General features: G+C 38.9%; 3 protein-coding genes across 5 annotated transcripts; 2 read left to right on the top strand and 1 right to left on the bottom strand.

Moving 5' to 3' along the window:
* The first annotated feature begins 57,430 nt into the window (after window positions 1-57,430).
* On the top strand, window positions 57,431-125,772 carry srrm4 (serine/arginine repetitive matrix 4). Its single transcript, XM_061038391.1, has 13 exons — window positions 57,431-58,274; window positions 99,849-99,983; window positions 111,318-111,402; window positions 111,542-111,624; window positions 112,000-112,026; window positions 112,214-112,264; window positions 113,950-114,033; window positions 116,394-116,559; window positions 119,993-120,315; window positions 120,531-120,725; window positions 121,820-121,921; window positions 122,029-122,184; window positions 123,616-125,772. The coding sequence occupies exons 1-13, from the start codon at window positions 58,072-58,074 to the stop codon at window positions 123,878-123,880; spliced, it is 1,875 nt and encodes a 624-aa protein (XP_060894374.1). The 5' UTR covers window positions 57,431-58,071; the 3' UTR covers window positions 123,881-125,772.
* Window positions 125,773-127,615: 1,843 nt separating this feature from the next.
* Window positions 127,616-139,381, top strand: hspb8 (heat shock protein b8). The gene is made up of 3 exons (XM_061038389.1): window positions 127,616-128,364; window positions 131,807-131,870; window positions 137,419-139,381. The coding sequence occupies exons 1-3, from the start codon at window positions 127,935-127,937 to the stop codon at window positions 137,591-137,593; spliced, it is 669 nt and encodes a 222-aa protein (XP_060894372.1). The 5' UTR covers window positions 127,616-127,934; the 3' UTR covers window positions 137,594-139,381.
* Window positions 139,382-140,106: 725 nt separating this feature from the next.
* si:dkey-1k23.3 (heat shock protein 67B1) lies at window positions 140,107-143,326 on the bottom strand. 3 transcript variants are annotated; one of them, XM_061038384.1, is made up of 5 exons: window positions 143,181-143,326; window positions 142,697-143,067; window positions 142,242-142,305; window positions 141,881-142,001; window positions 140,107-140,802 (listed from the first exon to the last, which is right to left on the bottom strand). In XM_061038384.1, exons 2-5 carry the CDS (start codon window positions 143,061-143,063, stop codon window positions 140,278-140,280), a joined length of 1,077 nt encoding a protein of 358 aa, XP_060894367.1. In that variant the 5' UTR covers window positions 143,064-143,067; window positions 143,181-143,326; the 3' UTR covers window positions 140,107-140,277. The 3 variants fall into 3 exon arrangements, with proteins under 3 accessions (XP_060894367.1, XP_060894370.1, XP_060894368.1); XM_061038387.1 differs by having other exon boundaries at window positions 142,697-143,099; window positions 143,181-143,304; XM_061038385.1 differs by lacking the exon at window positions 143,181-143,326 and having other exon boundaries at window positions 142,697-143,174.
* Between the last annotated feature and the right edge of the window lie 853 nt (window positions 143,327-144,179).

Genomic DNA, 144,179 nt, shown 5'->3' with positions numbered 1-144,179 from the left:
ATCTATTAAACAGGTTTACTAAGATAGTAAACAAGGAAAACTTTTTAGATGCTGAAGGTCAGCATGCTAGCATTGTCATCCTGAGTATGTTAGCATGTTTACATTAGCTTAAAGAGCAAGAAGTAAGACATTTATGTGACTTTGACTGCTTATTTGTATGTTCATAACCCTCAGAGTGTTTCCGAGGTAAAAAAAGAAAAAAAGAAGATCCATTTAATGTTAATCTGCTAAATGTCACATAGTGGATACGACTGAATTAACTGTTGTAATCTGATTGAAGATCAAGTGAATGGCATGTCAAGAAAGTCCAAACATGAGTCGTTTTAAAATGATGTCAACATAGAAAATGAGTTAATCTTTTAACTTTTTTTACAAGGGAGATTTCTTAGTTTCAGATATGATATGCTGTCATCAAGGCCCAGACTTTTACTTGTTTACATTTGAAAAAAGGATCCAGATGAAAAAATCTGTCATTATCCACTTAAATGTTTTTCTCAATCCTCTCCAGCCTTAAAATATGATTGAAGCAGTCGGTCAGCGGTCGGGAAGTGTTATTCACTGACTGGACCGTTTTGTCTTCAGCGTTAAGAAAGGGAACGAGAAGCTGAAATTCAGGGCAGCAAGTTGGAGTACTTTCAGTGGTTTTATAATCTGACTTTATTTTCAAAACCATCAAACTGGGACAGAGTACATCACGCTTATCCACACAAAATGATGGGCTACATTTCTGTACTGAAAATTGCCAACAGGTGTGTGCAATGTAGACAGTGTGCAAAAGATAGCTTGCAGTTTCTCATTATTCTGTTACGCACCTTTCTTATGAAATAAATAAGAGATTTTATCGTTTCCAAAATGTGTAAGAAGAAAACTTCGACGACCGAAATGTAAAGCTTTCATTGGGCCATTTGTAGGTGTGGTTATAGCAGTATCACAGGGTTGGCTGAGGTGGAAAGGCTCAATATGATTTTCACGGGGAACAGAAATCCTGGCGACGCCCTTCTCTGGGCATGACTGTTTGATGTTTCATCACTTCTGTTGCATTTGCAGATATTTTTTGATCATCATATAAAATGCACAACCTTTAAGTCATGTGTAAATGTATCCTGACATTGCATCTGTCTCTCACCTCTTGTTGACTAACTAGTAGATTAAGGAAGAGTGAGTGGAAACAATTATTCCGAAAATCAGCACCTTCGCTCACTCTACGTTTCCTGTTTTTAGTTCCACATCACATATTTGGGGTTGAGCTTTAAAATAGCAGTTTATTTGCATTTGAATGTAAAGCTCCCTCAGTGAAACAGATGCCAGGCAGTCTGGGGCAACATGACAACGAAGAAAGCGCATCAAAATGTCCGTGTCACGTCTGTTTCAGTCGATGTTCGCTGCATATTCTGGGTTAGAACAGCACATTAGTGTTTACGAAGCGACAAATCCCTAAAGCACTATGCAAATCAGATTCTATATAAAGATTTGAAATTGTATTAAACATAAGAGGGTTACATTTCAAGCCAGTCCTTTTGGAAATGTTTGTCGTGCGTGTCCTCGGTTGCCTCCAGTCCTTGTCACACATCGCTCACTGATAAGTGCCAATCAGCATTGAAAATATAATTCACTTCCGTGTCTGCTCTCCCGTATGAGCACAGTGGATCGTTCAACTCAAGCTCTCACCACAGCGGTTTTGTACTAATTAAATTCTCCCTTACTTGACCCATCAGCCTGCTTCATTATGTCAATCATCCAAACTGTTTCCCCCCAAAGAATGAACAGTTTATTGAGAGGGTTAAGAGAAAGATGGGAAAAGGTTCTATCATTTGTAGAGGTGGTCTCTTCAGCATTTTGTGTTCCTCTTGGATATTAGCACTCAAGGAGGAAAAGACGCCGTTCGTCATCGAAACTAGTGGAACATCTTCACTCCCAATGATGACACTAAAATTATAACTCGTAATGTTGAGATGATTGAAAATATTTTCTATAACGACACATTTAAGCAATTTCTCAATTTATGCTAGATAAAATCAAGTGCTCTGCAGGATTAAAAAAAACAACAACAACTGTGTGACCTGCATAACAACATTTCTGTGCAATTAAGGACAAACAACACCTCATTAACCTCTCACTGAAATACACAACATGAATTAAAACGTGGTCAGCTTCTTGTGACACTAACCGTCAAGTTACCTAGATCCTGCTCCTCATGTGTTCGTGCATTGCGCTCCCTCGCCCTGATTGTGCGCACCTGTGTCTCGTTATCCCCTGATTGTCTGTGTATATAGGTTGAATTAGAATTGTCCCTCCTATCCCCTTTCCTTATCCACTTTACCTTAACCCTGCGGGAAACGTCATGAGGTGAAGGAAAGATGTTATGAGAATTCATGAAGGACTTAGGGAAAGGAGAGCGCATTGCTCTGACAATCCGACCGCATTTCCACTAGGTGACGTAATTATGCGGCGGTTAATGACGTCTGTCTGCCGTGGTGAAACTATGTTCCTAAAAAGGGCATCTAAGAAACTTCCCCCTGTGCCTTCTTACTGGTGAAATAATCCTAATTACCACAAGGTTGGAATTGAAATGAACGGAATATAGGCTACCAGGCTACTTCACTTTGATCGTTTTACAACATCAGCATAATGTTCATAGTTCACCTATTGGTTTGAGATTGTTGAAAGTTGTTCAAGGCATATTATTTCAGTGATCTGCGTCCCTTTTTGGTCATCGTTACTTTTCTTTCCTTTGTTTTTTATTAACGTTTTATATTACAATTTCTCGTAGGAATCAACATCAAATAACAGCAAGGCATCTACAATAAACATTATACAAGAATTTATAAAAACAATCTTCACACACACAAAATAAAAAAACAAGACCGAAAGAAAACAAATACAAAGGCAGTAACAAATTGTAAGTCAAATCAACAAATAAACCAAATGCAGATTGTCGATAGGCTTGGGACCTATTAGTGTTAGAAGAACATTAGGGTATTTTGCATCATATGGGACCATAAGCTTGTAAGTGACCCTGATATCCTTACAAAATTTAAAATGTGGTTGCTATGACTGTTAAAAGTCTACTGTATTAGGTGATTCACACAAGCTCTTTCAGAGCAGCACTTCTCTGGGAAATGTTTGCATGCCTAAAACTCTATTTACACTTATTATTGTCATTCGATGCTTGATCCCCTCTCAGACACACTGATTCAGCCAGGACATCCTGAACAGGCAGATAAATATGTGAGCAACACACCATCTCCCACATATCATTCTGGCACCCATGAAATGTTTGCTTGGACATCAATCTTTCATTTTTCCGTAATGCTGAAATAGAGGTCGTGGCTTCTGGCGCAATATGCGGCCTGTATGCGCCTCTAAGATGGAAGTCTAGCCCGATTTCAAGGTAGACTGCTCGGCTAAATTTAGGAGCCGTAATTCATTCATCACCCAGTTAGTGAATGCACCAGAGATGCCCATTCTTCTTCCTAGGTGTTAAATCTGTCCTTCAGGGTCTGTGCCCATGACTTTGAAACAGTCTGTTGAACAAGGTTTCCTCCACAAATCTACCCGCCTCCATGTGCCGGTCGTGTATTCTGTCATCACATTAGATCAGCGTGATAAAAAGCCTCCAATAAGCAGAAATATAAAGACGCTGAGTGCCTGTTACATTTTTGTGTATTCCTGGACGACTTTTATGTTTGCAAGATTTGCAACCAAGCACTTGCCACAGTGTTTTTTTTTTTTTTTTTTTTAACACAATGGATTTTACAAATTCAGAAAGGAAATACATACAAAGAAACAAAAGATGCATTTCAGCCAGCAGATTTGGAATGATGAGACAAGACTGGCAAATATGAAGATCTCAAACAAATGCTAACTAAGTAGGCCCATGGTGAATTGACTCAGTGGGCGTGGCATGATACGCACATACATCATGTTGTGTAATTGAACTTAACTGTATGTCCAGCGATGTCTGACTGTGTATAGCCATGCCAGGACCTGCACAAGTCAGGATGCCAGAAATGAAAGGAGGCTTATTCGATTCCTTCAATAACTTGTTGACAAGCTGTTTTGGAGTCAGCTCCAAAAGCTGAAGCTGCCAGACTGAGAAGGTGAATGTTTACCAGATCCAACATGCATGTATATTATTAAATGACATCCTCAGAGGACTCATTCTCCCATTCATACATCTCTTGCTATATTCTTTAAGGAGTCATCACAGAAGATGTGCAAAGACACAAATAAAAACAGCAAACAGGTGGATTACTATCTTTAAACTTACAAGAAGATATACTTATATATAAGTATGTAAGTAAGTAATGAGTGCATAAATTATGGTTGGTTTTACATTTCAAAGACAACCAGTTTTGAATATTGGACTAAAACAAACTTTTGTTGAGGAAAACACTGACAGGGTTTACTGCAGATAGTACTTGAAAAGGGATTTCCTTGAGTTTAGGTTTAACAGGAAATTAAAGATATAAAAAAGAAAACGACAGTGTGTGCATGTCTTATGATGCCAATTTGTAAAGACCAAACTCTGCATTCAGAGGCAATGCTGGGTATCGATTGTGAGGCAGGCTGGAGAGAGCTTATTGCTGTTGTAAATCAGGAACAGGATTTAGAAAAAGAAAGGCCAAAGCTCCTTAGTAACTCTGTGTCATGCAAGAAATATGAGTGAACGCTGCATTAAATTACAAACACAAGCATGTCATCAATGAAACAAAGATAAGATAGAGCCGAGGGGTGACATTTGTTGGCAGTGGGGCATGAATAAATACAGATGATGGCAATGGAAGCAACATCTTACAGGACAACTGTCTTTCATAAATCCTGATTCTCAGTTGGTCCATTAATTCATGTCAACCTTTGTCAACAATATCAAGTCAACAAAGCCATGATATTATTTAGTTTTTACCTCAACATGGGGAATATGTGAAAGAAACTAACTTGTAACATACTGACTTGAAAATACAAGCAAGAAATCAGTTTTCCTTTTAATGATGACTATCTCATCTCACCCATGTGTTCAATTCAAAGGTTCATGTCTGAGTGCTATACAAGGTAATACAAGTACGTCATTCAGAAGTGTGTCCAAGACATTTTGTTCATGCAATTTAACATATTTTTTCACTGCAGTGTGGAGTTCATATGCTGTACAGTTTCACATTCAAGGGGGGTTTTTAAATGGTAAACAGTTCCTAAACAACAATTCAAAAGGTACCCCTTTCAGGTATTCTGTTGCAGTTTTCTTGGTAAAACAGTGATGATTACGATCAAGTGGACAAAGTGTTTTGGTTATGTATTCTAGCTATCCAGACATTTTTATAATGTGCCTATAAATAGCCAGAGCAAGTGCAGATTAAAAGAAACTTGCCTTTGGATACTCACTTGAAACAGTCATGAGTCTTTTTGTCTAACCAGAAGTAATAGTTTCTGAAAGACTGCCGCAGCAACCACCCAGGTTATTATACAGCACACCCACTGGCTTTCATCCAATGGCAATAGGTTCAATAACCATTATTTTACTCTATATGGCTAAAGATAACGACTCCTTTGTTTTTTATAAATAGTTGCATTGTCATGTACAGCACTTTAAAGCTCCTGAGGAGTTTTTAACTGGATATGAAACAGTCTGAAATTAGTAGGGATGCCTCTTTATGGCCTAAAAAGCAAAAAAAAAAAACCTTCAGCTACAAGATTGATCATTAACAAATTGTCATTTTTAATGCCTGTAACCATTACATTGGGGTAGGTGTCAGGGAAGATGATTTACATCACGCTGAAGAAACAGTCTCTTTTTTTTTTTCATTTTCTTCTGCAAATATTCACATTGAGTAATACATTTGACAGTTAAAAAGGCAGAACCTACACATGGACGCGACAAGGTGAGAAATGAGATAAGACATAATTTTCCACAGGCAGAGCAAAATCTAAACAAAAGAGCTTTAATGTTTAAGTTGTCCAAGGAAGAGCTGATACAAATGACTTTTTATACTGCTGGGTAGTTTGAGAATTTACCTGAGGGCTTAATTAACTCTTATCTTAATCAAAATGAAACTTATGTACTGTTTTTATTAGTCCCTAAATTATCAAATAAAAAAGTGGATTACAGTGTGAAGAATATAAAGTGCTGTTCAAGTTTTATACTTCACTCCACTTTATGTACTCTTAACTCCAAATACACAGTGTGAGACACCAGGCAGACCTTAACAAATGGTTACTTCAGTGCTGCCAAATACCTTCTGTCAGCAGTTGTTAGAGGCTGTTCAGAGAGTCATTACATGTCTGTGGTGTAATTCACCAAAGGTTTCACAAAAGCCACCAAATCCAGCAAGAAAGTTGCAACACTTAATACACAAAATCTTCCACTGCCATTCAATTCCCCAAAAGAATGAATCATTTGATAAAAGTATGGTCACACAGATGTATTCATGAAGGTCGACTGAAGATAAACAATGGATTTCAATGGACAACACTACGTTTATATTCCTCTGTCTTCTTGTTTGACTCTGACGATAAAGTACGAGCGGAAGTTTAACTGCATCTGGTCTTAAAAGCAGCTCCAACCTTTTTTTTCTGTTGAGCATTAATTTGTTGTCATTTCCCATTTTCAAGTCACAGAATACAGGAGCTCATTTTCCATTTAGAAATGCAAAGATTCCTGATTAAGATTTATCACAGGATCTGCAATCACGAGTCCTTAATTGCACTGAAAATGAAAGCAATATGGTCTGGTTGTGTGAGTGCAGCAGCAATCAATTATTGGGTTTTCCCTGAATAGCATTAATTGATGTGAAATTAGCATCCACGCCTTCGGCTCTGAGCCCATTATCCTGCGATTACGTAGCAGAAATAAAAAATGGGAGTGAATTCATTTGAGTGATTTCACAGTCCAAAGAACACAGTCAGATTTGGAGGGGAAAATGATGAAGTGTGCTGCTGAGTAATGATAAACTTCTCAAGTATGCTGTTAATTAGACGGTTTGGGGAGTAAGTTAGTGGGAAAGGCTCGTGTGAAACATGTTGTGTCATCTTCTGAGAAAGAAAGAAAATGCATGCAAAGGTTTAGGTCACTTGTTGTTTTTCTTTTTTTTTCCGCTCGAAAGCTTAGCCTTAACACCATTTGAAATAAAATCAAATAGAAACCTGAAGTAAAATAACATAAAAGTAGCATTTGAAAAGGGAAATAAATGATAAGTGAAACTGGATTCTCACAACAGATCAAACAAATCTGTGTAGCTTGTAAACACACTCACCTCCAACGAATGTCAACCTCCTCTTGGCAAGGAGCGCTCCGCTGGCGCTTCCTTTCCCTCTGTCCAGTGGGCGGAACTGGGCTAACAAGAGGGTCAGTGGCAATGATGGAGGAGACGGGCAACGGCAGCCCCTGAGGGACACATTACTCAGTGCTTTAATCGTTGCAATGATAATCATCTGTGGCAGGAACTGCAGGGGGGGCAGTTAGGGCCTATTTGCAGCTCAGTCAAAGGCGCACAGGCACAAATTAATGATGTTCTGGTCTGACTGAAGGAGATGGGGAGGGGAAGAAGAAAGAGGAGGAGGAGGAGGAGGAGGTGAAGGGGCAGGGAGATCATAACCATCCTCTTGTCCTTGATGGTGACCACGTTGAAGACTTTGATGGCTTTGATGTGATCATTAGAGTTACTTTAAATTATAAATCAATGTATGACAGATGGGTCTGACCTTAAGTGTAGAGGACAGAATTACTCATTTTCTTCATTTGCATTTCTCTCTCTGTGAACCAGCATTTAGTGTGGAATTAAAAAAAAAAAACACTGTCAGGGAAACAATGGTACCATTACTAATGAGGGCCAATGCATTTTCAATGATTTAAATAAATATATGATAATGATGACGATGCAAAAAAAAAAAAAGTTAAGTTGAGCATCTCCAAAACCAAAGCAATCAGGCAATGACACCATCTAAAGATCAGAAGTTCCTTGGGCCATGGTTTTGAGACACTTTGTGGGTAATAGGAATAAATAGTTCCAACATGATGCGAGCAAATAATAGCGGGTAAATAAAAGTAAAGAAAACTGTTTAGTTTTTGAAAAACAATCACATTAAGATCATTAAATAATAAAGGAATGTTTGTTTTAGTTATGAAGATTAAATCACACCAACCCTTTCAAAAACATTAAATAAAGAAGAAGGTTTTCTTCTGTTCAGACTGTCCAAAAACCAGGTCCCTTTAAGACTTTTATTGACCATAAGAGGCTAAAATCTATAGGAATTTACTGATGTCCACTTTCTTTCCAAGTAATTACTTTAATAGAGCCGTCCATGAAATGTGCTACTCTTACTAATCCCTGTCTGCTCTTTATCTAAGCTACACTTTGTACTTTGCAGAATGGGAACCCTGCATGGCAGCAGGATTGAAAATGTTAAGCTCCTGATTCAGAGGAAAAGTACATTTACTCATGCACTTTGAACTTGTAGTTTTGTAACACTCATATTACACTGATGACTTTTAGATACACATTATTTAATAAGGAGACGAGAAAGAGTAATTAACTATACCAGTTGTTGGAGGACTCCGGGAGTCCACAGTCATGCTAGCGGACTTCAAATCCTACCTGATGGGAACATACATTTGTTGCTCTGTTTGCCTCTATCCTTCTCTTTCTTTCTGTTCTTCCCTCTATCACACTTTCCAAGCCCAACACAGTTTTGGCAGATGGCTTTCAACACAAGTCTGGTTCTGCTCAAGGTTTCTGCCTCGTATGGACAGTTTTGTTTGCCACTGTAACTTTGATAAATGTTGCTTAGTGCTCATCATGGATTCATGTTGTGTCTTAAAAATAATAGATCACTTTTGTTTGTGATATCCCTAAAACCCACATGCTATTGTCATTGTTGTACCACAAAGTGAGTTTGTAGAGTGAACTGTGTCTGTCGAGCCCTAAAAGTCTTTGGTTTCACAAAGCTAACTCTCTTTTAACCTGGCTAGATCTCCATGGTCACTGACTCTTAACTCATAACCTGATTGGAACAGGTTATGTTCAGAGTGAGAGTGTTTAGAATTGGCTGTTTAAAAATAAATAAGAAGTATTACCTGGAAATGTTTCGCCGCCATTATATATCTTCGGCTGAAAGTATATTTTTTGGAAACTTTTGGAATCAGTTGTAACCTTATGTTTAATTCCACAGAACGAAGCTGTAGAGTTAATAATAATGTAATCGAAACACCCTTATCCCCCCTCCCTCTTTTATTGTTACGTGTTTGTTTCATGTCAAATTCACACGTTTTATTTCAGCAGATCATCCCTACAGTGAAAGAACGTCTTCATCTTAAGAAACTGCGGTTATTATGTTTGTTCATAATATCCTGAAAAGTGCATTTAACAAGGCTGATTTTACAATGAAAATGCAGATAATATAATTGATTAGTCTTCATGCAATGCAAATATTACATTCATTCAATAAGTTAATTTGACTTGGATTACGTCACATACTAAAAGTATCTCAGGTACTTTTTATGAAATGAAAGCTATCAGACCTAATTACAGTTCCTGGTTATACTGCTTAAATCATGTGTGCGGAAGATACATATATCTTAAATAACAAATGCCCCCTTTTATTTAAGCATGCATACAGCCTAAAGCAGAAACCTTGAGTTAAAAGAGAAGGATCATTTTCAGCTTTGTGATACCAGACATCTCTATCTGGAGCTTTAGGCTTTGTAGAGCCAACTTACCCACAGGCAGTCTGTGTATGTTGAACATGCTTCATGGTACACAGCTCAGGTTGGATAAGTGAGTAAACAATAAAGTGATTTATCAAATGCGCCATTCTTCTGTTATATACCACATCAATTACATTACTAGATGGGAGTAAAAAACAATTCAGTGTTTGCTCTCATGGTATATTATTATCTGTTACATATTCTCTCAGCGGCAAACAGTCATAAACTCTTACAGAAAGTTCTCTTTATAAATGCTTTTATCCATAACATATTAATACACACTGTTGGATGCTTAAGGCTGAGCTCTTTGACTTTACTCATGGCAGGATATATCTTCTCAAAACATGATTGTGCACTCTTTATTCCTGCCTTTGGTTTGTCAGACAGTGAAATGTGTGAGCTTTTACCTTGATGTCTAAAAGCCTCTAAAGTAATTCACTGAGTAAGCACCCGATGGTTTCTAAATTAAAGTATAGCTCTCAGCCATGGCTGGTAAAGATGAAGTACGTGGCTTTACTCTCTGTCCAGGTTTGTTATTGGTGTAAAGGTATGAGGTTTATTACAGTCTGACTCGGCAGTAGAGTTTGTAAGTACTTACACTGGCACATTGAATTTAAAATGAAACTATACCTGCAGGATAAAGTGCTGACTGTCTTTATGGTAAGTTTGTTTTCACATCTATATTGGATTAACAAAGTACAAGAACTTGAGCTCTTTTAATACCAGACAGCCTCTAGCTGCTTTTATGGCAATAATGATTTTGATTGTGAGCAAAGGAGGAAGTCAGCTGCAGTAGTATAAAGATAAAAAATAGGCAACGTAAGGAGGAAGATGAGGTGGATATCTGTGTCAAACTCAGAACTTCCTCAAAGGGGCTTTTGTGTCATGTGTGGGCACCAAAAGTCATTGTTGAATATCTTGTGTTTATTAGTTATGTTCCTGGATGGTGGTTATGTCATTGGATGACATGTCCAATGTTTTTATTGGACTACTTGTTAGTCTTTAAATCCTCACCGAATTGACATCACACCACCCAACGCCTCGCCAAACAAGACCAGATACTGGATGATGCCGAGGACGTATCCCAAAATTTACTTTGAGTGATTTCTCACTCAGCAGCATCAGCACATAAAAAATACAACTGGTATGTTAAAGAATATTGTAAAAAAAGTGTGATGACTCAAAAAAACAACAACTATGGCTTAGGTCTGGTTATGTGTAGGTATAATGCTTGAGTAAGGTGACAGAACAATTTGGGTTATGATTTAAAAAAAACCCCAATAATAATAATTACATGCCAGACAAACTTTGGTGTCTTTTTTGATCCATACCCAATGAGCAATATCGGCAACCTTTTTTGGAATGAAGCCAATGCAGAATTGCAACAAAAAAAAAAAGCATTTCCCAATGTGTCCACATGAGGCTGACTCCAAAAACCAAGGAATCCCAATTAAGCACAATGTTAAAATTCCCCCTTACAGCAGAGCCAAATATGTTTGAGGACTGCTACAAAATAATGCTTTGGTCTCTCTAGATAATTTTTATATTCATAAAAATTAAAACAGTACAATGGGGATTTTTACAAGTCGTCCATTTGATCATATTAATGCAAAGAGTTGCTAATAGCTAGCAGCATAACGGCTGCCTCAGCTCCACATCATTGTTTGTTTTTAGATGACTGAAAGTTTGTCAGCATTTCCAAAAATCGCAAGTCTATGTTTATCTTTTATACAGTCTTTGCCAATAATCCCTCCCCCCACTAGTCCCCTTGGTGGCCTTCACACATTTAACATCTGCTTTGCTATACATTTTATCACAGTACTAATTCCTGCTGTCACACTAAACAGTAAACATTAAATGTGAGCACTTACATTTTTGATTTGGGGCAACTAGTTACAGCGTGAAATGTAATGTTCATTTTACAATGACTTGGCCACTCTTACTTGTACAGGGTTTCACTCACTAGGTGTGAGGGTAGGCTCTTCTATGATCTCATTAAAAAATAATGTTCTCAACAAAATTATTATTTTGAACATTAGGAGTCTATTAAAGGAGTTGCAGTCTATCATTTTTCATAACACAGCTTCAGTTCCTGCATTCTTCCATGTATGTATCCATATGTTCAATATAGAAATATCAACACACTCTATTCAAGCACTTCAGAAAACGTGGCGTTCATTATATAACAAAAGTTATATAACTACATCTACTACATGTGTGTAATGTGTTTTTCCTACATCTTATTTCTTAGCAGAAGGATCATTTTGACGCACCTATTCCATCTACTACCCTGAATTTGAATAAGGTTGACTGTTGTGTGGGGACTAGCTTGGATACGATGAAAAATACAGGGTGTCAAAATGCACAGGGAGCAGCTACATCAGCTCCACCCTGACTCTATCTCGCAATATTAAATCTGTCAGGCGTAATTGGTTTCCTACCAGAATAAAACATAAAACTGCAGGGAAGACACTGTTCCCAGCTCACCACCATCTGGGCTCTGTGATGTGACACTGCAGCAACACTTAATGAATTATTAGGTCATTAAATGGAATGTGTTTACAGTCGGAGCTCCATATACCACCTTTAACTCTTGGTGTATTAGGGGTTATCCCTCTTTCCGCTTCTATTCTGCACCCTAATTCACCTGTGACAATCACTGGCACCGTGCCTGCACACTCTGCTACAGATTATAGGAACAAATGGTCAACCTGTACCTGCACAGTGTTCCTCAGGAGCTATCAGCCACAGGACAGCTGTGTTTCCCAGCTACAGCCAAAGTCTGGCAGAAGCCTCAAAGCCCACTTCAAACACTGCTTGGATGTAGAGACAGAGAACCCCCCCCCCCCCTCTACAACCTGCACATGTTCTGATGATCCCAGCTTCAAGCCAGGTGTCACCTCTGCCAATGACATTGGAGGGAAGGATTGTTTTTAGGCTGACTGTATTAATTTAACTTTTGGATAGAATTTGCAAAAAAGTCAAGTTTGGTCCAGAGATCTGCTAACAGGATAATATCAATCTTGGTAAAGGCAATCGTGCAATAAGGAGATCATTATAATACATACAGACTAATAACTATAAAAGTTTATACAATCCAAATTGGTCAATAATAAGATAAGAAGCCAAATTACTGAAGTCAATATGGGCCAAGTGTTTGCACAGGCTTTATGTCAGAACGGCTGCTGCCAGACTCTGTCTCATCACAGAGGAGTTTGCGTTTGTCAATGTCTGGAGACGTTAGATCTTGTTTAATCACTGATTCATTAAAAATATGTTTTTTTATGTTTAAACACACCTCAGAAAGTGATAATGAACAAAATATGTCAACCACAAATAATTTGCAAAAGTCTGTTTGATGTCGCACTTGGCTCATGGTTAAAATAGAAAGTCTTTCAGTGTTTTGATTTCTGATGCCACAGCAGCACCCGAGCAGTGTGAACGCTGGATCCTGTTATCATGCATTTTAAAATCCACCTCAAGAAGTTCTGTGATCATGTGCTGGTTGAATGTGAGAATTAGCACTGTCACACCATTTGAGTGTACATGACTTGGCTAAAGTCAAGATAGATAGATAGATACTGTATATCTTTATTGTCATTGCATGTTATACAATGAAACGTTGTTGAAGCAATCAAGTTTGCAGCATACAAAACAAAAAAAAAAAAATATGTACACATACACAAACACAATCCAAGCACATCTCACCCATACCCACATACACATTCATACCTGGTCTACCTGGAATAGGTGCTCTGAAATGTATTACAGGGGGAGGGGGACTTAAATCCTAATTACTATTCATTTTATTACATTACCATTAACCATCTCTTACTTGTACTTATGTATGTGGCTAAACCAGCTAAAATCACCAACAGCTGTGCCATGTCTGAGAGACTTAGAAAGGTTTATCTAAATGTTTTCTTATCTGAGATGCAAAGTCAAACAAAAAATAGATCTTGTTTTCCCAATGCTCTTTTCTTTCACCCCACACTGCCTCTTTTTAACCTTGATCACAAACAACATGTTTTTGTTCAGCCGGAGAGGACAAAGGGAGAGTTGTCTGGCTCTCACAAGATGTTGCAAACTAACACCACAGTGACAAAAGCATTCTGAAAATAGAAGCTGTAAGTGACCAGGCATGTGTTTTCAGTATGTAAGTGAAAATAACATCCTGTCCTGGGCTTGTTGCATTGTTTTTAAGATTTGATTGGTGACAGCAGTATGCAAGCCCTGCTTGATTAAGAAAAAAACATTTAAATGCCAAAACTGACCATGTGTTGGGTCGATTTTCTGGCGCTGAAAAATAAAGATATTTATATAATTTTTCTCTCTTTTGGCTAGTGTGATGTGATGATGCCGGCAGCATGAAGGAGCATATGCCTCTGATTATCTGCCATTACTCCTCGGTGGCGTCACACAAACATATTCTCACTTCCTCCCATGGGCGCTCGCAGGTCTGACACTATCCTCTGCCAGTCATTTACACAAGTTTGTGTTTTTGTGTGTGCGGCAGAGAGCGATAAACTGGGAGATAAAGACAAAATGAGACAAACGAGATTTAAGATGCATGCCAGAGATAGAGAGGAAGGACTCTATGCAAGAAGGGAGAGAAGAGGTGTCTTACCAGAGCTGGTCAGGCAGACAGGATCCTTGCAAGACCAGCCCAGCAGATTAAAGTGGGGCAGCTGGCCTTGATGCTGGCTCTGCTCTATGGTAAGTCGAGTGGATCTGCACAAAAAGCTGGATTGTTGTTCTGCCCAGTACTCAAGCTTAATTTTTCTGGCTGCAGAGACGGCAGCTCTTTCATGGTTTGGACACAGAACCAGCACTCGTTCCATGCTCATGCTCAAGAGCCTGGAACCAGACACAATCTGTCAGATAGTTCCTTAAAAGAGATATATTATGCTGATCCATATGTAAATACATACATGCAATGTTATGATGATGGATGTCCATACGAAATATCTGCAACGTTTTTTTTAAACACAAGACACACAGTTGTAGGCGTATTCCCCGGACATGGTTTCCTGCTGCTCTGAACGAGACTTTAAGAGAGCGTTGCAGTTTTGGCCTCCGCACATGGAGGCTGTGGTCGGCTTGTGAACCACTAGCCGACATGGTTGGTTAGTGACCAACCACTAGGCTACCAGCGCCCCACCCAGCAGCACCTTCAAGGACACGCCCACCCGGAAGCTAACTCAACTTTCCCTGCGACTACAAACACAGCTGACCAATTGGAGGAAAGTATTTTCCTCCAGTTTTCCTACATTAAGTATTTTAATGTCGAGCTGATGTACTGTTCCATTACCTGAGGAAGAGAAAGGGCATTTTAATTGCATGTGGTACCTTTAAAAATGCAGAAGGTATCTAACATTTTGTTTTATCTTTAGGCATACAAAACATTAAAAGAACTGTTGATCACAAACAAGAACAAAATAAGACCGTAGTTCAATATGGAGAGCAGGTACGTCATTATTTGTAGGGTGTGTTGTTTGGTCATGTGTCCTTGATCAAGACTGCAAAGCCTAAATGTGCTTCTGATATGTTGAGAAGTGGGTTATTTTATTGACCAATTGATGTAGTCAAAATATCGGTCACATATCTAAGGTCTGTAGCACAGTTCAAATTTTGTCTGAAGTACATTTATGTCAATTTTGCCTGAGTGTCAGAAACAGTTTCAAACTTTGAAAAGTACTGTTGGAGTGGAAAAGCACCATCAAAGGCAGGACAGAAGTAGAATGCAACCCTGCAAAAAAAAACCCAATGCAGATTTCTTGTGATGTTTCATTTCGTCAGAAAAAGTCAGTGTTTTATGAGGAACTTTATGCATTCAGCACATTGTTTTGACCTCAAGAATACTCACAATGGGCCTCATTCACTAATATGTGCGTAGAAATGTTCTTACTCTGCGCATAAAATAAGTGCATACGCAAAATCACCGTCGGATTCATGACACGTGCGTACCAGACAATTTTGTTCTCACCACCATGCGTATGTTAGTGAATCAGAATCATTCTAAATGGTCAGGCTCGTGCCCGCAACCTGCAATCAGCATACTACCACGCCCCCATCTCTCCATAAAAGGACATCCGATTGGTGTATCAGGACGAGAGCGGTGAGGTGGAGACACGTAGAAGTTTTTAGGAGATGGCCCCAAATGACAAAAAAGATCGGTGTGTCTGTCTTAGATGCCGTTACAGTGAATTACATAGTTGCAGCAGTACATGCATTGGCAGTCGGAATCAGCTGATCAGTCAGACTCATTCGTCACACTCTTCAAATGTGTTTTGACGGTTTGATGTGCTCTCTTCTGAAGGCACCGGCTGCAAATATCTTTCAGCAAAGGCCAGATCTTTACACTTTCTTAGACGTAAATCACAATCATGTATGTTCCCTGCATGCTCTTAAGTATTCTCAGATTAATCAGATGGTTTTGGTAACAGATGCGATCTTTCATGGCACTATTGGTGGGAGTGGTAGATGATTAGATTTAAGAATTTAGGTTAAAGGATGAAAAAGCATACATTTGATGATTATTTAATACATTTAGTCAATGCATTAGTTAAATCAAGTTTTTAATGGTTGTTTTTTCAACATTTATTTAAAATATATATATATTTATATATAAAGGCTATTTTTTTTTACTGGATGTATTTTTAATATGTCATGCATTTAGTTAAAAGAGTGTGTTAACATTTTCTGAGAAAGCTGGTCAATCATTTGTGCGTACGTATGGTCTGAGGAAGTTCTATTTTTGTTCGCAGAGTAAGAACAAATTCAAGTAAGAATATATTGATGAATCCCAGAGTTGTGCTTCAAACGTTCGTAAGCACGATTTAAGCACATATTTGTGGATACGCACTGTTAGTGAATGAGGCCCAATGTGTTTTGATGATAAATACTGAATGATAACAGAAACGTTGGTTGATTACAAGAAATATCTATAAAGAGCAGACTGAAGGTCAGTGATATATTGATTTTCTTAAAGCAACAATATAAAACAATTTAAGGTGTGGTTATGTTTGGTGACATGGGAATTCATGCAGGCTCAGCGTTCAATAGACAGGTCAGTAAGTTTATGATTTACTCTTGCCTGCAATTCCTCGATCTTTTCTCTTTTAAAAAAAGATAAATTCAGTAATAGTTAAAAAGTTCCCTGGCAAGGCTTTTTGCCATAAAGAATTATGCAGATATCTGCACAGTTGAAGTTCCAATATGCACAAACAGGCATTTAAGGTGTGCCAAAAAGGGGTCTTCCAATACAAGCAGTTTACCATTATAATCATTTCTATGTCATTACTGTCATTATTATTAAGATAGGAAGTTGTATAATGTTTCTGTAAGCACTGCATAAATGTCACAAGAGCCTTGAGATAGAAATGTCTATACTACATCTATACTATAAGAAGTGCTTGAGTCAAATTAGATATGCATGAGATGCAATTTGTATTTATCAACGGTTGCATATGCTGACAGATTTCCTGTGATTAATGTCTTTGCTAACCCTTGGGAGAAATGTTTCATAACACACCAGAGTGTGACAGCACGAGGGCTGATTCAGATTTTGAAAATTAAGCGATAAATATTGAAAATCTTTCATTTAGGAATGGAATATCTTTCCGTGTTTGCTTACTGAATCACTGTCAACTCTGCTTCTATTCAGTTCATAATGAGCATCTTTGGATGATTGGATGTTTTTGTGCGTTTCAAAGATGATACTTCAAAAATATCAGCGCCTGATAAATTCATACACTGTCCCTGTGTGACTGCATGAGTCACCGCAAGTTATCTAAATCAGACACATTAATGAATGATGCTTCGAGGGCAATATCACACTAATATGTGTCATGATCTACTCATGCCTTAGTGACAACATTAACTGTTTTCCCATGATATCTGCTTCCTTGGGAAATCAGCAAAGAAAGGATAGAGAAATCAGGACAGGAAGAAGTAGGATGGTCACAAGAATGACTTCAAAGTGTTGTTTCTTCACAAGTTTTGTCATATCGTCTAACGCAGCAGAACATCTCTGTTGTGGGCAACTGAAGATATTTACACAGAGTCCTTTTTTTCTGTGTGGGAAGCTGAAATGCTTTTTATAATATTGTGTTTCAGATTGTCAATTGAAAGTTAAACTCAGAGGGAAATTGGGAAATCTTTCAATTTAAAGTTCCAATGACAAAGTAGCTACCATTAGACAACAACTGTTAGCTTTTAGCCAATTACAAACTAATACCGATAGGGAGTAGTAAAACGCTTGCAATATCTTTCGAAATGATTATCTGTTACAATGGGAAAGACATAAACAGACTTAAATGTGTAGAGCACAACCTGTTAAATAAGATAAGCTAGCACTACACAATCACTTCCTTGCTAACATTACCATTAGCCATGAATTTATGTTGTTCCTTTGGTATCCTAAAACACTATCAAACGATAATAGTAACATTCAGAAACTTCTAAGCTAAACGGGATAATAGCTAAGAAGTGGATGAATGCTAACAGTAGCTGTTGTTTGAAGCTAGCCAATAGTAATTAAAAAATCTGTTATACCTGGAAATAAGCCCAAATGTACTTCCAGATTTTCACCACCCATTAATTTTTCAGTTGCTGATCAATCAAGAAAGGGAGAAATTATAAGAATTGGTAGATTTCTTAAGATCATATAAATACATAAATACATAAAGACACAGCACCACAACATTATAAAAGCAGTTGAGCCTCGTATCCTGAGACTGATGTCAGAAAAAAATGGCCTCCTTGTGATTACTCTGAATTGCAGAAAGAAACAATCACTCTTGTATTATTAGCAGGGTTTGTTTGTGTGCTATTGCTCTGTTCTGTTGATGATCTTGAGGGGAATTCAAGTCTGAGAAAATTAAGACCATCAATGCATATGTCATGCAGGGTGGCTGATTGCCGTATTCCCACATCAGGGAGCAAAGTCCATTATCATTAGTTATCCACAGATATGTGCTGCTGAGAGTCAAGGATGATGGAGCGAGGGAGAGGAGACGGAGAGAGTAGGAGATAAGCGGGCTGAGATGCTAAAGAATAGGGAAAAAAGATCTCAATAAAGGCAGAGAGTATTTAGAGTATGGGGAGTGGTAAAAAAAAACACCAGTGTGGGAAATGGGCAAAAGTATGTGGAAAGTAAGAACCAGAGATATATTGATTTCAGCAACTGCTGCAGGTACTCTCTACATGGATATCTAGTCACCGACACAATCATGTGCAATGCCAATTCAGAACAAGGGCAGGCCCCTGCTTTCAACTCAGACTCTTATTGGCTGTTATAGGTGTAACGAAAGCTGTGATTGGTCGAATGAGTTGTCATCAAAAGCTCAGCGAAACAGTGGAGGTAAATATGAAGTTATCAGTGTATTTTTATGGTCGTAATGTGTTTGGACTAAATCTTTACTGGATTTGAATCGTGAGGACTTGTTTTTGGTGGAAAATAAGATGGGGAAAGTAAAATTAATCTTCAAATGGTACGTTAAAAAACAGTAAAAATCGTTGTTTGTTTTTCGGTGGTCCGACAGATGCAGAGATTGTGGATGCTCTGGTGGTTGAATCCGCACACACGTGAGCCCTCAGTGCATGTGTCTTCTGTATTGTAAACGTAATATAATATGATTATAAAGTCACCATAATGCAGGCTTTATGAGTGAAAAAGGGATGGCTCAAGTCCTATCATAGTATAAATGTAAAAACAACATTCAACAATCAGTCGACGATTGGCAAAATCTGACATATATCAAGCTCGACTATGTACGTCCTTAGTCAGGGACATGCCTAGTTTAAAAGCTGATTTTTTGTAAATAAATGAAAGCTGAAATTGATTGAAAGAATTCAAAAGGAGTCTGTTATTATGATCAAATCTTGATGCTAGGTTCAGGTTTGAATAAACGGAAACCTTAATTCCTTGTTTTTAAATGCAATAGTACAGTGTATAGTGATTTGACAATATCAAATATATGTCTATTTATCATTACTATAGTCGCACAGTCCTATAGTCACTTTTATCCAAAGCTCTTTAGTTTGTTCCACCATCACTTTGAAGTACCTTACCATGGTGGTAGTACAAAGAAAAAGGTGCCACTTTGATATAGTGGCATCAATGCAAATATGTCCTTTTAATCTCTGCAGAACTTCAACTGATTCTTGACCCCTCTGATCCGTCAAATGTTTAAGGGAGGCGAGTTCTTGTTTCCGCCTGCACAGCTTTTCTCTGACAATATCACGCTGGGATAGAAAGATAAAGTGTTGGAAGGTATAATATGAATCAAACATACCCCCTTCCTGCTTCACTTGATTTCAATTTGGTTTCCATTGGAAACAGGCACTGGGCTCTGATAATGGAGCGTGCCCTTTTCTGATATCTTGAACAGAGGTAGAAACCACTTTTCATCAACGCTTACTCATTCTCAGTGGCAGAGAATGTAATTTTGTTAAAGAGAGAAAGGAGGAATTCAAGGTTGTTGTTTTTTAAACACAGTGCCCTGCTTTTTAAAGTATAAGCAAACACACCAATTCAGTGACCTTCACTGCCTCCTGTGCTGATTCAGTGAAAATGTTTTAAACAGGCAGGTAAAATGACGAGTTTTCAACAAGAGCAGGTTTTATTGCTCAAATTGTTCTTGGTTGGTCGAATTATTTGTGCTAATCTATTACATTTTGGGTTTTTTCAATGAAAGACAGCGAAATTGAATAATTGTGTTAAACTGCATGTTTTGCGCTTACATATTCCAGCCCCATGCCCCTTTGACAGTTCATTAAAGTCAAATGTTGACAGACCTGCTATCCTTTGCATTGAAGACTGGAGGGGGGGTGGAACATACAGAAATGTCTGTGTGTTTGACATTTTCTATAAATGCTGTTTCTTTGACCTTTTCTGTAGATTTAGGCTGCAGATTTTTCCTGATTTCCCGCAAAACTCTGGAATAAATTTCCCGTCACGTTGGTCCTCACAAATGTCCTCAATGACAACATTCTGGACAATGGAAAGTACTCTCATCTATTCACAATTTTAAATTCACTTTTTTGTCATCCTTCATTTAAAGGACCATGGATGTCTCGATCAGAGCACAAAACAAAGTGAAAGCTGTTGGCAGGCACGAGGAGTTCTATTCTCATTTGAGAGTACTTGACATCAAGGTGACAGGCTACATGGAAATGTTGCTGATCAACTTCAAGCTGATATTTCAGAAAGCATTGTTTCAAACAATGATGCCACATAAAGGTCATTTCAGAGCCAGGGGGTGAGCATGAACAGCAGGCAGACTTCACAGATCCTGTTATATAACATCCATCGTGGGTATTCAGTTCAAATCCTGAGACCTTTGTTTTATTGTTTCATCTTGGTTGGAATTACTCAGATGTTAAATAGCACTTAACTCTGGTTTTATATAACTGTCAAAGTTATAGGTTGAATGTTATTATCGCTTTTTCCACAAGCTTCATTCTGACTTTGTACATTGAAGTCTCATAAATCTTAGCAGGATACAAAAAGGTAAAACTGAATTGGACTGTATGCAATAAAAGATTCCTAATGATTGTCATATATTTATTTAACTGTAACATTCCTGAATTCTTTGAGCCAGATTTTTTTATTTCAGTAAGTCTCTTCAATATAGCTTTGAAATGTATTGGTTTTATGCCGTTTTATTTAACGGTCAATCATAGATATTGTTATAACCCGGCTCTGTAGGCTACAACAAAAACAGGAGTCGGAAACGAGGTTTTCAAAATAACGGTACATTTATTTCCAAAATAAATAGAAGAGCGAACAGCCGCGCCGATATGTTCCCACGGCGTGTGAGACCAAGATGAGAGAGAGACGTCTGTCCTGAGAAGAGGTTACATGGATGAAGACTACACCTGGCCAAGGTTTCTTTGCCTCTGTTACAGGTTGACAGGAACCTGTAACGGAAAACAGACAAACAAGCGCAGTAACACCTATAGGTGTGGAGGGATCATCACAGTATAGTACCGAGTGTTATGTCCTTTATAATGCCAAATAAATGCACACAATTAAAACTAAAGCACAGGGTTGGTCTCAACATTGTTGTCACACAGCAATGGGCATCTCCAATTCTTTGATCTTGAATGATCACATGGATGGACAGAATTCCTCCTCTAACAGCAAACTAGTAAACATATTACAGTATATATTATGTGTTATAGAAAGCAATATTCAATGCTGTCACCACTGACACTATTTATTTATTCTTGTTGGAATAAATGTTTTATATAGAGTTTTTTTTATATTCTATGTCTGTGCTTTTCTTTAAATTTAAATGTGTTTTAAATGTGACAAGCAACATTTAAAATGTTTTGTAATTAATCTGACTGATGTGTAATCTTCAATACAGAACATATGATGAGGAACCTTTCTCTCAAAATGCTATTTTACTTTTACTCCCGTTTTTGGGATCAAGGCCAAAAATCAATTGTTGATGGATACGTGCTTACTGGTGGATTTGTTGATTTACATTTTATTGAAATTATCTTAGGTGTTAAGAAAGCTGTAAAAATGTGGCTTAGGCAATCCAGCGTAATTTACAGTAATAACTCTCTAGAGTCTCTACCACGTTGTCTTTTCTCTCTCTCGCTTTCCCTCCACAGATGGGAGCTGTCAGTCAGAGGACTGCAGGGTTAACTTGATCATGAGTCTGAGCTAGAGGTGACAGAGCTGATTGGCACATGTCAGCTTTTTTCTTTCTGAAAAAAAAAAGAAAAGACGTACTATATGACTTCACTACTGCATTACTGAGACATTTAACAGGAAACAGAAATACAACCAAATAATGCAGCTGACTGTAGTATTACATACTGTGGCTGTTTTCCAACTCAAAGCATTCTTTGTGCAGAATTTCATCACCACACCTAACATGAGAGGGAGCTTATAACACCTTGTCAGCTGCTAAAGTAAAAATGATGGTAAAGAATACACTGCTGCATCTTACTCTCACATAAAAATCCATAAACTATTTTTTTTTTAAATCATGTATATAAAATGATCCAAAAGAAAACAAATCTGGCGCAAGGAAATCTAAGCTACGAGACAGTTTGGTGAACAGGTTTCCAATTGCTCATATAAGCAAATGACAAATACTGCTAAGAATGAACACTTTAACAACTGTTTAAACATGAGCTATGCCCAGTACCAGGCATTCAAAAACTTTGAGAGAACATTTTTTATTCCACCGTTAACTTGGAGCACAAGGCTTTTAGCCTTGCTTGAACATTACAGATAATCAGTCTTCTATAAACACTGCCATCTTCAGTATGTTAGTCGTATTGTTATGAAATACTTACAGTAAATAATGGGCATGTTTATTTATTTTGGTTTCTTCCATTTTTATATTACTGGAGGGGTAATAACAGTATGTTAGTATATAGTGTAAGTTCACAAACCAAGATGCAGTATTTGCAGAGTTGGGGGTGGAAACATGCCGAGGTTTTCCCTTTAATATGAGGGTATGCGTACTGTACAGATTTTGCAACCCACTGAGAGAAGCATTGTGATTCATACAATTTCATTTAGCTTTTGCCTTGATTATCAGTCATTTTCCATGCAAATAACTGTATACCCATAACATTGTAAAACCAGCGAAAACATTGTTCCTCATTAGCTGGTGTGTTTGATTATGTATTCTTCAGCGACAGTGTGTTAAAATGTTACTGCCACCAAAAAGGTCTGCCTCCAGAGGCATCTTTGGACGACGTGCATGGATCCCCAATGTTTCTGAGTGGAGATATTTTTCCCTGACCTCTTGTGACTCTGTTATTGTTGCACCTTCGTGAAGCTGCAGGTGATAATAAAACGAGAGGAAGGGTTGAGGTGAGAATTTGGACAAAACGTTGCACCGCAAAATCTTTGCTGCCCCTTATTTCAACCCAGAGCATCTGGCACTCATAAAACAATGCACGCTGAGTTTGTGCTAATGTGTTTACACTGTATGAATGTTCTTCCGTGTGTGCAGTCATCCAGTGGACTCGCTACAGGGGCTACGGGTGGGTGGAGAGGTGGGGCTCTGGACAGCCATTGATAAGGACGCTCAGTGAGGAGAACCGCATGCCACTTGTAGATAAAATAAAAGGACAAAGAAAGAGAGAAAAAATAAAAAACACTGATTTTGTTACCAGAGCGACTGTCTCTGCGAAATCAAGGTTACACCCGCAGGAGCAGACACATTTCCAGACACTTTAACAGGATTAGTTCTGCCATAGAGTCGGGTGCAGTTCTGTGTGTGTTGCAATGTGTGTGACTGTTTGTGTTTGCCTGTGACTGACCCCCTCTGACCCACAAAAAAACACATTTTCAAACCAACACAGTTGTTATAATGGCAGGCAGCTATTTCACTCCTAACTTCACAAATGACTTTATTCAATTAACTGATATTTGGAAGTCATTTTGTATTTGAAGCTGTGCTTTTACAAGTCATTTTGAAAAAGTGTGGAGAAAGAATCATCAGAGTAAATGCCACATTACCATTCCCTGCAACACGTCAATTTGCCTTTTCCCTCCTCTGGCTCTGGCTCTGAGAACGATCCTGACCGATGGCAAACAGATTCATACATCTACAACAGATTAGAATATTAATTAACATAGCTGGAAGAAAGCCTTAATAGCATTTACTGTAGGTATTTTTAACTCATGAACAAAGTTTAGTTTCAAACTGACACCTTTTTCTTCATGTGTTTGTGTGCTCATGTAGGGCTGCTCATACATGATGTCAGAATTGTTCAGATTTTGTCATTTTGAATATTTGAAGCACAAACAAATATCAACGGATCAACAAACCAGAACATGTGTTCTTCCAATTTTTGGTACCTACATTTTTCAACCTATGTGTGGTGGAATTTCTGTAGTTATTTAGATCATAATGTACAGACGGTTTATTCACTGTTCTCTAATGTCAGTCAGACCTGACAGAGTATAGTTGTTATTAGAACACCAAGTACAGCTTAGAGAGTGTCAACTGTTCTTCCTGATATCTGCAAGGATGTTTGGTAGACTTGTTGTCTGCTCCAGTGTTATTGACATCACAGTTTAGTCTAGGTGGGTCAATGTGACACGACCCTGATAATGATAATGTCTTTTAGGATATATGCGATTCCTTTCGAGAAGTTCGGCAGATGTGATTGAGCAAGACACGAGTACAGAAGTGTGATGTTGAATCATGTCTCCTCATGAGTATTCTTCTGATGTATAAACTTTCATCAACGTAAGCCATCTGAGTCAACTGAGTCTTATTGTTCTGAGTCAACTGAGTCTTATTGTTCTGAGTCATCTTAGTCTTATTGTGCGGAGTCAAGTCTTAGTAATTTCTTCAACACTATGTACGAAGTATCAGTTCTCCAAGGCTATTTTAATGGAATAGTTTGTCATTAAGGGCAATATGGTTACTTTTTCCAAAAGGAAATAAATACAAATCTCATTACTATCAACTCTGTTTGACCCGTAAGCCAAGAGGCTATAAGCATAGCTTAGCATATTCAGTGCAAGCATAGCTAGCCTGTAGCCAATCACTGCTCCCAACCATGGATTGCCAAAAATCATTCAAACAAAACATGAGATTAAATAACTACATTTTAAGATGTGTGTTAGATGTGTTTTTAAACTTTTCAGAGCCAAGTTAGCTCTTTGACCCTGCTTCCTTTTTTTTATGCTAAGCTAGGCTAAATGCACACAAAAAAAACTCTTGAACAAAACTTAACAGATTTAGAGTGATACGAATTGGCTCATGTAATTTGTTGAAGAAAAACATTCCTCATGTGTTATAGGATTATCTGAAGTCTAGACATTTCTGAGTGTGTACTGATAGGATTCTAGTCATGTGCACAGTCAAAAGATGTCCTCAGAAAGGTAGCCCTGAACCCTAATGTTACAAATTATCACTTTTTATCCTAAATGGAATATTTCTAGGTGTTTTAAATACACACCCATGAGGATATCAGTAGTCTTAATATTTTATAAAGTGATCCTCAAACAGAGCATGTATGTACATCATTCATTAATGAAGACTGAATTCAAAATTATTTTTATGGCGGGGTATAATAGTGTGATTTCAGAAAATGTGGGTATGTGTTTATGTCACTGAAACACCACACAAAGCTCCATGCCTGCTGAAAATCTTGTGAATAAGAATTCCTACATTTTTTAACATGAAGTGTTTCACAAACAAATCTGTATTTGCCAGCTGTGTCTCTTCTTGTCACAGCTTTGATGCACTTTTGTAACATCTGTGTTTCTGTTCAGCAGCAGCAAGGATTTATCTTACAGCCCTGGACAAAAACTGTCTGATGGACATGTCATGCTTGACTTCATATGACAGTGAATGGATCATAAATCAACTATGATCAATCATTTAAAGTACTTGACATACCATTGATGAAGCAAATAGGGGCACAGAGGACAGATATGAATGCTGTTTTGTTTCACAAACTGAATTCTAAACCTCTTTCAGTCAGCAGAACAGAGTGACACTCTGGGACACAGTAAACTAGCAGACACCAGAGGATGACTCCTGTGTGATATTCCATCTCTGAAACATATTTAGAAGTTAATAAAAAGTGATAAAGATCAAATAGAAAACCTGAAAATGTACAGGAAACTGTGCCAGGAATTGATTTTCTTTTTTGTCTCCCGGTCTTTCTAGGCAGACATGGAGCGCTGATTGAGATTTGTCTCTGGTGATACAGAGGTCCTGTCAGAGAGGAGGTGTTAGAAACCGCAAGAAGTCTTATCTCCTCCTGAAGAACTTCAACTGATGATACTACTAGCTCACTTCCACACAAGGGCACTTAGTCACTCTGAGGAAAAATCTTCTGCTTTGAAAATGTCAATGACAGTGCGAGGAGCAAAATCTTATTTTTCCTGTGTAATATCTTCTTAAACACGACAAGCTGAGCCACATTGAGCTCACAGTGGTTGGTAGAAGAACACAGAGAAACTAATCCGAGCGAGGAAATGGAGTAAATGTTTGAAGCAGCATAGAGCTGGCAAACAAATTCAAACGTGTTTCTTGTTTCATGATGTGCCTGAATGACTAATAGTCTTTAATGAACAATTTTAATACAGACTGTGGCATCTGGTGCGCAGTATGAAAATTAGTGGGTCTGATGAGAACTGCTCTGGAACTTCAGTTTAAGCCTCAACAGTTTGTTTGGAATAATGTTCAGCAGAAAAGCTGTCTGTAAAGCCTTAAGTGGAGAGGAATCTATACATTTTATTGACTTCTTTTTCCCCTGATAACAAAAAGTTTCTGGTTGTTTTCCCAATATTTTGTCAGATTAACCTCATCTCTGGAAAATTGGGCTTTTTTTTTTGTTAAAACGGATTGTTTCAGGAAAACAAAGCTAATTTTGTCCATTTTAACATTTTCTTTACATAGCACTTTTCAAAACATTGAAAGAGACTTTACAAAATTAGATTCAGTTAAAACAAGTTGAAGGCAACAAAAACATTAAACAATGTTGCAATAAGCCATATTAGCTATAAAAGTCTGAAAAGGTGGGTTTTGATCAGGGATTTGAATTGTGACAGGTCGATGTGTTTGTGGAGAGAGTTCCAGAGGGAGGGGGCAGCAATGGGATGGAAAAGGCTCTGTCATCCCAAATAACAGATTCATTTATCTCATTATCTGTAGATAACAAAGCTTGTTTTCTTGTGATAACAGTACAATAGGCTTCTATTGTAATAACTCAATTTACCTCACGTTAACAAGGTCAGTTTAGCAAATTTCTGTGTTTGTTATGTGCTTTTGCAACTATGGGAATATGAGATAAATAAGTTAAGATCATGATAAAAAACTGTTAATGACTCATCATCACTGGAAGATGGGGTGGGTGTAGACCATAGGTGTAAACGGAGCACTGAGGGGAACCAAACCTGCCTTTAAGTATGTACTTTATATCTACAGTTCTACAATATATAGAATTATTAATATATAGAATTATATGGTTATATTTCTACTCCACTTCATCTAAGGGGGAAGTACTGTGCTTCTTAAGCTGCTCTTTTTAGCTGTTTTCCTGAACTAATTTAAATGAGGAATGTGCAACTTTTATTTATTTATTATTATTTTTTTAAAGATTTATTTTTGGGTATTTTGTGCCTTTATTAGAGAAATAGGACAGTTGATAGAGCCGGAAATCAGGGAGAGAGTGCGTGGGGAATGACATGCGGGAAGGGAACCCTGGTCGCCCGCTTGGAGGACTACAGCCTCGATACATAGGGCGCACGCTCTAACCACTGCGCCACCAGCGCCCCGGAATGTGCAACTTTTTGATAAAGTAGATGACGCCCTTGAGCACCAGCACAAAACCAAAACAAATAGTTATTTGGCCTCACCTCCTCACCTGCGCCACACGCTCTCCACTAGCGACACACCTCCAACCCCCCTCCTCACGTTCGCACGAAGGAGTCAAGCGCAAGCGTCGGACAAAATTGTCGCTTCGCTCAAGCTGCCAAGCGCCTGTGTCCTGCATTGTTGTGTTAGTGTGCTAATCTTAGCACTCTTTAGTTAGCTTGTAGATTCACATTGCATGTACATTTACAAGGACTGACCTTGATCTATTTGAAAGACATTAAAACAAGCAGGGAATATGTTATTCTTTCTCTAGTCCTTGATTAAAACTGCTTTTAGATGCAAGGGGAGGAGCTGGCTGTCCCGTTCATGTAAACATGGCCCTGACAACAACACAGCCAGCAGTACTCGCGCTTCTTACTCATTGTAGACAGTCATGATTCAGAGAGATGTAGGATAATATTTATGGGTAAAATGTCGCACATTCTTCCAACACTCACAGGAATAGTTTGTTGTTGTATAATCAATACTTTTACAACTTTATCTTCATATTGATGAAAGGACTGACATACTTTGAATGCAAGACTTTTACTTGTGCTGGATTGGGCTACTTTGGTGACATGGTTGGGTCAGCCAACTGTGTTCTCAAATAACCCAAATTGTATGTGGGGCAGTCATTAGCAGTGATGACTGATAACTCATGTTGGCCATACAGTGCGTCGGTGAAAATGCCTGGTGTGCCAGATTATCAGTCCACCTTTGCTGGTGGGCATCGATGGCCATGTGCTTTAGCGGTTTCAGCAACAAGCACTTGTTGCCCAGGCTCATGTTTTTAAACGGCAGACTGAGAATTTAGTTGTTAATCGACTACTATTTTCAAGGCTGAATGAAATGTGTTTGTCTTGTGAATTGCATTCTTTCATTTTTCTAAGTCAACACATGTCCCTATGTCAGGGTAAATGTTGTATTTTGTGCACACCTGATCATTTTTACCATTTCAGACAGCAATGATGACCAATACATTCTTAAAAATGAATAAGAGGACTTGCTGCTGGAATATGCTAATACAAGAGATGGAACAAGGGAAAACTCTTTATGACATTGCTAAAAGGACTTTGGAGCCAGAATAGATTGATTTATTACTTTTAAAATTGGCCATCATTATCTATTTCTATTCATCTTTCAAATGGTAAAAAGTGAGTAAAGAGTGTGTATGGCTTTGTGAGGAAACTGGTCACCATATGACTGCTCTTTTGAAAGATTATACTGCCAACATGTTGTTACTGATTATTTTTGCCTGAAAGACCAAAGAAGAAGTCAACAAATCTACTGAGGACAGCTGATCAATACTAAAATGTGAGTTACTGTGACTGTGCAGGTGGGAGAGGTCAGATCGATCAGTTTCTGCCCTGTGATTGATTTTAATGTTGACCCATCGTCAACTTTGCCCTTCACTGGAAATAAACTGAGCATGAAGTGTGCCAGAGATCGTTTACTCCTCATGACAGATTATTACAGTCTCTATCAGTCTTTCTTACCAATGGCCTCAAAAAAGATTTAGACCATTTTTATTGGTCAACCTTACATTTTTTTTCTTATGCATGATATCAAGTTATACACCTTAATTTAGCTTTATCAATAATATTTTGTTTCTTTGTTATGGAGACCAGCCTTTGCAGAGTATGTAGTGAATCATTTTTTCATTGGTGTGTTTGTTTTGCAATGCCTGTTTAATGTTACTTGCAAGAATTACTTCTACTACTTTCTAATGTGTTTATTTGAACCCTAAAATCCTGATCGTTACTTTCCCCAATATTAATTGTTATAATGTTAATTGGGTATTATAATTTGGTCCAAAATGTTTCAGATAAATTGTCCTTAACATGTAGACCCAACATGATGTCACCCAATTAAAATCCAAAACTTTAACAAAAAAAACCATCTATAAAATTGAAGATGTTTTGGGCGCTAATGTGGCTCACTCAATGTACAAGGGCTATCGTCCTCATAGGACTAAGTAGCTCAAAGAACCTCTGTTCCTCAGTACAGCGGTTAGTTGTCAACGTTTCTTTTTTTCCTTTAGTGTTGTTTCACATTCCTTTGAAAGGTAAAATCCACTATCAGATCTTTGCACTGTAAAATGCAGCATCAAGTATTTGTTATTCTTCATGAGGCTTTGCCTGCTGTGTTTGGTGATTTCCTTGAATGTCTTTTGTCATGCTCGATGTACCACAACGTATTCTCTTGTGAAGAGGATGTGAAGAAAACAATAATAACATCACAAGCAACAGGACAGACAAACAGAAAGAGAGAGAGAGAGTTCTTCCTCTGAAGGTAAAGTTATTAGTTAATTGGGACACTATAAGAAATTAATTAAATGACACTATAGGAAATTAACCTTGAGTGTGCAGGCCAGAACCTTTTTGTTATTTCATCCATTATAGCAGCTTACTGTAACATCAAATTTCACCTGCTATTAGAATATGTTATGAAGCTGCTTCTAATTCTGTATGCGGTTGTATTTAGATTTACTGTGCTGCTGCCTAAAGGTTACAAAGTACAGTTTATGTGCTTATGGGGAAAAAAAAGACCCTATTGCTATGACAGCCAACTTTACTTCATCCACAAATGTGCATCAAGTATTTTTCCACGTAAAGACAGAATGCTTCATATGCTGGCTTTCCTGACCATTGTGATACTAGTACAAAGACGCTAAAAGCTAAACAACCCTTAGCTGTTTTGGTCCATCTGAAAGTTCATACCCTGAAGAAATAGGACAGTTACTTAATGGTGCTGACTTTTCACCCCAGTGCTACTGAACTCTGGTGAAAGCTTTCTATTATATGTCTATCCATTTACGTTCTGCGGCCAGAGAAAATGCACTTTGTTTTGTTACAAGATAAGTGGTGCAAGAATATTGTTGAGTTTTGTCTCCGTTTTGTTTGCTTTGATACTTTTTCTTTCTTTCTTTTATTATTTAATCAATGAGGACTTTTTACTTCGACTTTCTGGTCTGTGTTCAGACTGGAATTTCAAGGTTTCTGTTGTATTTATTCTCTTTTTCTTTTCTTTTCTTTTTTTTTAGTCATAACCCGTTTTACAACTTAACATTTGATTATTTTCAACAAAGCAGTATATACATACATTAATTCATGAGGGTTCAAACTTGTTAAAATTAAAATTCACCATCCTGCAATTTTAATAAAGGAGAGAGACGTCTTATCTCTGCTGTAATTACTAGGAAATAGCACAGTTTCTGCACCACAGAATGAAAATTATGATTGTGCGCGTGTGTGTGTGTGTTCATGTGTGTGTCCATGTGTGCGATGTGGGCCTGTCTGATGGAATAATAAAACAGACAACTCATCCCTTCAGTCCACTTATCTTCTACTTTCCATTCCAACCCTGAGGCTGTTTTTGTTGAACTAAACATCAGATATTGAAGGCAAATATATTATAAGTTTCTTTCTAGAATATTACACATACACTTTTACAAAAATATTACATGAGTGTTGGAGTTGTTATCGGTTGTGGTAGAATGGTTTTTTTAATCCAGTTGTCTCAGAATCACATTTAATCATTCCGTTATCTTGACATTTATACAGTTGAGAGGTATATTATCTGAGCTGCTGATAATGAGAATTTTGACTTACAAAAAATGTTACCTCCAAATATCCTCTCCCTTGGAATCATCTACCAGTCATTGTCCGTGATGAAGACACTCTCTGTACTCAACTACAACACAGTTTCAGCAGATGGCTGTTCAACATGCTTCTGGTTCTGCTCGAGGATTCTGCCTTCCCAGCCACTGCATCTTCGACAAATGTTGCTCAGTGCTGTACTCATGATGGATTATTGTTGGGTCTCTGTACATGATATAACGAAGAGTAAGGTCTAGGCCTGCTATTTTTGTGTCTTGAAGTGTCTTGAAATTGATGATGTTATTTTGAGGAATTATTTTGTTGTTGTGATTATATCATTATCAAAAGATTATGGATGATGGACTTAATTCAGATTTCCTAAATTAACATATCATGTAAACTTGTTACATAGTTTTTGCAGTACGGCAAATCCCTTATTTGTGTGTGCCCTTATTTTTAAAATAAGGGCACAGGATTTATCTGTTTGTCAGAGAGTTTACAGTCATTCTGAAGGCTCTCTGAGGCACTCTGAGACACTGTATGTTTCTCTGGTGCTCCATCTTGCATTGCATACCATTAAACCGTTAAGTAGACTCAATAATATCTCCTCATAGCTCAATAATAATTTCCCCTTCAGTGACAACCACATGACCCCTTCTAGGATGAAGATGAATCTCCATTCCCAGAGTGCAAAATGAATATATCCTCCCCCTCCCCCTCCTCCACCCCCATCCTCCCACAGTTATAATTGCAGGTGCATGCAGTAAATATTGTACCATGTATACACAGCCTCCTTCTTAGGTCTTCATATCAGCCAATCTTCTCATTTTCGCACACAAACTTCACCACTGCCAGGAAATAATAGGACTGGCCCCTGTGTTAATTGCATTCTGAGATTCAGAATTATACTGCAGTAGGGGTCTGAATTAAGTTATTTCCAGGCAGCAATACTGTGAGGATTCCCTGTGAATATTAAAAGGTGGGTTTGTACAATCTGGGACACCAATGTGATGCATACCGCTGGCAAAGGTAGGAGTGGGGGTGCGAACATTTGCTTAATCTGTCTGACTTTAAAATAGGGTGATGTTTGTGTTCTCATTTCAGATCAGAAGAGGCGGACATATTTGCCTCAAGGAGGAATTTTAGAAAGATTTGATCACTTGTTACCTACTTAATTCAAAGTTTCTTTAGATGAAGCTCTTTCCTGCCATGGTGTGATGTGGCCTGTGCTAATGAAAAAAGATATCTGAATGCAACAAAGCTTTGCAGATTTCACAGACTGCTGTCCAGTTGAGTCATCATTGTGTTTTATCTGTCAGGCACAATATTTGTTAGAATGGAAATGAAAGGAAATGAAATGAAGAAAACACAGTGAATAAGAGGTGAATGTTGAGCAGTCAGTAATGGCAGGTCACCAAAAGGGTATTATGAACTACAAAGGCTCTGGTTGTGGTGGGCACACAGGAAGATAAAATTAAAGAGAAGTTGATCCAGTAGCAGCCCAGTTCAATAAATGTTTAAAATATAAGGCTCCTGAGTCTCTCGCCATCTGCTGTCCCAGGTTCCTCAAACACATCACAGAGAGGAGCACTGCAGAGAAAACTGGGCAAAGCTTATCTTCTATTATCTAGGATTTACACTTGGACAACAGTGAACTGCTTCTGCAGATTCAACAATGGCGACCAGCCAGTGAGATGTGAATGGGTGATGGTTAAAACGGTAAAATTACAACTAAACCAGAGGATTTCTAAACAGAAGTTATAAGTGATAGACATAACCTGGCAGGATTCAATACATTAAACACAGATAGAAAGTAACATATAGTTGATTTGCATCCAAAGTTATGCTCTGAGTTCTGTGTAAAACCAAACACAGGATCCTATGGACATGCATTAATGGAGAGATGTGCGAGTGTCTTGCCCTTTCTGAAGGGCACCTCTGCAGTGCTAAGAAGCTACTAGACCAATTTCCAGATTTAGTCTGCACTGGGACTTGAACCGGCGACTCTCCAGTTCCCAACCCAAGTCCCTACAGACTGACTGTCGACCGTATGTGGATAAATGGAGTTCAATACTTTGTATTTTATCATAGTGTATGTAATCCTTATTGGTATTAATAATCATAATTTAAAACTCCTAGTGTTTTCACTTTCTCAGGCTGATTAGAAGTTTAGCAGGGCTTTGCTGGGAATAAAGCCACATTCATATCATATCAGAGTTATTGTTTTTATTATTATTTTTTGGCTTTTAAATACTGTTCATATCAACATCCAAAATGTAATTAAGATGGAGAAACTGATTGTTTGGCAGTTGCCTGAAAATGGAATAACATTTGAAGCCGACTGTCCCTCATTTAAGCTAATTAAAAAACAATTAAATGGATTACGCACGGCTGCCTGTGCACAGTAAATTTTAGACCAACTGCAGCCAAAACCAGCGTTAGATAACAGGAAATTCCCAAGTTGTAAACAAACGATTAAACAAACAAATACAAGTTGAATATATAGGCTACTTGAATGGGCTATAAAGATGGAGTTATGGTAACTTCCATAATGAGAATCCATCATGTGGAATGGCGAAGTGTCAAGTACGTAGGCTACTAAAAACTATTAATTCTAGGTATGTGTTAAGTAGACCTATGTAGAGTGATCCAATGTAAAAATGCTATATGCTATAAATACAATTGTGGATGATGGTGAGGTGGCTATTTGATTCATGGCTATTGTTTCTCATACCCCTGTCATGTTGTTATAATCTGACACTCTTTTATGATCATAGGATATGCCAAACACAAATCAGTACAATTTGGTGAAACGTTATAAAATGGTCCATGGGACATCTTGATTCTTTATTATGATTATAACTAGATACATGAGCAACTCAGGGTGATCAGTAGGCTATTTGTTTGGATATTTTTCTTAATGATCTCTTACATTTTGCTCGTGCTATGGCAACTTATTTATTGCATCCTTACTTTTTTTTTTTTTGCTGAAGTGTCAATAATATAGACCTACTTTACATTTGCCAATAACAGCATTGGACAAAATAGATTATCTTGACAAATAATGCACCTTTGCCTTTCTAACAGCAATCAAAGCAAGTCTTAGTTAATTACTTTTCAAACTAGCTATTCATGTAAATCCAATATTACTGAATTGGTTTTTTTTTTATTAAACATTTATTATATTTGTAAGGGCAGATGTATCCTCTAAATTATCTGTAAATTGGCAGAACAGCGCCCCCCTCTGAATCTGAACCATAAATCATCTGAACGGTGACCAAATATCCATTGGTGTGGTGAAAGATTGTATTGCGCTCTCACAGGCAAAAACAGCCAGCTGACTTCCTTATGAAAACAAAATATGAAAGTGTGGTCATTATTACCAAATAGTAGTGTTACGGTACATAAATAATGCCTTTGAGTTATCCTAGCTGCTTTAATGGCCATGTAACATCGAAAACTATGGCAAATTAAAAACGTCATAAAACAGCCCAGAGATAAGTTAGCTAACTTCTTCACTGAAAACTGAGAGGGTTTGTGACATTATCGACAGTATATCCTCCAAAAACTGGAAAAAGGAACTCTTAAAATTAGGTGAGTAAAATACAGATTTATTTCTCTTTGCTGGGTGCGGTTTAACTGATGCTTAATGTCCTGAGCTGGCTACTTGTAGACTGTTTAAATCTTTATATTAAGGTAATGTAATTCTGAGTGGTTCATGTCGTGGTCCATGTTGTGGTGAAATGAGACTTGTTTGCTTTGACACTACTAACCAACTATCTAACATCGTTGTGCTGTTCGGAGTTGAGTTTTAAAGAGAATTGAAACTTCATTTCTCCCAATGTTGCTTTTCTTGGTGAAGTCATCTATTCGCTGTGGTTTTGTTGTTGTAAATGCTGTGAAGTTTGTAATTTGAAGTGTTTTTGATGTTTCTATCCTACTTTATATTGAAATTGCAGTAATGAGTTCTAATAACTTTACTTACACAGTTGAATATGGAGGCTGTGTGCCTGCTAGAGATATGTTGAAGTAAGCCTAGATGCATTTCATTTAAGCATTAATATCATCTGCAAGTAGGCTCTGTAGATCAGTGTAATCCTTAAATTCCTTAAATGTATAATACTAGTAATAAATAATGTCAGTCTGGATATGCATTGTTTTCTTCTTGTTGTTTGTATTTTTTTGTAAGGGTTACATTTCTTCTCTGATTGAAAGCTACAATTCCAAACTTTAAAGTGAAATCACAAAGATTTAAAGTAGGAGATTACATCCGAAATCAAGTCAATGCAGTTCAGTTGAAAACAAAATAAATCATGAATCGGCACTAATCCCCTTCCAGCAGATGTAAGCTAGAAAGGGTATTTGCGAAGACAAACTGGTAAAAGAGAGTGCTGCATTTCTTTTATGATAATTTGATGCATATACTTTGAAGTGCATGTGTTTAGCAAGAAATGCAGTGCTAATTGTGTGCAAAGTACTGCTTTGGAAGAAATGTACACTATTGTTTTTTATAAACAGTAAATGTTATTTCAATGTTTTTTTCTAAAAGCATGCATGAATTTATTTGACTTCAATATCTTACATGTGTACTCAGTCATATCCCTGAAGAGTTCCCTTTTCTTTTAGCACGTCTCTGAGATGATAAGTACGAGGACATAAAAGGACAGACTCATTATTTTCTGTCTTGCTGTGATAGGACAAGTAGGGCCAGAAAACAGAATCAGAAAGCTTCTGATGATTAGAGACTCACGAGCCCCTGTAACATCATCCCCTTTACAGAGTCAACTTCTGTATTGCTGGCCTCAAAGACTGTCTACACAGGATGTAGGATAATGTTTGTATTCCTTATCTTAAGAAACAGAGGATTTGGAGTTTCATGATTGCATGGAGATGCTTTTCAAGCAGCAAATCTTTTGTCTAGAGCAAATGTTTGCTTGTTGTCTCTGCGTGAAGCAGGAACAATTACTGGAAACAATGCAAAGCTGTTTTGTGCAGCACAGTTTGGGGTTCGCTTCAGGGAGGTTCAATACCTACCAGCTCTGGAAGAAATACAGAGTCCATTAAACTTGCTGATAAAGAAGATACACATTTTTTCACATCACTGGCTCAGGTCTGTGTGTGGAGATGTCTTATTCTGCTCTCACTCTGACATGAGATAACAAAGTATTTATCAGGAGTTGTTATTGAAAACACTGTAGGGCAAACTTTGTCTCTAAACTGCAATACCTGCTTTCACCTGGCCTGTACATGCAATCTTTTTCACTTCTAGTTTCAATTCAAACTTCATGTTCAGAAACGACAAAAATACGCTTCGGAAAGAGGGGACGTGTCCAACAAAAGGTACTAGTGGGTTGCATCATGGGAAATTTAGGAACCGGTGATTTCTTGAGCTCAGCTAAGATGAAGTGTTTCTCTGACTTTAATGGTGTTGTTTATTTGATTCATCTCTTGTGAGACAACAACTTTATGGAATTAACACAGTAAATCATTGAAGTCCTCTAATTAGAAAAATAAATCAGTTGTTTTAGCTTCAAGGATTTTACACTTTAATTAAGAGTGAGCAAACTATAGGCTATTCGTATAAGATAGAAAAGAACCATAGGAGATTTGAATAATTATATATTAAATAGAAAAACTATGAGTCAACAAGATAGTTATGTTTTACGTCTTGAATAAAACTGGTTTATGCTGAAATCAGGCTGTCCCCTTTTAGAGACAGATAGACCAACATAAAACAATAGTTTTACCATGGATAAGAATGATGCAGACTAGAAGCACAGCTGTGATTAAATCAAACTGAAAAGTACAGTTGAGCAATGCGCTATTTTTTTCTTCATTAAACATTCTTATTAGTCACTAACCGGTATTCAAGATGCCCGTGTGACTCTATTGCTATTGTTGTCCAAGCCTAATTAGTCAGGTCTTGGCTGCCTGCACTCTGGTTCTGCCAGGTTTGGCTGGGTGGAATGTCATTGTGGAGTTTTTGTGTGTCTGCCAGTCGAACCACAGCGCAGCCATAAAAGACAGAGAAGACTAATGACATAGAAAAAGAGGTGATCATGTTTACAAAGAAAGCCCCTGTAACAAGAGTCTTCTGTAATGGTGTTTTCACTTCTTACTCTGCATTTTTACATGTATTATTCTGCCTTTTTCGTCCACAAATCCATTGTACTTGATTATTTTGAGTGCCAATAATCTATTATGGAAACTGGCTCTCTTCTTGGCAAACTTAAATGAAGTAACTATAGCAAAAAAATCCAGAACTGCAGTTCTCCAATGTGCCCCTCGGGGTGCTCATGTTTGACAGGTATTGTCATTGTGTTGTTTTTCTTGCATCAAATTAAAATTAGATTTAACTGTCCTGACATATTAAGCCACTCTAAATGAAGAGCAAAAGCAAAAGTGATAATGATGCCAGAGATCTGAAACTCTTGCAGCTACAAGTTGTAGTAACTACATCTGGACGATAAATAGGACAACAACTAATGCCCCTTTTTAACCCCTGAATGACTCACACTATTAAAGTGTAGAGTATGGATCTCTTCTTGACTCTCGTGCTGAGTGGTTATACATTTCACACACAAAAAAAACAAAACTCAGGGCTTATATCATAACGAATACTTCGCACCAGTCCATTCTCTGAGTAACACATGCTAAGTGCCTGGAACAAGAATATTTATGAGAACACTGTTATTATCTTTGAGAACAAAAGGCCCCCCGCTAGCCTGCTGTATCTGTATTTAGACCTCAAGTCGTGCAATTATCCATGTAGATTAGAAAGAGCCAAGCAGGCAGGAGATCAGTTTTCTTTTCTTTCAAAAAGCTACTGAAGCACAGAGGGAGGTGGCAGATAGAAGTGGAACATTGGAATCATTTAAAAAGCGGTGGATGATTGACAAATACATTTCTGCACTTGGTGACTGGCTAATCAGTATCATGGAACAAGTTCTCATAACTACCTCTTCAGATTTCACCTGCGTGTTCTCAGGAACACGCCCAGTAGGGTGCAATGTTCGAAATAATGCAGGACACACGGACAAATGCATTTCTTGGTAGAGGTTTATTTGTCACATGTGTAGTTCAAGGCTAATAACAAGTGTACATGAAAAATGTATTTGTCATACTGTAGAGTTGTACGTTATCTAAATCTTTAATATTATCTCTGCACCAGCAGTGACAAGAAGTCATATATTGGCGTTTGTTTTTAGGTCTAATAAATTATAAAATATAGTTACACATTTTTACTTCTTTGTTTTTGAATCCCCCATTTAAGCCTGAAGCCAGTGTAAAGTAGCTTCATAACTCACCTGAATTAAGAAACCAAGAACACTTGGAAAGTCATTCAGTATGACAAGCCATTTTCATATATCCAATCCCCCCCCCCCCCCCTTCCCCCCCTGATCTGGTTGTTCACACATGCATCTCACAGCATGAGACTATCCCCGTTGGACAGGATGAGGCTGGTCTGAGGCAAGACATGACGTAAAAAGAATGACGCAGACAACAGAGTCGACTATAAATTTCTTTAATGAGAATATTTGCCTTAATATCAATACTATGAGTAGTTAGACAGAATCACAGTATCAACAAAAGAGTGGATCTTAAGAATTAATTGAGAATGATAAGACAAGAACTTAAACATGGGATTCATTTTTCTTCCAGTTTTCTCTTCACATAACCCAATTTTTTTTTCTAGATATTGAACCTATTGTATGTTTGAACAGTGACAGTTTTTTATGTCTCACTGGTTGTGGACAAAGAGAGTGAGGTTTGTGAGGACCGGGTTGTCCTTCACAGATATGTGCTTTGACAAGCCTTCCCTACACACTGTTTCCTTGACTGTTATGTGTTTGTACAGCACTGCTAGCTCAGCTACTCTTACAGTTTAACACCATACTCTGTGTTTTTAGTACTTTATTTTTGTTCTCATGAGATAGCACTGAGAAATATCTTTAGCAGCAGGGGAAGTTGTATATGGATGTCCAGTCAGTGTTGATGGTAGATGTAGTCAATTAGAGTAATATATTTCTCAGTGCTTGTGATAATGACTGATACAGCTGAGGTCCACCTAAATATGGAGTTGTGCTGGCAGGGCCTGCATGTACCAGAATGCACCATGCAGACTCTGATGAGTCAGCCACGATGTAAAATGTATCCTCTTCCATATAATGTCGTCATAGGGACAGGATAAAATACAGATGTGGCAATATTGTTGTCTTTGTTTGTGATATAATTATCTAATCACTTGTACCAAATATCAATATTTTAATTTAAACATTTTGGTGTCCTAAGATTTTCCTGGAAATTTGACTCAGCAGAGAGGAAAAAAAGGTGACATCATCACCACGATAGTGCTTACTAAATGAATGGGGGTAACATGAGCAGAAGTTAATTGGCCATACAAGAAGTTGATAGTGAGATAAAAGAAGAAGCAGAAAACATTGTGATAACTAGCAGTGTGGTAAAAGAAGTTGAAGTTTGAAGTAATATTTATTATAATAGCTCTCAGTGCTGAAGAGACTTAATTGAATGGAAGCGACCCGCACCACCAAAAACACACCGACAACTCGGCTCTCTTAATGCACACAGCAGCTTGTTCTTCTCTTTATTTCTCTACTCTTCATGCCTCAGCGCTGTTCATACTTTATCAGCTGTGTGTTTAAAATCGCCCCAAACAATCAACTCGCGTTTAGAATGTTTTCACCCGGGATCGCGTTCTCAACTCAGCAGGTGAGGAGGAGGACAGATAATTAATGTTAAAGACAGCACTTCAAAACGGTCAATAACAGCGCTATCATCGATGAAACGACACTAACAGATGGGCTCAAGACAGTAATACATGAAGTTCCATATTAATAATGAGACGTCACACCTCAATCTGTGCATATTAAGGATGAAAGTTCACACTCTCTGGGAGCATGTGTGGAGACTTTGCTTGGCTTGATCGAATCATCCTCAATTGTTTATTTGACATTCTTGAGAGAAACAGCCAGAAAGAGGGAGAGACTTCCTCTCTTCTGCCCACTATAAATGCACTGATTGTTGTGACGTCTCCTGATAATGCAAGCTTACCCGTGCTGTTGTTGATCAAAGCTTGTGAGTGTAGCTGATTGGTGCTGATATCAGTATCACGCTATGTTAAGTACAAGAAGAGACCACATGCAGTTCACCTGTTGTTGTTGTTGGTAAAAATACACAAACCAAGGTGGGCAGATTAAAGTAGATTGTTAGAAAACATGTCAATAAGCTGCAGTATAAAGCAGAATTAAAATGTTTTTGTTATAATACTAATTTTCACCTTTTATGTTGTCAGTCTGTGAAACCTATAGAGTAGCTTTTCATGGTTTGCAGCTCAAAAAACTCCTCATTTATCTCATACTGACATCAGAAAAAACCTAAACTTCAGCCTCTGCATGAAACGTTTTTTTGTTTCAGCTGCTGTCTCTTTAAGGCCCGCTTCTCTACATGCCCATTTTCTTCTAATTGGCCAGCACTCTTGAAGCCTAACCCCCAATTCACACATACTCCGTGCGCGCCGCGGTCCGTCAGCGCCACGGTTTTGCTCCGTCGGACGGCTCGCGCCCATTCACACTGGATCCGTTTCTGGGACGTCAGCGGAGCGCACCCATGACACATCACAGGAGAACTACAAGATCCCACGGGAATAAAGAGAAAAACATGCAAACAACATGTTGCTTTGTCTTTCTGAGGATAAATTGTTGTTAATTCGGTGCCTGTTTTGACGTAATGTTGATAAAGCGATGAAAAATACGATCGCGAGTCCGTATATTGTGTTTTAGTTTGAAATTGACCGGATGCTCTGTGCGTTTCCTTGTCTGACTTCCTGTCTGGGCTGTCATATCCCTGTCCAGCTTGACGCGTGCCTGCAGCGTACTCCGGCGAAAAGAGACTCGCTGCGTATTTGAAACGGAGCAGAGCGTGATGCCGTCGGTGGCATGCGCCGGAGACGGACCGCAGCGCGCCCTGTGTGAGCACAATGATTGACTAGAGTGGCAGCTAAGTACAACGTAGTGTGCGGCGCGCACGGAGTATGTGTGAATTGGGGGTTAAAGGTGGCACAATGCTGCAGGGCTGCAAGGGGAGGGCTGCTCTTGCGCTGGTAGAACAGCCAATGAAAACAGCTCCACCTGTCTACATAGAGGCTTGAAGCTTTCTCGTGAACGTCTAGCAAAACTCTCACAAAAACTCTTGTGTGTTTATAAGCAGTTTAGCAAACTCTGCAGATTTATCCTGGAGTTATGGCCACCCAGCATCGTAACACTCTAGGTGAGTTTAAAATGGGGATCAGCATTATATGTCAACTTTAAGAAATAAATATTCTTTCAAACATTTCCAACAAACAAATACAACTAAACCCCTTAACCCTCTTGTTCCATTGTGTTTAATAACTGATATTGTTGCTTTAAATCAAAGCCTCATGAAAGCAGTAAACACCAAAGCTACCATTAGTGGAGAAAAGCTCCAAAAGTAGCTCGAAACACTCAAGTTCCTTCATGCCCTCAGAGAACAGGGAGGCAATCTAAAGCTAATTATAATGAACAGCATGCAACAGTGGCATGAGAGTGTTTTCTTTTTTCCTGGTGAGCTACAGTATTTTGTCAATCCCATGGCAACCGACACAGCGTCAATATGCGGCTAAGTGGTTGTCTATTTACGCCTCTAAACCACACTGCACAACCTGTGAACTCAAGTGTATCCCTTTGTGGCACATCCAGAATGGAAAGTTAAGTTTATTGTCTCTAGAAATACTGCGCAGCACTGCCTGTATGTCTAAGAAATTTTAATAAACTTCAAGGGCTCACGCAGTAAGTGTACAGGTCACAATCACTTAATGTCTTTACCAAAGTTCATGACTACAGAGCAAATGTGTGACAACACATATGACAACAACCCTGTCTTATCAGAATTGATTTTGAGTTTCAATATTTAACAAAAACACAAACTGTACAAATAAGATTAAAATGACCAATTACAAAGTGGTAATGAAACATTTCTCTAATAATCACCATATTAATGACTGATCTATTTACAATCTACTGATATCTGACTTGTTTAAATTGTTCTGTGTGGTTTTTTCACTCTTTTGGTAGTGTTGTGGTGAACTTGAGCCTTTTCACTGGAAAATGTACATGGCAACGTATACTGGTATTGAAAGAATAAAGAGTACGTTAATGAAATATAAATGTTAAACAAAGCTTTCTAAACAAACAAATCTACCTCAATTGTTTGTTTGTACCATTAATAAACCTTGATCAACTCGCGCTGTTCACCTCTTATCGCAAACACAACATCATTAATTTTATCTAAGGAGAAATAATGGAGGTAGAAAATGTGTTTCCTTCACAGCACATTTTTTTGTCTTAAATCTCCCGTGTTTGTATTGAACATCTCTCACCCCTTTGGTCTCAGTGTGCAAAGAGAGGATACACATCTTCTTAGTGCAATCATCTGTGATACACTGGATCTGGACAACCGATCATTAGTACTGTCAGACGTCGTGGATGCAGCTTTCATGTGTCTATTCATGTATGTATTTAGAAAGGGATATGCATCTGAAGCAGGACAACAGTGACATAAACACACTAAGAACTCACTGCTATTCAATCTTTAAGGAAGCATTTCATATTAAAGGCAAAAGGTTGAAAAAAGAGTTGCTGCCACGAGACAAAAAACACTAAATGTACAAGTTTTGGTATTTAAAAAGATTATCAGTATGATACATTTGTCATTCAACATTGGTAGTTAAAACCCTAACCGCAGAGAAACAGTAAAGCACTGGAGAAACTGAATGTGTAACACTTTTCTGTTTACATAAAGTGTTGTTACACAAAAAATGCATGATATCCTCAAAGTCTTTTGTGTTTTTTTTACAAAATCATAGTTTTAAGTGTATGCCTTCCAATTAACAAGTAAATTGTACATGTTTGCATGTGTGTAACCCGCAGGACTCAAATAACATTTCCCCCGAGAGGTATAAACTCCCTGTTTGTACTTTTGTCAAACAGTCCAGCGTTTAGGAATGTCTATAGTGGGATGAAGTCCATTTTAGCTGGGAACAAAACCCCTCATTGACCATGATGCATTTCAACGAGAAACCACACATGAAAGTGATTTGCCTGTAAATGATTTTTCTTACAGGGCTATCTTTTGTGAGCGCCCTCTCCTATTGAGTTCTCCTGGCACAAGAGCTCCATTACAATGATTGAGCCTGCACAGAGCAGTGGCATACACACTCACACACACACGCACACTCTCTCTCTCTCTCACACACACACACACACACACACACACACACACACACACACACACATACAAGCAGCCACGCACTCACCCTCAGGCCAAGGGGACCCATCAATTAGAGTGGGTTCAGTCAAGTCATCATCTTCCTTTTTTTCCTCCCTCAGTGCTCTGAAAGGCACAATATGGACTCCCATCCCCTCTGAGCGCTTTTAAATCCAGAGCACTTGTGTAAGAATGTATTTTATAAGCACATAAGCAAAAATAATTCCCACAGTCCGTCAGGGTACCAAGAGTGAATCTAGTTTTTATGTCAAGGAGGGAAGGTGTGAAAGTCAGAGAGGTATTTTCTTGGAGCAAAGATTAGCAGAATGAAGCTGAGGCCATCAGATCGCATTTGTCTGCTGCTTTCTGTTTTGCTTTGAACCTCTACTGTTCAATGTCCCTGAGACGAAAGCTGTGGTTTTCATCAGGAGGCTACAGTTACCTTGTGCTGTCAGATGTCATCCCAGCACCTGTGCCTACTCAAATACACTCCTCTTTCCACAGATGGTATTGATTTCAAGTCATTAAACTCTTTAAAAGCCAATAGACCTCCCTGATTTGTAGAGGTTATTACACAGTGATTAATTGCTTTATTTTATGGCTTTGCAGTGAAACCTCATGTTTACTTGTTAAACTGGCTTTTAATACAAAAAGCGACACTGCGTTAGGAATTTGGCAATGTTGTTTGTTCTAAATCTTATTTTTAAATATTTTCCCACGAGGAAGGAAATGTATTCGACCTGTTTGACTTGAAGGACACATAATAATGATGCAACGATAGATCTGCATATGACCAGAACCTGCTGATGTTCAGCCTGCTCTGCCCTGACCAGCCGGTCCTCACAAGTATAGCCAATTTTGTGCTGACCTTAGACTCACACGAGTCATTTTATGCCGTGTGCACAAGCACACAAATGCTTTAAGAGGGCCCCACACACAACCAGCTAACATGTTGGCGGTTTGGACATGAGGTGCCAATCAGCAGAGAAGAAAAGGTTTGACATACAGGAGGATAAACACACTGTTTCCCCTACACTTGCTCATTCCTCACCTCTTTGCCCATGACAGAACTGTGTGTCTGCACTGCCTGTGTGTATGTGCACACTCCCGCTGTCTCTCTCTATTTTGCGGGCTGTGGGAGTACAGCAGATTAATATATTTAATTGATATCCCAATCATATTATTTGGTTACGGAGGGACTCAAAGTAGCTTACAGAAATTCTGACATAAATCACGAGTGTCATTACCAAACATTGATAAAACCTTAGTGTATGAGCGCATTTATTAAAAAGTTTGACCTGATGTGAGAATTATCATTTTGAAGGAAATATTAAGGATTAGTATTGATAGGCTAATTAACGGATATAAAAGCATGATGAAACCACAAATACTGTTCACTAAGGCAGTGAGAAACAGAGGCAGACAGGTGAGAGTCTGTAAGTGATCTTTCCTTCAGGATTCATGGAGAATTCGGCTGATGAAGAGAGTGAAGCAGTAAATTTAGCTGTTTCTATAATTTAATTTATTAATGAGTTAAATTAAAAAACCTATAGGGCTAAAGAGTGTTAAAAATGGCTATTTTAATCTTTCTAGAATGTGTATTATATACATGCATTATTTTAAAACATAATTTAGTACCTCGTTGAATTTTACTTTATGTATGAAGAGACTTCCACGATAAAGAATTGTTTTTAAACTAAAGGAGAATACAGCTAACAAAGGGTTTGTTCTATTGGAGATTAGTGTGAGTTAAAAAAGATTTCATGCAGCTATAAGAAACACCGATGGTTGACATTAAAACAGCTACATCAGGTTAGTTTGTGGAGTTCCAGTGTCCTCTGAAAACAGAGCACTGCCCTTACTGTTTTCTAAGTGAATCTCCTGATGGGCTCCTGCAGCCCCAGGGTCAGAGAGGCGGTCATATTGATTTAGCTGTTTATAAAGACAGTTGCAAACAGAGCAGACTCTGAATGCCAACAGGTGTAACTTTGTAAAAAGACATAGCCTGGAGGTACCGCTCATTTTCCCTGTCTCAGTTTGCCTCTCTGTTTACCTCGATTCATTCATCTCCCCCCTGCCTGTTTCTGCATTAACACCACCACTGACAGTCCTCTGTTTGCCTCTTTGTCTTTCTTTCCCCTCCACATGTTCCATTCTATATAGAAAAGTAATGTTGAATAAGATAAAGAGAAATTATGCTAATCAGACAAACACAGCTGTTATGAAACAGGGCTCCATAAGAGGCCGTGTTTGTTGTGGGAATTTTCTCCGTCGTCCAGCTTTGAATTTCTCTGACAAGTTAAAGTAATGCAATTAAATGGACTTCATGCTGCAGAACAGGGATTATTTATTCACGGCTAAAGCTCATTAAAGTTTTGTTACAAAAGCTTCCTCTGAGTCTTTTCACAGCATGCGTGTTTCATTTTATCTCATTTATGTGAACTCCTAAGGGTTATCAGCAGTGCATGAATTATTGCATGGTGTCTACAGAGTATGTTTCAAACTCTGGTTATAAAGGAGGTCATCTTGGCACACAAGCACACAAAACTCACTTAAACGTTTTTAGAGACTTTTACTTTGAATGTTAAAAGTCAGCAGTCACGGCTGCCACAACAAATCGATAAAATCGATAAAAATTGAAATGTTGGCAACAAATTTGATAATCGATCCGTTGTGTTGCGCGATTGTGAAGTCACTGAAATGTCAAACGGACTGTGGAAGAGAGAACAGATTTTAAAATTTGACCGCAGCAGGATGATTGGTTGACAGAGGTCGTGACAGAATCTGGTTGGATTATTACTTAAAGAGTAATTGCCCCAAATCAGCTGATCACCATAGCAGGGAGATGGTGAAGTGGTAGAGAGTGAGTGGCTAAATACATAACTCTATTTTTTTTATATGTATGACCAAGATGCTGATCTACAGGATTGCTGCCAACAAAGTTTTGTTGTGCTCTTTAATACAATGACAATAAAGCGCCTAACTATCTATCTATCTATCTATCTAAATTGAATGAAGAAAAATTGAAAGAATGTGTGAGAGAGTATAACTAGTCTTCCTGCTTGAACTTACGCTGTGCTCCATTTGTTAAGCCCCATTTTCCGTGACTAAAAAAGATGATATTTTCTCCACTTAGGCTCTATCCAGTAACTACTGTTTTGGTTAACTGTTAGCTGAATCCCTAGAATTAACACCATGGTCATTTAAAAAAAAAAAAACTTGTTCTCCTTCTGTACAAATAGACAAACAGCACCAAAAACATAACCTTTTTTTTATGTAGTAGTTAAAAATGATTGAGAACATTTGTATCCGTAAAGCAATTTTTATAACGTGTTAAGCTATAGAAAAAAACGAATATCTGTGGCCTATTTAAGTTTATGCCGGGGAGAGAAAAAAACTCTGTTCAAAGTTCCTCTCTCTCCTCCAATACAAAATGAAAATGCTGACAGAGAATGACAGAGCCTCAGCCTGTGTCACAGCAGATCCTCTGAGGGCGGCAGAAAAGTCTCACTTTGCAAATGAACATCAGGCATGAGTTAACACCTACCACCTTGTCTTAATTGCCAACTGTATTTGTAGATAAAGGACTCAGCTGTGAGGTGCTGGAGGGCAGCACTGCAAGTGGAGCGGGGTAACACTTACATCAGCTGGATCTTTGCCTTCTGTCAAGTCGGCTACTTTTCAGAGCAAATTTTTCTGACCATGCTGAGTATCAAGTTTGTATGAAAGTTAAGAAGCAGGAAAGATGTCACCCAATCATGGCATTCATAATCCGTGAGTTTTTGTAATCAAAATGCATGCAATTAACAAGAACAGCAACACATGAGTGCAGCAGTCGGTAAACTTGGTAATTAAAGATTAACAACTGAGAATCCTTAAGAAGCCGCCATTGCAATTCAAATGTAATTTCTTTCTTTTCTTTTTTTTTTTAATACAGAAACATGCAGACATTTCTCCCTCATTGCCACAGGTTTCGTGAATCTACTCCTTATTCTGGGTGAGTCTCACGATATGACCTCTCTCTCTGTTTAGATGACAGCTCATGTTGGTGACCCTCAGCTTGTCTTCAGGGTTTGGCGTGATGCTCCGCAGCTCGTCCCCGACAATCACCACAGATGAGCGTTATTCTGTATCCCCGAGGTCTGGGAGAAGAAGATCTGCTACGCTGGCTCTGTCTCATTTAAAGGTACATCACGGCATCGCTTCACATGCTGTCCTTTTTTGAAACGCTCCTTCAATTGCGGCTCGCTTATGGCCCCTTCTTGTGTGCCAATTTTTTTTTTGGTAGTAATACATTTTTTATGATCAAAGTCTGGCATTTCCATCGTGAAATAGCTTACATACTAAGAATGAGTTAAAGGCACAGTATGTAGATTCCACCACCAGGGGGCTCTCGATCAATACCAGTGTTTCCCCTACCATTATATTAGGGGGGCAGTCCGCCCCCCCTTGAAGGTCAAATGAATATTCTTTATTTATTTTTTTTGTAGATTCATTTTTGGGCTTTTTGTGCCTTTATTGTAGAGATAGGATAGTGGATAGAGTCGGAAATCAGGGAAATAAGTCATTTAAGGATACCTTTCCGATAGAACAGGACATTGATCAGATATCGAGCAGCAACCTTCTGTCACTTTAAAGGGCCTAACCCATAATTCTGCTAAAATGTAGGCCTTATGATGAATGTAATGTTATACAAAATTAAATTCCCCCTCATTCAATCAATCAATCAATCTTTATTTGTATTGCGCCAATTCATAAAAAGTGTTATGTCGAGACACTTTACAAAAAGCAGGTAAAAGATCTTATCATTCGGTTGCTATGAATTGACATTTAACTAGGCTGAAAAGTTGGGCACTTAACATTGGTCTTTATGGGGTTGGACTTGCTTTAAGAGCCAGTCTCAATTGAATATAAATTGCGTCTTGTGTAACTTTTGCACTGGCTTCATTTCTCTGCTATGGATATTGCCTTCTGAGATTTCACATAGAGTCAAAACGATTCAGATTTCCTACACTTGTGAGTTAACTTCAAATTCAACTTTGAGGTTTACTTTTTCAAACATGACTTTGCAGTTATTTGGTCTCATCTGAGTTAAACATTTTTAGAATCAATGTGCAACTTAAGTTGAAAAAACTTTCTATACTGCAGGTGTGCTCATGTCTTACTGGATACATGGTATGTGAAGGTCAGTCCAAAGGCATGTATTTACCATCACGGTTAAACGATGGTTATCTGAAGGATTTTTGTCGATTTGTTTGCCCGTACAGCAAGTCTTTGCTTATCAGGGCAATAAGATGTATTGATCACTGATTGTGTGAGCAGATGTCAGTCATAGGAGGATTATTTAGAATACTACCAGGAAAAAAAAAATGCCGTCCTCCTGAAGTGTTTTATTGAGCTGTTATTCTGCAAAAAAAAAAAAAAAAACTTGTATTAAATTGTGCAGTCTTATTGAACACGTTCATCATGTTTGAGGTACCTCTGTGAACGCTGGATGAAAAATGACTTTATTCAAATAAGCACAAAGCCTCAAACAACCATCATTCTTGCAGTGTAATTTATTTTCTGCCGTTATAAACAAAATAATAACCTTTTGACTTCTTACCCTGTTATGTAGATTTTCACCTATTTGTTAATTGCTCTCCAAGTTTTACATTTTAAACTCAAGTTTCTATGGTGACAAACAGCACTGTATGCTAGAGTTAGATGTTAGGGTGTGAGGGATTATCTTTATTTTATCTCTGCATGCTCCTCGGGGGAGGAAGAGGAGTTATGAGCTGCGGCATGATGAGTAATTACGCTGCCAGATTGACTGCTTTGCTGGTTTTATTCAATGTTTCTAAGGCTTAGACCTTCTTCTACATGCATACACCCCTCTCTCTGTGACAGTACTGACTGCGAGATAGAACTGGAATGGGAATCCATTTGTATTCTGTATGATATGCTAATGGTGTTATAAAGCAAAGCAATATATCTCACTGCATTTCCAGTCGTGCTGTTATTTGTCTCTATTGGGATACTCTCTTTAGTTTGGGAAACAAACAAACGTATTAGTCCATTTTGCAGCGTTTTCAGCTCTTTGTCCATATACTTTTATCAGACATCCTCCTCCGCCTTGCCCACCCCAGTGCCATGTCTCCCTACAGAGTCACACCAGCTCTATTTGCTTTCCAAAATTTCCGTAGCCTGAAAATGAAATATCTTATCAGCTTTGAGCAGCCTGAACCAAAGCACCTTGTATTTTGGGTTTCCATGTTAATGAGGGGATTCTGGGTAAACCGTCAAACAAATCAAAGAGCCTGTGTCTTTGTGGGGCGCTGTCTTACTCCATATTGACGGTGCATGTCTGGCTTTATTCTGTTACAAAGCCAGTCCTACTTTCAAAAGTCGTTTGTAGTTTACAATTGAAAAAGGGGGTCTGAAAGTTTTAGGGCAAAATGTATTTTAGTCAAGTCAAATATTTCCGAAGTTTGTGGTTCAGGGACCATCCTGATGACTGTGGCAGCATTCATTATCTAAATTAATCCTTGCAACATTAGTGATATAGAGAAGAAGAGTCATTCAGTACTTTGGAACAAACCATTTTCCGTTTTCATTTAGGAGCCTGCTGAAGCAAGGTGCGCTGGATAGAAAGCTGTCAGGCCACGTTGAACATTTCTGGTGCATCCTTCAAGCAGGTGAGTCTACAGATTGTTTTGTTGTTGTAGCTACTTGGGAAAAAAAAGTTTAATTTTTGGAGTTGGAAATGAAATATTTAGTTTATTCTACGTTTATGGCAACTAGAGGAACTTTGTTTACTCATGGATCAACAAAGCATGCAATAAGATATGTTAAGATTTATTGTTCGACCCCTTTCTGGACGTCATTTCTTAACTGAATGGGCCATTTGAGTTCATAGATCATCTTTCTTCCCCTTTTCGGAAAATTCATGCAAAAAGTCACAGCCTTCATTTTTCAATCAATCAATCATTATTTGTATAGCGCCAATTCATAACAAGTGTTGTTTTGAGATGCTTTACAAAAGAGCATATTGGGATAATATGCAGGAAGGATTTCTCCTTTGTATTCCTCACGTTCCTGTTGTACACACTTCCTTGCCGCTGAGGTGGAGGTCGAAACAGGCTGTGCATGGATTTTTTGAGAACATTGATGTCAACGCTCATACATTTAGATTTTCACAAGTTCTGTAAGGACTATTTTGAGATAATTGTTTTCTCATTACCAGATCCATTTTCCCATACTTAATATTCCGACTCAACTTCAGTATAAAAACTATTCAAACTAGGCCTGCCTCTAACAGCTGCAACTAAACATTCATGTAAACATCAAGGCCTTATCAATCATAACCCAGTATTAAAATGTTATGTGCCTTGCAAAAAAATCAGTTTACATATTTTGATGATAAAACTTTTCCTACTTTTACTTAAGAACATTTTACATACATGACATCTCCTACACATCATGGTATATAGCTTCTTGTACTTCAGTGAAAATTCTTCTGAAAAATGTTTTTCCCACTGAGCAAAATTGCTCTGATTTTGCCTCGTATTTCTATAAAGCTGAGCGACTGCAGAGTGACTGTGAGAAACATGGGTCATAAAAACACTTTATTGACGTGAACAATTTTGTGAACAACAGTTCTGCCTTTGTGTAAACACTAAACGTGGAATTGATCAGAGCTGTTCAGAGCTTTTCAGCTGTCTGAAACTCGTTTTAACAGAGCTAGAGAAAATAAAGAGAATAATGTTCCATTGTTAGGATAAGTTTGGAGCTGTGGCGTGATTCTTTTATCCTACATGTTGTAGAAATACATCTACAACAAACACATACAACTTGTGACAAGTTTGAAGCACCCAATTTGTACAGATACTTACCTGCTGCGATCAAAACCAGGAAGACAAAATCTCAAGAAAAAGTCTTCTGTGTGAGAAGAAAGAAGGAACAGAATACTTCGATTAATCATCCTGTGACAACAACATGCAGCACAGATGTTCACAAACAGGGAAATATCAAACATCAAGCAGCACATTCGTCCTAGTTTCTTTTACTATTCACTGCCTGTTAGCCATACTATAAAGTTTGCAACACTATAAAACTATTATACTCAACCTACAGACAAAAAGTTGAGCACAGACACATTGTTACTGTCACATCTCTACAGAACTTTTTAGAAAGTAAGCCTGGCTGTGCTACATGATGCAGTGACATCTTATCCTCAAATAACACCAGCAGTTGATTGCTCTCAAAGTTATGAAGAGGTGTGCATGCTGAAAGTGAAAATGAAAAGAAAAACACTAACCAGACTTTTAAAGGAACAATGAATCCTCACTTCACTGTTTTCAACCAGCACAAATTGAAACAACAAATTATTCTATAGAATCGCAAACAAAAAAATGCACCTACGTGAACCGTTGTTGGCAAAGAGAAAGGAACATTACATTCTGCATAATCTTCCTTTTCTGTCTGAACAGATTTGCAACTTTAAAAATCAATGGAGATGATTCCATCTGCTCTAACAACTGCAATTACAGCCAGCATTGGATCTTAGCCTGCCAATAATTCTTTTCAAATTCCCTCTGCTTCTTTTTAAAAAATCATCAAATTTCTGATTAACTTTGAATGGATGCACTTCATGCTCAGCTAGGGCTGCGTGTTGGCTATAACCAATAAAAAAATCCAGAGGTCTGACAGTACTCAAGACTCTTGACTCACATGCACAACAGTTTCGGACAGGCAGTAATTCACAATGAAACTGTTTACGTCTGACTCCATTTTAAAAACGCTCAAAACGACATGAGATAAAACAATCAGTGCAGAAGATCAAAATGTGGATATCAAAAAATAATAATTTTCTGACATTATCACACCTTGTTCCAAGCTCTACCAAAACCTAATTTCCAAAGCATAAACAATAAAATAAAATAACAATAATAGTGACAGCGTGCCTTTAATAGAATTGCAGTCATTTCAGTTGCACATTAAAGGATACATATTATCCTCCTTTTCAACCAGTTTAAATAAGTCTGAGAGCTCCCCAAAACATGTCTGTGAAGTTTCTTGTTATAAATCCACTCTGATCCTGTATTTGATCATGCCTATAAAGCCCTCTTTTTCAGCCCTGCTCAGAACAGGCTGTTTCTGTGTCTGTACCTTTAAATGCAAATGAGCTGTGAGAAGGCAGACTCAGAGGGCAGAACAAACACGTGTCACCCACCTGGGGGAGTGGTTACTGCCCTTTGTGATGTCATGAAGGGAAAATCTCCAGACGGCCTTTTTGAGCACATATTTTCTGAAAGGTGGAGCAGCCGAAAGACAGAGAGGATGGACTTTTCTCATTATCGGGGGGTGTGTAGACAGACTAGGGACACACATTGGTGTTAGAAAAACATGGTAAAGTGTATTTTGTGCATACCGTGTGACCTTTAAATCTGCTGTAGTCACTGACTGAACATTAACGTTCATCCCTCAAAGACCCTCAATTCACACATACTCCGTGCGCACCGAGGTCCGTCAGCGCCACGCACTATGCCGTACTTAGCTGCCACTCTAGTCAATCATTGTGTTCACACAGCGCGCACTGCGGCCCGTCTCCTGTCAAGCTGGACAGAATATGACAGCCCGGACAGGAAGTCAGACAAGCGAGCTGACTTTTATCTTTCAGGAGTTTTGTTCCTGATATTATTGTGTAATTGACAATGGCAGAGTCAACATTTTCTCTATTGACTGATGCTGTGGATTTCCATTAAACTTACAACTGATGGCTACAGTTTTCTTGAAGGCAAATAGTGAACAAACATTATGATAGCAGTGCAGCTTGGAACAATCACCTACACGATTTATTTTGGTAATGATTTTGGGTCTTGGTCTACTTGGCAATGCCATTTTGTTGGGTCTTTTTGCAAAGCCTTCTGTGCTACTCAAGTTCAAGCTAATGCTCATGTACTCCCATTTTTACACTTACCACAGTTTGGGACTCAATCAATTATTTGGGTGTCTTGTAAAGCAAGACCTTGTTGATAAGAAATTAATTCAGCTTTTGAGTTTATGTTTATGTTATGCTTTTGTGATATGGCCTTGAAAGGATCAGTGAAGTTGAATAGCGTTCAGTTGTGAATACTGTATGTATTTGATGCCATCCAACACTTCAAAACCCATTATTGTCTCGCAGGTCTCTTCATGAAAACACCAAGGCTAAAGCATGAAATGATTGTCTTTCCAACGTTTAATGACTTCTTCCACAACAGCTCTGTGTCCTTCAGCTCAACTTTCCATATAAAACCAGTGCCAGCACAAGCACTTCATAAAAACACTCAGCAGGAGGAATTCCAACTCACTGCCCTCGGCACAGCCCTCCAATGTAACCCTGAATCCAACTCGCGGCAGAGTCGTCTTTGTGATATTCCCTTCCATAAATGAAACATATTCTGTGTTTTGCTGGAGCAGGTTGTCTCTGCCCTCTGGTTTGATTCAAGAGTGCGTCTCGCCAATCTTTATGCAAAGCACACTGATGAAGCAGCCACTTATCATTAAGTGACTGCGGTTGTTATACATCAAGGTTTCATGTTATCTGTTAATATATTCATTATTAATCCAGACGAGGTAGGGAGCTGTGTCTTTATGCATACCTATTAGCAGGGAAAGATATGAATTCATGCCCACACCTCCAACTTCCCATTGGAATATTGTGGTGTGGTGTTCCTTCTACAGACTCATTATTGTGCTAGCTCTGTTGGTTTCATGGTTCCCGATGTAAAGAAGCAAACTAGTTCTGGTATATAGATGCTGTTTGATTTAAGCCAGCGGTTCTCAACTGGTGGGTCGGTGGTCGCAGAGCCGTTTTCAGTGGGTCTTGAACTTGTGACTGGAAAAAAAACTGTCAAAAAGTCTATGAAGCGCTCTTAAAAAAATGAAGGTTTTGCTCCCTCTCTTTATTCCGTCACATGTTTCGTACCATCTGAGGTCCATACTGCACTATTTTTCATTCAATAAATCCAATTGGTCGAAAAAAATATCACAAATTTGGGTTACGATTTTCATGTAGGAGTTGGTGGTGGGTCCTTTGTCTTTAATTTATAAAATGTCATCATTTTTTCCTTGGAAAGGACATATGTTCATCTTCCACGTCAGTTGGTTGTTTATTAATTGACAGCGTCCTTACATCACCAATTTTCCTTAGAGATCATTATTTTGCCTGATGATGTTTCATAATTAAAGTCCTCAATAGATCGATGAATTGATGAATCTATCTTTAAAATATTCAAATATGTAATGCTTTTTGACAGTCAATAATCACCTCCTGGATGAGTCCCTTAAATCTCTTATTGAGGTCAGTATTAAGAGTTGTTAGTGCTCACAACTGCTCAGCACACAAGTCAATTCACTGTTCAAAGTGGCTGAGCCTTTGGAGGCGGATTTTACTCTTATCCTTAAACTAATGGAAACCAAGGGTTGTCATGAAATTTGAAAGCCTATTTAGATTTTATAGCAAATTTGTAAAAACAAGTACAACACACATCTGTGCAATGCTGCAAGCAGTTCTGTTTTGAAGAACGTATCAATCAGACGTAGTCACAAAATATTTACCAAAGCAAATGTTTGAAAGCTGACAAGAACTGCAAAAAGAAAATATTAATTGAATGCATGCACTGATAAAAGTAAAGTTCTGCACCGAGGATGACCACATTTCAGATTTAATGCAATTTCCAACATCTTTTGAAGAGTATCCATCCTGTGAGGTATTACACAGGCTGTCAGTTGTAGTGTGGTGTATTTCCTGTAGTATCCAAAAAGATCCAAAGATTTCCTGTGTGTTACAGCTGCCGATGATATGCAGCATTAGAGACAGGCGAAGAAGAAAAGAAGATAGCACTGGGGTGGAGATTGTTGAGCTGTTGCTCCGTGTTATGTGTCGTGTTGAAGCAGATTGGAGAGGAGAGGAAGGGAGGGTAGGAGGTAGGAGGCAGGGAAAAGCTAAACTCCCTCGAGGGGGGAGGTTTGTGTCAGCCACATGCTCCGGCTGGTCCTCACTGAGCCGGGTCTTTTGTTATGCTGATTTCCTCAGCCTTTTGTCCAAGACGCTGATCATGTTTGTGTGTGAGCAAAGAGGAGAAGAAAGAGCGAAAGACTGACCGAGTTTACAAGATTTTGCAGAAGTAGAGTTAATAATGAATGGGAGGGAGAAAGTAATCACAAAACTTAACAGTGTTTCACCATAGCATGCAGCACTTTTCAATTAATGATGGAACTAGGTGAGAAAGTTGGGGTTTCAACTCTTTAGTAATAATCAAGGATGATATTTTTTTTAAATCACAAAATATATCGCAGTTTCATTAAGATATTGCAATGTCAATCAATTTGTATGAGTCATGCCACTAGAGTGTGAAAACTTAAGGCTCGTTTAGTTGGAATTCTGAGTTTATTTTGGGGATTCACTTGTAAAAAAGGAACAAGTAATTGAAGCTTCACATTCTACAGCTATGACTATTGGAAAAATAAATCTGAGAAAAGCCTTTACTCACTATTGTTATACAACAATTCGTTGTAAAGTAGTACTGTAATTTAACTTTTCCTGCAGTTATCATTTAACGTTCGATAACTGTGCAGCTGTTATTTTCGAGCGATGTGTTGTCATCACACACAGCTTAAGGATGATGATGACGTTCATTTCGCTCCCTGAGAAAATTTGACTTGTTCACTATCAGCATCAGTCACGGTGATGCTGACAGTAGGTTCAATATAACAGACACGAAAAAAAAAAAAGCCAATACATTTCCGAGCAGTAATGAACAGCAACATAACACATTGCACAAAGGTTCAGTGGAAGATGTAATGGTTTGGAAAAAGCTGCAGGAAGCTGATAGCTCTGTCTGTCACTCTAAAAGCATGGTGATAAATGGAAGAGCTGGAAATAAAAAAAATTCTACTCTCTGTTTTCTCATATTATGCACATATGAAGAAAGGAATGTAAACAAGAAAAGCAACGGATTTCATTGGTATGAAAACCAAAAATACCTTTAAGAAATGTAAACTTCACTCAGTCGAGGATTATCTGTTTTCATAAGGGAATTTGATGTAGCTTCATCTGACAATTAATTATTATTATTTTGCCTTAAAATGTCTGAATCTAGTAACGGAAATATGCATCTAAGTTTCCTAAAGGGACAAAGTTAGCTTCTTCTTTAATTGTGTAGCTTCAATCAGGAAAATGTGCGCTAGGAAAAGGCAGAGAACAAAGACAAAAAGAAGGAAAGAAACAGAAAAGAAAGAGACATCCCGCCACATGTCAGGAGGGGAAGTGAACATAATCATGGGTGTTGTAGGAAGAGACAAGTATAACACAGACACAGAGAGAGAGAGAGAGAGAGAGAGAGAGAGAGAGAGAGAGAGGTTGACAGGAGGACTCCCTCTCTTCTCCGTCCAGCCCCCAATTTTGACGTCACAGCCTGAGAGACACAAAACAAGCTGCCATCAGCTGAGCTCCTTACTCGCTTTTCACCCGCACACTCGCCAACCCACACCCATGCCTGCCCTCAGACACGCCGCAGCAACACTTGCCCTGAACCGGTGTGTGTAGGCGTCCAATCATCTCTACACCAAAACATTGCACTCCAGCAACAAGAATAGCCACTTGCTCTCTCACTCCGCAGGACTGAGACACGCTCCGGTTCTCGTGAGCGATGCCTGCTTAGTCTGTGTAAAAGCTGCCGATGGGAGCACGCTGGGAGAAAAAGAGCGACTCCCAGCCCTAGACCTAGACTCCGTTCCAAAAAGCAGCAGATGTGACAGAAGAGAAGAGGCGGAGGGAAAGAAACTAAATCTCCCTCACCCCTCCTTCCTTCATCTGGGAGAACAATACCCAGCCTCCAGTTGGAGAGGGTCAGCTTTTGTCCCTCTCCCCACGCTCCCACTGAAGAGTGCGGGGGCAGACAGACGCGCTGACACATTGACCTGCTGCTGTGAGAGGAGAGGACCGATGCCGAAACACTTGCTGCACTTTGCACCGTTTGATTCAGTACTTGGACAGCTCCTGAGCGACAACCAGCGTGAGTGCTTTTGTGTATTTCCATGAGAGACTCCTCGACCGGTCTGGTTTGGAGACTGAGAACCACAGATGCAGCCCCCATGTTCACTCCAGCTTGGCACCTGTGGCCCCCCTCCAGCCCTGGGATCACAGCGCAGTGTTGCCGGACTACAGCAGCTGGAGGAGAAGCTGCTCTTTGAGAAGTTTTGGAAGGGGACTTTCAAGGCTGTGGCCACCCCGAGACCAGAGAGTGTCATCGTGGCCAGCATCACCGCCCGCAGAAGGGTGACTGAGTGAGTACTTTCTTAAATCAAAAGAAAAAAATCGTATTTCTTGTGGCTTCCCTCCACCGCTGTTATCGAAGATGTTTACTGTCTCACCGCTATAATGAATTTTGAAAGACTGGCAAATTTGTGTGAAACATCTGCAGGTTTTTGTGAAGTTCTAAAGGCATCCACTATGTCACATAGAGTAGGTATCCTCAATGTGTCAAGACATTTCATTTCAAATAATCTACACTGTAAAATATTCCCTTGGGAAATTTGAATGTTTTCACACAAAGAACCAAATCTGAAAATAGTCATGTTCAGGTTAACATCTTTTTGTCTTGTTAAAACTTGAATTTGTTTGGTTAGAAGGTAATATATTTCTTAATGTCTTGGTGGCATTGTTTCAGCTGCATTTTACAGACTTTATTTGAAAATCAAATTGAATCAATTGAAACTACAGTCTTATGTCATCTTGAAGTCTTTCAAAAGTTCCCTAAGACATCATCGTACCCACAAATGGAGTCAGATCAGTGCCCTGTACAAGCTCAGAATGTCTTTGTTGTTGATTTATCACCAAACACAAATGTGCGTGATCTCTCTGCTCAGTCAGATACACAAGCCTCAGTCAAACACAAGCTGGCCTGAGGAGTGTGACGCTCAGTTAATTGTCCCCTGTTAAGGTCATGTGGCAGCATCGTCATGCCTCCAATGTCAGTCTCGTCCCCTCGTCCTCCTGTGACATAGCTTTGTGACATGGAGTCTGCTGAAGGAGCAACATGTCACATGTTTGTTCCCTCACTCCAAGCAAAGGTCAGTGGTAGCCTGCACAGCATTAGGAAAAGGGAGAGACAAGGTTGATTATCTTCTGGCATTTTTCCCCTCTTTGTCTCTCCTTTTATCCCATTTTAGCTAATGTGCGCATGATCAACTATCATCTGCTGGATTTGATGACTTTATCCATTTTCTTATGCATGCACTGCTCTGCCTGCTGTGCCTATTCGTCAAACATTACACAACAGCAGCAATGACACTGCACTGCCTTTGAGGAAGACTTAGAGTGAGTGAAACAAAACACTTAGTAAATGTTTGAAGAGTTTAAACATCTACACCTTTCAAGAAATAAACATCAGCGCCTGTGTACATGCTGTAGCTTGGTTGGGTGACCTTTGAGTAGTTTTGACACCCACTATCAACTTTCTCTCATGTGAAATTAGCTATGTTAATGAGGATTAGAATGGCCCATTTCATCCTACATCAGCACAGGCAACGGAAAGACACACTGAACCAGATAATGTGCCTTTAATGGGTTCTATTACAGCGGGACCATAATGCTGCACATGGTCTGGTTATTAAGGATTTTATTAGCTTGTAGAATATGACAAAAAAAAAAAAAACATTTGCTGCAAGAATATGATCAAATATGACCTCAGCTAAGCAATCTTACCAAATAACCTCAGCCCTATTTCCTGTCAATCACTGAACGCCTGGTTAAGACCATAGATTCAGATCTATTCTGGGTAAATTACAAACAGAGCAAATGAACCCACAAGAAAATAAATATGATGGTGCAGCGGGTGGTTCATTTGCTCTGGCTGCAATGAACTGCGCAGCCTTTTTGAAATAGCCCAAGACTCGAGACTCAGGCCCAGCTGTCTCTTCAGCTTCACTTTCTCTGAGGAGGAATCTCTCCTCAAGTAGCCTCAGCCCTCCACGGGCTCCATCCAGGATGACAATGATGATGATGGTATCATGGTAGGGGCAGGCAAGAGCGACTGTCCCCAGAGAGCAGATGTAATGCCGCTAATTCGTCCAAGTCTGTTGGTGAGAGACGAGGGCAACTTCTGTGACGACCGCTGTTCCTCTCTTTCATCCTGCATCTGTGTTTATTTTCAGCGGGGTGAAATGCAGAGGGACTTCTGGATGATACAGATTGTAAATAATGAGAGAAACACAACAGACAAACAAACACAACACCCAGAGAATATGGATGCAGGAGGATGCGGCTCATGCATGCATCCTCCTCCCCCCCCTCCCCTCCCCTCCTCTGTGCTGCACTGTTGATTCTGCCCGAGCCAGAGTGTGACTGGGGAATGCTTAGACTATCAGAATGCATGGCCTTGGGCGTGCTCCTTTTTTCCTCTTTCTCTCCAAGAGGAAACATCATTATTCACTGTGGATGACTGAGGGGTGATGAACAATTGCAGTGAAAGTGAGGGGGGCATTATGTACAACAAGCAGAGAAGGAGAGAAGATAGGAGGCTGAGGGGGAGCCACGGGGAGATGTTTCATGCTCAGTCAGCAGGGGTCTTTCTTCTGTTTGCAGCGTCCTCACCTCTCCTCTCTCTTCTCCTTCTCTCTCTCAACTCCTGAAATAAAAATGCTGGAGGGGCCAGAGAGCCTCGGAGGAGTAATTAGAGTTAGTTGTTCTCCCTCTGTCCTCCCTGCCTCACAGAGGAGGGGAGGAGTGCACTGGCTCTATTCAGTGGGGTGGGGCTCTGCACTAAACCATTATGACCCTGCAAGCTGTTCTGTCACACAGGGGGGCTCCTCATTAAATATGCAGCCTGGCTAACTTTGGCTTGTGTGGTGTGTGTGTGTGTACTGTGTGCATTCATGTGCATCTGTTCTGGAACTGTTTTCCAGCAATTGCAAGGGTTTGAAATGAGGGTATAAACCGATGTGTGTGTGTATTTGTGTGAATGTGTGTGGCTGCCGTGTTAGTGAGGCTTGTGTGTGTGTGTGTGTGTGGCTGCCGTGTCAGTGGGGTCTTGTGTATGTGTGTGGCTGCCGTGTTAGTGGGGTCTTGTGTATGTGTGTGGCTGCCATGTTAGTGGGGTCTTGTCCAACTCTGTGGCAGATGGCAGGCTCAAGAGAATGCAGTGCAAAGGAGGGGGGAAAGTGTGTGTGGTGTGTGTGTGTGTGTGTGTGTGTGTGTGTGTGTATGGTAGGGGGGTTTCAGGCCTCTTACCTCAGCAGATGCTGGTTTAACGAGGATGAGAGGAAAAGGGTTTGGAGGGGCTTGTACGCTGACAGCCCCAGTGGGGATAAACATTGAGGTGGACAAAATAAAAGGAACACACTTCAGAAAACAGTGGCATGAAATTGAACCATTGAACACTTTGAATACTAACTTTATGTAAACCGCACTATTGTAAACAGAGATACAGTGACATCACTTAAAACATCTGGGTAATGAATAAAAATCTAAATTAATGAGATTTCAATAATATTTTGAAAAGTGTAATCAGAACATAACCATTAAATGACGGAGAACATGAAAACAATACTAAGACATAGTTCAAATTAGTGAGTTTGAAAAGAAGGATCTTGAAGATGTCAGAGTTTTCTACTCCCAGATACCTGAGACCGGTCTGTCCATGCTACTCGTAAGCTCGAATAACAAAGCAAGATGAAACAACAGAATGATCCTTACCTGAGATTCTAAGAAAAAGTAAAAGCACATCAACAATAAGTATTGCAGGTGCTTGAACATCCAAAACCTTAAAAGTTGGAATCAAAATCTTTAATTCACACAGTGTCAGTGAGTCAAGTGAGCCAAGAGTTTTTTAAAGTTAAATGATTTGGATGAGCTGGAGGCAAGCGATTGACTTACGGCAAAGGCCAGTTTAGAGAAATAAACTTACTTAATATCTGCAGCTCAAAGTGATTTCATTTTAGATCTTTTTCTCGTCTGAATGAAGCATGATGGTACCACCTACAATACTTGGAAATGCATTACACTTGTTAAATGTTATCTTGGAGTCAGATACAGCCCTGAAGTTTGGACTAACTTTCCATACAGGATAAATAAGTGTACATTGTGGAGGAGTAGATAGAGAGGGCTGGTATATTTGGATTTCATTTCCAAAAGTTTTATGTTTAGGTTCTTGAGGTAAAAGAGACAGACAAGCACTTGGGCTATATTTACAGTTAGATTGCAAAAGATGTAAGGAGAACATTAAGTTGTGTGCCATCAGCACATACATGCAAATCAAGTGTTTTTGAAAGGTTTGGCCCAGTGGCTTCTAGAAAATGGAATATTAAAGAGGACCTAAATTAGACCCTTGGGGGACATCACATCTACAACAGACATTTATGGTTTATGTGTGTACAATTTCAACCGTGAAACTTGCACAAATAAGTTTGGAGCAGAACATGCAAGAACTGTTTCTCCAACCATTTTTGAATGATTGGTAATACATTGGACATGTGTCTAACTAAACCAGGCAGGATTAATACATCCGTGGTTTATTTAATTTTGTTGTGCGGCGAAAGAGACAAAGCCACATTGATTATTTTTACACTTCTGGTATCTTTTTTAAAAATAAATTTAAATGTTTTCCTTAAAAAAATTGAAAGTGATTTACAAAAACTGCACTGTTAGAGTACTGATGAGATTTAATACATGAAGGCGAAGGGAGGACAGCTTTATCTGAGGCTATGCAATTGCAGCCACAAAACTAGATGGTAAAGCATCAGTGGAGAGATAAAGTTAATAATGAAACAAATATTGAGTTTAATGATATGTGAAACAGATTAAAAATAATAAGTGGTGAAGACATTTAGAGAACAGGAGGAGGATTTGATGATTTGATGGAACAATTAGTTCAAATCAGTGAACAAAAAAAATGGGCTCAGGAGAGATGTAGATAGGGGAGAAATTTGAACCTTAATATCCGATTGTAATGATAAAATGATAAAGGGCCCCTTCCCATTCGCTGTGGTAAAAGAGCAAGGCTGATTATTGAACCAACGGTTTGAATTAAAATCTGTGATTTGTCAACGGAGAGAAACCGGAATGGGAAAAAAAACATGTATGTCGTGCTCATTTACAATTATATACAAAAAATGAACCTAGACCTCTGGGGGTAAATTAAGAGATTTGAAGGTTCATTTTAATAAATGTATATTGTTTATATAACACAGTAGTCAGAGATTTATTGATTCATAAATAAATCTCTGCAAAGCAAATCTGGTTATACATTTACAAGTACAGAGAAACAGACAGGTCATAAACATGCCACATTTTCTTTATTATGAGTTAAAACAGAAAGTGAGTTTACCCAAAATGACAGGTATAGAGTAGGAGGAGCTATAGGCTAAAAGGCTGTTGAGTGGGATTGACAGTCAGAGCTCATCTATGGCTTAGAGCTTCATGAAACTGCTTGTTGGATCATCAGTACAAAACAAGAATTCATTTGGAAAATATTTTTCTTTTAAAGAACAAAGACTGTGTAAGTAAAAAGTTAAATAAGATATTAATTTTAATTTCCAAGATGCATTTCTGTTACAAGCGACCATGATTGAGCTCAGAAATCTGCAGTGAGAAATGTTAATACAACCTATGGCTTAAATTCATTGTGTTTGAGACTCTGAATCAATTTATGGTGATTCAGCAGCGATGGAACTGTGATTTGTTTTCAGGTGCAAGAATGAAGCTCTTCACTCTTTGGTGTTATTCATATAGTCTTTTATCTTTAATAATCTGTGATACGTTAAAAATGACCATAATAATCACAGTGTGCACGACTTTTAAAGCAATCATTAAGTTGGGTCTTTAATCCAAACACTCTCACATTCTATCATTAAAACTAAAATAGCCGAAAACTCTGCAGCAGGATGGTAAACATTTAGGAAGCTGCACACTCGGGTTTACATGTCGCGTAAACTCAAGCTTCAGTGTTTAGCCGTTTAGCGAGCTCTGCATCGGTCTTGAAACCCTCTGCGCTCTATCTTAGCATTGTGACGTTACATTTTTTTATAAGAATCTACAGTATTTATCAATATTTTAACACATTTGTAGTTGTGGAGCTTATGAGAAAGATGCCGATGTTTTATTTTGGAAGTAGAATCAGTTATATCTGAACCAGTTTGCTTGCCCAACGCTGCAATACCTGTTGGTTTTGCAGTTTGCCTGGCAAACCGAGGGGCGTCCAAATTGGCCGTATTGGGGTGCCTTTAAAAGCCTTAAAATACCTTCTCTGGGGGGCGCAGTGGTTAGTGCGCGCACCCCATGTATGGAGGCTGTCGTCTCAAGCGGGCGGCCCGGGTTCACATCCCACCTGTGGTTTCTTTCCCGCATGTCATTCCCCACTCTCTCTCCCTGATTTCCGACTCTATCCACTGTCCTGTCTCTCCATTAAAGGCACAAAAAGCCCAAAAATAAATCTTGGACTGTAATCTAAACTTAGAAGGAGGACATACTGGCTGCTGCATTGATGTAATAGAAGCCATTACTTCAACATAGCATGTTTCCTTCATGTTTGATAACATAGTAAGGTCTTTATATGACAATTCAGTCGATATCTTACATATTGCTCCTTGGACTGCTCATTTTACTTTTCTGCTTTGGCATAGATTGTCAGACAGCTTGTGTTCCTTCACAATGATTCAGCCCATTGTTGCCAAATTGTTCCAAACATAAATTATCCTCTGAGAAGGTGTTTGTGTTTTTGTATGAACCCCTTTTGTTGATTAAGTGGAAAGATTTCTCAGGTTTGAAATTTTGACTGTGGCCCTGCTGTAGATCTTCCACAAATAAACACAAATGCAGCCTTAAAATGATGTGAGCGTGGGAATAAATGAATACAGAATATAGAGTCTCAAAGACATCAAGGAGCAGCCGTCAGAGCTCCCCCTGGGATGAAGCATCGCTCTCCTTTTCATTCGGCAAGAATGACAAACATGATTCAGTGACGGACGAGGAGTTTGTCTGCCATTGTATATATGTCTGTCTCTGCTTCTGCTCTCTTCATCGCCGAGTATCTATCCCCTACTCGTCTCCCTCTCCTCAAATCAGTATCTCTCCCCTTCCTCTTCTCAGTATCTTTTCAGTGCATTAACTCGCCCTCTCTGTGTCTGTGTCATATTACTCAGAGAGCACAGGATGCAGCCGCTGAGGCGTGCTGACAAGAGAGAAGGAGACAATGCTGAATCCTCAGGCAGGAATCAGACTTATCACAGAAACAGATTCACATTTGATATTGATTCCCACACAGCCAATCCATTTGATTCAAACCAGTGTCACTGAGTCAACACTTGATGCAGCGTTCCAGTGCGTTTTGCAGCAGCATGGGTTTATATGGTATGGAAATTGGAGCCATGACAGAAGGGCTAATTTGTGGAGTGGATTTATGTCAACTTTTGATATCCGCACATCTAGTCCTTTTTAATCAAAGCACAGTCTCATGAGTAAAACCCAATGACACAGTCACAGCGTGACTCATGTTAGGAGGTATCATGAAAACCAAGATAGTAAAGGTTATTGTATTAAAGGTTGTTTACATTGAAATTGTATAAAACCAGCCAATGCAATTAGCTTTTCAAGGTGATCAAGAAAAACACACCAACACTGTCTTTATAAATGTCCATAGACAGTTTATTCATACGAATAAACATATATTACAAACTGGTCTCCAGTAGAGAAACCTTTCTAGTGGATTTTTTGTGTTCAGTTCATGGTTTGTGTTCGTTTGCCTTTCAGGAGCCCATAACGGTGTTCAGCTGTAACAAAGTTAAAGAATGTATCATGGATTCAGTATCTCTGAAGCCTTAAAATGTTTCAATTTGAAGCTTTTCTTTCTAAAAGTCAAAAATCAGATTGAACAATCTTGCAAACATGCTATTGAAAGGTTGTGAGCAGGATATGGTAGGGTTTAAACTGTCAGCTTAGTGTAGTGGAAAAAGTGGGTGTGATGCAGAGGACTTGTAAGACTACTTTTTATTTTGGTTGCGGACCTGTTGTGAAAACATTTCCTTAGCAATAAGACGAAAACATTTTCAGCCTGAGGCAGGAATGTTTCAAGTTTGTCCAACGGGATTGAAAGAGTTTTATTTTTTATATATTACATCTTTTTTGAGTTGTTTAGAACATCCATGAGATCCCAAACACTGAAATCACTGAGAAAAATGTCAGTGTTTGAAAGGTCTTCAAAACCTTTCACATGGAAAAAGCAGAGAAAAGACAATATGTCAAAAAATAAAGATTTAGAAAACCAAGATTTTACTACATAATGCTGTGTTAATACAGTGAGATGGCCATTTAATAAACTAATGTTGTGGAACATATCATTCTCTCTGTCTCTGCTGCTTCAAGAACTATTATTCAATAATAATGTAGACGGTTCATATTACTGGAATTGTGGAGCTTTTCGCCAAACCCCATTGGAAGGTGAAAATGATAGAATCAATGTGTATTGAAAAGTAAACCCTACTGTAACATTAGCAAAATAAGAAATATGCCATTAAATCAATTAAATGATTTTGTATTATCTATTGTTAAGTATATAAGCCACCTTATAGATATGTCATACCAGATCAAGTATGCAAATGGTAGCAAAAATATGAACATTGTCACTCAGAACTACCGGGTCATTTTCTTCTCTGAAAACGGTCAAAGTCTTGCTTTAATGGAGCAGCAGAAATTAGTTTCTCACAAAGGATTAATAATTTAAAGAAAATCAATCCTTTTTTTCCCCTCTTCACTTAAACTCACAAGACAGGCTTTCATAAACACTTTGAGACAGTTTTTAAGAGAAAATGAAGTGATTCTGTCTTGTAGTCTCCAGTCAAGGCAACCCGCAGAGGCCAACCAGTCCGATTGCTTCTGCCGTTCCAATTAGAAACACTACAGACGCCCATATTTCACTGTACCTGCAGGGAACTATAGTACCAAGTCTTATCTCATCCAAATAGTGCTGCAGTGCAGAGTAGAGAGGTAGAAATACTAATTCCCTTCCTTTTCTATCTAATCTACTCTAAATCTCATCGAAATAAAATGACTATTATTAAGTTAAGGATTTCTTTATCCACAATCCCAAAAATGTAGGAGGCACAACAGCTTCATGTTGAAGGTACAACAAAAAAGATATTCTCTGGGCCAGACACAAGACTGCAGTACATCAGCAAGGGGGGTAAAGGTGTCCCTGATAAATGCCATGATTCAAGTTTTACTTCAAAAGGTGACATGTTGGCCTTTAAAGCAGGCTTTGACATTTCCAAATTAAATGTTGCAAAAATTACAACCTGGCACTGCAAGGAATTATGTTAGGCTTTGATGTTACAATCTTGAAGATTTTCATTCATAAAAACGTCTTTTATGTGATTATCAATACCCAAATGTGGTGACACAACAATGGCTGAGCCTATGGATTTGTAGTTTTACTTTTAGTTTGCAACTTTACTTCTTCAGAAATAAAATCACAACAAACCACAGTCAGTGAAGTCTTTCGCAGTCAATCAGCAGTTCTTGGTCCACTATAGATGGCAAGCAACTTTCCCGCTTTGTTTTCACATAGTAAACTTGCTCTTTGACTCATTTGTGATTGAAGTGAATACCTTTATTTTCTGTTCTTTCAAAGTGTTGTGATTCAAAGTTTTCTACTGTCTGTTTGATCCTGATCCACATACATCCCTGCAATTACTTATCGCAAGAGGTGCAGCCAAAGAAAATAAAACAAACACTAAGTATTGATTGAAGACGATAAGCTACGCCTTAGTGCTAACTGCTAATAGGCCAGATGTTTAATATAGCATGATGTAACAATGGTTCTGCCCTCAAGCAGCAAGTCTGTGAATGGAAGCAGGACGTGTAAATAAAGAGCAGGGGCGCCACATACAGTATAAACACACTCAGATAAGCACTCGAACACAGCAGTGTTCTCACCGTGCCGCTGTCTTACAGTGATCCCACCTCACACCTGTGACGCTTCTGTTACTACCTCCAAGGCGGGCACAGAGGTAGGACGACTTGATATACAGTCAATCTCTTTCTTCTTGTTCCTGTCCCCGCTTCATGGAAATATGTGAGCTCATGTGGTCGTTATGTGGTTAATCAGAGGATGAACCCTTCTTGTACACACATACAGAATATTGTAAATAGAGCTTCATTCGGTGGCGGTGTACATGAAAGCCCGACACAGACAGCTGTGATAAATGTGTGTCTTTAGAAACCGTTTGAATCCATCATAAAGACACGGGCAACCTTTAATTTGTTCAGCGAGGCGTTTTGAAGAATTGAGTTATAAATATAACAGTGAAACACAAACAATTGACTAAAAGGTAAATGGAGAGACTTTGTCAGAGAAAAGGCCATCCTCTGATTATTATTCTGAGATTAGAAGTCCTTGCGGCACTTTCTTACCCTTCAAACATGCATTTAAGTCTTTATTCACCAGCGAGCAATCCTCTATTATTGTTTTGGCAGCAAGATAACCATCATTGTAACCTGAACCTTAACCCTAAGAACTTTATAATCTGATATAATAACCATAATAATACAAACCTTGAGAAAGCAATGACCTCACTTTATTTCTTCTGAGGATTTGTGTTCCCATATAAGAAGAATACAACATAACACTTTTGCACAAACTGTTTGGATGTTAATTTCCTATACATAAATGCATGGACACATTTGGACGTACACACACACACACACACGCACTTCGCGCACACACACACACACACACACACACACACACACACACACACACACACACACACACACACACACACACACACACACACAGTACATATGAAGACTGACACACATTGTGCCAGAGGGGGGTTCAACATGATAAATCCTCAAGAGCTGAACAGCCACAGCAGCATTTTTGAAGATGAAAGCAAAGAGCCAGGAGTTAACCCTTTCCTTCAAACATCCGCTCAAAGCTGCTGTGAAATTTCCCCCTCACACATCTCAGCCTGTGGTCCACCTCAGTGAGGACAGAAATGTCCTTTCTCTAGCAGCGGCTGTGAAGTCCTGGCTGGAAATAACTCATGTGCAATTTCCTTTTGCAATCCAGGAATCTGAAACTATAATACCTGAAGGTCAGGTGTATTGGCAATCAGACGTGTGCAACCATGGGATCTGGCCATTATTTGAATGAACAAACATCATCGTCATTCCTTTATTATGCACTCTCCAGGTATCTTACCATCTGTACAGGCATACAGTATGATTGACTCCAAAACAAACATACTCTCCTTTCTGCACTGAGCTGCAGTCGCTTTGTACTGTTTTTCAGCTTTCAAGTGTAAACGAAGTGGTAGAGATTAAAAGAATAGCTCTTTTCAAGGACGTGGAATATGCACAGAAAGGTAAATACCCGAAGTTTCAGTGCTATCTTAACACTACTGATGTGTTTGTGGAACTGTGAACATTTGATTTAATCTGTGTACGTATGATGTCGATGTTCAATCAGCATCAGTTCAACGTACGGCAAAACCATTTTCAGTCACACTGTGAGGAGACATTTTCTGCTCCAGTGGAAGAGAAGGGGGAGCGGATTCTGTTGGAGCTTGAGTTTTAACGCATGAATTAGTTTAGTTTCATAATCAAAACAAGAAAACAAAAACATAAGCATTATTTGAAAGTGTACTGTCTTGTTCATTGAAATATGAATAGTTCAGGTATTCATATGTATCTAGCCGGCACCTGGTTGCACTTGCTTAATGTTACAATCCAGTGCACTGTCATTTAAAAAGACTGGTGGCATTTACGTAAACACATTAACATAGTTAATTGTACTGCTTGGCCCAAAAAAGGGTGATTGAGTGTGTGTGTGTGTGTGTGTGTGTGTGTGTGTGTGCTTTTCATTTAGTCAGTTTGCCAAGTGCAGACTGCACAAAAAAATTAAACAGATGGAGACACAAAGGCTCAAAACATCTCTGAAATGTAATGAGACTCGTTTCTAATGTGAAATATCAGTTGTTTGATTGAAACAGGGTCTGTTTTTTTTTCACAGTCACTGTCAAGAATCACTAGTTTGAGATTTTCAAACCTTATTTGAAAATCTCCATGGGCTTTGGCCCTGTGATGTTATGGCTGCACCACTTTATTTGTGGATGTGATTAACACGGACGGACAGATGTTGCCTCAAATACTTCAGTGCTCTTCCAGCTCTGTTTCTTTTTATTTTAGGGTCGCAGCTTGGCCTAACCTTCTTCAAGGGCTTTTAAAGAAGTCCCTTTTTTGGATAAATACACTGTGAGTTTAAAGCTGACCAATATACAAAATACAAGACGGAATCAGTCATGGAAAATAAAAATGATTGACAGAAAATGAAAGAGAAGGAAAGGCAAATAAAACAGAAGTGGAGAGAATAAAATGAATGAAATGAGAGAAAAAGAGAGAGCTAAACAAATGATATGGGAACTCTGTGAGTGACATTTTTAGATTGTCCATTTCAGGACACTTGGCCAGCTGAGGTTATTACATTATACTGAATATTATAGCTCCAGCACTTGAATAGAACCCCTTTCTCAGGTCCTGGCCAAAGGGAATTGAATTATATGACGCCTCATAATGTAGGACATTGAATAAGGTCATAATAGGCAGCGAGAGAAAGAGAAGGTGAAAGCCTCCTCGGCCCTCCTCTTGCTCTACATGAAATGGATGTGAGTAAATCTTACAGACAGTCAGAGATGACCTATTCCTCTGAGCGATTCATTACTGATGAGTGCCGTGGCTGAGAGAGAGAGAGAGAGAGAGAGAGGGTCGCTCATTACGACATATTAGATCCCCACAAAGCAGGGGATGTCTCCGGACATGAAAAAGATATGAGACAACTTTCAACTTTAACTGCTGATCATTTAGTCTGCTGTGAAGAGGCTCCACACGCCAGAGCAGAAACGAATTCAAAGAAGAAGATGAGTATGATGAAAGATAATAAATTTAAAGTAGCGACATATAGGTTGTAAATGCTTTTTATTGACTTATTTTCTGGGAAGAATTAACAGACCATAGGTCATTCGAAAAAGTTATTTGAAGTCTAAAAGTTTAATGGAGGGCCAGTTTGGATGAAAAAATCTTAAAAAGTCTAGAGTGCAAAAACGGCACTTGCTAGATGCAAAACTAACTAAATACAGAAGAAGAAGATCTTAACCGGGTTGATTAGCATAAGATGAATGAATGGTTGTGTTTTTTTAATTGACTGATATTGACACATGCTCATATTCGACCATTCACCTCTTAGCTGTTAGATTTGAACTAAAATTAGCCAGAGCGTTTGCTACGTGGTTTTGGACTGAAACAAACAGTCCACTTCCCCAACCAGCAGCCTTTACATAAGAAGCCTAAAAAGTTTCCCAAAAGCCGCTAATCAAAGACAGAAATATTTAAATACCATACTCACTGCCCTTGTCTTGGAAGATTCAATATAATGCTTTTTCTGTAGAAAAATTGAAAGATGTTCAAGACCTGGAGGTCAGGGCTTAATTTGTAAATCCTAAGATACCAGAGTACAGAGAGTGTGCGGTTCTGGGGGGGGGGTCAGGGGAAGACAGCGGAATGCATCAAAAATGCAAAAAAAAAAAAGTGACTCGCGACTCGACACTGGAGCATTTAAAATAATTGCTCAAAATCAACTGGAGAGAAGCGTGTAGAATCAGCTGTGTACATGTCCTTGTTCTCTTTTCTGACAGACATGCTGACAATCTGCTCTGCTTCAGCACTATGGCCAGCGCCAACTCTACACACGCTCATATCGCCAGTTTTAACACAAACAGCAACAGTTTCACCAGTTTCACAGCAGAAATGCCCACTTATAAACCACAAGGCTCAAAAGAATCAAGCTTTGAACCACTGGCATACAGAGCATCTACTTATATATGTGGGGCGTGCACTCCCCTGTTTATTAGCCGGATGCATCAATCAACATCATCACACTCGTCACTCTTCTAATTCATTATCAGCACTACACAGCAGCACAGTGGAGAATAACAATGATAACGTGCTGACTTGTTTATTTGGCCAAAACGGTCCAAAAAACAGCCATTGATCACTCGGCCTTGACCAAATCGCAGACAGTAACATCCACTTAGCTCTCGTGATGTGCACAAAAGTCCAGCTTCAGCGGTCCCTACATGACCTGACCCTGAACTGACCTCTAGCTCCCTTCCTTTTTTAAAATATGAGATTGAAAATGCTCACAAGAAGAATAACAAGAGATTTAAATGCAAAATAAAATAGTGACACAACAGATGACAATAAATGTTAAACTCCATGTATTTAGAAATGTTAATAAGGACAGAGGAGATGCTGGATCCAGTCAAATAGGTGGCGGTCCTGGAGATAAAGAATCCTGCAGGATCCTGCATGAATTCAATTTGTCAATATTGTCTACATGGATGCAGTCAAGATGGTTTTCTATGACTAAAAACAGCTCATTTTTGCTCGTCAAAGTTCACCAATGTTGAACTTTACCACACAGATAAGCATATTTTAATGTTAATTTCAGGACTTCCATGAAACTGAATTTATTTGCAGCTGAATTTTGTCCAAGTTCTACATCTTCTGTAGGATTTAAGTTGTCGGAGAAGTTGAATTAGCTGTTTTGTTAAATGCTTATCGATTATGCCTGCGCCTTTAACTCACAGTTTAAACTGTTATTCAAAACATCCAACGTCTTTTTGCACCGTGGAACCTACATTCCTGTCCCATCATAAATGATATGCGACAGGTTATGAATATACATCTGCTGCAGAGTCATAATCGTAATTAGATCAGTGATGCTTTGGGGGGGAAAGACTGATATTATTGCCACATCCAACAGGAATGTGCCATGAGGAAGCACAATCACTCATAATGACAGCATGCTGGAATCCTTCTCCATCTCAAAACGCACTGAGGCAGAGGCCTCATTAAATATGCATACACACCCGAGAGATGACATATTGGAAAATCTTAAAAAAAGAAATAAAGAAAAATCCTTCATTATAGGCCGAAGACTTCTCCTCCTGGCTGCAAATTCAACTCCAGAGTAAAAAATTCCCAGGAGCGTCTAATTTACTGTAGATTCACACCACCACCACCATCCCCACATACATGCACACACACACACACACATAAAAACACACAGAGGACATTGGACTACGAGTTTCACCCTCAGTTTTGTCTTACAGTGACTCTCAGAATCGTTGGCCTGAATCTTTTTGCTTTGCGTGCTTCTGCGTTTGTAACTGGACCCCTGAAGCGGTCACAGTATTCATTATTAAAATGCAAACTTATCAAAGTCAACTCCTCATCACTTAAATTAAATCATTTCAAGGCTGAGTGGCTTTCATGTCGCTGCCTCCTTCTTCATTTTTCATTTTCGCTTCTTGCCCATCCTCATTTTAGGAAGACGCGCTGCCATTGACGTGGAATTGCCACCATTTGCATAACTGGTGCATGGGAAAAGGTGCAAAATGCGGCAATGTTGATGTCGCAAGTGCAATCAGAGATGGGATTGGAGGAATTAATTGGCTCACTGCATTATCTCCTTCCCTCCACCTCGCTCTCTCCCGCACAATGTCACACAATGACAAGTGAGACTAAAAACTATGACACCTTTCTGTTGAAACTTGGTGGCAGAGTTGCATCAGAGAACATTTCAGAGAATTGAAATGTTTGTTTTTAGCTTCTTTTGCCCTCTGCAATCAATCACAGGGAACATTTCAAAAAGGCCCAACATTTCTGCTTTAATAATTTACAACACTAAACATCTTATGATTCCAGTTAAGTAGCCTCAACACTTTAGCTTCATTTTGTTTTCATTCCTGATTTAATAGTCATCAATAATGAAGCCCATTTTGCCTTGTACTTTACCTTTCTTATACGAGCATTAATGTGAACAGCAGCCAGGATTCAGTTTTTTTTTTTTTTTTTTACACCTCCTTTTAGCAGTAAAATGACTTTATTATATCTAAGGGGTTGAAAGGGCTGCTAATCAATACCAGAGTCACCACATTTTAAAACACTCCCAGCACATAACAAGTAGTCATTAGTGCAGTTATAGCCGCTCTGGGGAAGGTTTTAATGCTACAAGGACACACAGTGTCCGAGACAGTAAAGCAAGCTGCACAGTTTAAACTTCATCACAGTGATGAGGTATGTTGAGGATCCTGATTCAGTCTGCTGTTTGTCAGTTCAGAAAATCAGTTATGCAATGACTTGTTTTTACAAATTGGAGCTTAAATTAGTGTAGTGAAGTTCTTACTTAGCATTTTTAACTTAACAAGTTGAACATTGCTGGAAGCTGTATTGTTTAACATGAAACATAACTACTTGGTTTTAACAAGGAATACATTTAAAACATCGTCAGGGTGAGACACTGTTATCAGTAAGAGAGCTGTGATCAGCAATGAAGAAATCAATCATGACCAAACGGAATAGGAAAATCATTTCACTCCTAGTTCACCCTCAGATTGTTTCAATAATGTAAGAGTAAGCGAGTGTGAGATTTCATAAATTAAATGAATATTGGAGTTTGTTTCTTTAAACTATTCATGGTGGCAGCTTGTGAATAGGTTCAGTCAGACTTTTAGAACGGTGAAGCACAACCAATCATTTGAAATGGCAAGGGCTGTATCATTTGGATGGGAAATGTTTCAATTATTTTGACTGTGACAATTGCAATGTGTTTCACATAAGTGGTAATAAAACCTTTTACATGATTGTTTTCTTTTTGCTTTTGCCATATTGCAATTTTTTAAAAATCATTTTCCTTAAATTTGCAGCTGTTAGACTCCACGTGGGCCAAGTCTGCTCTGATTGGTCTGCCGATCCGCTCTGTCGTTATTGGTCAGTTGCTCAGCACGTTTCTCGGAAATTTCAACATGAGCTGCAGGGCTTGCCACAACGAGCCAATGGACTTAGATCAGTGATCTCACAATGACAATGACGCCACACTGACAAATTTTTATCGAGGGGGGCTAGAACCGAGCGTTACATGTGGCTAATGCTACAGCTAACAGGAGGACGTAGGAGAAGCCACGTTTCCGCAGACTTTGAATTTTTGCACATACATGTGCCTAAACATGCACACGAGACTTGGAAAACACACTAAAGAGCATATAAAACCAGAAAAAGCATAATATGGGACCTTTAAGGACTTTGCTGTGCTTAATTGATGTGTTTGGGGGAAAGGATTTGCAGCTTCTTTGCCATGTTGCAATGTCCGCTCGTATTTAATGTACATTAAATACGAGCGGACATTGCAGGTACAGGCTTATTTAAGGACGAATGGTTTCAAGAAAATTAGGAGACAAATGTTAAGTTTAAGCACTTGCTCACTGACAACAAGCTGACAGGCTAGCAAGCTAGAAAGCTTGGAAATTACTATTGCTGGCATTTTCCAAGCTTGTCAACATTTTAAACTGCTACAACCCTCTACAACTTGCCCTGTGAGAAGTCCTTATTTCAATACACCTTGATTACTGTCTGTAAATATAATAAAGTTGGGCTCCAACACAGAGGGTCATTAGCTAACATTTCCAAAGCAATCTAGAATACATTTCGGTGATGCATAAAGAAACATTTCCATTTATATCGGGGTATTAATTGAGGGGTATCGTCTCACCCAACATGATTTTTAAGTTGAAAGTTGACCTCTAAGCTCTCATTGCCGTTTTTCACCAACATGTTCAGCTGCCTTTTAGAGCTTCCAGTTGAACTACAGAGGCACAAACTTGTTAATGCCACATCAGATGAAAATAGATGTTTTTCAAGCAAAAAGCAGATACTGAACAGTCTAGAGTGCTAGCTTGTCAAGGTCAGCTTCAAGGTCAAAGAGTGTCAGTGCAGCAGGTACAGGGCTGTGCAGAGGGTGCAGGCTGTTGTTAAAACGCTCATCTTCTAAGTGCGCTGCCTTCCAAGTGTGACTGTTATTCCTGATGACATTCCAGTCGCCAGCACATCCCATCGAGAGCTGATTAGGAAAAATGGAGCTGACAGGTTTGTCCCTGTACCCTAGTGAGACGAGACATGTTAGGAAGTAAAGTAGAAATCTCCTGTTCACTCAGGGCAGATCACTCAGACAAGAGATGGGAGATATTATCCTCGTTTGGACTCTTATAGAACAACTTGTTTATGAATTGTCAGAAAAAAAAATCTATATTAATTGGTGTTCTCATATTGTAAAAACTAAGCAACACACCAGTAAGTGGATGTTTTCTCAAATTATATAGACTTTAGAAAAGTATAGATCCTCAGTGACATTTGATGCTTGCAAACTCCAGAGAATCATTAACGAAAGTAATCATTTTTACACAACATCAGCACACTGCCCAAACGCTATTAGATTGATGTTTTCTGTTGCCTTGGTTTCAGGAAATGGCTCATTTCTTTCCTTAATTAAGTTCAGTGACAGCTTTGTGAACTGCTCGGTCATTAGACGTGTGTTAAATATAGTAGATGGCTTTTCGGTAGCGATGAAGGCAGAAATAACTTTGTGGATGCAGTTTAGCAAACAGCTTTGCTGAGTCATTGCTTCAGTGACCAGTTTGTTTGTCAGAGTTTGTAAGAAAGTATGTTGGAAAGTATGTTAAAGTTTTTTGATGTTGGAATAGTTCATGAATTGGATCAGGAACTAGCTATAAGAATGGGTGAAAACCGGTTTTATTAATTATGAATACAATATATGTCACTGTTGTATCCATCCTATTTTAATTTAACTTGAAGAATAGTTTGTCCTTTGATGACTAACTCGTTATTAAAGACTTGCAAGTGGCATGGTCGCAAGTATATGTTAGTCCAACACTTTGTTTCAACATGAAAACGATGAATAATGTATAATTATTCAGAATCAGATTTATTGGCCAGGTATGCTTACACACACAAGGAATTTAACTTTAGTGAACTGTGCTCTCTTATGTACAGGTACAATATTAAATATCAACAATAAACATAATAAGAAAAAGACTAATATTAATATGACTAAATATGAAACAGTGCAGTGGTGAATAGTGCAAAAGATGATGAAGTAACATGATAAGTAAAATGCAGTTATGTGACAGATGGGTCAATTAAGATGTCAATTACAGTATTTACATAAATAAGTGTGCGTATATTATCATTTAAATTAAATAATATATATATACATATGTATATTCACAGTGACGGTTGGTTCAGAGTCATTTCACCGCGACAGGTCTGACACTCTGTGACTGTTTAGCGTTCATCAGAGTGACAGCCTGGGGGAAGAAACTGTTCTTATGTTGGGTTGTTTTTGCGTACAGTGTTCTGTAACGTCTGCCAGAGGGGAGGAGTTTGAAAAGTTTGTGTCCGGGGTGTGATTAGTCTGCAGTGACACTACCTGCCCGTTTCCTGGCCCGGGACTGGTATAAGTCCTGGATTGGGGGGAAGGTCGACACCAATGATTTTTTCTGCAGTCCGTTGCAGTCTGTCTGTCCATTACTTACTTATTCCATTACTTACTCTGTTATTACTTGTCTTCCAATACTTAAGAATTGCGATAATCAAGATAACCATTTCATAATGAGGAAAAAGACCCTTTTACAAGTGACGTACATACCATCTGACCTTAAACTGTGAAGAGGAGGAAAAAAATGTAGGTGAACGTTGGCTTATATATATATTTTTTTTAACCATGTGTCTCTCAGGTAGATTGTTGCATATTTAGTTATTCAAAATCATAGATGACAGAGTCATTGTGTTCAACTTTCCTGATCTCAGTGTTAACTAAAATGATCAAGGAGACCACAAGCACTACACTTTTAATCATAAGCATATTAGCACCACCATTTCTGCTATCCTAGCATTAGCCATTAGCTCATAGCCCTCTTCCTTTCATCTCTAATTTAATTCTGTATTGTACTGTGATGCTGGTCTTGTATTTAATAATCTTGAGACCACTTTGGAAATAGAAATGTCCTCAGCTAACTCTAACATGTTGTCTTGTTTGTCTTGTAAATCCATATATAATCAATTACTCTATTCTGTTCTGTCAACAAGGCAAGTTGTGCACAATCCAAGTGTAATTAAAGTGTCTGCCTTCAAAGTCAGCCTTATTCCTCATCACGGAGAGGTGATCTGTTATAAACTTAGTTTCAGTATTTCATTACAGGCTATAGGCAGCCTTCATGAAAATGAATTACAAGCTCATTCAGTCGATGACAGATTTGGTTTGACAAGCACAGTTCAAGTACAAGTCACTGGCTGAATATTTAGAAATGTTTTGATGATGTGTTAGTGAGTGAGGATGATACGGTGTCATGTATATTCATAATGCTGTTATTGAACCATATTCTGATTCAGATTAAAAAGCCTAAATTTACAGAAAGAGCCTTCAAAACGCTGGTGATTAAATATACATTTAAAAAGCAGCTTTATTTCCCGCTATTGTTGAATGTTGGCATTGAGTTTACCATAACTGTAAAACATAAAAAAATAGGGTGTCTGTCAGCCTCAGACGGGTGACTTTATGAAGAAATGGACACGGCATTGGCCATCGGATATGGCCACTAATTAAATTTATCTGGTAGTGATCAGGGTGATCTGGGGATATTCCGCCTAATTATAAAAAAAATAATCAGGGTCTCTGCTCAATCCAATGTCTTTCAGTTGTGCTACCAGCGGGAATAACTTTTCTTTTCAATTCCACTTTTGCATCGATGAAAGCATCAGTTATCGCGCTGGGCCTGATTCATTTGGAAAACATGAAAGCCTCTCTGATAGCCACATAATTAAACAGTTATTTTGGGGCATTCAATTTAAACTTGGGCTCAGCAGTGCCCTTGCAGGAGGAGGAGAATTGTTTTGTCTCAGCACTCTCTTTGACTCTGAAGCCATTTTAAGGGAATCTTGTCACAATAAAACACCAGATCTGACTAGAACAGGAGGCACAAAATTAACGATTTGCCTTTGATCCGTCCAGGGCGAAGCACGAGTGCCTTTTGTCCTCAAATGAATTGGTCCCTCGATCTGTGGAAGACTGCTAAATTATTAAGGCCGTTCTGGAAGCCGGATTTTTTTGTGTGGCATTTCTCTTCCAATGTACCAAGGGAACCTTTTGGCAAGGAATCAAAAAGTCTAAAAGAGAAAGAAATGAATGTGAGCCTTGTTTGCAAATTTATGATGCCTCATTGGACAAAAGTTGCAGAACATTTGCCTAATCTCATCAACTTTCAAATTAACCCACATCTTCTCATATTTGTTTATTGATTCACAGCCCACTGCAGCAAAATAAAAGCAAAACACACTGTATCATATATTGAACATTGAGCCGCAGGCTTTAGTTTGACTGCAGGACGCCCTCATCCTGTTTGATTTATGCAGCTGAGTTGGGAGGGGAAAAGTTGGCCTATCAAGCAATGATTTGCGTAAACAAACAGATCTTGACTGGTGGCATAATCCTTCCCATGATGGCCGAAGGGAAAAACTTAATGCACTGAGATATCAACGTCAAAGTCAAAGAGCAGAATAGAGTCTATTTTTAATCCACTTATCTGAGTCCTTGATTTTCTGCACATTACCCTCGTTATTCAACCTGATGAAAAATGCTTTTGAAATGCAGTGCTTTTGAATTGCAGGTGTTTCAAATGAATCAAAATCTCCATTTGTGTCTGTGTGTGTGTTGATAAGGAAACATTTATATAATCTCATTCTGCATAATAACTTTTTGTCAGAAATGTATCCTGCCATAATACATCTGAATCCTTTTGAGGTAGCGATGTTCTTGAGGATGCAAGTTAGCTTGTTGGCTTCTCCTCTCGTCCTCTTCAAGAAAAACCTCTCAGCATTTCCAGTGATTGACATATTTACTCCTTCAACAACGAAGTCGTCCACCATCCCTCTCTTCATCTGTCGCCACCCTTACAGCACCTCATCCAGTCGGTGTTGAGAGAGGCAGGAGATTAAGGGCTAATATCATATTGGAAAGGAGGCATAATCTCACAGACGTCCTATCTTTCCTCATAAACTCAGAGTCGAGAGGACTGTCCTCCAGCCTGACTGACAGCCGCCAAGGTTAGGCTACGTCAGATTGGAGGAGTCAAGTTTAAAAAATCCAGTTAGCAAAGTACCGTTTTAGCCTTCAGGTCATCATTGTGGATGAGCGCCGGTGCTATCAGCTCTAATCCTGGCCTAAAGCTCCATTCCCAATTACCACAAGAGCAATATTACTCGAGGACGTGAGATGATTTCTTTTCAATAGTTTTCTAGATTTCTGAAAAATGTCTGTTGAGAAGTACAATGATAATTGTCATCCATTGCAAATCAAATGATTGCAAATGTTCCCATTTTATATCCATACAATTGCTTTAACACTTTCAATTTGGGATTACAGTTCTATTCAATCAATTGCATCAGCCAATATTTGGTTGACAGTCAGACGTTAACATAAACATAATGAGAGCCGTTATACTTATTCTTGAAATCTTCCAGCTATGGACGTTATGATCCATAGATATGATGAAAGTTAGTTTAAAATTCAGCTTTTTTATGTTGCACTTGTACAGATCACTAAGCAACGATATATTTTTTTAAATAAAGATTGAGGTTGTGCAGATTATTCTTTAATTGCATGGAGTTCCCAACAATCTGAACTAAAGCAGCCCCATAAGAATAAGGCTTAAGCCACTTGTATTTTGCCTCCTCTGTTTTTTATAATCTGCTTCTACTCCAAACAATGCAGAATCTGACTGACCTTAAAACTCCTCCAGTTCCCTTGAGTCCTGAGAGTGGACTCCACACTCCTGTGTCACTTTTATGTTTCCCACTCCTTGCTTTTATTTCCTCTGTGAGAAATGGGCTTGTAGGATTTCTGTAACAAAAGGGAGAGACTCTAGTTTACATTAAGTATACACACTTCTAAGGTGCCGCTGCTTTCCTGTTCGCTCAGAGAACGGCTGTTGTTGCCAGAAAAATGACAAAAAAAACTTGTCAACACACTGACGGTGTCTAAAGCAGCTGACAGGCTTTGCGCCAGATGCCTCATACACGCCTTGAGGGATTATTCCTGAACATATCTTATTTCCCAATACGGCCTGCATGGCGGAGAAGGATATGAAATGTGCAATTTTTAATATTACGCCTGTTTACCTGTGTAATAAAGCAGTGATGCTTTTCATAGAGCCTCACAATTAGATCTACTTTCAATATACTCAGCATTCCAATACATAACATCGCATTTATGGGATATGTTCCCAGCTAGAGAGTTAATGAAGTATTGTAAGATGGGACCAATTTGTAAGAATGGGGACAATCTTTGGTTATATTTTTGCACTTAAACACCTAACTAGCAACGACAAACTGGTATGTGACTGTTGTCTGCTTTTATCTTTAGTCTATCAAAGCTTTAGTTTAACACCTGGGAAAAGGAAAGAAGACTTTTATATATTCACATATTTAAATATGGTAATTTAACACGAGTGTATCAATAATCAGTGTATCAATGAAAGCTTAGAAAATGCTTTCAAGCTTTAAAATTGGGTAGGCTTCTTTTGAAACAAACATAATATTGATAGAAATTATGATTCTAAATCTACTCTGAAGAATGTAAAAGATCATTTGAAAAATACACAGAAAGGTTTTTTTAGGATTTACTTTTTTTCAAAATAGAAATATACCATAGAAATCAATTAAAACGCCTTAATAAGCATGAGGCAGTCCATTTTGTCCATTTGTATTTCCATTGTCATTGTTCTCCCTGGAGGAACAGAGGTTACACAGCTAAATAAATCCCCTTGGGACCTTGACGGCCTCAGACCTCCCACACATTAAAGATAATGGAATAATTCACTTGCCCTTGAGCCCCCTCGCAATGCATCCATACTTCTCATTGGGTCAGCAGCAAATTGAATGAACCTCCTTTCCATAAAACGGTAATGGACTCCCTCAGATAGCCCTCTAAATAACATGTATGGTAGGGGAGGTGAGCTGAGATGAGCCAATTTATTATCTGACTTTTAGGAAAGTGCATACAGAGGGGAAGGTCATTCTCTCATTGATCACCCATTCCCCTGTAGGGAAATGGTAATTATGTGTACCAACATGCAATGGGGTCACCTCCAGCAATCTCCAGGAAGGGTTAGCAGTCCTCCAGGGAGCAGGTGGAGTTGTGTTGTGGAACATTGTTATTTCAGCATGGATTAAAACTGCTGTGCATCACAGAACTTGTTTGATTTTACGGTGATGTGAAAGTCTGAGAAAACATGTTGCAACAGATAATGTACATCTTACTGTTAGTAAGATGTACAAGACTCAAGAGTATTAATGTAAGAATAATGATGTGGTGCATGGGCTGGGCAAGTGCCAAAATATTCTGTTCAAAAAGAAACATTGTTTAAGAAAAAAGGACTGACTAAATGTCAGTTTTGCAAAAAACATCTACCACTTTCAAAAATGGTAAAGACTCATTTCAGATGATATTTTTAAAGTAGTGAACAAAGGACATAATTGGAGAGCTAAAACGAGAAAGACATTTTAACACTTGACCCTTGAAAAGACAAGTTGTATTAGTTTCTCTTGAGCCCTTGCTGTTGACAAAGAAGAAAACCGCATATACAATTGAAAAGCTACTTTTCAGTTTGCCCTGAAACAATACCTGAGTATTTATTGAGTGATTCATCAATTAATTAAACATCAAATTAATTTCATTGGCAAACTATTTCAGCTCCAGTTTAAAGTATGGTATATTAAGGACAGTGTGTTCCTAGAAACTACAGAGAAAAAGACCAAAAATGGGAAAAAAAAGGGATGCTTCTGAAAACCATACCCACCATAACTGAATTTTTTATGTTGCGTTATATCTCCAGGAAAACACAAAAAGATTTTGTCTCCCACTTTCTTTTAATTGTAAAGGCATAGAAGCATAACTAGATATTATAGAGTATTTGTCACGGATCGAGAAAACTAAGAGGAGGACCCAGGTGCAGAATTAACAAAAAAAATATTTAATTAAACAAAAAGGCAAACAAAAACTCACTTCAGAAATCCAATCAGGAGAAAACATGGAGCCACGAGTAAACTGACATATTACAAACGACATACAATGAACTGACACAGAAGGGAAGAAACACAGAGACTAAATAGACACAGGGGTAATCAGACACAGGTTAGACTAATGACACAGGTGAAGACAATGAGGGCAATCACAATGGAGGGAAACACACAAAGGAAGGAATGAACACAAGACAAGAAACACTGAGGACAACTACAAAGTACATACACTGAAGACACACAGAACTCAAGAATGAACAAAACACACTAGAACATAAAGAAACACTGAAAAACAAAACTAAAAAAGACCAAATCATGACAGTATTCTGTGCGATCTTCAGCCATAGTCAAGGTTAAGCCTAACGTTATCATTACCTGTAGGCAAGTAGTTAATGATCGTTTACCCCCGCAGAGAGTGCTTAAAAGAGAAAGAGACTTACAGTATGCTCAGAAGATATTTTATTTCCTGCTCATAGAATCTTAAGATCCCCAAATCACTGGAACCACCATGCTAACTCTGATTACAGTTCATTGTGAAGGCTGCTATGCTTATCTTTCACAGGCTAATGTCGCGTCTCTCTCAAAATCAGATCATGTCTCGCAGACAGTCAGCAGCACCCCGACTGATTAGCATCGAATGGGAGCGGTGGGTGGAGGAATGGGAAGTCAGCGGGTGCCTTGATTGCTCTCTGCAGTCGTCGCATTCTGCGCGGCCCTGCTCCAAATTTAAGATGATTATTTTAGATGAGATAGCCAGGATGCATAACTAATGTGAATCTTGTGAAAGGAGTCAGGCTTGTTCTAAACTTCTGCATACCTATACAAACATGCACATCATGAGGAGAGGACAAAATGGTGTTGTGTTTACCACAAATCCAATGGTGTGTTTGAGTAGTAGACATAATGGGATTTTCACAAGGATAAAGATGATGGAAAGAGACAGCTTTTAAGGGAATATCAGGACACTGGAGTAGGATATAAGCAGAGATATCTGACAATCCACTTGAGGACAGTAGAAAAATAAGAGGGACAAAAGTAAAAAGGATGGAGAAAAAGAGATTACACTGAGGATGTGATACCCGTGACCCATATAACAACCCACAGGGTGTAGCAGCAGACGTGGGAGGAGGTTCTGACTTTGATACACACAGACAGCAGGTGGTGCAGGACTACCGAGCTCAACTCAAACCAAGACTCAGCTTCTTGGACGAAACTCAAATAAACTGAGACAGAAGGTTAAAGCAGAGGCGAGGGTGAAACAAGCCCTGAGGTCTGTGAAACAAGCGTACGAGAAGAGCAGGAGGCAGTTGGCTTCGGATTGCAAATGACGGCATCTATCGTCGTACATTTATAGCCGAAAAAAAAACCGGTGGTGAGTCTGCTAGAATTGTTGGACGCTGTGCCTCCATCTGCTCCTGCTCCACACCTGATAGGTGACAAAGATGCGGAGTGTGAGGAAGAAACCATGGGATAGTTTACCTGCTCCTGTCTGCGCTCCAGAACCAGCAGGATAGGACACATTGCCTAGTGTGAAAACTGAAATGAGCTCCTTGAGGAGGATAGGGACAGGTGTCGGGGGATTCAAAATTGTTTTGGACCTAGTGAAGTTTTCAAAACAAGTTTCTGGGTAAAAATAGTTGTCATTGCATTTATTTACTCTAGGAAGGCTTCTGAATTCTAATTGGCAGTGTTTTAATACCCTTTCTCCTCCCTTCTGACACCAATTAAGATACCTTGACTTAACTATTGGCCAATACCAAGTATGTTTCTGTCACCCATGCAATAAAAATTGCATCATATTTAATACTTTTTTCTAGCTTTGACTAACAGTTTATACTCTGCTAGCACCAAACGATTGTTGTTTGTTATGATCACACTATAATTAAGCTTTTTTTTTTTTTTTTTTAAGGGGAACTGGTAATTATGTCGGATCATTGCATAGACTGGCTTACTTGCAAATACTTCATGCTGCAGCATCTAAGGCAGTGTTTGAGGCTGTTGCTGGTGTCTGTATTAGAACAGCTCTTTTAATTATAATCTATAATTTGATGAATGTATCCAATCATCAACCTCTCTGAAAGCCTTTTTCTGGCTGCATGTGATTTATTATAGATATGTTAATAATAGTGTAGACTGACATGTGAAAACCCATCATTATTCAGGGATTCAGATGTAACATTTTCAGACTCAACCCTCCCTGCCAGATTGCACACTGCTCCTATGAGGGTAATTCAATAGAAAGGGCAGTGGGAAAAAAAATCCTCTTTATTCTAAATTCTGTTCCACTTTCCATTCCGCTGACATTGATTATCTAATGAGGGAACAGATACTGTGTAACATGGTCACAAGTGAGCCTTCGTGAATAATTCACATGGCTATTTTGCATGGGAAAGGGCATCTGCTGAGGCTGAGGTTGAAGAAAAAGAAAGAACATGCTGGTTTATTCTGAACACTCCTTTATCACCAGCATAGATCCAGATCTTGTCAGGAGTTCCCTCACTCTGCGTCCTGTGTCGATTGGCCCAGTGAGCTTCATTCTGTCTGTCATGGCCGCGTGCAAACCTGATACGTTTACTGACACAAATTAGTGTGGGACTCTTGCAGCTCATTAAGGCATGAGGGGAGATTGAAATAGCAATTGTAAGGTCCCAATCTGTTTGCCTGTCGAGGTCTGTGCATGCAGACAGGTGTGAGGAGGAACCCGTAATGCTAGAAATGATTCCCATAGAGCAATTACAAAGAAGTATGATGGTTGATAATTGGAGGTGGAAGTAGGAGAAAGCATCCCAAAAGGTCCTTGACGCACAGATCTGTGGCTGCTGGTCTGTCAAAGCCGATTCCAAATTAGCTTCAGTGTCATGATGAAAGTTATTTACAGTTTTCTTTGCAGATGCTGGTAAATATCACTTGTTTAATTGGCTAAATACATTTCAAGCAGGTGGCAGTTTTATTTTCTGTCTGTTTTCTCAATTAATTGGAAGAGGTGTGGAGTGTTTATTTAGTCTGTCACAAAATCTAACAAATACCCGATCCTGAACCCACCTGTCAGCTGCTGTTTGAGAGAGCAAATTAGACCGCATTGGGAACAATAAGACCTCGTTCAAAGCTTACACTCGCAGGCCCATTTCCCTTTTCAAACCTTTTTTTGAAGGCTCCAGTCGTTGTCTTCTACTTTGGACAAACCCTGTAGAAACTTGTGCCAATCACTTGCAGGCTTTTTCCTTAGCAGCTTCCTTCTGGCCATTCTTCATGTATGGTGCTATGGTTGTGCTAATTAACCTCAGGGTGTGCAATGATTATTGCTCGCTGCACTTCACATACATTAGCATCTGCAGAAGGCTCTTCAGTAATCTCCTTCACACAGGAAGACGTGCAGTGAGGAAGTACGCCTCACAAGCAGCTAATTAAACCCAACTATGCCCGCTTCCCTCTTTCCGCCTTCGCACAAAGAACCCTCTAATCACTTCTAACTCGATTTGGAAGCAAGTAATTGATGCACATATAAAGTTTATGATGCGTGAAAGAGGAGAAACACTACCAGTTTAGATGTTAACAGTCTGGGCTAAGAGGACCATGTGACACTACTGTTATTTTTCTTCTAAAGGCTTCTTCTTAATGGAGTCATCGATTTTGACCACAAAGGGCATTACGATGACGATGATGGCTGTGATGATGATGATGATGGCAGCACCACAGTGTAACTATTATGAGGTTCCAGACTAATCGGCACTCAGACGAGCTTTGTTTTGCATGTTGCTGTCTCCTGGGTGTGCTGTCTATATGCCAATGTAGAAATGTCTTTTCTTTGCTATTGTGTTCACTTGCTGCTGATTACTCCGTCAGCCTTGGCTCTGTTTACTTCACTCGAATAAACTTTGTCAAACATTTTGCTTTTCAGGCCAAAGAAGCTTGTAACAGGAATAACATGTAAAGTAGCAGCAATAGGGAATGGTGCCATTTTTTTTTTTTTTTTAAATAGAACCTCTGGTTTTACTGTGCAATCCCCAGGGAAGTGATGCTGCATCTTACTATACCACACAGAACGTACTGACAAATGCATGTGACTGTGTGTGACTTTGACATCTCAACCCCCACCCCCACCATAATACATTTTCTATACCCATGGCAGCAGCAGCAGCTTCTAGTATGAAGATGTTATTCAAATTGTGATATTCCCTCCTACAAGTTTTCCTCTCCTCTCAGCCTGTAGTGGCTCCTGTAATGAACCGCAGCACTAACAGCTCTGGTGATTTGATTTAAGCTCTACGGAGAGTCGGCAAATAGAAAGAGCTGCCAACTGAATCCAGCAGGTTTACCTGAGTCAAATGAAACCTTTAAGCTATGATTTAATGCCGTAAAACATTTATTTTCCGAAAAAGGTTCATCTTCAAGTTGATGTTAAATGTCTCATTTACATAACTCTTGAGAGAAACATCTAGATTTTCAATATATATTTTAATGGGATGTTCGAGGCCTGCATTGGGAATAGAGCGGTTGGATTTGACTGCTGCTCCGATATTTTAGTTTTTTCCAATGCATGTAACTTGCAACGTAGTCAAATTGTGTTTGTTAGCCTAATTTTATTTTTTACTGAAATACTGTGTGGATCCATCAAAATAATATTTTCCACCAGGCTTTCTATTTAAAAAAAGAACTGGCAGTGAGGAATCACTGTCATTGCAAGTATTTGGGAAAAGTTCAAAAGCTTTTAATTGTCCACCAGAGGGATTTTTTCCCATGAAGTTGTAAAATGTATGTTTGAGGACTAGTAATTCCATTGACTTCCATGACCATTATGACATTTGTGAACATACTCTAGCCTCATTATATCTGTAAATTCAAGAATTTTAATGACAAAATCTCTAGGCCCAGCCATTGACATAAGCAGGGATGTCAGGGTAGGTCATAACGGGACCTTCACTTTGTGTCCGCTTTAATTCTGCCTTGCATTTACAGTGAAGGAGCTAGGCCACTTTACTCATTATAACAGCAAATTATTCAAGTGGACAGTCATGTAACTCAATCATCAATTTAGTTCCAAATAAAAGCTGCTCACAGGAAATTAGCATTTTAAATATGTGTAATGGGTGTGATTGCAGGTGTTGGAGTTTCTCATGCTTCATCATGTGTTGACATTTGATCACAGTTCCTACATTTTCCTGCTGCTTTGAAACAGCCAGGCTGCAAGAGTGTCATGAGCTTTAATGACTGGCTTCAGACTAAAAAAGTCACAGAGTTTCTGCACAGCCTCGCTAACGCTGGCAGTGCAATTGCGCATACACAGTTTCTATTAAGATTTCTGACATGTTCGAAGCTTTCTAATCACCCTGAGTAACCTCTACTTGAAGTTACAGCTCCTAAGTAAACACTTCCCTGGCCTGAGGCGGAGGTCTGAGCCAATCGACTCATTTGTTCTGTTCTGGAAGTGATTGCTGCCGAGTGGAGACTGCTTTAATTTGATTGATGTGTGGTTCACCAAGCCGTGGATTTGCTTGTAATTACTCTTTGTGCTCACCGTGATAAGGAAATTAATCAAGCCATTATGTTGCTCCCATTTTATCATCAGGACACAATAATTGAATAAACCAACCTCACTTGTCTTCAAAGTCACTCTGGCTCGCAGCGTTCTCAGACGCAAGAAGGGGGAAGGGTGCACCACTGCTGATTAGCTGATAGATAGTGAGGGGAAAATGTTCACCTCAGTGTTGTCATTCAGATGGAAATAATCCAGGCAGTTGTTCTCCAAATGTAATCACCGACCACATTATGAACTATGATGATAGTTTGTTTACAACAGATAACACTCAGTTAACTGACAGTAATCAAAGTAGTGTTGAAAGCGTTTACAGTGATGTTGGATTTATATTTAGTTCCTGGGCGGTCCCTAGGACACACATGGAATATTTGAGTTGGTTCAAGGGAAACTGAATCTTTACCCACTGTTTTTTTATGATGAATATTAGTGTTTAAAGCAACTACGAGAATCTCTACCTTTTTTTGCTACCCCATAGGAAAAAAGTCAGATGTCTTATCTTTTTAGGGATCTTGTAATGTAGATGTATGATTATTGGACACCCAGGTGGTAGCATCACTGACAGGCAGCACATTGTACATTGTCGAAAAAGTCATCATCTCCCTGATAGTCTCGTTTGCTCTTATAGGACATCAGCATAAATTTCAGTCTGTTTCAAGCAGGGAGTTGGTAATCGGGAGAACTAGGAAACATTCTTGGTGGGCCAGGCAGGTTGTAGGGCCGCAAGGACAGTGACGGTAAATAGATCATTCAGGCTGCACTAACCGTCTCAGCCTAACTTTCAGTCAACCTAACGACAGGCTGAGAGCTGGAGCTGAGGCGGGTTTTAAGCCTTATGACAAAACCGTTACATCGTGCCCACCTTCATGTCAGCTACGCACCTGACTATGGATAAAACGTTTAAACAGAGACTTTTTTTAAAAATTCACCCCCCATACAGCGTGTGCCAGTAATGACAATAACTAATTAGAACTATTTTTCGTTTTTAGTTCCTTAACTTGTTAATTTGTTAATGGCTTTTTTGGGGTGTATGCTACTTCCGGGGCTCCTGGAGCCATCCTCAAGCAGACACGCGACAAACTACAGGATTTTGCACTTCTGCATTGGCTTCATTGTTCAAGACCGGAGGGTGCCACTTGGTTATAACTCGACCAAGATCTAAACATAATCTTGAAAATGTCATCAGGCATCTGAAGTCCTTCTTACACAATTTAAGAAAGGTAAATGAAAGGCTTAAAGTAATCAAAGTGAATGTATACAAACTTTTCACAGTTCTACTTCAACAAGGAAGCAACACTTTTATGTTCCAGCTGATCAAGCAGGAGCAATTCTCAACACATTTTCCAACAGTGTAAAAAGGGAAGGGTTCTTGATAGTTGTGAAGTTGTTTGCAACCACATTTATTTTGACCTCTTTTAGCTTTGAATAGTTATTAAAAGGAAAAATCTGAGGTTTGAAGAAGAAATCCCTCTTCTTTGAAACTGCTGACAAATGACGAACATTTCACTGAGAAAAATGGTGTAACTATCATTTTCTAAGGTCTCACCAGCTTAAATCATTGGAAGCCGTTTGAAATATATTGAACACGAGTTTAAGCCTTAAAATTGTTATAGCTGACAAATATTTGAGGAGTAAAAGATTAAAGTAGAATAAAATGAATTTACTCCACCATCATTTGTTAATACAATTTATGTCAAAGCTTTTCAGAACACATTGTTAAGAGAATTCCTTTAAAGATAAAAATCTGAGCTTGGAATTAAATCAGAATAATGAACTCCCTCTGTCCTTTATTCTAACCCTAATGTACATCCAAAGCTTAATGCTGAAGTTGGATGTGACATTTGGAGCACACTAGCAAAAACGAGAGATTGCCTGGAGTCAGTAAAACCTCCTAACTGGGGCTGTACATCCGTTTAATCTTTGATGTTCACTTCTATCATTCTGCCTTCCCATCATGCATTGTGAGGAAGATGAGGCGGCCAATTTGGGGCTGATCTCAGCAGCTCAAAAGGATTTGCATCCATCCTCGCAATTTATTCTGGCAGGAGGAACGTCACCAAAGAAATCTATTACCCATCTGCGTTCTTTAAGGAGAAAAATCACCTCAGCTGGGGAGGGAATACATGAGGTTATTTTCTTACCCATAAGAAACGAAACAGCATTTTCACATGACCAGACTTGTTCCAGAAGGCATGACGTTCCCCAGGAACATTTCTCCCAGGAACTCCAATGGGAAAAGTATTAATTTCATGGCAACCTAAGTGTTCGGCAGTCAGACGTCTGATTATACTTGACTGAAAATACCAGCTCACTGAGGGGCTCATTTAATTGTAAGTATGTTTTGAAATCTCTGAATGCCATCTTATAAATGTCAAGCTTTTAGTACAGAAACCTAATGACATGTTCTAAAGTTTTAATGGCAGCTTCATTGATCCTTTGCCCTTTGCTTTAATTGATTTAGGCTGCTTGATTGCATGCCCATGTTCGTGTGAGTATTCAGCTAATTGATTTCATCAAACTCTCTGAACATTTAATCAACACTTTGTGCAAAAGTATCCTTGTTTCCATGAAAACTTTGGACAGGTTACAAGTGCGGTAACAGTTATTTCTGTGAGGGATGTGTTTAAGTCCTTTCCCCTTGTGGTATAATTCCTTGCACAAGTCCTTTGGGTGATGATGAAGATGTTCTTGACTCGAGTCTGAAACTTATTGTAAATTAGAGCCAGTAACCCCTGGACCACCCTATTATAGCTTTAATTGTTGCTCTAGTCTAGATCATCTATTTCCCTGGTAATTATCTCCACTATCATCACTATAGTAATATAACAATAATCAATGGTTCCCGGTGGCTCTGACGGGGATAATAAAAAGTTTATTAATTTCATATGAGGCAGGGGATCTCTTCAATCATTTGTTGAATCGTAGAAAAAACATAAAACCAGGGTAATGCACTTTCATGTTTCACAAATTATTCCTGAGAGGATGACGTTCATGCAAAACACTTCATAGTCTCCATTATCAACTCTTACAGCTTTGACAATATGTTGACAAGCTTGTGACAAAAGGTGGAGCTCCTTAAGGGCTACAGTAGTTTGGACAATTTGGAAACCTTTTGCTTTGAATTATCAGATGTTTGGATTGTTGGACTGAGTGCCACTGCACTGTACAGAATTTTAACAGAGAAAATATTTTTCAAGGCTTACTTAATTCTTAAATAAAGTTTATAAGACTACTTCAGATGGCGACTCTTTTAAAGCTATTGCTGCCGTAAAAATGACCCAAAAATATTTTTCAAAATGACTTTCTTATTGAGATTAAAAACAAAAATCTTGAAAGCAGTTATTACCTGGTACAAGTTCTTTGGCTTCAAATTCATCATTTTCTTTTTAGACATCTTAAAATGTTGTATCATCCATTGATCCCTGTTGTTGTTTTCATTGTTTAGCTCCAGGGTAAGCTGTATTGATCCTTCCATGTATATCCTCTTAACTTACACAGTTTGTTATTCACTTGAACTATTAGGCTTGAGTCCAGCACTCCGCAGCCCTGTTGAGCGCTGGCATGGTAACCATCACAACAAAAGACTGGTTAAAGTGTTGTTTTTTTGGAGAATGTAATCTATATCAGTGATTTTAGAGGAGAGGTACTGAAAATAGACAAAAAGTCACATATATGTATTGATACTCACTGTCTTTATTTTAAAAAAGTTTCATTCCAAACATCATCATTTTGTTGTTGCTCAGTGTAGAAATGTAAACAGACTATTCAGGTCATAATTTGTATCCACTGAAAACCAGGGCTTGATCTAAATATTGAACAGTAGGTTAGCTTCTCCATTGGTTCCCAATGTGGTTCTCCTAAAGTGGAAAAAAAAACCTAAGGCAGAACAAGATTATAAAGAAAGGCAGAAATAATACTGTTAAACAGTGATTGTGTTAACTCGTGACTTATGACTTTATATTTAGTTTTAGTACAACATACATTCATCAGTAGTTACAACAAATTATTCATGTATCTAAAAGGACACCTTTAGTTCGTGTTTGTAGGGCAAGCAGGTGGTGCAATAAAGGTTGCAAAGGGTAGCCTGACCCCATCAGATTAAAATAAAAAAAAATCAGAATACTGGTATCCCTAAAGCTGTTTTAATAACAAGTTATATTTTGTTTGTTTTTTACAACAAAAAAAGTAAATTATAGAAATCTTATCCAACTTTATTACAATGGTATAACTTGAGCCTCCTATAGCTGCTTAGCAACATGCAGTTCCTTAGAGTTACGCTTTAAGACACGATACTGGCTACAATTTCTCATCCATGCTCAGCTTATAAATACATTTCCCAAAATGTGGAACAACTCTTTTAAATGTTCACAAGCCAAAAATGGAAACGACCCAATGACCCATTTAAAATGTGACAGGATACAATACTATCTTGAAGAATGAAGAAATAGGACTTTGTGGATGATCCAGTGTTCACATGTAATGCATAACATAACTAAATGTACTTTAGAATTAGAGGATGTGAGTGTATATACACTGATTTGCTGTTGGGAGAGCAAACCACATCCGAGCTGGAGTGCATTCATCTGTTGGTGCTTTAAGGCAAAATTGAGATCACAGAGAAGAGAAGAAAATGTACAAATTCCCCTCAAGTGTCTCTCAACTCTAAGATCTCATTCTGTCACAGTGGGGTTTATATCCACATAAGGGATGGAAGAAAAAGGTTGCATTCAAGTGCTGCATGTTTTTTTTTTTTGCCTCCCTGTAGATCCTCTTTCAGCTCTGAACACACTCCGACTCCCCAGAAGGCCAGGAGAAGCTAACTGTCAAACTGCTTCTTATCGCGCTTTGAGTAAATACTGAAATTGAAGTAGCAGAGTGCAGATGTAAACAGTACGTCTGGCAGAATGCAGGTGTGTTTGCAGAGAGAATAGAATCTGTGTTAATCGCTGGTGTGATTTTGACACACTTTGAGCGCAAACATCAGAGCTGTAATGCACTGCTTTGCTAGTTTCTTTATTGGCTGCCTACATGCTTCCTGCACACCTATACCATGTTATCTGATATGTTTATGAAACCTTCAACAGAGAGCTGCTCTTCTGTATAGCAGTTAACAGATTACAGAGCACCTGCTGGCAGATATTGTAGCAGTTTATTTCAAAATAACATCCTAAATGGGATGTGGACAATAAAACTGTACACAAACTATAGTGATCCTCCTGTGGATCTGACAGTGGAAGATGTTTCATGAAAATTGTAGCAAAGAGCTGAATGTGCTGAAGACAGGTAGATCGTTAAATAGAAAAAAGAAACAAAGATTAGACATGTGCCTTCATCATCAAATAGACCATAGTGTGGCACACTTTTATATACCAAGCCCAGGCCCAAAAGTTGGATTCATAAGACTGCAACTAATATCTTATTGAAGAAAGTAATTACAAATCACTATTCTCTTCTTTTGAAGACTTGTTCAAATTGGTTGTTGGACCACGTATCCAATCCTGTTTGAGGAGAATTATAAAAAATAATTAAAGTAATTAAAAATGAAAACTTTCTGTTGATTGTTTTCCCAACCTTACCTTAATTGCAGTCACTCAAAATCCATTTAGGTAAATTAAAGGGCGACCATTCATAAGTGTAGTGCGGTAAGCATTAAATGCATTTTGAATCAAGACAAGGTACTGCAAACCTACAAAACGTTCAAATTTGAACATTTTCACTATTGAATTAATTTGTTTTCCCTATAATAATCCCCTGTGAATAGAACACATTTAACATTGTCCTTTTCAGTATTTATTCTAAAACATGATCTTCCTCTAACCTTAAAGGATTAGACATTTCTATACTTGTGTTTTTGTTGACAAAATGTAGAAACCAACAACAGTGGTTCAAGTCTCAAAACTTTACCACTTCAAGCACCTAAAGCACCCCAGACCAACTTTTTACCACCAAATATGTAAATTACAAATAACAAGTGTTTCAGTTACAACATTTAGGAAGCAGGGTGTTCAAATCTCCTGTTGGTGCCCAACCTGTCAACCCTGACCTCCCTGTGACTTGTGCTTTAAAAGAGTGACCCACTTTCTGGTTTGGAAAAAACATTGTCCGTTAAATGAATCCAGGCAGCCATCACCATGTAAATTTAGTTGGCAAATGAGCTGCATATAGATGCTTTTTGCAGGAGACAACGTTGGCGCTCTCACACATCCTGTACTTCAACACATCTCTTTGTCCAAGTTTGGAAGCACATAGTGGTGAACATTACATCAACTCTTTTCAAACAATAAGTCGATCAATCTTTATTTGTGTAGTGCCAATTTAAAACAAATGTTAACCCAAAATCCCTTAAACGCACGGTATGTAAAATCTGTTGGTATGAGGCTCTCAATCAAAACAGTAACAAAAGAAGACATCAAGGCTGGCGGGGTATCATGGGAATGATTCTCTCTGTTACTCCCCTCTCCCCAGTGAAAATGAACTCCGTCTTGTCAATATGAACGGGCGAAACCTACCTGACAAAGACAATATGTTCTATGTATCTGAGTTTAATTTACATGATGTTTTTATCAAAGAAGCAGGTACGGCAACAGTACGGCAACTTTCAGCTGCAGCTCCCGTTAGCTTATGCAGCGGTCTTTGACATAACATCCAGTGTTTCCTTGGCAACGATCAACATTTCGTGTCTGCCATGGCGGCTCATCGTGGCGGTCGCCGACAAGACACGGACCGTTACAACTATAAAATGATGGATTTCTCTGGCTTTGATAACTTTTGGAAAAATTTGAGATAATGCAAGTACTCAACAAGAAAATACATATAACAGGTGTAGTCAATTTATAATGAATCTACATATTTTGATGTAAACATTCGCAACCAAATTCTACATATTATACCTTTAAACAAAACCAGACTCGTGTTGAACAAACTGTGTTGGGCTTTTAAAGTGTGATAGAGGGAGATGCAGGAAGAAGGAGAAGGATAGAGACAAACAGAGCAACAACAACAATGACTAAGATAGATTTATAGCTACATGTCAGTAATAATGGTAAAAGTATGTGTACTAGCAGTAACAGCTAAGTATGATAAAAGACTGGTCAGACTAATATTAGCAAAGATGTTGAAACAGGGAGGACTGATTATGATAATTATAGAGGTTGAACATTCACTTTAATTGTAATAATTATGATAACAGATGTAAGGTTGATATTAATAGTTATAGCAGTTGGAGTTGGGGGGTTGGGGGTCCATGACAGCAAGCCATCTTCACCAACGATCCAGAAGAACCTAGGAAGATCATACAGTACATATGAGCTTTTAAGAAGAAAAAGTGCAGTGTTCCATTCTGCAGTGTGTTTTTTTCTTGCACCATCTGTCTCTATCTGTTACCCAACCACGTGATGGGGAACAGCAGCGGTGTATGACAGGGTCTAGAGGAGTGAGACGCTCCCTCTGTGACAAAGAACTGAACATGAGCCAGTCACAGCACGGTCACTCCTCTGATGACAGGAATACTTGTCACAAAGGAAGGCAAACATGCGGTGTGCGACACAAGAGAGAGATAGAGGTTAAAAAGTTATCGAGTTGGGGCCTCAAGCTGCAGGGGTTGTTTTTTTTGCACTCAGACAATGGTTTCAACGAGCAGCTCCTCTTTGGCGTGGCATATTTCAGTTGGGATTGCCATGGAGCTGATCCTGGCCCATGACTCCATTTTACCTGCGTTACGGTAAACAAATCCTGTCAGGATTTTGGAGGATTAATGCCAATGTAATTCTCCATCATGAAGTCCTCAACTTAATCCACAGAGTATTTACATTCTTTTTTCTTTTTTTTTTACCCTCGTTTGGTGCTTTGAATTGTCCCTTTAAATACCTTCAGTCATTTCCTGGTTACAAACTGGACTAAAAAGGGATTATAGATTGAGAGAGAGTAAACGTATATATGTGTTTGAGAGAGAGAGAGAGAGAGAGAGAGAGAGAGAGAGAGAGAGAGAGAGAGAGAGAAGGAAGGAGCAGGGGTATCATTTGACAGATATAAACAGCACACTATAAATCTGGGTGCTTATGGCTTGGAAAGTTGGAGACATAAATTGCAGGGCCGGATCATGGGAATGTGCATCAATGATGGCAAATCGATTTAATTTAGAAGTCATCAAACGCAGCTCTGAGAGTGTGTGTGGGGGGGGGGTGCTTTGGGCCACTTTCCACTCAGGCTTAACTCAGGGACTCACATCAGAGCGTTCAACATCCTGGATGTTTCAGACATTTTTTGTTCTTCTGTAGCAGCTTTTTTTTATAGCTTTTATTTTTCAGATCCAAATACTGCTACATGCAACCAAGGACTCCTTTATAGTATTTTACGAGTTGACAATGGCTTTGCTTTCTATTTTTCAAAAGATTGATAATGTCAGATAGTACAGAAGTCTTACAGAAGTCGCTACAGATTTTTGTCAAATGAACATGGCCTATGTTGAAAGAAACATTGAATTACATATAAATCTAAATGCTAATAGGAGAGAAGGCATGGGCTGTGGAGGACAGTGAATAACTACAAGCCACAATAGATGTAGCACTTACTGTTGATGTATGTAGATTGGAGGTGTAGAGAATTTCTATGATGGATTTCCTAGAATTTGCTGGGAATAATCTAGACTAGAGATTACATGTCTGGGTAATCAAGATAATCACAGACTCTTAAACTGTTGCAGTAAGACATGGGAGACGTATGCTGACATCAACCAAGATATACACAATTTACACGAGTGAGAGAGGTTCCAGGGATGATCTTGGTTGTTTAATAGCACCAGCAATCTATTTCCTTCATCCCTTTTGATTAGGTTAGTGAAGGCAAGAGCGCTCAGTGCTCCTACAACCCATTCCAATTTCCAAATCCTCAAATGCCAATGCCAGGTTTTGGCACTAAAAGCACTTGGTTTGTTTTAGGGTATTATCATGGTGAAGCTTTATTGTAAAATTAAGTGTTGAGTTTTACTTCAATATTGAATAACCTCGGACTGAGAGTTGGGTAACAAAAGAACAAAGTTCTGCTTGGATTGTAGGGGTTTGGATTGATTAGATGTCCCAAATGTTTGGTATTCCTCTATGACACACTGAACAGGATAACAGTTTTGCATCCAACCCTATTTTTTTGGTTCCTGAAACCTCTACTGTCAGATAGTCTCAGGTCTACAGATACAGTAAGTTATTTGTAGCATATGATACATGGGTAGATGGACGGTTGGACTTTATTCATCTCAAACTGGGAAACTGTTGATAAATGATTGGATGATGTGCAGAATTAAACATGGGAGTGGTAAATGGCTTCTCAGCCTTAACAACCACAAGGATGCATTATTTCAGGTGTTTTCATTTATTGCTTAGTATTTTGCCTTAACAGGTAGCCCATTTGAGGAAGATATGCTTCACAAAGATCATCACACCCTCCTTTCATGAAGGCTTCAATGATCAGCATTTGTCAAAAAAATATGAAGTGAAGATTTGATTCAACTGCAGGATTATTTTGGAAGCTTTATTGTTTGGGGTTCTGTTCAACATCACTTATACTGAAGTTAGTTTTCTGTTATTTGTGCTACCAATTTATATTCCTAAGAGTAGTCTAGAAAACAGAAAAACCTCACTGGTATTTAACTTGGAGTCTATATTAGCCTGATGCTGGCAATGATATATACAGCATAATTCAATCAGCAGGCGGTTTCAAAGGGTTTCACAAAGATATAAACCCAAAAGAAGAAGGAATGACATTTAACAGGACATTTAACAAATTGTATTTGTTTCAAACATTGGTTCTCAACTGGTGGGTCGGTACCCAGTATTGGGTCGTTGAGCAATTTTCAGTGCTTCACGATGGTTTGCTTGGGATTTTTTTTCCCAAAAGTCTATTAAGCGCTTATTAAACATTGTTTTGTTCCTTTACTTTGTTATGTCACATACCATCCAAGGTCCAAACTGTGCAATGTTTCATTGAGTAAATCCGATTGGTTGCAAAAAAACTAAAATGTGGGCGGTCATTTTTTATGGAGGAGTTGGTGGTGGGTCATGAGGCTGAACCAGTTGAGAACCACTGGTTTACTTTAAACCATAAATCAAAGACATGAGAACAACATAAATGTGACTTCTTGATAGCAATTCTGGAATTTGGAAAATGGATTTTGTAATTTTTGCATCAATGTGATGTGGTGGCAGCTTAAAGTAACTAAAAGCTTAAAAACATATCTAACCATGCCACCGTTTTTTTTATTACGTGAATTTGAACACTATAATTTACACCGCTCTGACGTACAATATAAAAGGAGATTTTTATTTACATATCTATTAACAACCTAGAAGAGAGGCCCATCACCTTGACATTCAGAGGTTTCTGTTCCACCAGCCTCCTTGATCAGAGTAATCATCCTCGCGCTGGCTGTCTTTATCTCCCCTCTCACCTCTCAAACACTCGGTCATGTCGGAGTACCCAGTCTGCCATTTTACGTTATTAGTTCCCTGCTCAGGGGCCGCTCCCTCTTATGCAGAGAAGCAGAGGAAAAAGGAAGGTGAGGAAGATGGAAAGCGACGGCTCCTGCCTGCTTGTCGCTGAGGGGAGAGGAGGAGGTGGCGTTGACGGCCTAATCTCTGTCTCTGATTATCTTCTCATTACTATCAGACGGGAGCTACTCGAAGAAGAGGAGAATGTGTAATTATGCTCAAATCTCCCATGACTAAAACAGAGGATAATAAGCAAGGATCGAACTGTGTGCTCACGTCTAATCGTTCAGTTTATTTAGTCATTTGTTCTGCCCGAACATTTGACTATGGATGAGGATATTTTGGAAGGTAGGATTAGGAAACACCTGACTTGTAGCTGCATTATTTGGAAGCCACAAATATTATTTAAACATGAGGCTGAAAATTAGATTTCTTGATTTTGCTTCAATGCCTATATTGATATATGTTGAAAAATTAAAGCTTAATAGGCTTTGGGTTAGTAAAAAAAAAAAAAAGAATTTGCATTTTATGTCGCTGCAACTGCAAAGCACAAGAAAGATAGAAAACACCATTTACCAAAATGTCAGGGCAACTGGTGCATGTAAATAACTACATTTCAATTGACACCTCGATTTGAATGGTAAATGGCTGACCTCCAAGTTTTCCCTGAGTATGGCTACGGAGGGAGAAATGGAGGGGAATAAAACACATATTCAGCAGACCAGAGGGAATATGGCTAACCAAGCATGCTAAGTCCTCCTCCCCATTGTATGATGGAAGCGTTAACTGTGTGGACAACTCAAAAGAAAATCACTGAAAAGTTCTCCTGAGAAGTGCAAGTAATTTTATTTTTTTCTCTTTCCACTCAGCTCAGAGACGACAGCCTGCCAGCCACTACAAACTGATGAGAGGAAAGCGGCGGACTCCCGGGTGGACACTGCTGACAGAAATGGCTGCATCAAAGGAAAAGGACGCAAACATCACAGTCATCACAGGGCTCGGAGGTGAGCCGTTTTTTTTTTTTTTTTTTTGCTTGCACTTTAAAAACGATCAAGAAAGTTTCCTAATCTCAAAGAACAAGCACTTGCAAAGAAAAGTGAAGAAATCAGATGCTTTAAAGTTGATACATTTCAGAAGACGAATGTTTTTTGTATTTGTTTCTTCGGTTGCTTTTGTAGATTAAAATGCTTCTGATAAAGCCTTTTCAAAATACAACAAAACTCCTTCAGGGCTTTCCTCTCAGAGAGAAAACAGCGCTAATCTCTATATTCAGTCCTGGTGAACGTAAACAGTCTTATCAGGTCAGACCCAGTGGAGAAATACAAACATGTTGTGAGGAATTCCACACTCTGTCAGTCAGGAGCTGCCTATTCAACAACACCTACAACCAAAAGGCTGATATAATTCTCCGGCTCCTTCTTCTAAGGTGGGATAAATCAATTCAGGTATATATATTTATATTTTTCTGAAGAAACCTTTTAATTCATCCGACACCTTCAAAGCCTTTTTGCAGCTGCACAGCAGGGAAGCTGTGGGTGATATGTAAAACATGACTGCAGCCACATCTGAAGTGTTACAGAGGCTCATACACATGAATCACTTCTCCGTGGATGAACTTCACCCAGCGGCTGCTTGTCTTTGTTTTTCTGAGTTAAACAGTGAGTGTGGAGAACATGCAGGTATGCGCGGCTCTGATTATTCTTTTTTATTTTTTTTGCTGGTTTGTGGTGCCAGAGAAGACATCTGAGAAGAAAAGCGCATGGGGAAAAGATTTATAGTGTTTTTCATCCCTGAAAGTGAGAATTCTTTTTTTCTGTGAATTGAATTACACAAGAGGACTTCACTGTTCAGTACTTTAAAGGCGGGAGATATAAGAAGTTGTTTGAAACGTCGGCACTAAGGAATTACAAGAGATGACTGGAATAATGTGGGCACACCACACTGGTTCACTCAGCAGCCCGGCCAGATACTTTCTTAAGGAAATAAATTAAAATAACAGTAGGTCCAGTTTTATTTTACATATTTAGTTTGCCATTTCTACGCTTGAGATTCAAAGCTAATCAGGTTCTGAACACTGTTGAGAACAAAAGTAAAGAAATATTTTCCATGCATGATGCAGATAGATATGTAACTAAACTGAACTCAATGAATATGTGATCAAATACTGTATATTACTTTTGCTTCAGATCGTTTCCTTTTTTATCATTTTAAGAGTAAATTCTTCCATGTTGTTTTCCAATTCAAATAAATGTTCCTGGGCCCGTAGATTATAATGGTAGGGCCAGTGATCTTGAAAAGCCATAGCTGACAAATTTAACTTTATGTCAACCCCATATAGAGTAACACGTTTGCTGGAATGGACCTCATGATCAGAGGCTATAGTGCTTGTCACACAGGTCGCAGGTTCAGCTCCTGATCCAGGTGCTATTTGGGGCATGCTAGTACTGCTCCCTCTCCCTTTCTGTCAGTCTTTAGATGTGCTGTCCTAATAAGCCGGAAGCCCAAAAATAATCTATAAAGAAAATAGTAACATCATGATGCAGATTTGTAAAAAGTAAAAATGCATTCTTTGTCCAACCCAGTCTCATGTCAAAATGTGTCATACCTACGTTGGTCCACAGCGCAAAACGTAGTTGTTTAACAATCAGGGCTCTAAAATTGTGACATGTCTACGTTTCCTTTTGTCTATTCTTTTGTATAGGCATACCTCAGGTCACGTGACTGCCCAATTTTCCCCTGGCGAAAAAATAAACATGGCGGACATCCCTTCTATTTTCGGTGGAAAATGCAATATTTTAAGATAGTTTGAGGCTTAAGTGTCGTTTTGATAACCTTTCTGGCGACAAATGTACATAGTATCTTCATAATCTTCGTTCGGTTTATGTTTATGATCTTTAGTTTGTTTGTTTCTACGAAGATTCTTTCAGGTCTCGATAGAGAAACGTTGGAATGTTATGTTTTCTACTGTTGCTATGGTGGTAGCTATGGACGCTATCAACACCGAACCGGAAGGAAGTGGACGTTCGGTTCGTGGCTCTTAAAACGGGTTACATCAGACCCTAGACATCAAACTAAGCTCCTATGCAATAAATAATGATTTCTGTTACATTTTTATGGATGTCTTACATTACAACCAAATTTAATAAAACGATTGGAACAGATCGCTGCATATTAGTAACATTCTAAACTATAAAATGTAACATTACATAAAGACAATACTGTACGGTTTGTGTGATTTATATGATTTTATTTAACAAAATAATCCTGACGGATTAGATTAATACCAGAAAATGCAATCAATAAAGTAAACGGCCGGCGATAAGAACTACAAACGGGCGCATGACACTGACATCAAATAATGACGTATTGATAATCGTCACTTGTGAGCGACCTCTTTATTAGATCTTTCAGGGGGTATTTACTGATGTTTTTTAAGGTTGGTTGCAAAAACACATCTTAAATCTGTGTTAACCAAAGATCCCATTCCAGGAATCTAAGCAAAAACCCATTCAAAAAGGCCATTATGCTGCATTATGGTCTGCCAGTGTACTGCTGACATGCGCAATCGTGCAGTCATGCCCACTGTCGGTTTAAAGGCCGAGGGCGCGTTCACTATCGATTCAACGAAACTGAATATTAAAACAATGAATAATGACAAATTAGATTAACTCTTCTATAAGGAAAGAAGGATAAAAAAAAAATACTAGGATGAATTAATATGGACAAGAGCATAAGAGATTTTTACTTTTAGCCATAATTCTAAACCAAGCACTAAAGGCTGTCCTCCAAGCACATAGTTCCCCAGATTTTATGATATACTTACACCAAAACAAACAAACAAACAAACAAAATTTAAATTGTATGTACTGGGCTTTGAAAGCGCTCTATGAAAGTATGACTGCAAGACCCCTTGCCTAAGAAGTAATATATATTTAATTGAGGGTACACAGGGGAGTTGAATTGGATGGTTAACACATTTATGTTATCAGATATTTAAAAAATAATTGATACATTTGTTAAAATGTATTTTAACCATATATAGCAGCTCCCCCTGTTGTTTTGGTGAGCTGACTACCCTCACATGGTACTTTGTTCCAAGACCTCTCTAAAACACTTATTCCCATGTCTGTAGCCCCTTTTGTTGCTGAGATATAAGCCTTCAAACATGCCCTTGGGTCAAGGTTCAAAGGGCATTATTTCAAAACAGGGGTCATGTTGAAACCTCATCTTCACATATGTTACTCTCCAGGATGAGACCTTTCCAACGATGTATGTCGTTCAGCTCTAAGCCAAAAACTTAAATTTTCTCATTTCTTAGGTAAGGGAAACACTGAGATTTGTCTAAAAGACTACAATTCCTCAGAGTCAAGTCATACAGCTTGATACTGAATGGCGCCATAATTGTAGTCTTTTCCATTTCCAAAAAAAGGTTGTAACTAGGATTATAAAAGGCTTACAAAATATATATTCACTGAATATGTCACGGATCTTGTGTGGCCGAAGTATTTATTGCATAGTACATATATGATCTATGTTAAAATAAAGTACATATATCAGTTAATTTCAGATATTTTGACTGTTATTCTAGAAACGGGAATTTTGGTAGTTATGTCTGGCGTTGTGCACAGAGGGAACATAATTAGGGTTGTAAAAAATGTATATCTACCCACTATATCAAATATTTACTAAAGCCGAATGGGTTTTGTAAAATAATCTAGACTATATATATTGTAAAAAAGTGGTCAAATCAAACCTGTTTTAAAAGATAGTATTAATCTGTCAGGATTATTTTGTTAAATAAAATCATATAAATCACACAAACCGTACAGTATTGTCTTTATGTAATGTTACATTTTATAGTTTATAATGTTGCTAATATGCATCGATCTGTTCCAATCGTTTTATTAAATTTGGTTGTAATGTAAGACATCCATAAAAACAGAAATCATTATTTATTGCATAGGAGTTTAGTTTGATGTCTAGGGTCTGATGTAACCCGTTTTAAGAGCCACGAACCGAACGTCCACTTCCTTCCGGTTCGTTGTTAATAGCGTCCATAGTTACCACCATAGCAACAGTAGAAAACGGAATATCCCAACGTTTCTCTATCGAGACCTGAAAGAATCTTCGTAGAAACAAACAAACTAAAGATCATAAACATAAACCGAACAAAGATTATGAAGATACAATGTACATTTGTCGCCAGAAAGGTTATCAAAACGACACTTAAGCCTCAAACTATCTTAAAATATTGCATTTTCCACCGAAAATAGAAGGGATGTCCGCCATGTTTATTTTTTCGCCAGGGGAAAACTGGGCAGTCACATGACCTGAGGTATGCCTATACAAAAGAATAGGCAAAAGGAAACGTAGACATGTCACAATTTTAGAGCCCTGATTGTTAAACAACTACGTTTTGCGCTGTGGACCAACGTAGGTATGACACATTTTGACATGAGACTGGGTTGTCTTTGTCATGTAGGTCACCAAATATACCCCTTTATAAATCCCCATCACCCTCTGTGAATTTAGGTCATGCCATTGATTTTCTTTGTAAATTCCCTTTTTAATCTATTTTGGTCTTATTCTGGACTCTAGAACAGTTAAAAGTCTTAAATCAGTGCAGTCAAGAAGAAAAGATTGACTCCAGCTTTCTTACACTCACTAGCAGCAAAGACAAGGTCCCAAAGACACTGTGTTACCTTTGTGGAGATTGTTACCTTGTACCTCAGGATCTGATAGTTGAGAGTAATTATCCTCACAAGGCGATTGTTTATCACCTTTGATCACAAGGTCACCAGGCAGGACGAGGGAGACAGCAGCTACCTCCAGCTGTGATTGAGCTTCTAGCAGCTACAAAGATGCATTACAGGCGCCACGGTTCACCTGTTTTAAGCAAGTATTTATTATTACAAATAAATAATGGATTGGAATTCACACACACAAAAAAATAACAAATTCATGTAAAATATTGTTTAGTTTACTCATTTCCATTTCATAAAAAGTGGCTAATGAGGCCAGCACTGTCTCTTTTTCAAAGCACTGCAAGTGACTGCCTGAGAAAGTCTCCTCTGTTCAGAGGAACATTTTTCTTTGGATTGTTATCTCGCTAATTGGCTGGCAGCAGCCCAATTTAGTTGAGCATCCAATGTTGATTATAACATAAAACCAAGAGCCACATCTCTCTAGAAGCAGAATGTTCGCTACAGAGATTTTTTCTGTCACCAAAATATTTCAAATAAAATTCATATGAAAGAGTAAAACATTTAACAACCTGAAAATCCCCCAAGAATAAACAGAAACCCATCCGATCAAATTTGCACCAGAAACAAAGCCTGAACAAGGCAAGTGATGTATTTTTTTTACATTTAATAATATATATATATATATATATACTTAAGTCACATATACATTAATGGCATTCATGCAGATTGTAGCAGGAAGAAAAAGCAACATGATCTTCAGTAAAATAGGCTGGATTCAGCATCGAGCGTATTCTCATCAAATGTCTCAAATCCCTTCTCCATACACATTGTCCACGCAATCACCAGTCCCAATGTAGCTGGCAATTGACTTGCTCTCTCATTCTGCCTTTCATTCTCTCCACCTCATCAAAAGAAAACCGCTTCTACTGGCAAGAAAAAAAATGCAAATGCTTGCCTTGTGTTCCCTTCTTACAAGGCCAGAATGGTAGAAGTGTTAATGAGTGACAAAGCGTTCTCATTACCAGGAGAGGGTACTTGGGCTCGGTCTGTCTAATCAGCTCTAATGCATTTCAGTTCCTAATGCTCCCAAACTGCCGACTACACCAAGCAGGGTCATTTATTATAGCCAGACAGGCCTCTGCATCCAATCAAACAGGCACAAAGTCTCCAGAGCTCTGTGGTCACATAAATCACTGAGGAGGGCAGTTTGTCAACGTCCGGATCAGTTCTGATCACGATAGCCTGTTAGCATGTCATGCTTTTTGTGTAAGGCTGTATTTCCTTGAATTATGAAAAATGGAGGTGCCTTAAAAATTTTAATTTGTTATTACTTGTTTATATTTTAATGTATACTTCTCAGGGCTAACCCAAGCCTAAATCTCTGCTAAGAAAAAATAGGAAATATTTATCAAAGAAGTAGTTCCTAGACTTCCCCTTAAACAAACCCTCATATTCATCTTTTTACACTCAATTGGATCATAATTTGCTAATTGAACATCATCATGTCCTCAAGAGGACTTGGAACAAGAAAGAGAGTGTGTGTTAAGCCTGGCTCACACTGCAGGATAATCGGGCCAATTTGAGATCTGATTCTTCTTTCCCGACAATCGCAGGGTCGCTCTCGACTCAAGGCTGCTCGGACCCGATTATCTGCTCAGGTTACCTTGTAGTGTGAGCGGTACAAAGATCCAATCGTAACGTCCCCGATCTGCCCGGCGATCGTCGGGGACGCCCCGATTTATTTCAAACATGTTTTGATATTTAGAATTTAAAATCTTAAGTATTACGTCATGAAAGGGTCCGGCAGAAGTTGTGTGTGACCACAATATAATCACTAGAGACAAGGGAGGAATGTAGTCATGGCGACCAGCGGCAAGGCGCAACCCGGGGTTTTTTATTTTTTTAGGTTCCAGTACAGATCATCAGTGAAGCACTTTTCTGAAACTTGTATCCATATATCTACGATTGTATCTACTTTCCTCTATCCTACAACAAGTTCCACTTCCTTCTCTTTCACCAACCGTTGTCCGTTGGAGTATTCAAATGAAACTTTATTAACAATTGTCAACGCTCCGTCCCGATTTCACTTGTACAGTGTGAGCTCTCCGGCCGTCAATCGAGTCCGACAATCGGGTCGTACAGGGTGAGCACGTCAATCTCAAGGTCTGGTCGGGCGTCGTAAACGATTCAGTCGTACAGTGTGAGCTGCCACCCCGACTTTTATACAATCGGGGAAAAATCGCACAGTGTGAGCCAGGCTTTAGAGAGAGAGAAAGAGAATATGACCTACTGTAAATAGGGAAATGTTCTAAGGTAAATACTCAACTGAGAAGTAGGGATATTTTCTCATTTTTGCAACCAGTGGCTGCTGGCCATGAAAGAGTACACACATTTATTGCACTACTGTAGTGTCTTCACGTTTCATACTAGGAGACTACAGTCATCATTTTGATTCAGAAACATATTCTTTATAATGCCAATAAAAGGAAGAAATCTCTGATCTGTAACAAGATTTTTTTCATTGGGAAGATAATCCGATTGTACAAGATGTGCCAAATCGAAAATTAAAAAATAGACAATGGTAGTTTATTCACCCCTGAAATAGAAATATGAGGTCTGCATCCAGCATCCAGGCCTGTGTTCATTAGTTATTCTTGAACTTCATATTTTCTTCATATTAATTCTATGTTGACCAGAAGTTATCTTTTTTTTTCTCGTCACAATCAATACTTCAAAAGAAATCTTCAAATATAAAGATTGTTTACGATGTTAAATCATTTTGGGGTTCCTTGGGGAATTTGTTGGAAAGAGTCAAAGCTAAGATGCGTCTCTCTGGATCGCCTTGATGGTGGATCAACTAAATAACGATCAAGATCCCAAGAGGCTTGTCAGTAGGTTGGAGTGAACATTAAAGGATGTTTGCTTGACATTTTACAGATGACACACTGCTTTGATCTTGGTGATAAACCCTTAGATGTGTTGTCTGAAAATGATGTGGATTGGACGGATACAGCCTCCACGTCAACAGCCTGTTTGTCATTCCATAGTTTACCCATATTTTAAACCACATTTTATTCCATGTATGGTAGTTGTTTGGCATGTTTGTGCATAAACAGTAGTACCCTATATCTCCAGACCAGCTTCCTACTACTTATTTACCCTTTTATTAGTGATGTAAACCATCCTATATTTAATTCACATGAACACCATACCAAATCCAACGTAAAGCTGCCAGAGCGATATTCATTTCAAAGCATCTTCTCACTCATCTCTCCTTTACTCTGTATCACCCGGCATGCTGCTCGTTCACATCCTCCTCTTTGCCTCTCATAATTTTCAGTCAGTCAGGTCTTAAAAGGCTAATTCACTGAGCCTGTGGCATTTCAAAGGACTTCATCTCCTTTTCCACTTCACACATTGTCTTCAGAGAAAAAAAAACAAGTGGACCATCTGGACAGCAATCACACTGGATAACCAGTGGAGTCTGACGTTTTTTATGATGAGGGATGTATGCTTTAAAGGACCAGTGTGTAAGATTTAGTGGCCCAGAACAGACAAAACAAAAACTGGCTCCAAAGAGGACCTTTTGGGGAATGTACTTGTCACTTTTGGTTCTTCCACGGAATCGGAGGATGAGGTTGAGCCGAAGTGAATCTACCGCCTTAACATAAGAAGCCACTTCATTCTACACACTGTTCCTATGATATGACCTAGGCTAGCATGAGTAAATATTATTCCTAAAGTAAAAAGTTTATGGTCAGATTTGTGGTTTCTATGAACCACAGGAATTTCATAATGGGTCACAGATATTTGACATGCAGATGGGGCATCATCAAAAGAATGGGTGTCTTTTATTGTAAGCTACATCTGATACTATCAACGTATGTTTGTGGTGAGATGTCGTAAGCCGTTTGCATGAACTTGGAGTATGTCCTTGGGGATAAGAGGATCCTTCTGTAAGATTATTTACATTTATTATTATTTATTTGTTCTGGCAGATTTGTCAGTTTCCTGTCCCATTCAGACAAATTTACCTCACACCTAATTCAGTTCAGGCCAATCACAACAGTTTATTCACACATATAAGCTTAGTGTCAGACAGGGGAAATAGATTTTTAATGTAATTTTATAGCAAAACTTTGTCAAGTCTGAGCAAATAACTCAAGTGATATGTCCTCTGTAATCTTAGTTTGGGCTACACATTTGTAACAGAAATCCTGCATTACAAACCATAGTTAAGAACTTTAAAAGATGCAGACATTTCTCCGACAGGTAGAGTCTAAAAAAAGATGCTTCCTTTCATGTGGAAAATGTGGGATCCAATTTTTCAGAACCAGATTTTTGCAACTCCCTCTTCTCCGTCTGCAGCAAAGAGTCTCTCTCATCTCTGCAATTAATCCAAAATGCACCCTCCAGGATTTTAACAGGTTCCAGAAAACCAGAGCACCTATCCTTTCATCTTTACACCCGCTGTTAGTTTTAGGAGATTATTTCACATTTTTTACCTCTCACTCTGACAGCCTTGAAACGTTTGGCCCCAGGCTGTTTTTGACCATGTAACTCACCATGTGCCGTCACAAGCTCTCCTGGTGGTTCCTTAATCCAGACTAAAAAGTAAAGAGGACTGAGCTTTTTCCATCAGTTCCCCCAGAGTTTAGAGAGCAGATTAAAGGATGGCTAAGTCTATCTCTTTATTTAATTATCTTTAGAAAACACACTTTTTATGGTCTATCTAGCACCCTTGTGATCCTTCTATTTTACCTTCCTACACATTTTTATTTCTTGAAGATTTAAGGATTAGATGTATAACTGTGTTTGACTGTATGTAGTTTTATTCATTTCATTATTTTCATGTTTCTATTGTTTTTAGTTTTTATTACACTTGCTTTTTTCACTCTCACGCACCTTTTAAACTATGGTATCCCATACACAACTTTTCTAATGCTAGGTAGACTCTTTTGCTAAACGCTGATTATTTCATTTGATGTTCCCAATGTTGCTCAGGCTCAGGTGTCATTTTAAGGATTAATTGTATGGTGTAAGTGGAACACATAAAACAGAAAGAGAAAAAGTGGAAAAGTGTCAAATCCAACGTGCTAACTAAATAATAAGCACACAGAACAACAACTCAAAAGTCATTGAGAGACACGTGTCGCGGACAGGATATATCACAGATCTGTCTTCCCCACTGAGTGAGGCCATGTTGTCAAACTCTTGACTCCAGGGCGGCTCGCTTGCATGAGATCTGTTTGGTGTTTTGTACCAGTCTGGATTGGATTTCATCTTCCTGTTGTGATGGGATCATCTCATACGGGACATTTGGCTCACAGATAATCTTGCTTATGTGTGTCAGGATCAATCTGGATGCTTTTGTGTGCAGCTATGTGATGCCAATGATGAGTCATGTGGATTATTTTACCCCACCCATTCTGTCAGGATTAGATCTATGCAAATCAATTTTTTGGGGGAACACATTTTTACGGAGGGAGTTTCACTCTTGGCACAAGACATAGGAAATATAGGAAACAGTTCACAACACTCCAGTGATATCTGGACGATTAAATCACTTCAAAATGTTGCTGGTAATGCAACCTGTTTTAGCTGTTTAAACTTCTTTATTGGTATGAGATGTAAATATTCCATGTAAGAGGAGCAGATTACCTAAATAAAAAAATACATATTCTGATTTGCCTTAAATGGTATGAAGCTATGCTTATATTTTAAGCATCTTTTTCCAATACAGTGAGGTAAATGGAGTGTAGTTATTGGTGTTCAAGGCTTAAGATTAAGATTTAAAATCAACAAAACAAACTGTCAACTGTTATCATAGTGTTTCACTGATAGTTCAATTCAAGACATTTTTCAATGTTCATGTTTCAGTGTTTTCAATATTTATACAAAAGTAGACAACCCTTCTTTTTTGCCAACATTTTAAATTTCATATTTTAAGAATCATGGTTTTTGTTAACCATTTGAACAAATCCAGTTGATGGGAATGGACACAAGTTGTTGGTCGCATTATTATCCAATATGGTCATTTTTCTAAAGGCAAGTTATGTGCACGAGATTAAGATTTGCACAAAGACAAACTGGTTGTTCTTGAAATACTGTATCTTCCACACGAGGCAGGAGATCTTAATTCACTTCAAGCTGACTCACCCTTCTATCTAAAACAAGACCGAGGTCTTGGCAAGAGTTGCAGAACACTCCATCAGCCTGCTCGGGTCAAGCCGAGACCAGCAAATTAAACCGCTGCAACTTTTCTTTCTTTTTTTATCCTGACTTTTTGGTATGAACTGGACTGACTTTAGATACTGTGCTGCTCTGGTTCCATTCACCTGTAATGGTGGGAAGCAGAAATCTCATAGATGGAAACCCCAAAACTGTTTAACTGGACTTATATACTTTTTATATATAAGGAACAAAAATAGTATAAGCAAATGTAATTTGGTGAATAAACCCTGTAACAGTCTGACTCAGTTTACAAATGTAATTCCAAAAGTCCAAATAATGGGATCCTAAACATTTAACTCTACCTGCTGAGCTCAAGCAGCCAAACATTCTCATTTTGATATCCCATCACTGTAATGAAAACTGAAGTAAGTTTCCCCTCTGCTGTGTCTCCATCTGCAGCCCCTTCTCAGATGAGGATCTGTCCCCTCGGCCCAAGGGGAAGAAGAAGAAGAGGAGAAAGTCTGAACGGAGGAGGAGGAGAGAGGAAAAGGTCAGTTCCCAAATAGAGATACAATGCACCTAGGAGTTTTCTGTGTCACCTTTGTAGTGTTCTGCTAAATAAATAGAATTGAGAGGTTGCAGGAGCGTGCTTGGAGTTCATGTGTCCTCCTCCCCCCCGCTTTAGGTCTCCTTCCCACAGCCTGTCACCCCTGAGGAAGAAGAAAAAGAAGAAGAAGAAGAGCTCCAAGAAAAGCAAGCGGCATAGGTATTTCCTGCTCCAGCAAAAATACATGACATGTATATATTTCAAAAAAGATATATTTCTATGTATAGGGACACGTATGAGGGAGGATATGATACCAGACACTATAGTGCTTTTATGGCTTTAGCTCATTTGCATTGCCCTCCATAGACGGGCCTTTAATATTAAAAAAATCAACAACAAATACAGAAGAGACATTACAAACAAAGTCAAAGATAAAGCAGATATAACAATACAGGAAACATAATGTCATACAATGAAACCCTGTTAACAGGAAGCATAAGTTCATATGACTGCATGACTGAGCTCTCATCAAGGTTTCAGTTTGAGTTTGTGGATCAAGTTACCAAAAACATGTATTTTTCCCCTCTGTTGCAGGTATACCTCCAAGAAGTCCAAACACAGGTATGTAACTGATTTGAGCAAGAAATTCTGCATTAATTTAGCATGCACAAGCGACTTTAAAGGCAAGAAGCCCTCAACTGGATACATTTAACTTCAGTGCCGATGGCCTTTATGTATCAGTTTGAAAGCAGACTTTGATCAGACTTTTTCCTCTCGCTCATGATTCTATTCTCCTTCATTCCACTAGCTCTTCAAGTTTAAAACATAAGAGGAAGGATGAGCGCAAGCACAAGAAAAGGTCAGTCTGTGCTTGTTGCATCAGAATCATGTACTCCCCCCCCCCCCACTCCTCCTCTTCCCACCTCATGGTAAGCCCAGCACCCCTTTGCTGAAAACCCATTGCAGAGGAAGAAAAGAGAGAGCATCCTCCAGAAGCTTCTCATGTAAGGGCATGATGGGTGAATAAAGAAACGTGCAGCTTTTTATTTATCCGAGTAGAGCGTGAAAAAAAGCCTCGTAAAGAGGGAAACAGATTGAAAGCCTGAGCCACAAAGAGAAGGAAAAAAGGGGTGAAAGAGGGTAAGAGAAACCAATTTCATGCTGTGATCTTCTAACATTTTATAATTCGACTTTGGATGAGCGGGCCGTTGTTTGTAAGCACAGAGCCGAGATCAGACACTGCTTACTTCAACAGAAACCACAGCTTTCCTGCTCACTACAACGCTCTCCTCACTTTCTTTGTTGTCTTCGAGCCTTTTCCTCCTTCTTTACAGTCTCCATCTCTGAGTCTGATATTTTTCAAACACGACCCATATTCATCAAAGGTGGAGATGACACACTTGGAAAAACCTATTTAAATTGTACAGCCCTTAAAGTTATGCTTGATCTGAGTGTATATTTTAAATCTTAAAGAGTATAGAGCTCAGAAAATAAGATGAAAACATCTGGTAATGTAGACAGAAATACAAACAGTATGTGCTCTCTATATGGGGCTAAAGCTAGGTTTAACTAACAGATTACTTTGTATCTTTCATTTTGACTTACCAATCAGAAGAACAAATCATTGAAGGATAATTATAGTGTATAACACGTTAATACATTTTATATTTTCTAGTTGTAGACTCATAAACTAGCATGACAGATTTTTTCAGTTTGTTTTGTTTTGTTAAAGTCACTCATTCACGTTTTGTTCACGTTGGCCAGTTTCTTGTTTGGAGGGGTTCTTTTGGGGTCTTCTGTGCCTTAACCAGCCTGTATCAAATGATGCTCAGACCCGACATCGTTTTGAGTTGACACCGAATATTCTAGCATTATATAGGAGCAGTAACTTTCTTGTTCTCACAATAACAAAACAAAACAAAAATTCCAAAAAGGGAGTATGCCAAAAGTAATTCAAAAAGTTTAAAAACCATGCGTCCGCAAACCTGCACGCAATGTTCCTTTCAGAAATCATGATTCATCTGAACGTCCAACCTTAAATAGTTAATGCAAAGCACCTCATGAATAAAAATGCGTTCATACGAGCTGGCAGATCAATGGTTTCCTGCTCTGAATCACTGCAACTACCGGAATGATCTACCGGTTTTGATGACTATGATGAAATGGATCTGTCAGTAAAGTTAAGTGATATAAAGGTGTGACACATCAATATACATTCTGGCTTCAATTCACCACCCCACCGTCTGTGTCGTCAATTCCCCCCCGCCTCCATGTGTGTAAGTGTAACTGTAAGTATGAATGGGTCAGAGTTTGCTTACGGCTGAGACCCCTGGATACAATGACATTGCGAAGCCTTGCTTTCTACCCATGTGCCTCCTTGGTGTAGAAGCAAAAAAATAAGGCCGAAAAAGGAACAAAAAAACTTGAATGATTGACTGATTATAGAAGTGAAGTAATTCCTATTGATTGATTGATCATCATGCTTGTAGCTCCTTATCCACTCGTGTCCTCTCTCTCCTCCTCCTTCCTCATCGCCTCCTTCAGTTCTCGGACTCACTCACGTCGGAAGCGACGCCATCGGAGGTCAGAATCAGAGACTTCTTCCTGCCAATCTTCCACAGAGGACAGGTAGGCACCCCCTCCCCCTCACCCGGCACTCCTCCCTCACTTTATCTTATCAGCCTGAGGTGTCTGCAGAGTTCCCGGTCACACGGCAGAGATGACTGATAAGACAGAGGTGACTTCCTGATCGCAGGCTCGACTGGCCCTTATCACAGCTTCACAGGAAATGGCCCTAAATTCACTGAACAGATCGATAGACTCAATTATAGTGACACATCTCAGATGTGTGATAGTATGAAAGATGATTTTTTTCATAGCCTTTATGGATGATTGTGAGCAAAGTTAGGAGCATAATGTTCTCTTTCAGTTAGCGAAATAATTGGTGATAATTAACCCTTGATTAAATAATGAGTAAAGAAATAAAGAAATCATGCATAGAGGCAGGATGACAGCTCCTTGGAAGCTTTGACATATTTCAAACTGAGGTAACTGATTAAATATTCTGAAAATGCAGTTCTTTAGCCCAAAGACTAAGCAAAGGGTCCCCCAGTGCCTACATTGCTGTTTACTTATTGTACTTACTTATTGTAATTTATTTACATTAAGTTACAAAGAATTTACACAGCTTGAAACTTTAGCCACATTAAGTAGTTTTTGAGGATTTCTATTTTTTGAGTGGTGGGCAAAGGCATTTTGATGAATGAATACAATACAGAGTACACTTTTAGTGATGTCATGCTTGTGAAATAAAAAAGCTTTATATTCCTTTAGGCCGTGTTCACACTTGACTTCTTTTTTCAACTGCCAGCGCCTTTTTTACATACAAGCCTATGGAAAAAGGAAAAAGGATGACGCCTTTTCAAAAAGCAGACGGTCGTTTTTCTGAACCGTCAAAACAGAGAGTTTTATTCTGAAAATAAACCGGATGTTTAAATGTTGTATCCTATCCTTAGCCTTAGGCCGTGTTCACACCTACTTCTTTTTCAGAAAAAAACGGTGCTTTCAGCGCCTTTTGAGCGCTTATGCGCGTGTGTTCTGTAACCCTAACAACGGGATCTAGCCTGCGGTGCAACCATGCCGGAGCCGGCCGGAGCACAATGCATCAATTCAGCACAAAAAAAGAACAAACGGGGCGGGAAGTCAGACACCGATACAACATTAAAACATCCGGTTTATTTTCAGAATAAAACTCTCCGTTTTGATGGTTCAGAAAAACGACCGTTTGTGTGTTTGTTTACGTGTTTATAAGGTTTGTATTGAGTTTTATACCACGAACATCGTATTATCTCCTGCTGTCGCGAGTGAATCTGTAACATTACCGCGGTAATTGTCATTGTCTAATAATCATTGTCTCCGTACTCCAGCTGTCCGGCTGTGCTCTCCATGCTGTAGACTGAGAACGCAGCCAGTGGGTGTTGACGGATGAGGGTGCACGGACCCATAACGGCAATGCACACATATCTGGTGGAAATTCTCAGTTTTTGGGTGCATGACATCTTTTTGGGCACCGGTAACTAGGGACGTAGGTTACTACTCATCCTGATTGGTCAGCTGTCAGAAAGGCCATTGACGTCATCCAGCGCTTTTCTGAAAAGTTGAAATAATTCAACTGAAAAGGGTCGGGCGCAGCGCTTTTTGAAAAGGCGTCATCCTTTTTCCTTTTTCCATAGGCTTGTATGTAAAAAAGGCGCAGGCAGTTGAAAAAAGAAGTCAAGTGTGAACACGGCCTCAGTCTGCACAACCTGAAGGTTATCATCAAGGCTTTTCCAGTTCCTATTTTTTATTTAAACAAATTAGACAAACAATTGTAAGACCATAGTGAGACAGTTGCTCCTGTGTTGTGTTACTCTGTTTGGGAATGAAATAGTATATGATGACATCATAAACATACATAAACAATAATAATGTTAAGAATAGAAGCCTATGCTCTCTGCTGTGAAAACGAATATAGCCTCAAGCTCGCTAAAGGATTATGCAAACAACACTCTGCCTTGGCTTTCTGCTAAAGGTCTATTTTAAAATGGAGAAGTCTGACTTAAACTGTTTATTACTAATGACTGTTTCTGTGAGATGTTGAGTTTAGGAAATCACAATTAAAAATCAGGTAAGATTGAACTTAAGACCATTTTTAGCATGTGTTTATACAGCTCAAGCTCAGTCCCTCATCAGCAACATTTCTTAGCTAGAATAATAATGAAGAAACATTTACTTTGAAGTTTTCTATGATAACACAACAGATTACAGATTGTTTTACAAGATAGGCAAAAAAAAAAAACAAGAGTTTCATGGCTACATTTAAGTATTTAACTCATTTCAAATGTGCAAATGTCAAAATTTGTTTTTCATCACCTGACATTCCGAATAGGACGGGAGCCTTTCTGTCATGTTGCTGTGTCTTGAAAACTAAACCCAGTGTTTTCCCGCAGACACCACCTGCAGAAATCTGTGGTTCATCAGACTTTAGGAGAGCTGGCAGCTGTAGTTGATGAAACCAAAAGAGTGCTTGACCACACAGACATGAAATGGAGACCTGCAACCAAATCAGTGTGTAAAACGGCTCCAAAATATCGCTCCATCCTCTCAACCGCCACCGTAAGTACCCTGTAGACCTTCATCAGTGCCGCCGCTGGGACAGTTTGATTTCTCAGTTATGGCCATGTAAGAAACGCCAACAGTGAGGCAGAGGGGGAATAGAAATCATTCACAATAGAGACAAAGACCTCCCTTTGAGATTTGAATGACACATCCTGGTGTTTTTATCAAAATTCCTACCGTGAATATTCAACCAAAATGCTTTAATTTGTTTAATTCTTTTAGTCTGATCCCATTATCTCTCCTCAAGGTTGTAGATTATTACAAAATTCAAAACTTTACATGGCCCTACTCTGAGCCCTTTTTATGGATTCCTTATTTGAAGGTAATTTTGTCAGTTTTAGGTTTTCTGTTTAAAACGAATACCATCAAGTACTTCCCGTAATGCTTCCAATGACAGCAACAGGAAAATGACGTGTCTTTAAAGCTTATTTTGTCTCGTGTTGAGGGATCGAGTGTCAAAGTCAAATGAACAGGAACAACATTTTTAACAGCCTTTCACTCCACACATCGGTTTACGTTACTAAAGTATTATTAATATGATTTGAAGATTTTGTTCTGGCTTATTTCAATGAAAATGTCATTATCATGCTTTCAATTATTAATTCATAAATGTGTTCATGGCAGCCATGGTCAAGATGAAGACATTGTTTAAATTACCATTCAGCATCCTCTAATGTTAAATATATTCTGCACTGTGTTGTACATTTATGTGAAGGGGCTTTGCTATGCAAGAAGTGATCGATTTTTTTGTTTTTTTAACCACAGAAATGTAACAAACAATCTGGTGTCATCACTCTGCCTTGTTATGTCAAGTTGGCTGCAGCACCTTGAAGGCACCTGCAGTCAAAGTGCACTGAGTTTAGGTTAATATTTTGCCGTTGACAGACTCAGATTGAAATCAATTCTTATTCTTTTGGACTTCTGGCCTGTATTGATTATGACAGGACTGGTGGGGAGGAGAGAGAAGGGTTAGACATGAGACTGGGAGTCAAACCTGCGGCTGATGTGTTGAGGAGTATAGCCTCTGTACACGGGGAACTCTGTCTTCTAACTCGGCTAAATCAGCGCCCCTGAAATGAATTCTTGCTAGCAGCTGAATCCATAGAATCTCCAATTTCTTCTCCAACTCTTACTTCTGTTTCCATCATTGTCTTCCTGCAACGAAACACTCCTGGCAGGAGTTGAGAGTGACTTCTCATTGAAGGCCACTTCTGTTTCTGGCAAAAAATAAAAGGTGTTTCATTTGAACATAAAGGCAGACTCCTCAAGGGGTCCCCTCACATGAAGGTGTCAGACAATTAGAACATTAATCTGGGCCCGTCAATGGCAAAAACAAGCTCGTTTAGAGGACGTACTATAATTGAGTAGTCTCTTTATGGACAGAAACAAAAGTAATGTTGCGCTTTTTTTAGTTGTTCAAATTACAGACCCGACCTGAAGCTGAAGAGCGAAAAAGTACTATCCTTAACATTTGATTGACAACCTCCAGAAGCCAGGGTTTTTATTTTAACAAGGTGCTGTTTATTGCAGGTTGATGTTCCCCTCAGAGACTCATAAATACAACTCTGTCCTTAAACTCATTGTCTCATGCTCACTGGAGCATGAAATATATTTAATTTCTCTCCAGCAATCATTAAATTATGCTAATTGCACAAATGAATGTTTTTAATTACACAGCACAGGGTTTTAATTGAAATTCAATAAATTAATCCATATATTGAATTAAGTCTGGCATTCAATATCCTTAAGTCTTTCAGGAGGACTTCATGGTTGGTTACTGAGGGGCTTCAGTGGTGTTTGCATTTATAATTAGTTTTTATTTAGGGAATGAAAACATGTAATTTCACCAGTAATGCAGAGTGATCTTTACTTATTACATTTTTTTTTATTTTGCCACACAAAATGTAAATCTAAAAAAAGGGAAGATTGCTTTATTAGTCGTGTTTTGTATGGTGAGTGCTCTGAATTTCCATTTGTTTTTAATGGACACAAAGTAACCTGAATTTCATTTTGAACCACAAAAAAGGCATTGAAAGAAAAATAGCAAAAATATCAACAAAATCCAAATAAAATTGGTAAATTAACATAAACCTTTACTGTAAATAGTTCTTCATGATGATTAGGTTTTTCCTGTTTTTTGTTTTGGTGGAAGAAGCATAAAAAAGTGTACCAACAAACAGAAATGTAAGCAGATATTTGTAAAATACCGAGGCAGAGATGAAATGTGAGTGTGAAGGCAGTCTTGTGAAATATATCTGGAGCTGACTTTGAAGAATGTCTCAGTTATAAAATGTGTCTTTTGAGTTTGCACAGATTGCACATAGGTTCAAGTGATAAACACGAATGGTGAAGAAACACAGATTTGTTTAAATTTCCCTCAGGGGTGACTCCGTTGTGTCGACTTAAGACAAGAGATACTAAATAGGAAACCTTCAGGAGGAGAGCCCGATAAACCTCAGGGTGTCAATAAGTAAAGAGAGATCTTATATTTTGTGAGATAGTCTACCAAGATCCTTGGAGAATGACTATCTTTTTCCATCTGTGGATGTATCCAGTTGGGGGGAAAAAAAGTATTCTTGTTAAGTTATCAAACATGCAAACACACTTTTAAAGGATTCTTGGCTTTCAAGAATCTCCAAAGCAAAGCAGCAATTAAGAAAGAAAAAGGAAATTTCCAGTGAAAGTCTAACTGGCTCTGGGTGTGAAGAGAGGGTTATTGTCTTTTTCTTGCAATTGACGACTCTAATGATGCACTTATGTTGCCCGCTCTTCCCTTTTTCTTACACCTTACCTACTTAAGGAGGAAATCTTGATTGGTAAGTCGATGCTATCCGCAGATTGAGGGATTTACTTGTAGGTCGGTGCAGGCTGATTGTTTACTTCTTACAGGAGAAAGAGTCACAGTCATCTGTCCTATTCTGAGGGCTTTCTTAGTTAGACTGATGGGAATCTCTCTTTGTCTGCAATCCTTTTCATTTCTACATAATACCCATTTTGTGACGTTTGTTCAATGTTCTTTAAATGAAGCTTTTCAACGGGGCTATTCTTTACTCTTTTTCTCTTCACTGCAGTTAGAGGCGGTAGATCTTTCCACGCAGTTTTTTCTTTCTTCTTCGCTGTTTTGTTGTTCCTTTCATATAATTGTTTTAGCTTAGACTTGATCTAAATTTCCTTCTTGTTGATTTCTTTGACTTTAGTTGAGTTCAGACCTTCTTTTGAGATAAATCGCATGCTTTTAAATTTGCATGATGTCTTTTATCTTCCAAAGTTTTCTGTCCAAAGAAAAAAAAAAGAGAAATTTATTCTGTGTTTTCAAGGGAATACGTTGTTTTTTTTCACTAGTTTATTCACAGTTCATCAAAGCAGATAGCAGGTTCCAGTTGTCTACACATGCTTGGCTTTAAGCTGAGGCCTGTTTGTCTGTTTGCAGATTATGTCATCAAAACCTGCAGGGGAGCTCTTAAGCGGAATCAGGTCTCACGATTTGTCGAGCCAGATCGAAGGTCCACATGATTACGATTCTGGGAATGACACATCTTCACCACCGTCAAGCAAAACTGGAGTTTCTAGAGCAAGTGTCAGTGACAACAAGGGGAGCCACTGTCAACGTCTGGCATCTCCAGAGAAGCTGAAGTTCCCAGAAAGAGACAATGTCTCTGATTCAGGAAACTCAGTGACCAGCTATGCTTCCCTGTGCAGACCTTACGCAGAGGAAAGTTTGTCTGCAACCCTCTTCAGTGCAAACGGCAAGAGGTAATGTTTATTTCATTTTGAATAATCCATTAGAACAAATTCCCCGGAAAATAACAAGCTGTTTATCTTTTGTTTCCATGCACTGTTTCCTCTTTTTTGAAATATTCACATGTGTGAGAGAATAAGGGAGAGCGTGTCTTAAAAGCACAACCCAGGAAGCAGTTTTGGTGTTATCGTTCAAAGCAGTAAAATGTCTTAATGTGTTTTCTTTGCAGGGAGCAGATAACCTTGGGGTGTCGGGTGGAAGTGGTGAGATCTCCAAAGACCTCCGGGTGTTCACAGAGGATGAGCAAACCGTCTCGAAGGCGTCTGAAAACTCGGTCATCCAGCAGCAGGAGCAGAAGCAGATCCTCCGGGAGTTCCAGAAACTCCAGACGCTGCTCCCGAAGCCTGTCACTGTCATCCTGCAGGTTAGTTAACAACTTTAAAGTTTAATACTACAAACAGCTACTAGTATGTCAGGAAGACTTACATCCATTTCAATTTGGTCATAAAGAAAAGTAGAAAAGTAGGACACCTTGGCGATCCTTTTGAATATTACTTGTTTTTTGGTGACGTCTTCAACTTGATGAGTTGGCAAAAAGCTTAATACAGTCAATGTTCTCAGGCAGTGAGGTCCAATGACTTTGGTTATCCATTGACTTCCTCTCAGGCCATGATGTTCAAATTTGTGGTAAGGAGTAAAACATGGCACTGACAGTTTATGTTCCCCTCAGGAGGGGTCTAATTAGATTTGGTGATCCCTTGACTCTTTCCAAATGAAGCCACCGTCAAGCAACAATATCTACTTGGGTGTACCTTCACATTACTTTGGTTTAACTTTCATTTCTAAACTTCCTGGGAAGTTTCAGAAACTATCATAGAATTCTTTCAAAACTTGCATTGTGGATTTTTAGAAACCTAAAGCTAAACTTTCAGATTGACAGCTCAGAGTTTTCCGGAGTTTTGACCCGCAGTCCAATAAAGAATGTGGAAATTTGCTCATCATAATTGCCCAGAGCCTTCAGTGACTTTAACAAATCTCTTCCTGTGTCCAACCAAAACTTCAAAACCCTTCTTTTTCCTTCAAAACAGTCCAGTAGTCGTCTTTACTAACATTCATAACTAAACAAAAGAAAACATTTTGCATAGAAATGGCTGAAAACATTACTTGACTCTAAAAACTATTGGCTCATTAACAGAAATTGGCGAGTTAATAGACTACCTTAACTTAAATTGTAAAGATGAAGAGACTGTGGCTTATTAATAATCAGTTTGAAAGCTTTGACTGTCAGCATGCTGCATGTTTGTATTTAATTGCTAAAAAAGGAAAGAACATATCTCACATTTTCAGACTTAGCAGCCCCAGTTACAATAGATCATGTATTCTTAATATATTTGCAATAGGTTAATAGAAACGTGCACTATGTCATGTTTCATTTTGCTTAACTTGACCACAAGTATTTTTCTGCAACTTTCTGAAATCACAGTTTCCAGGGGTAATTGTCATTTTTGTCGTTGCCAGCTCGTACTCGCGCTCACCGAGTTATTCAGCTGATCCAAGACGACGAGGCAGCGTGGCCAGCCTGAGCTCCAGAGGAAGCTACAGCAGATACACTCCTGACAGGTAAAAACTCAGCTGCTAATGACTCCTCATTAGTGTTTCACCAGGATAAATATATATATTTACCTTGTTGGTGATTAAAATTGCATATTGTAATGTCTGCTTCCCAGACTACGTGACAGAAAGAGAAAACAGAGCTCCAGAGAGACAGATGTGAAGCATGCACACAAGGTTAGCAGGAAGAGACAAAGACGCAAATCCTACTCCCCCATGAGGAAGAGGAGGAGAGACTCGCCGAGCCATCTGGAAGCCCGTCGTATCACAAGGTAGCCTTCAGCTTTCCCAGCCTGGTAATTTATAGCTACAAAATCCATGTTTTATGCCTAAATGCAGCGAAATGTTCTACTGGTTCCTCCCTCCACCCCCTCAGTTGGACAAATCCCCATCCTGAAGTCACATCGTGTTGATGTGCTGTGCACCTTGAAATGGCTTTTAGCCCGCGGATGAGATAACCGTCAGGTCTGAAGCCACCCCAGGTGCTAAAGAAGCAGATGGTGAACACAGGCAATCTGAAAAAAAGAAAAAAGAAAAAGAACAACGTGTCTGATATTCATTTTTCTAGCAGATCCTCTGCCTCACTGTTGGTGTCACTTTTCTGTTCTTTTTTAGGCTGCCTTTTCTCTGCAGAGGTGACAACCAGAGATATACTGAGAAAAACACATGAAAGTCACAGAGAGATTTAACCATAAATGAACAGATGTAGTTATTAATCCTTCTATCTGCTTTGTTCTTCTTCTGCATTGCAGTCAAATATTGCAGAATGAGAATGAGTCATGGAAGAGTTTCAGGTTGGATGCTTTATTGTCAACCAGTATATTGGTTTTTCAACTCTCAGCTTTTTGTCAGGACATAAAGGAGACTTTAATTTTTCAGTGAGTTACATTTAGTTTAACTTGAAAAAAGATATACGGCAAACAGAGAGAAAACAGAAACAAAACTCCTCATTAATGTCGGGGCTGTTCTGTTGGTGCCGGATTTTTAGGTACACTGGTTTGGTGACACTAAAACTAGAAATGAGATAGCTGTGTTCAGTCATCCAGGTCATGGTAAATCCGAAGCTTGATCCAAAGGTCAGCTGGACTCGTTGAACACCTCTTCACCTCTCCTCCGAAAGCTTCCTCTTCCATCTCTAGAAGAAGCCCTTCAGAGGAGAGGTGAAACGTCTTTAAGATCTTTAACTAGTCCAGTTGCCTTAGGAGCAAGCTTCAAATTCAGCAATAAGAAACACTTTGTTGTTCTTTTTTTTTGTGTGTGTCTTAATATGAGGTGTTTTTTTTCCCTCACTGTCCCTGGATATCTCTTTCATAAACAAGTGTTTTTTAAATAAATTAACTTTAGCCTTTGAAAATTATCCTATTAAAATTGTGCAGTTTTCCAGATGATACATATTTCAACAATCAGTCAGGGAATCGTTAGTTGAAGCCCCCTGCTGCTTGCTAAATGTGTTTATGTAATTCTTCTTCATGTTTGGTTTTGGTCTGAGGGTCTTGTGATGGTTATAGCTGGTCGCTGAGTTTGTCTGTCTCTGTGTAGAGTGCTGAGCAGATTGTGTACAGTGGAATAGTTAGCAGTCTGGTAAGAGTGGTGAAGTTCTTGATTTGTGCAGCTTTAATGTTTGGAGAAAAGCACAAAAGGCAGCTTCAATTCTCCTTCTGTTTATCTTGTTTTAAACCATTTACCTTTCTCGCTCTCCACAGTGCCAGGAAGCGACCCATCCCTTATTTCCGACCAAGCCCTTCCTCCAGCAGTAGGTCCACCAGCGTGTCGTCCTGGAGCAGCCTCTTCAGCCGCAGTCGCAGCCTAATCCACAGCCTCAGTCGGAGCCGGAGCAGAAGCAGAAGCCACAGTTACTCCTCCTACAGGACCTACAGCCGCAGCTCATCCTGGAACTCAATCTTTGGAACCCGGAGTCGCAGCAGGAGTCGGGGTTCATTGCACAAACGCAACAAAAACAGGCATTAGGGTTTCTCAGAGAACATTAAGGGACTGAGGCGTTGGTCGCGTTTCCAGTTGAGAGCGGGATGGTCGCTGGATGTCTGAGCAATCGACTGTGAGCGTCCGTTTTGACGCTTGAGTGGAAATGTCCCAGCAGGGGTCTGAGCACGTCTTTCATTGATGCAGTCTTGTTCTCTCTGCCCGCAGAAACCGCTGGAGACTGGATGTCTTTTTGTTTGTTTGTTTTGTTCCTGTGCTGCATCCTCCTCTTGCATCAGCACTCACACATCCTGAGACTGTTCAGCTCTTAGATACTTACAAAAGAAACTGCACAGACTCCTGAATTTGATTAACTACTGCAGTCATTTGTTTTTATGTTCATGAGCCTTTCACGGATATGATTTCTACTTAAAGCTTGAAATAATTTAAAGACATGATATTTATTTTTAGATCAACTTAAAAATGGTGCATAGATAGGCCTGAGTGTACAAAGAAATGTTGTAATTGCTTAGTTGTGTTGATTTTGGGTGTTCAATATACAAATCATTTTAGTTGATGGACGTGCAGATGCACCGAGGGAAGCCTTTTCAAGTTTTCAAAGGAGATGAGATATTAACTGTCCCTTGTCAGGTCTCCATGTATTAGATCTAGTGCAGCGATGTGAAGTATTGAAGTAACATTTGAGCCGTTTGATCCAAGTGTATACAAATGACTTCAGAGGGATCGTTATCAGGGATACGGAAAAGGTTCATAGCTCTGATCTTGACACTTCACAAGGCTGGGAGAGAGAAAAAAAAAAAAAAAAAACAGAAACTCTGAAAAATGAAACAGCAAGGGTGGCCTGACGGCGAGCAAACTGCCTGTCAGCTCAAATGTCAAATTAATTTATCCTCTGATCAGGTGGAAAACAATTGAAATGTCAGTCCATGTAGTACAACTGTGAGCGATTGAAACATGGTGCAGGGAAGAAGAGGGAGGGGGATTTCTTTTGACAAAATGTCCACAGAGTCAGATGAGGTTTTCTCACTGACAACTCACGGGTAATTAAACATGATGAAGCTTTTTGGGTAAAGGGTATGTAGTGTTCAATATAACACACTTTTTTTTTTTTACATGAATTGTCATCTGGTAGAGTCTGTATGTGAACATATGTCAGTCTTAGTTTTCAATGTATAGTTTTGATTTATAAAAGATGACAAACTGGTACCTCACATTGTTGCTACATTTAAAACCTTTCGAATAGCGTCGACTGACCTCAATTTAACTATGTTTTCAACACTGGAACCAGACACATACACTGGAAATCAACCATGCTTTATTCTTGAAGTACGTCTGAAGGTCAAGTTATGATTTGCGCTGCATCATATTACTTATTTAATATTTATTGTTTCTCTCAGTAGCGCTCAGTCTTTCTATGCAACACTGTCAATTTATAGTTGACACTATCATTTATTTTCGGTTTGTATGTGTTGTATTTGATATTTGACACCTTCTCTCGCTCACAAACTTTAAGTAGAAGCAGGTGATCAAATGATGAAGGAGCAAAAGTAGGATTGCAGGAATTATCCACCCTTTACCCCGATACGATACAGGAGGTAAATAATGCCACCGTTTATATCACTCTCATATTTGTCTGTTGAATATGAAGCTACAGCAGCAGGCTAACTTAGCTTAGCGTAGTTAAAAACAAAAGACAAGTGGAGGGCTTGCTTTTCTCTGTCAAACGTGTTTAAGGGAGTTCAGCAACATGAGGGAAGAACAAGACAAAAGAAAAGGAAAATGCTTAACTAAACAAGAACAACACGTGACAAGATAAGACTGGTGGCACTTAAGTGAACTGCAGTCAGAACCCTGTTGTTTGCGGTGGCGCCAGGTAGATTCCTGGCAGACAGCCAAAACAGGGATGTGACACTTGTAACGCGTCTGTTGTTTGATAAAGTGATTTGTAAATGTCAAGGTAGCCAATTTACCAGCCGGAGTAGTTTAGGGAGTGTCGTTGAGTTTTGGCACAAAATCAACTCGAGACAGTCTTATGCTGTGTTGGTAAGGATTATGCCCACACAAACTAGCAATTTAACAAAGTTAACCACACGAAAAAGGAAACTCTGATTAAATACCCAGCAGATAATGTCCTCAATCTTCCCCTGATTGGTGACACATTGTGCTGTTGTACTTCTTGCCGGAACACAATAACCAGAAAGCTGTTGAGGTGCTGCTTGATTGTTTTGTGTTTTTTCTAACTTTTGTTTCAAACCAACATGTCTCCTGTTCTCTAATCTTTATGCAAGCTATGCTAACCGGCTGCTAATTCAGACTTCATGTTTGTCGTTACGATACCGGGGTGATCCATTTTTTCATCTTACTTGTTGCAAGTAAGCAAATAGGCTTCGTTTGAAAAATGTGAAACTATCCCAAGAAGGTTATATACAAACTTCTCTGACTCCAGAGTTTGAAACTGCCTCACCATACAATTAAGAGAGTTATATTTCGCAATCATTTCAAATCCATCATCCTGTCTGAGGAACTGCTCCAGGCCTGACAGACTGCTCTCTATGCACTCAACACTCTCAGATTATTTCCCCGAATGTCAAGTAAATTGGACAAATGAGGGGAACATGATGCTGGAGGAGGAAGGAACTTGGCACAAAAGTCATTCATAAACTCTTAAGCGATGATGAGTCATGTCAGCCCATGTTGACGATGTGCCGAGGAAAGATTTGTGCAGTCAAGCTGATAAATTTTCAAGATGGGGGGCCCATGCAGGCCAATCGCCCTTTCCCTGTCTCACAATGTAAAATTGACATACGCTCTTGTGAAAAAAAAAGATTTTGATGATTTAACTGCTGTGGTGTAAATATGCATCTGAATTGTATAAATTATTCAAAAAGTGTGATTATTTGATTTTCAGAATGTGATTAAGGCCTTGTTGGATGTTCAAATGTTGGATATTAAGCATTGTACGATGGAAAAGAAATGTGCCATGACGGCATCAATCAATGGACTCTAGATGTCTTTGTACTGAAGATCCCTCTGATTGTGTCTTTGTTCTTTTACAAATCCACAATAACAAGCTCATATAGCAATAGTGATCCAGTGTATCAGTGTTAAATTATGCATATCCTCACTCTGTTTTCCATCTGAAGGAGCATACATTTTTCATACTGTCATCTTTTATCTCGTGTCAGTGCAAAATCCTCCAATGTAATAATGTGTCACCTGAAAATTGAATAACCCCATGAAATCAACTTTCCCTTCGTGTTTAGAATAAGCTATATTAAAGAAGAACAAAAAAAAACTTGCTCTGAATAAGAACACAGCAGACATCTTGTTTTTATGTTCAGAAACCCCACACCAAACACTTGCAACTTCTGCACAAAGTTGACTTCTTAGCTGTGTTGTTTTATCCGTTCCGTGACATCACATGTTTGACCTGAAGCTCTGCGTTACTTTCTAATAAAACACCGGTGAGTCATGAAGAGGAGGGGGCTCCAGCTCTGCATGAGTGACATGTGGACAGCAACTTTATTTGGGGAAAAGGAGGCTGGTCTTTGGTCAGCTGTTGCGACTGCACACTGCAAAAAATATCAGCGTAAGCAAGGAATTTGTACTCAATTTAAGACTATAAGACATTTAAGACACTAATAACATGCTGGTAAAGTTGAATTGTATTATATTAAGTAATTTATTTATCAAGTTTTCTCTTCTTTAAAGATTTAAATGTTGTATAGAACTTTTTTATGGTTGTTTTTTTTGCAGTGTGCATGCTCTTCAGATCCTCCCAGCACTTTCCGGACACTTCCTCTGTACTGGATCATCGTCTGGGAAATCACTGACCAGTATAAAACCCAGAGCCAGGGGGGGATTCACTTTAAGGAAAGGCTGTGCATCTTCAGGAGTTCGTGTTGAATCGACGGGAGACTGATTGCGTAACGGTGATGTGCGTAATCCGAAAGACATCAAGTTTTACAACGCATAGATAACAGTAGTAATACTTTTGATTTTCAACTTTAACGTTCAGTTCGAGTTTTTCTTTTGGCACAAAAACCAAAACTTTTCACTGGTTTTGAGCTGCACACAGGATATGGCAGAGGGCGACTTCTACACGATGGGAAACCGGCAAAGGTTTCCCAGGGATCCGTTTGGAGAGTCGCCGTTCAGAGATCAGTCTCCGTTCAGGGATCAGCTCGCGTCTCGGTTTATGGAGGAAGACTTTGGTATGCCACATTTTCCCGATGAGCTGGCGATGGACTGGCCGGGATGGGCTCGGCCGGGCCGGCTCAGCACGCGCCTGACTCCGTCGCCTTTCAGCAGCAGTATACGCACAGGTTTCCCCGCGCGACAGTCCACGGGAGGAGGCCCCGCGCTGTACACCAGCAGGTACGGAGAGCCCTCCTCCCGGGGTTCACCCGTTACCACCGGGGGGGAACCTTGGAAAGTTTGCGTGAACGTGCACAGCTTCAAAGCAGAGGAACTAAACGTGAAAACGAGAGACGGATTTGTAGAAGTGTCAGGTGAGTTGGGTGCTGACTCAGAGGTCAGAACTAAATGTCAACATGTTTTTCTTACTATTTGTACGGCTGTCATGTAATAGGCTAAATGACTGGAAGTCAGTGTAAAACCACCTGATGATGTCCTACTGTGACAGCCAGCAGTTCAGATAACACGGGGAAACAGATTATCATTAAATGCTTTTAGTTCATTAGGCATTTAAATGAGTATTTAATCAATGCACAGAAAGAAAAAATATATTGAAACAACATTATGACAATAATAAATACATTTTTAAGGGTGTACTTTAAGGCTGGGTATTTCCCACAAACCCAAGATACCTTTCAGATACAGAGGCCACAGTTGTTGAGAATAACAGCAGAGGCATAAGGATCCTACAACTTCAAACACTTCTATTCAGCTCCTCAGAGATCCTGGAAATACACTCAAATATTTTAATCCCAGAGCTATATCTAACGTGTGATTGTGAACTGCACCATAGATAAATTGTCTTTCAAAACTGTCATCACAGCATTACAGCCATATCCATTCTGTAACATCTGCATGGATACAAGTATTTGCAAGGAGCACATGACGATATATTGCCATATCGATTTTTTTGAGCACAGCCATCAAGGACATGGAAGGCCATGCCACCAGTACTGCTAATTGGAATTTCATGGTTTAAATACTTTAATTTAATAACAAATTGTAAATGTTCAGTATCTATAAATGTGATTTTGAGACAAAGATTACAACATTTTAATTGAAGTTTGTTTTTCTCTGCTGAATTGTGTTTCTGGCTCTGTGGAAAAGAACAGAAACAGCTTTTAGCTGTTCACTTGTGGATATAAAAGTGAACAGAAAACATATTAAACATGTTAAAGTTTATTATAACAAACAAAAATGTATATCCAAAGACAATTTGCACTATAATTCTAGGGCTAACCTGTTGCAGCGTGTGATTTAAGAACATCTTCTGACTCCTGACCTCAATATTACAACGTTTTACGTGTTTTCTATATGTTAAACACACAATGAATCATATGTAAAACTCATAATAAATAAAAGCCCTCTTTTAAATGTAACAAAGGATGATATACACATTGCAGAGAGCCTCTCAAGATCCTCACTCAACCTGGCCAAGCAGTATCAGCTAGTTTCCCTTTGCAGCAGTTTGAAGCTCTATAATGAAAGCCTCAGAGGTATAACATGCTCTCCACATTAATGAGTCTTGATATGGAAGAGGCTGACGGATTTTGGGGACTGGGACTTGAATGTTGGCAGGCAGATCCTCAAGCTTAGACACCTGTTTCAGATTCCTGGAGAATCACTCTGAGCTCAATTTAGATTTAAAGCACGGCCCGTGACAACAGTTTCTGTTTACAATGAGACATGCTGCTCGCTGCCATTAAACACCAGAGAGAATGTTCTGGAAATAGGATCACATGGTTACCCTGCTGTCCACATGTAGGTTTTGTTTCTGCTAACATCATCTTTTAGCCATTGATTGTGCGAGTAGCTTGAAGAAATTGCTTCCTCATGTCAGTGCTTCAAAGATAAAAATGAATTGCAGGGATACCCTGGGCTGGAGGAGGCACAGAGGACAGCAGCCCCCTCCCTAGATCGAAGTTTTTTTATAAACACAATGTTGGTATGCCAGTTGGGTCATTCAATCACCACCATGTTGGGCCGGCTAGTCAGAGTGACTCAACCCTGTTCTAAAAGTGAGACAGGCAGTTACACACATGGTTGCACTGTTCAGTACATGAAACTACAAATACTTAACAGAGAACAACTAAGAGTACTCATGACCGTTGTCCCTCTGTGAATCAGTTACTTTTTGCATTTTGTCTTCCTGGTAATATTAACTAAAAACTCAAGGTTGAGTTATTCTTACTCAGGATTTTAACAACATTTTTTATCTCAATGAAAGTTTGTTTTGGACAAAAAAACGCCAGAAATACTTATTTTGTGCACTTTAAACACTTCAAGAAACACTTTTCTGGGCAGCTCCCTCACTCTGGCCTCTCTCCATCCGTTTGTGCATGTGTATAAAAATGTTGAATTTCCCTCGGGATCCATAAAGTATTTATCTATCGATCTATCTAGATTTGTACTGGGCTGAGCTATACATTCAAAAACGGAAACAGACTAATCTGAAACATTTTCCTTCATTGAAATGATAACAATCACAGTTGCCCCTGAAATATCACAGCCCTTTCAGCTTGAAGCTGCATTACTGAAGCTAGTTTGCAGCCCTTCTTTCGGTTTAGTTGGCGCTGGCATGTATTAACACCACATGAACCAATTAACGTTGCTCACTGTAAAACCAAATCATTTAGCTGAAAGACACCAATATGTTCACCAAAACTAAGCAGAAGTTGTTAATTCCCAGTTAGTTTGCAACACCTTTTGCATGTAGACATTAGATATTAGACACAACTTTAAAGAAGTTTCAATAAACTACATTTTTAGTATGATACGTTGAGAAACAACGCAAGTTCCCCCACAGATGTACAAATGTTTTTAAAATAAAGCATAATCGGCATATGTGAAGATCACTAAACTTATTAGGACATCGTGTATCACAAAAAGATTTCCTCCCAGCACATCCTATTTTGTGTAGAACATCTTGAACTTGGCATCTCTGTCACTAAAGACTTAAAAACAAGAAGAGATTACGCCTTGTGAGATCGCTCTCTGACCAAACCTTCATTGTTGATGACATGTTTAGTGAAATAATCAGACGGCCAGTTTCAAGTCATGATGAGGTTTTCATTTTGAACTCATGACTCATTTCACTGGTGATCTTAGAACAAACCCTCTGGAGTTTTTATTCCAACCTCGTTCTCTGGTGGAGTCCAGCACTTGCGGTGGGCAGAGACGTCACTGTGTGGGTGTTGGGTTGCACATAGCCGAGCCTTGAAGGCAGAATGGGGGTCGAGGGGTGGGGCAGGCCACACTGCAGGCTGCAGGCGGTGATATTTAGCCGCCCCAGAGCAGCTGCTAACTAACCCCAGAGAGAGAGCGAGAATGAGAGAGAGACCATGATCAGAATATGAGTGTGTTCTGTCATTCGAGTTGTTGTTGTCTTGGAAGAAAGTTAAGAGAAAAAAAAGAGATTGTTACATCATTTTAACACATTCATTGTAACCCACCCAGAGATCGCAAAACAAAAACACAGCATCGATGGAGCAATGGAAAACTCCTGTACTGTGTGCCAAATGATGTCATTAGCAATGTGTTTGTCCAGTTACACTCTGATTTTAGTTGTTGAGGTTTAAATTGTTAAGACATGAATATACGACAAATGTTGAGTTAACTTGTCAGAAGGACAGTCATTTATGATCAATAGTTGGATCAATTGTATTGCACAATGTTAAACCTTGAAATCACATCTGGAAGTCAAGCTTACTCAACTCATTCACTTGTTTGCTGATGTTTTTTTTTTTTTTTTAACAGGAAAACATGAAGAGAAGCAGGAAGAAGGAGGCATCGTGACAAAGAATTTCACAAAGAAGATTCAGTGAGTATCATTTCAGGGAACTCTGTATCACAATGAATGATACCTGCACATTCTCTGCAGCTTCACTTCTTGTTTTATACTCTCCTTTCTATGGTATGGGCACGAGGGGATCGCGAAATCTAGAGCTTCTATTTTTAGTTGTGCGTCTGCTCTTTGAGCTGATGTGACTCTGAAGTTTTGATTTTTACAGTGGTAGTGTAAAATGAATCTAGGTAACAGTACTCCCCTCACATTTAATGGCCTTAGAGGTTTCTTTTAAACTGTCAACGTTTCTTTCTACAGTTTGTGTTTTCACTAAAATACAAAGAGTGTATCCTTGAGGTCTACAAAACAATATTGTCCTTTGTCAAAAAAACAATTGTGAAACTTTTTTTTAAAACTTCAACTTTACTTGGTTTGCGTATTGCTGCGTTTCTTGATGTATAACTACATGTCGAAAGTGTTCAATTCACTCTCAAAACAGATCCCATTAAGGACACATAGCGTCACAGCACTACTAGTGGTACCTTTGATTGATAGATTGATTGATATATTTACTTTATTGATCCCATCCTGGGAAATTGTGGAAATCAAAATAATTTCTGTGATTTCTATACCTGTTGGTTCAGTCATTAGTTTGGGGTCATAATATGGATCTAAGGGAGGCAACGATAATGAGGTACAAAATGATATTCAAACAGTGAAACATAAAACTGTAGTTATTCTTCTCAGTCACTTGAAGTCCTTCTTTTTCACTTTTTTCTCTGTTGTTTTTTTGTTGCTGCTGAAGAAAAGAAGAAAAATAATTTCTTCAATTGCTTAAATAGTGCTTTTTGTATACATAGCTTATTTATTCAATAGTCTGAGTTTATTGAACTTATTGCTTTATTTCTTATTACATTTCAAATCTATTTCTATTTCTATTTAAATTCCTTTATTTCGACTGCTATATTTTGTATTAGAGAAACTGTAATGCCCGCATTTTCCCGTGGGGATTGATGAAATATTTCTGATTTTGATTCTGAAAAGTTACATTTCTAGATAACTCACAATTGATTTGAATTACACGTTCCAGTGCAGTAACATATTACAAACATGAAACCATCAAACACACTATCACCTTAATGCTGGTTTATCAGACGCTCCAAACTATAGACACTGACAAACAACAACGCTTACTAACTGAAGTACAACACTACAAGTAGAAATGTTGTGTAGCAAAGAACTGTGCCCCTGTCTTACATATTGTAGACTTATCACATTCTAACTCTAACAAACAAGCCAAATAAGTTTTCCAGAAGCTGCTTGGCTCTCTGCTCGTTTAATTGGCCAGTGTGAAGACTTCAAACAGCAGCACTAATCGCTGGTGCGAATAGCCGTCTGGCTGGCGCGTCACTCAAAGTTCTGCTAATTTCCTGTTAGCTAATTAGTAAGCAGTTGTGCTAGCTGCGCACCGTTCATATCACAAGCCTTTTAATTGGAAGCCCTTGGATCCGACCAGCCGAGCAAAACCTAAAACCACTGACACACTGAGTATATAGAGGAAGTGGGGGGACGGGGGGTTCTGGTGTTGTGGGGAATGAAGAGGGGGTCATATATAAATAACTGGCCTGGATATCCAAATCCTCTAGTTACATTAAAGGCAGAGATAGCACAGAGAGGTCACAATATTGTAGCTGAAGTATTTGAGAATGTTCTTTTAATTGCGGTGCCGCTACTACTTTTAATCTCTTGTGCTGATGTTGTAATAAAGCGTATGTTTTATAGTTACAGCTGCAAGCGGTGATCTGACCAAAATATGATAAGCCTATGAAACAAAACACATAGAGAGGAAACCAGTGAGTTCACACCTTTATAGCTTTTGATCTGTCACTCAAAAAAGGTGTGCTAATTGATTAAAACAACTTGGTAACATTGAAATAAGCATTTGAGGCCCATCAAGCTTAAATGATCCAATATCTCATATATATAGCCAAACGTTCTTGAAAAGAATTTGAACCTTATCACTCAACATTTGAGTGAGTGTCTCTTTTTTTATTTATTATTAAACATTATTATAGCTTATTTAACATTTAACTGAATATTTAGGGGATTAGGACCTTACACAAGACAAAAAGGCAATCTGAAGATCCATATTTTCTGATTTACATTAAATAATTCATTTATCCTTACGTCTTCATTTTGAGGAATGGTTTCGCGTGAAATATTATAATTACTGTGAAATACTGTGATTTTTTTTTCCCATAAATCTACAGTCATGTGCAAGTTAATTTTACAGCAGGTTATGATAGGACTTTAACTGTACGTGCATTTATGACTATATAAACATAGTTTTTGTCAGTGTGTATGAGTTGTAAAAGTTTAGAATTTTAAAGTTGTGTGGAACCGGAAACGTTTATTCAGAAATACCAGGATAACTTTGGTAAATGTAACTCCTGTATTTATCATCTTTGAGTCAATGCATGTTGATTCCCTATAGCCTGGGGAGATAGAATCTAATTAAAGATAGAAAATACTGATGTTAAACAAGTACAACAGGATCCAAGGTTGGATTTTTCTTTTTAAAGAAGTGAGAGATTTCTCAGTTATCAACCTTGTCTGGTGTTGTTACATCAGTTCTGAGAACAAAGATAAGCAGCAGCAACGCCCACCTGCTAACATGTGACAGTCTGAAGTGTGAGTGGTTTGTTATTTATGTATCTCTTGTTCTGCCTCTGTTTCTATCCTGATGAGACACATGATACTACCGGACTGACTCAGGCCACGTGTGCTCTGTGTCTGGGGTGTGGGGAGGAGGGGTTCATTGGTTACACACTTGTTTTACACACCACACACACTCAGTGGACACACTCTCATTTTCTTGTTCTGATGTTCATCGCTTTGGAAAAATGCGTCTGCTAAATTAATTGTAGAATTGTAGCATTCTTCGATCTCAGCGCTTTGACTCGCACGACAGCACGGGGGGGGGGGGGGGGGGGGGAATCGGGGGGTCGGACTGCTTTTTGGCAGGTGTACAAAATCAATGCGTAAGATAAAAAAAGTGTGTTTGCCAAAGGTACTGTAAATAAACTCAAGAGCCGGACAGATCAGGTTTCTGATGGAGTCACACTCAATGAGCCAGCTAAAAGATTTGACTTTGTCAGGCAGAGCAACTTTTCTTCACATTTATTGGCTGTTTGAGAGAAGGTGGGGGTCTACTGAAACATTATTAGCCCTGTGTATGTGTGACAAGATCTGGAAATAAAAAATATATTTTTACATTTATAATCTCTAACTCTAAAATCAGATATTTAAAATAGCTTTTTCCTTTATTTAGTATCTTCATGGCTCCCTTAATCATAATCACATGGCAGCTATTTTCCTCTGATGTCATACTTATGGATGACTATGCTATAATGTTGTACTGATTGAATCATATTGCAAGTTATACATTATGATAATCCACAACTTCACTTGGGAAGTTTTTCTCTTAAAGGCTTTATATGTGAGTTTTTACACTTACATATAATAGAAATCAAGTATATCCTCTGAAAATAACTCTGTGAGTAATGACTGTCTACAATGGGTGTAACACCCGAGTCCCACTGTCTGTGATGTTTTCCGAGTTTTCTGAGTCATATTTTCAGTTTGTTTACATCGCCTGGACGGCCGGCTGACTCCTCCCCTCGCGTATAAAAGTTGTTTAATTGAGGGACTAGAGAAAAGAAGAATAACATACTGTACTCACTGCTTAACTGCGTTTCTATATCATGGTCATTTCTGGTAAATTTACATGCAGTGTGAAGATACGAGCATAATAAAAATCGCTAGTAGCATGCTAACACAACAATGCACCGCAAGTTGTTTTGGTTTCATGCTGGTGCTCAAGGGCGACATCTGCTGGATCAAAAAATCGCATATAAAGCCTTTAAGTAGAGCCCTCTTTTATAAACTGGATGCCCTTCTTTTAGAAGATCACTAATTTAGATGAGAATGTGGTTTTTGGTTTTGACTGAAACAACTATTGCATTTGTTTCCCATAATATTTCCTTTAGGCATTAATGGCCTTGAAAGGATGAGAATAACGTTACAGAGAACCACTTCCTGCAATTTTTTGACGTAATGCACTGGCTATGTCTACATTTCATTTACTTTGGTCCTATTGTCAGACTCAGTGTTTCTGTTATTAATACAACCTTCTTCTGTTAAACTCTTTTCCCACCTACTTCCATATTTTTAACTATTTCTTAACTTGGGTTGGGTCTTGAGGAGGTTGTTGTGAAAGTGTTCTTGTATAGCTCATTGAGACACGGTGATGTGATATTTGTCTTCCAAAATAGACCTGACATAACCTCTCAGTCCGTCTGATATTCTATGAGGCAAAATGTTTAGTCGCTTCTGACTTGTATTTCTCAGTGGAGTGGGAAGCCATGCAGTAGAGGGTCCTCTCTAATTAAATGGAGGGTAAAGCCCTGTCTGCTCCTCTGAACAGGGCAGCCTGATGTTTATATTATATCCCAGAGACACTTGGCCGCTCACACAGAAAACCTACAATACCCATATTTGGCCACACTGTCGGACAAAGAACAGCCTTGATCTCTGCGCTGCCTCTACTGCTGCTTTTAAAGGACTTTCATTCCAGAGGGAGAAGCTAAAGTTGACATCACTTTTATAATCAAATAACAACCAGTTTAATCATTTAAGATCATGAACCATGTGCCCTAAATTGTATTCATGGTTTAACAGAAACGAAGACTTACGTAATTAATCACTGGCTGGTTTTCTCCATTAACACTTTTTATTTCTTTCAGGTTTTGGTCGACAGTTACTCTACTTTTCCTTCAAAAATACTTGACACAGTTAGCGAAACTGTTTAAAAAAGTTTAGCTTGATGAGTGTCAAAAACTAAGCAGAGTTTAAAAAAAATAAAAAATAAAAAAACTCCAGTGATAAATTAAGCTTAGTCATACTTTCCAGGTTTGGAAAGTATGCAACTAGAAATTAACAAGTGTTCAATCTATGCAGACAACACTCTTTAACTTGAAGCTCCTTTTTTTCACCTGGATCATTTCCCCCTCCCTCTGTTGCAGTGCTGAAGGCTTTTAAATGAAAACTCCTTATGGCTTTTAGTTCATCTCCCATGGTGTGAGGTGGTTTTTTTTTTTGTTAGTTTGGAAGGAGTGCTAGCCGAGGAGAAGACGTGAGCTTTTTTTAATAACAGTCTAAATCCAGAGCCAAGTTCTTTTTTTCCCCTCCTGTGGATATACAGCACTAGAATTATCTGACTGCAGGCTGTTTATGGGTATTGACAAAGTGTCAGTGAAGAATCAGAGCACTTAACAATGTTCGCAGAGCAGCTCTTACGGTGGAAAATGTCATAGAGTTTTGCATGACCTCTAAGCAGGAACTGAACTGTGTCTGTGGGCTGTTTCTCTTCCTTATTTCATTCCTCCCACTCGCGCTTTTACATTTATGTACAACACACACAGGGAAAGTAAACTTCTGCCACTCTTAACATCTAAACTTCAATCTGAGAACTATAAAAAACACACTCAAACCAACTTTTTTCCTCTCACTTTTCTTCTGTCAGGATTCCGATAGATGTGGACCCGCTCACCGTTTTTGCCTCCCTGTCCCCTGAGGGAGTCCTCATCATCGAAGCCCGGCAGACGCCTCCGTATTCCCTCTTCAGCAATGAGGGCTCGCAGGGGGCTGAATCGCTTGAGGTGGAGGCGCCAAAGCCCCAGGAGGGACCTGTAGTCTAGAACCCCAAAAAGCATTCAAGCACAACAAAACATGAAATGTTTGGCCTTCTGCTTTATAGTGTTTGACACCTGGAATGCTAAAGTGTAAAATGTGCAAAAAAACACCCTTTGTGATACGATTTTCAAAGTTGCAAAGGCAAAATGTTTTTGTATAAAAGCAGATAATTAAGAGACACAGGCGAGACAAGAGGCAAAAACTTAAGATGTTTATTTTTCTCCCTTGTCTCCATGTTGTCATCTATAACAATGATTACAGACCAGCTGGTATTCCATGTTTGTACCCTTAAATTTCAGTTACACATTGGATTAAATTAAATATAAAATCCCGCCTGCATGATGAAAACTGCTTTATCCTGATTAGATTTAATTCAGAGCCCTTCAAAAGGTATGAGATGACATTTTAATAAACAGAACTCTTCTGGATATATTCATGAAAACCATACAAACAGATAAAAAAAAAAAAAGGAAGAAATCAGACAATATACCGGGCAGCTGATTTATCAGTTGATAGAACTTAAACATTTGACTAGTGTAATGTGAAATTTGAATAGTGTAATGACGAGTGTTTGAAATTCTATTTATTCTATTTCATTGTTGATCTTTAAATCACTATGTATAATTTCATATTGATTGTTCCACTACTACTAGGTGAGTCATTAAAGAATTGAGAGTATCTTCAGAATAGCAGTACAGATACATACTGAGTTACAGCGAGTTACTGTTTTAATTTCAATTTTAATACAATTTTTAAAAATTGTAAACCTGTTTCCTAATAATATGCAATGAATCCAGTTGAACAGTATTTATGTCAAGCATATTGTATTTGATTTAAAAAAATAATAATAATAATAATGTGCCTTATTTGACTTGAGTGCCTTGACCTCTTGTGTCACAGTTGTTGCTCTTCTGAGTTAATGAATGTCACTTAAAGCAACTATATGTAGGAATTTGGTTTGGAGTGCTTTAGTGCCCTCTGAAAGTCTCTGAGAGCAACTGCACTGTCATAAGCAAACATGTTGTTTGAAGCTATGGAAGAGAACCATGCTGACTGACAAGGCACAGTGAAATCAATGGTCTTTTGCCCAAATATGACTCTGCAAGCATTTTCAGCCGGTTGTTTGCGGACTGTTTGCAGGTGGAGTATTGTGTTATCATGATATCTAAAGGCCGTAGCTTAAAGGCTACATTGGAGAGGGTAATTAGTTTGTAAGGTCCCAAACTTTAAAGCTAAAGTGACAACTGTTTGTCGTAAGATGGATTTATTTATTTATTTGTTTGCAAACCTGAGACATAACTTGTGTATGAACTAGTGCCAAGGCCCTATGCAATTCTCGCAAGATGACCTCAGCACGCTGCAAAATTTGCATACTGCAGAAAACAAGCGATCAGGCAACACAGTGGGCCCTGTTGAAAGTTATTGTGCAATTGAATAGACATGTGAAACTTCTATTTAAAAGTGGAAAAGTTACATATGGTTGCTTTAAACTGACAAGAAACAAAAGTCTTTTGTGTCTTCATTAGGGGGTGAATTGTGTGCATTAATATGTTATCTACCATGTCTATTGTAAATATACTGTAATATGTGACAAATCATTATGAATATTAGTCTGAAGTGTTCATGGTTTTGAAATAGGGTTTGAATTTTCTTTTCTATTTGAGCATTCAGAAGGACAGCTGCATGACTGTTGGAGAGGACAGACTGATTTTTATGCCAAAGACGTAAATTCCCTTCCCTCCTCTTCTGCTGATGTCTTTGTATCGGCTGATGCAATAAAACTGTCCAGCCAATCTTGCAGTGTGTCTTAACATCTGTGTCTTTTCATTGAGAACCTTGCCACTCAAAGGCCTGGTTCCAGGGATCCCGTAGTGTTATTGTTGAGTAACAGTATGAATTGGGCAGCAGATTAACAGAGGGTTTAGTGCTGGGTGAGATTGGACCACAGGAAGGCAACACTGCCAGACCTTTTGTTTACAAGTGCAAAAATTGGGGTGGTTCCATTGCATGTCATGTGATGCAAAATAATCTCTGTGTATTGGAATCAAAAGGGATGATCAGTTTGAATTTAAGTTTCCAAACTGGAGTTGCTCGATAAAAACGACAAAGGGCTTTCACAGTTCTTGGCTTTGCAACGGCACCGCATTGTGTGATATTCTCGCTATTATAAAGTGTTGTATTTATTGGTATTAGACGGTAAGTGTGGACTTGAGCTGCCATGGCAACAGCATCATTGGAATCAGGCCAGTTTCTCCTTGGGCAAGTTACTCATGTAGAAGTGACTAATGCACAGCTGTGCAAACGTATAGTATCTGATTAATGTCAAAACCTCTTAGTTGAAACAGCAGGGAAATTAATCTCTTTTTTAATTTTGCTCTCACATATTTTCAGAGGTAATTATGAATAGGGTGTTCCTGAATGTGATTGTTTATTCATTACAACAGTTGCAACCACAATGCATTGTAATTAAGATAGGAGGTAAAAGCATGAGGAAATAATGAGTCTCACTGACACAATATTTACCATTTTCATTTGCTTTTTGCTTTATTGGAGCTCCAAAGACAGCATGATTATATGATTTTTAATTCTATCCACTTAATGCATTTGTAGAAATAGCACAAGGTAACTAAGCAGGCCATGCAACTATTTATCGGTATGAGATTTGAATTTGTTTAAGATTTTCACATTTCTACTTAGTGTGTTCTTGTTTTATGTCAGGAGCCTCCAGCTGCTGGCTCAGGACCTTGCTCGGTGGACCCTTGCCCAGCTCTGGTTCCTCGGGATGAATCATTTCCACAGCAGCCTCCTCTGTGCCTGCCATTACCTGGATCTCTTCATCCAGGTCTGGCTCTTTGTGTTCTTGCTGTTTGGACAGGTCTTTGTCTGGGTGCGCTTGGCTTTCAGGGTCTTCATGGTGCTTTAAAGAATCTGGAACACTCTCTGTGCTTTCGCCAGTTGCAGCTTCTGAAGGGTGGGATATTCCAGGTGGCTTTTCATGGGTCTCCTTCTCTTGTTCCTTCCTCTCTTCATGCTGTTGAAATCCAGCAGCAGAGCTGTCTGGGTGTGCCTGATCACCACGGACCTCTACTGGAGACTCATCCCCATAATCCTCTGCACACGTACTGTCTGGGTCCTCTGGTGCTCTGCTGTTATCTGGGTTTGTATCAGGAGCTTCATATTGCTCCTTTATTTCTCCTGCTGCCTCCATCTCTACCTGTAATAGAGCATTAATGTGTAGAAAATGTCATCAATGTAATAAATTATTCTTTCTAATTAAAGGTTAGCTACCTCCCCTTTCATGCCCCACCTAATTACTGAAATTGCATGGCTGTCCTTTCATTGGTAGGATATTGAAAATGGTAACAATCAGGAGATATTGTCCACCGCAAAATCCTTTAAAATAAATGGTTTGGCATTTTGGAAAATGTGTTTACTTGTTTTGGTGAATTAAATGGTGAATACCATTCACATGTCTGATAAGTATTTCAGAATGCTTAGCTTAGCTAAAGACTGGAAAAGGGTGGAGGCCACTAGTCTGGCTCGTTGAAGATAAAAAAAAAAAAAACACCTTTATGGCACACTAATTAAACCCAACAAATTCGAAAAGGGTTTCACGTGTTGTTGAAGAGAGGCCAATAAATAGTCTGTAACCCTGTAACTTGTTGTTATTACACTCTTTCTGTTGGGGTTAAATAAATATTTTTTTTATCATACCCTGTATGAATGAAGTGGATGAAGCCTTTAGTTTAAAAAAAAGAAGATTATACAGAAGGGCCTTACATCTGCATTATTTCAATAGGCCCGTAGGGAGCAACTACACAAAAATATTTATAGAAACCATATGATTTATACAATTTAAGCCGAGTTTATTGCCTTCATTACAAGTTTCAAGTCTTTAATGCAGCATGATGTCTGTTTTAAAAAAACAAGGTCCCACAACTTCTGGCAACAAAAAAAAAGACAGAGACAGCCAAATGCCAAACTTGGGGCTTCAAAACAGTCATCCTTTAACAAATGGATGATGTCAGTTCAGATATGCCCACTTTTTCTTAGATATTCCCTAAATATAAGGTGTTAATAAGGTCTAGTGGTCCTATAGAGCAGATGTTCCTTTGAAGAGATTAAGGCAGGCTGTTTCAATATGTCGCCATTCTTTATGCTAAGCTATGCTAACTTGTTTCATGTTTATAGATCAACATTTACATTCATTCAACTCTTAAAGAAAGCAAGTGAAGCTATACATGAAAGTGTCTATATATTCCTTTAAAAATGTATTTTCCAGGTTTAGTCACCTTTATGGGTATAATGATGACTGCAGGAACAGATGTTTCAGGAACTGGAGCTTCCACAGTCAGGATACCATCAACAGAAAGTGTGGATGCAATTTTGGAAACATCAATCTCAGCCGGGAGCCTGAAAAAGACAGAACTCTGTTCACCATGTCTTTACATGCAAAGTGGCCGTGTTTTCAAATACTGACACTGATGTACATGATATCTAATTTTTCAGCTCAGTGAGCACATTACAGACTGGAAACTGTTAAAAGGACTTACCTTTAGTGCTGCATTCTCCAATGCTGACTGGTGTTTGTAAAGGCTCAAAAAGTGGATATATTTCTTTGTCTGTATTTAGATCAGTGTTTACTTTGCATACCTGTATTTCCTTGTAAAACATCTGGCAATAAATCCATGCTCATCTGGCCTCTCCTCATGTTTCCCTGGGGATGGATTACCGTTTATGGGGAGGAATGTGAGGACACACAGAGGAATCAGGAAACACAGTGAAAACCACTCAACGCAGAAATTAATTTCTGACACAGAGCAGTGATTTCCCAGGGCACATTATTTAAGCAGCGTTCTAATTTTGTTACATTCAGCTTCCTCGCCGTCCTCGTTCAGTTTCAAGGGATTTATTCTCTGAACTGTGGAAGAAGTCTATTTAGATAACTGTGTTACTCTTTGGGATAAAAATATTAGATAAACCAGATTATTAATACTTCAATGCAAGAAGAAACTATCTTGTGTATAAAAGTAATTAGCAGTCTTAATAAAGTGAACTTTAACCAACTGTTTAATTAACAGAGCCATGAGCAAATTAGTGTTCTGTACCTCCAACCTCCAGGAATCCGTCACTGACGCTGAGACTAATCTCAGAGGGGGAGAAGTGAGCCACGTCCAGGCTGACCTGCCACTTGTACTGCTCCTTACTCATCTCCTGCCTGGGATGATGCATCGCAGCAGAGATGTAGGGCACAAACAGGGGAGCGGGTATGTACCCTGGCCAGGAAGAGGCTGCCAAACTCCTCTGGAGCAGCTCCACATCCACCCACTTAGGGTCTCGAGGCTCCAGGAAAGGAGGCAGGCCAACATCCTGACTGAAAAGACGGCTGGACTGCCACCATTTTCTCATGGGGTACCAGGGGGCGTCCCTGCCGTACTGCCCACATGACTGCTCCGTCTTTTCCTGCCCACTCATTTTTCTAGAAAAAAAAAAAATACAGGGGAAAAAAACCTATTGAGTCATTTGAAAAATGGCAGCTCTTTTATGACGATAGTAAGCAAATGACTTCTGGACTATTTAAGGTTTACTCACTTAAATTTCTGCAATTAAAACCTCAGCATGAGTGAGGGATGAGTGTTGTACCCCAAAGCTAAGAATGATGAGACAGAGAGTTCTCTCAGGGGCTTTATATACTGCTTCTGTCTGTTCAGCACTTACACACTCATGTCGATGAGAAGGGTGTGTGAGCATGGGTTGATGGGTGTGGATGGGAGGACTTTACCTCTTGCTGGCCTGAAATAGTTACCAGACTAATTAGTTGTATTTATAACTTTTTAGCTCACAATTGCAAAATGGCAAGCAGTTGGTCGAAGCTTTTATGTGTGTGAACTGTTGCATCTTTTCCCTGAAGACGGTTCCTCTCACATCCCAGTGAACTGTATTCTGTCAGCAGTGACTCGACTCCTCAGTCTTGTCATGAGTCAGTGATGATGTCCCTTCCCTTCTGTGTTTCACCCCTCAAAGGACACACAGTAGAAGCCGTTTGTCTGGAGCATGAAATACTTCTACTACACGCTGAGAAGGACCCAGAATGGGTTTTTTTTTTTGTTTGTGTTATCTGAGAGTGTCAGTGGTATGTGTGTGTGTACTGAGTGTGCAAAGCTCTCTTCCACTCCATTTTTTGTTCGCTGTGCAGTTTCAACAGGATTATTATTGTCCCCTCCTTTATCAAGTGTGACAGACTTGTCACTGTTTCATTTTTAGAGCCGTGTGCCCTGAGATTTTGGTGTACTGTCCATTGGAGCACAAAACAGATTGAACCGATGTTTCTGACGCGTTGTGTCAATCCTCAGCCGCGGATTCTGTCAGTGGTGCGAGAGGTTCAATTTGGGATTCTTTGCTACCGCTTTAGTTGCCCCAAAGATTAGTTGGGTCTTCTGTTTAAACCATCCATCAGGTTAACAAGAAAGTCAAGTTTGTCCATGGTGTGTCATGTTCATGTTGTTCAGCAGGAGCTGCTTCAAAAGGAAAGTTTGAAATAAATCAGAGCATAAATATTAAACTTATTTCCTTTTTTGATGGCGATTATTG

This window comes from Labrus mixtus, chromosome 5 (assembly GCF_963584025.1).
Source record: "Labrus mixtus chromosome 5, fLabMix1.1, whole genome shotgun sequence".
Taxonomy (NCBI): domain Eukaryota; kingdom Metazoa; phylum Chordata; class Actinopteri; order Labriformes; family Labridae; genus Labrus; species Labrus mixtus.
This window is presented reverse-complemented; position numbering and strand designations above follow the sequence as displayed.

Excerpts from the sequence above, each read along its gene's own strand:
- si:dkey-1k23.3 (XM_061038384.1), bottom strand. The coding sequence starts at position 143,063 with ATGAGTGGGCAGGAAAAGACGGAGCAGTCATGTGGGCAGTACGGCAGG. Across the intron at positions 142,002-142,241 it reads TGTTTTACAAGGAAATACAG|GCTCCCGGCTGAGATTGATG; the intron begins GTATGCAAAGTA and ends TGTCTTTTTCAG. Across the intron at positions 140,803-141,880 it reads TCATCATTATACCCATAAAG|GTAGAGATGGAGGCAGCAGG; the intron begins GTGACTAAACCT and ends GCTCTATTACAG.
- srrm4 (XM_061038391.1), top strand. The coding sequence starts at position 58,072 with ATGCAGCCCCCATGTTCACTCCAGCTTGGCACCTGTGGCCCCCCTCCA. Across the intron at positions 111,625-111,999 it reads AAGAAAAGCAAGCGGCATAG|GTATACCTCCAAGAAGTCCA; the intron begins GTATTTCCTGCT and ends CCTCTGTTGCAG. Across the intron at positions 114,034-116,393 it reads CAATCTTCCACAGAGGACAG|ACACCACCTGCAGAAATCTG; the intron begins GTAGGCACCCCC and ends GTTTTCCCGCAG.
- hspb8 (XM_061038389.1), top strand. The coding sequence starts at position 127,935 with ATGGCAGAGGGCGACTTCTACACGATGGGAAACCGGCAAAGGTTTCCC. Across the intron at positions 128,365-131,806 it reads CGGATTTGTAGAAGTGTCAG|GAAAACATGAAGAGAAGCAG; the intron begins GTGAGTTGGGTG and ends TTTTTTTAACAG. Across the intron at positions 131,871-137,418 it reads AATTTCACAAAGAAGATTCA|GATTCCGATAGATGTGGACC; the intron begins GTGAGTATCATT and ends TTCTTCTGTCAG.